The sequence below is a fragment of the Oncorhynchus mykiss genome, chromosome 4 (assembly GCF_057628025.1).
Source record: "Oncorhynchus mykiss isolate SJ-2025 chromosome 4, ASM5762802v1, whole genome shotgun sequence".
Classification (NCBI taxonomy): domain Eukaryota; kingdom Metazoa; phylum Chordata; class Actinopteri; order Salmoniformes; family Salmonidae; genus Oncorhynchus; species Oncorhynchus mykiss.
The window spans coordinates 35635260-35779438 of record NC_143025.1 but is presented as its reverse complement, the minus strand read 5'-3'; the positions used below and the strand labels follow the sequence as shown (position 1 = coordinate 35779438).

The window sequence follows — 144179 nt, the reverse complement described above, 5'->3', positions numbered from 1 at the left end:
TTCCTCATGATGTCATGTGGATATATTGAAGCAACATCTCAAGACATCAGTCAGGAAGTTAAAGCTTGGTCGCAAATGGGTCTTCCAAATGGACAATGACCCCAAGCATACGTCCAAAGTTGTGACAAAATGACTTAAGGACAACAAAGTCAAGGTATTGGAGTGGCCATAACGAAGCCCTGACCTCATCCTATAGGACATTTGTGGGCAGAACTGAAAAAGCGTGAGTGAGCAAGGAGGCCGACAAATCATTTACACAAGATTCATTTACACAAGCTCTGTCAGGGGGAATGGGCCAAAATTCACCCAACTTATTGTGAGAAGCTTGTGGAAGGCTACCCAAAATGTTTGACCCAAGTGAAACAATTTAAAGGCAATGCTACCAAATACTAATTGAGTGTATGTAAACTTCTGATCCACTGGGAATGTGATGAAAGAAATCAAATCTGAAATAAATCATTCTCTCTACTATTATTCTGACATTTCACATTCTTAAAATAAAGTGGTGATCCTAACTGACCGTAGACAGGGAATTTGTACTAGTATTAAATGTCAGGAATTGTGAAAAACTGAGTTTAAATGTATTTGGCTAAGGTGTATGTCACTTCCAACTTCAACTGTATACTCATATATTTCATGAGCTTTCTTATATCTCCTACACTTCAATACCTTGTTTCTTATGACATACTTTTGGACTGTCTTTTTTGCAATGCATGCATGTGTTATTCAATGCATTTCTCTGCCCTATAGTAGTAAAGGAACAATTCAATCGTTCATCAGATATTTTTCTTTTTCTTTTTTAGAGATACCTGAAGGGGTCCTGTCTTCTTGGTAAGCAACTCCAGTGTACAGTCGTGGCCAAAGGTTTTGAGACTGACACAAATATTAATTTTCACAAAGTCTGCTGCCTCAGTTTGTATGATGGCAATTTGCATATACTCCAGAATGTTATGAAGAGTGATCAGATGAATTGCAATTAATTGCTAAGTCCCTCTTTGCCATTTAAATGTACTGAATCCCCCAAAAACATTTCCACTGTATTTCAGTCCTGCCACAAAAGATCCAGCTGACATCATGTCAGTGATTCTCTCATTTACACAGGTGTGAGTGTTGACAAGGACAAGGCTGGAGCATCTGCACGCACAGTGAGGCAAAGACTTTTGGAGGATGGCCTGGTGTCAAGAAGGGCAGCAAAGAAGCCACTTCTCTCCAGGAATAACATCAGGGACAGACTGATATTCTGCAAAAGGTACAGGGATTGGACTGCTGAGGACTGGGGTACAGTCATTTTCTCTGATGAATCCCCTTTCCGATTGTGTGGGGCATCCGGAAAAAAGCTTGTCCGGAGAAGACAAGGTGAGCGCTACCATCAGTCCTGCGTCATGCCAACAGTAAAGCATCCTGAGACCATTCATGTGTGGGGTCGCTTCTCAGCCAAGGGAGTGGGCTCACTCACAATTTTGCCTAAGAACACAGCCATAAATAAAGAATGGTACCAACACATCCTCCGAAAGCAACTTCTCCCAACCATACAGGAACAGTTTGGTGATGAACAATGCCTTTTCCAGCATGATGGAGCACCTTGCCATAAGGCAAAAGGTATTTTGGGTCCATGGCCATGAAACTCCCCAGACCTTAATCCCATTGAGAACTTGTGGTTAATCCTCAAGAGGTGGATGGACAAACAAAACCCCACAAATTCTGACAAACTCCAAGCATTGATCATGCAAGAATGGGCTGCCATAAGTCAGGATGGGGCCCAGAAGTTAATTGACAGCATGCCAAGGGCGGATTGCAGAGGTCTTGAAAAGAAGGGTCAACACTGCAAATATTGAATCTTTGCATCAACTTCATGTCAACTTAAAAGCCTTTGACACTTATGAAAGGCTTGTAATTATACTTCAGTATTCCATAGTAACATCTGACAAAAATATCTAAAGACACTGAGGCAGCAGACTTTGTGAAAATGTATATTTCTGTCATTCTCAAAACTTATGGCCACGACTATATATTTGGCCTTGTGTTTTAGGTTATTTTCCTGCTGAAAGTTGAATTATTCTCCCAATGTCTGGTGGAAAGCACACTGACACAAGCAACACAAATAAAGAGAGTTGCACACTATATACAAACCCCCAGCAATCCACAGGGCAAATCACCAATGATTCGCCATCACTGCCCCCTCTTCGGGATAATGTGAATTTATCTCCCAATATCTGGTCGAAAGCACACTGAACCATGATTTTGCCTGTGTTTAGCTCCATTCCATTAATTTTTATCCTGAAAAACTCCCCAGTCCTTAATGCTTACAAGCATACCCATAACATGATGCAGCCACCACTATACCTGAAAATATGGAGAGTGGTTCTCAGTAATGTGTTGTATTGGATTTGCCCTAAACATAACAAAATAGGACCTTGTATTTAGGACAAAAAATGTATTGTTTTGCCACATTTTCTGCAGTAATACTTTTTTTGTTGCAAACAGGGTGCATGTTTTGTAATATTTATTTTCTGTACAGATAACCTTCTTTTCACTCTATCAATTTGGTAAGTGTTGTGGAGTAACTGCAATGTTGTTTATCCATCCTAAGTTTTAACCTTTCTAGGGCAGGCGTTCCGCTAGCGGAACCCCTTGACAACATTCCGCAAAATTCATTATTTTTTTTTTGGAATATGTAACTTTCACACATTAACAAGTCCCATACAGCAAATGACAGATACACTTCTTGTTAATCTACCCATCGTGTCCGATTTAAAAAATGCTTTACCACGAAAGCACAACATATTATTATTATTGTTATTATTATTATTATGTTAGATCACCGCCAAGTCAAAAAAACACACAGCCATTTTTCCAGCCAAAGATAGGAGTCACAAAAAGCAGAAATATAGATACAATTAATCACAAACCTTTGATGATCTTCATCAGATGACACTCATAGGACATCATGTTACACAATACGTGTATGTTTTGTTCGATAATGTGCATATTTATATCCAAAAATCTCAGTTTACATTGGCGTGTTACGTGCAGTAATGTTTTTCCAAAACTACCGGTGATTTTGCAGAAATACTCATAATAAACATTGATAAATGATACAAGTGTTGTTCACAGAATTAAAGATAGACTTCTCCTTAACTTCTTGCGTCGAGCAATCCCGCATCCGGGAGCGTAATCATAGCCTCAAGCTCATTACCATAACGCAACGTTAACTATTCATGAAAATCGCAAATTAAATGAAATAAATATATTCACTCACAAGCTTAGCCTTTTGTTAACAACACTGTCATCTCAGATTTTCAAAATATGCTTTTCAACCATAGCTACACAAGCATTTGTGTAAGAGTATTGATAGCTAGCATAGCATTAAGCCTAGCATTCAGCAGGCAACATTTTCACAAAAACAAGAAAAGCATTCAAATAAAATCATTTACCTTTGAAGAACGTCGGATGTTTTCAATGATGAGACTCTCAGTTAGATAGCAAATGTTCATTTTTTCCAAAAAGATTATTTGTGTAGGAGAAATCGCTTCGTTTTGTTCATCACGTTTGGCTAAGAAAAAACCCGAAAATTCAGTCATTACAACGCCAAACTTTTTTCCAAATTAACTCCATAATATCGACAGAAACATGGCAAACGTTGTTTAGAATCAATCCTCAAGGTGTTTTTCACATGTCTATTCGATGATAAATCATTCGTGGCAGTTGGGTTTCTCCTTGGAAGCAAACGGAAAAATTCACGCAGCTGGAGATTACGCAATAATTGCGACGGAGGACACCAAGCGAGCACCTGGTAGATGTAGTGTAAAATGGTCAATCTTCCAATGATATGCCTACAAATACGTCACAATGCTGCAGACACCTTGGGGAAACGACAGAAAGTGTAAGCTTATTCCTGGCCCATTCACAGCCATATAAGGAGACATTGGAACACAGCGCCGTCAAAATCAGGGGCACTTCCTGTTTGAAATTTCATCTTGGTTTCGCCTGTAGCATCAGTTCTGTGGCACTCACAGAACATATCTTTGCAGTTTTGGAAACGTCAGAGTGTTTTCTTTCCAAAGCTGTCAATTATATGCATAGTCGAGCATCTTTTCGTGACAAAATATCTTGTTTAAAGCGGGAACGTTTTTTTATCCAAAAATTAAAAGAGCGCCCACTATATCCAAGAAGTTAATGCAACCGCTGTGTCAGATTTCATTTTTTTTAATGGAAAAAGCATAATCTGAGAACGGAGCTCAGAGCCCAATCCAGCCAGAGAAATATTCGCCATTTTGGAGTCAACAGAAGTTAGAAATAACACTATAAATATTAACTTACCTTTGATAATATTCATCAGAAGGCACTCCCAGGAATCCCAGTTCGACAATAAATTACTGATTTGTTCCATAAAGTTCCATAAAGTCCATCATTTATGTCCAAATAGCCACTTGTTGTTAGCATGTTCAGCCCAGTAATCCATCTTTATGAGGCGCAGGCACTTCGTCCAGACAAAAAGTCGAAAAGTTCCGTTACAGGTCGTAGAAACAAGTCAAACGATGTATGGAATCAATCTTTAGGATGTTTTTAATATAAAACATCAATAAGCCTCCAACCGGAGAATTCCTATGTCTGAGAAAAGCACTGGAACAAGAGCTAACTCTGTCGGGAGCGCACGTCACGAGCCTGAGACACTCTGCCAGACCACTGACTCAAACAGGTCTCATGAGCGCCTCCTTTATAGTAGAATCCTCAAACCGTAGGAAGTGCAATTTGACTCCATATACACTGTGTATTCGGTAGGCCAAGCTTTGAAAAACTACAAACCTCAGATATCCCACTTCCTGGTTGGATTTTTCTCAGGTTTTCGCCTGCCATATGAGTTCTGTTATACTCACAGACATCATTCAAACGGTTTTAGAAACTTCAGAGTGTTTTCTATCCAATACTAATAATTATATTTATATATTAACATCTGGGACAGAGTAGGAGGCAGTTCACTCTGGGCACGCTATTCATCCAAAAGTGAAAATGCTGCCCCCTATCCCTAAAAAGCTTTAAACTCTGTAACTGTTTTAAAATCACCATTGGCCTCACAGTGAAATCCCTTAGCGGTTTCCTTCCCCTCCGACAACTGAGCTAGGAACGACACCTGTATTTTTGTAGTGACTGGGTGTAATGATAAACCATCCAATTTGTAAGTAATAATGTCATCATGCGCAAAAGGATATTCAATGTCTATCTATATTTTTACCCATCTACCAATAGGTGCCCTTCTCTGAGAAGCATTAGAAAACCTCTTTGGTCTTTGTGGTTAAAGCTGTGTTTGAAATTCACTGAGGGACCTTACAGATACTTGTATGTGTGAAGTACAGAGATGAGGTAGTCATTCAAAAATCATCTCAATCACTATTATTGCACACAGAGTGAGTCCATGCAACTTATTATGTGACTCGTGCAAATTTTGACTCCTGAACTTATTTAGGCTTGCCATAACAAAGGTGTTGAATACTTATTGACTAAAGACCTTTCAGCTTTAAAAATGTTATTAATTTGTAAATATATATTTTTAAAAAACATAGTTCTACTTTGACATTATGGGTGGAGTATTGTTTGTAGGCCAGTGACAAAAAATCAGCTGCAGCTCAGGCTTTCATTAAGGTGTGTTTTCATTTCTCATAATAATTATTAGATTCAGGGTTTTCCAAATAAAGGCAATAAAAAAAGAAAAGAAGAAAAGCTCTGAATAATACATGGATTTTTTTGTGGGATTGGATGTGCTTGTGAATGGAGAATTTCCCCTCTTTCTAAAAAGTGAGAAGAAGAAGTGGGGAAAAGAATAGTTGATGGTAAAGTCAGTTCTGTTTTCCATACAGTGGTTACGTCCCAAATGGCACCCTATTCCTTATTTAGTCCACTACTTTTGACCAGGGCCTGTAGGACTCTGGTCAAAAGTTGTGCACTATATGTTTAGACTTTTGGGACGGTAACTACAAACTCTCCTGAATACAAATATGTTTTAATAACACAGAGATCTTTCACTGAACCAAAGTCATTATATGTTAAAGTCATCCACATCCCCAAAGTAAAAAGAGAAAAACTGCATTCAAGGATTCCATTGAATTTCATTCTAATTCTAAGAAAGCCTGAATGAAAAACACCAACACTCTATTTTAATATCTTTTGAAACAACACTTATTCATATTATTTGCAATAAAATATCACATAGAACAAATTATTTCACAACCATAGAGTTGAATTATTGGTACCAGTAGAATTAACACATTTCAGAGCCAATATCATTATTTCTTTGTATAATTTATTTTTCACATCATTTTAAAGTTCATTAACAGGGTGGATACAGGGTGGAAAATCACAAACAATTAACTATAATAATCAAACTAAAGGCTATATATAATTACACAATAATTACAATATTCTGATGATGTAATTTAGCAATAAGGAATGAGGGGTTGTGGTATATTGTTAGTATTCCACGGCTAAGGGCTGTTCTTAGGCACGACGCAAGCCTGGGGTGCCTTATTGCTATTATAAATTGGTTAGAAAAATAATTAGAACAGTAAAGATACATGTTTTCTCATAGACGTGGTATATGATATGATATATATATTCACCACTACACACTGCCCAGGCAGGTCCCTGAAAATCTTGTCTACAAAGGATTGGAAGACGGATGGAGAATTCATCAACCCGTATGGCATGACGGTACTCATAGTGCCCAGAGGTGGTACTAAATGCTGTCTTCCACTCATCCCCCTCCCGGATACGCACCAGGTTGTAAGCACTCCTGAGATCCAATTTGGTGAAGAAGTGCCAATTCCAATCCCACCCAGTGTCCATTTGGATGTCTGATGTTCCTGATCGATTGATCTGTTGGGCTCACATGTCACCCTCCTCTGGTCATCCTGGCATCGGTCGGACAGTGCGCTGTCTTAGTGGGAAGCACTGGGGGCCCACTTTAGCTACCCGTTCCACAATTGCCGGTGGATTTCGTGACGGATCTTCCTCCGTCACAAGGAAACACCACGATTCTGGTGGTTGTGGATCGGTTTTCTAAGTCCTGCCGTCTCATTCCTTTGCCCGGTATCCCTACGGCCCTACAGACTGCGGAGGCCCTGTTTACACACGTCTTCCGGCACTATGGGGTGCCTGAGGATAAAGTCTCTGATCGGGGTCCCCAGTTCACATCAAGGGTCTGGAGGGCGTTCATGGAACATCTGGGGGTCACGTCCAGCCTGACCTCAGGGTTTCACCCCGAAAGTAATGGGCAGGTGGAGAGAGTTAATCAGGATGTGGATAGGTTTCTGCTGTCTTATTACCAGGACCGGCTGGGGGAGTGGGCGGCTTCCATCCCCTGGACAGAGATGGCCCAAAATTCTCTCCGCCACTCCTCCACTAACCTGTCTCCGTTTCAGTGTGTACTTGGTTATCAGCCGGTCCTGGCACCGTGGCATCAGAGCCAGATCGAAGCACCTGCGGTGGATGAATGGTTTTAGCGCTCAGAGGACACCTGGGACACTGCTCATGTGCGCCTGCAACGGGCCTTCAGGCGACAGAAGGCGAGCGCCAACCACCACCTCAGTGAGGCAAATGCACCGGGAGACTGGGTCTGGCTCTCAACCCAAAACCTGCCCCTTCGCCTGCCCTGCCAGAAGCTGGGTCCGCGGTTTGTGTGGCCATTTAAAGTCCTGAGGAGACTGAACGAGGTATGTTATACGTTACAGCTTCCCCTAATTATCGTATTAACCCCTCGTTCCATATGGTTCTCCTCAGGCTGGTGGTGGCTGGTCCGTTCCAGCAGTCTGAGGTACGGGGGGTTCCTCCGCCCCCTTTGCACATCGAGGGGGCCCCGGAATAATCTGTGCGAGCCATCATGGACTCAAGGCATCGGGCGAGGGGCCTTCAGTACCTCATGGAGTGGGAGGGGTACGGTCCGGAGGAGAGATGCTGGGTGCTGGTGGAGGACATCCTGGACCCTTCCTTACTGCAGGAATGTCACTGTCTCCACCCAGATCACCCTGCACCTCGTCTTCCGGGTCGTCCCCGAGGCCGGTGACAGCGCTCTGCTGGAGCCGCACATCAGGAGAGGGGTACTGTCACGACTTCCGCCGAAGTTGGTGCCTCTCCATGTTCGGGCGGCATGGAGAGGCACCAATCTAGCTGCCACCGATCTACGTTTATTTTTCTATGTTGTTTTGTCTTGATTGTACACACCTGGTTCCCATTACTTTAATATTATTTTCCCTGTTTAACCCTCTGGTTCCCATTATGTTTTGTGCTTGTTTGTTCCTTGTTGAGTATTAGAATGCTGTGTTATGGTGTGTTTTCAGTGTGCGGAATTTATGGTTGTTTCTTTTCGATTAAAGTACGTTATATTACTCAGTTCTGTGTCCTGCGCCTGACTCCGTCCTCACCGCTGCACACTGACACTTTACATATTTACAATTTATAACGACAGTTCAGATTTGTATTTAAATTATGTAACTGCTTAAGTTGTTGTTTAAGTTGTGTGTGTGTGTGTGCGCATATGTACGTGTTGGGGTGTGTGAAGTTGCTGAATTATTTTCAGAGTCAGTCAGAGTCCTCAAAGTAAGCCCTCCTCCCAGGCTTAGGGACTGATGGGGAAGGGGTGGTGATGTCCCTACACTCTTCAGCTGTGAAGGCCTTATCTCTCATAGAGATACCATGGTCGTTTTTGCATCCAATCCTTTTGGAATGATTACTGAAAGCATTTGTCTCACAGGTGGCTCTTCATCTTTATGCAGACTTTGCTGTGTGACTTCACTGTCTGCAAACTCCGGGATCTTCACAGACCCTGACCCCTGTGTGAAATGAAAATGGTGGTTATTTTTTTTATCCCCATCACGTTCCTGAAGAAACTGCTGAGGACTGCTGTCTAGTCATATGTTAGCACAATCACTTACCACTCATCATCTCCCAGATCTGTTCATAACTGTTCAAGACTGATTCATTTGTTTACCTTGTTCACCGGCAATGTTTTCACATGAATTAGATGTAATTTGTTTAAACAATGAGCAACTCTGAAAAGGCTACCATTCTAATGATTGACAGCTGTCAATTTGGAAGTTGATGTCTTCATTTCAGACATGGCGGGAAGCTCGAGGGAATACTTTAACCATATTCACAAGAAGCGGATGCCGGCAGTTTCTCCGTAATTACTTTTCATTTAAAAGATTTATAGATTATACTTTAACTGAGATAAAGGACAGCATATAATCCACCGCCTATGCTTTGATCATTGGGAGGAGGCTGACAAATGCAGGAAAATCGAATGTGAATTAGAACAGGGTGACTGAAATGTCTCTCATTTCTAAATAGTAGGGTAGGCTATGATTTAACATGAAGTAGGGTACACAATACACATCATTGTTTGCCTTTTGATGCCTGTCTGTCATCTCCATAGGCTATGATTTAATTTGGGCCAGCCTCATGGATTTAGCTTTCAGTTAGGCTAGCAAAGCAATTGCGGATAAACTCCCCTTATCCCTATCAACTTCATAATGAGATGGAACATTTGAAAAATTCTGCGCTCTGATCTGTTGATACATAGCCTAGTTGCAAGGAACTGGCAATTGTTTCTGTAATATCTTTACATCATCCTTTCATGTGTGTGAAAAAGATATTCTGCAGTTCGGGCTGCAGGGACCGGCAGCTGAGCTGGCAGTATGCTCTGCGACTGTACAAATAAGCTATCGTATTGAGATGGAAAAATTATTCTCTCTGATCTGTCAATAGCCTACATAGTTCATAGTAGCCTATAATATTTTCTCTTGTGCCATAAGTTATATATTGCTAGAAAGGGCCAATTATCCCATTAATATCACAATCAGCTTTATTTCACGATGTAGCCTAGGAGGGCTAAGCCAAGACGGCAGCTGTCAGTTGGCTAGCCAGGCACCGAACTTGAACAGTTTCACTTTTGCTAACAATGTCAAAACAATTAAATTAACCAATACTATTTATACACCTCAAGAGAGTAAAGGGTTCGAAGTATATTATTCATTACACATTTCAATTACACTTGCCAGTCATTTTCACTCCTGGCATTTTATTTCCATTTTGCCAACAATGGGTGGCTGGACATCCGACAAGTTCTTCTGGGCCGCCACACATATAGAGAAGCGTCAGGTGCCATTTGGAACATAGTCAGTGGGTTCTTCTGATTTGTGAGCTTTTCTACTTGTTAATCATAAGTCATGAGAATACACAGTGAATAAATGACATTTGCACAGACCTAATAAAAACACATGTTCAATGCATAAGTCATATTTTCCAAATTCTCGCTCTCTTTATGATATCGATCTCTCTCAATTTCCAACTCAATCCACACACTCTCTTCGACAATCTTCCACAACTTTATTTTAGTGTAAGTTGAGGAGGACTCAGAGAATATAGAGTAAAGGAGAGAATATACAGTAAAAATAGCTCTATTGACGGGCCTTGGTTGAGTGGATTTCAATGATATTCAACGGCAAGGCATTTCTGGGTCTCGGGCAAGACTTAGCCATCCTCTACATTAGTCCCACACTTTTAATGGATCTTGCACTGTGTTAGCAAACCCCATATTAACCCTGTATTACTGTAAACTAGCAAAGCTACATTGTGTGACTACTGCATCCCACACTGACTGATTGGGTTGCTTGTTAGCTTGTCTTTGATCATTAGGCAGAGCGATGTCACGGCCTCTAGTGTCATAAATTATAACGTCGCCAGCCCAACTTTTATCTAGACAAATATTATTCCTCTTTTTCCCCCGTTGCTTGGAAACTTGTTACAGACTACATCTCCTACAGTCTTCCTTGTTAAAGTGAGGCAGCTTATGCATAATTTACCTGAGTGTTTTCTTTTCTCTTTTTCTGCTCTGTTCTTTCATCCTCTTATCCTCCTCTCACGTATCACTATGTCTTCAACCTCTCAACCTGGGTGCTTTTGAGCAGGCAATAAATGGATGAAAATGTCCTGAAACAGGGAGGAAATACCTGAACTTGTGCAATAAGAAACACAACTTATTTGTTTTCCATTGCAAAGCACTTTAAAAGTTTTCTGTTGCATGGTTTCTGCTGCCCTCCCGCCAGCCTACACACAAATGCAGACACACAGGGATACACACAAACAGAAACACACACATGCACACTTATCTCTACATACAGTATATAAATTGATTCCCTGTTCACAGAAATACACAAGCGCCCCCAAAAAAACTCACACACTCTCTCGCACACACGCATTTCCCCATATCCAACCCTTTGGCAGGGTATCTGCATCAAAAGCTGTTGAGGAAACAGTGCTAGTTTGTGGTTTGTTTTATAACTTCTCTCCATGGCTCGAGGTGAGATCCGGGCCTGCTTCTCTTGTTTTACACCTCATAAATATGTAGGAACAGTTGGTGCAATTGGCCCTGAGGTGGAGTAGAGATATGGTTGACTTTTTAAGAGAGCTCAACTTGTTTAGGTGCAATGAAAGAAAGCTAAACTTCAAAAGATAGCTAAACTTGTCTGGGTGCGTGGTTGAAAGAATCATCACGCAGTTTAGAGTAGGTACATTGTGTTTTGTTCAGAGTTTTGCGGTAGGAGACATTGTGTGGAAGGAAAGCATCTGCATCAAACTAGTTTCCTTTAGACATCATTATATTACAGCTAGCCAAGCAGAGGTCTGGGTAACGTCCCAAATACTATAGCAACCTATTCCCTATATAGTGCACTACTTTTTACCATAGCCCTATGGGCCCTGGTTAAACGTATAGCACACTAAATAGGGAATAGGGTGCCATTTGGGACAAATGTATCCCGGCCTAAAAGCGGGCACATCCTTTGTTTTATTCTGTCTTTACCCAGTCTCTGTAGTAGCAGGATACTCTCCTGATTGCTTAAATATACTCTCATTCTGTCTGTGTGACAAAGTGACAGAGGCCAGGTGACATTGAGATCGCATGGGAATACAATATTGCATCCTAAATGGCACCCTATTCGCTACATAGTGCACTACTTTTGACCAGAGCCATATACGCCCTGGTTAAAAGTAGTGCACTACATAGGGAATAGGGTGCCATTTGGGACACAGTCAATGTGAGCCTGAGACCCACTTTATTTACATTCATTGTCACTGCCGTGATAGGCCAAACACACATACAAAGCCTACTTAACCAAGTCAAAACAAACAATGGCCTTTGCTGTGATTAGCACACTTACGGTAATGACAGTCAATGTTAGTGCTGTATGCTAATGCTATCTCTTGATCTGTTTTAATGAACAAGGGCTATGGAGGACAAATCACTCACTCTCTCATGTGTGACTAGGCTCAGCTAGGCCTCCCTGTACTGTGTACAGCCTGCTGAACCATAGCAACCCAGACAGCCTGCAGAAACTAGAGATAACAGACAGACACTAAGGCTCTATGACAGAGAAGAGGATAGAGATATAGGGGAGAGAGATATAGGGAATAAGAGGGAAAGACATTTGAGGGAACAGGAGGAAGAGAGAGAAGGAAAGAGAGAAAGGGAGAGGGAGAGAGAGAGGACAATAAAGTGGAGGGAAACAGGGAGAGAAACAGATAAAGTGTGGGGAGGGAGAGACAACGAGAGAGAGGGTGGGGAGTGAGAGGGTGGATGGGAATGGGTGGGAGGTAGAAGGGACAACAGCGGAGAGAAATATATAGAAGGAGTTGAGTATCCAAAAGAAGTAGAGAGAAAGATCAGTGTCTTTAACATGTTCACACTGTCAGAGATAGCTATAGAGCGAGGAGGGGGTGGTTGTACCAAACAGTCAGTCCAGTTGTGTGAGGAGAAATGGGGGAAAGTGTCCCGACATGGTGATGGCTCATAGGCACACCGTCACACACTCATTCTTTGTTTCTATTGCCAAGCACTTTAAAACATTTTCCGTTGCATCAACTAATGAACAGAACCCAGGTTTTTGTTGGAGGATGTGAGAGAGCGTCACAGGCACTCACACTTCTGACATTTTGCTCCGTTAGACCCTAAAAACAATATATCCCAGTGCTTCTATTCTGAGATCATTTCTGTGTTAAACATGTCTCTCTCTTCTCTCCCTTCTCATGAGGCGTGCACAGTGCATGTGGCGGCAAGTCCAACAATAGCACTGTTACGTTACAAATGGCACACTATTCCCTGTACAGTGAACTTGTTTTGACCAGAGCCCTTTGACCGGAGCTTGTGAAATCAAATTAACTTTATTGCAAACAGTAACAAAGCCGAGCAATTCCATGGAAGAACTGACTCTCCATTCTTAGTACTTGGCTTTTTGTCACGTCCTGACCATAGAGAGACCTTATTTTCTATGGTAGAGTAGTTCAGGGCGTGACTGGGGGTTAGTCTAGTTTATTATTTCTAATAATTAGATTCCCAATTAGAGACAGCTGGTAATCGTTGTCTCTAATTGGGGATAATATTTAGGTAGCTTTTTTCCACCTATGTTTTGTGGGATATTGTTTATGTGTAGTTGCATGTTAGCACTCCATTGTCGTCACATTTCGTTTAGTCTTTATCGTTTTGTTGTGTGGTTCACTTATTTCAAATAAAAGATGTGGAACCCAGATCACGCTGCACGTTGGTCCGAGTATGCTTCCAACAATCGTGACACTTTTATACAGTCTTACCCTTACATAACATCGTCACTCCACTTTATGAATCTTGTTGTCTTTCTTAGTTTCCATTCTCTTATTGGCTCAGGCATTGGGGCATCGATTATATTGGTGGCATGACATGCACACTCCTATTGCAGGTCTAATGGTGCCTCTAACTGATTAACTAATGTTCCTGTCCAAAATTCTTCACAAGTTCAGGCCGATGTTGTCTATGTATGATTAAACCATGTGCATGTCCAGTAGCCTTCACAAGATCCGATATGGCCCAGACCAGTCACATCTTTTTGGTCTACCTTGCCTCATCCACACGGATTCTGCTTACGTTCTGTTTTTTACATGTTTAATATTTAAACTTATATCGATTTTTCTTTCTACTTCAAAGAGAACAGTATAGGTACTGAAAATCACCAGATGACTGGAAATTCTCTAACAATTCCATTGCAATGCTATAAGAAGAAAATTAAAGAAAATTAAAGATGTTAGCTGCGCCACAAAGGGCAAACACATCAAACTGAATCACTGTGTGTAAAGATGCCTTCATGCACTTAAATGATAAATCATTGCCCTGCTACCAGTCAGTGACGTGGCGTCAGCGAGACAATGAGATTCCTATTGATGGGTTTTATCTCATCAAGGTGAAAAAAGCTCTTAGTGGGAACCGGGGAGGGGCAGTGTGTAAAGGTAAACTGGGAGAATAGGGTTGAGTTGAGGGTTCAGTATAGTTCTGTTCCCTGTTAACTACCTCTGTCGTGTCTTTTATTATGTCTCACTCAGTACACAGTAGACTGCAATACAGCAGAGTACAGTAGTATACGGTACAATATTCATACATCCATCGAGTCCATTCCATTCAAATCTACTTCTTTCTCCTATCCTTTCCTTCCTCCGTTCTTCCTCCACCTCTCTTCCTAGTCACATACTGTATTATCGACACAAACACAAAATAGAAACTTCTTCAGTACAGAATGCATTTCATTGATCTAGGTTCCTACTATATCCCCAGCTAGCACATAATGTTCTGAGGACCATATGTTTCTTAGAACTGAGTGAGACAGTGGTTGTCCTATGGTTATTTTGCACACAACCTTCCCACAATTTCATGGGAATACTGCAGGATAGTTGCTTGGATTTGGAAAATTCTCAGCACATTTAAGAAATGGAACACTAGTCACTTTAATAATGCCGCTTTAATAATGTTTACATATCTCACATTGCTCATCTGATATGTATATACCGTATACTTTATCCTTCACTATCTATTCTTTACTATCTATTGCATCTCAGCTGCTCTGTCACTGCTCATCAATATATTGTATACTTATATATTCTTATCCCATTCCTTTACTATATTGTGTGTATTAGGTTTTGTTGTGGAATTTGTTAGATATTAGGTTTGATGTGGAATTGTTAGATATTATCTGTTAGATACTGCTGCACTGTCAGATCTAGAAGCATAAGCATTTCCCTACACTCTCAATAACATCTGCTAACCATGTATATGTGACCAATAGAATTTGATTTGATTTAAATTTGAGATTGCTCAGTGTGTTCACAATGCCTGGAGGCGAAGGAGAAATGTATTGTTTGTGTAGTGTAGTCTGTGCTTGCCATAATTATTCTATGCGTTTAATTTGTAAAATGTTATTTTGTTTTTAGTACATGGAAAACTATACTATGTTCAGTAGTGTCTTGTAAGGCACCGGTAGCTATATAACACTTAAATAAATCATATCAATCAAAAAAATATAGTTAACTGTAAATACTACAGTATAGTACCGTTTACTACAGTAAATACTACAGTATTCACTGTAGTGTTTCTGCTGACTTTAGTCCACAAAAACAATACAGTGAATACTATAGTATTACTACCATTGTATACTACAGTGTTTTTAAGTGGACTGAAAGGCATTGATTGTCTTCAGAGCTGATTATTAACCCATCAACCAAATAGGACAGTATCTCACTTCCTCCCTTGACCAGTTCAATGGATCTTAAAGGTGTGTGAGATAGATAGAGAGAGAGAGAGCATGTCCGTGGGGGATGTGCGTGTGGGCCTATATCTAGCATTATTGGAAAGTGACATAGCACAACTCTCATACCATAAAAATACTTCAAAATGTTATCTTTCTCTTACAATTCATTCCAGCTCAATACAGTGGCAGTCCAAGGCTTTTGCTGAGGTATTTCTCATTAACTGCTGCTATACAGTCCTGCATTTCTCCTCATATTACTGTGGGCTTGTGCATTGTCTCAGGAAATGGCTTTCTTTATTGCAGACAGACAATAAAAACAACCAATTCAGACATATATATTTTTCACTAACCAAATAAAATTTCTGAATGCCTGCATTTAGACAGGCGGCCCAATTCAGATATTTTTCCCACTAATTGGTATTTTAACCAATCACATCAGCTTTTCACATCAGCTCTTCATCAGAACTGATCTGATTGTCTTAATGCAGCCTGTGCATCAGTTTTCCAAAAGTGTCTCAATCAGTGGAGACTAAAACCCTCACTCTTACACACGCATGCACGCACACACAAATAAAAACATACTTTGTCGTACTACTTTGTTCTAATACGTTGTATGTGCTTTCTAAGCCAACGGATGGCTGTGTGGGTATTTGGTTAACTGGTGTCATTGGGTAACAAGGCTAATGAGCCATTAGTGTGTGTGCCCTGAGGTGTGTGTGTGTGTGTGTGTGTGTGTGTGTGTGTGTGTGTGTGTGTGTGTGTGTGTGTGTGTGTGTGTGGTGTGTGGTGTGTGGTGTGTGGTGTGTGTGTGCGCGTGCCCACGCATGCAACAATATAAATATATATATATATATATATATATATATATATATATATATATATATATATATATACTATATAGATATATATACAGTGCCTTGCGAAAGTATTCGGCCCCCTTGAACTTTGCGACCTTTTGCCACATTTCAGGCTTCAAACATAAAGATATAAAACTGTATTTTTTTGTGAAGAATCAACAACAACTGGGACACAATCATGAAGTGGAACGACATCTATTGGATATTTCAAACTTTTTTAACAAATCAAAAACTGAAAAATTGGGCGTGCAAAATTATTCAGCCCCTTTACTTTCAGTGCAGCAAACTCTCTCCAGAAGTTCAGTGAGGATCTCTGAATGATCCAATGTTGACCTAAATTACTAATGATGATAAATACAATCCACCTGTGTGTAATCAAGTCTCCGTATAAATGCACCTGCACTGTGATAGTCTCAGAGGTCATTTAAAAGTGCAGAGAGCATCATGAAGTGCACTATCTGGGAAAAAGGGGCAATTTGGGACAAATTCTAAGTTAATGAAAAGTAAATGAAGGGCCACAGAGAACAGGTTGACTGTTTTCCACCAGAGGAGACTCTTTGTTAAAATAGACTAGGAAGCTAGGAGAGTTTGAGTTTCATCAGAGTGTGTGTGTGTGTGTGTGTGTGTGTGTGTGTGTGTGTGTGTGTGTGTGTGTGTGTGTGTGTGTGTGTGTGTGTGTGTGTGTGTGTGTGTGAGAGAGAGAGGGAGAGATAGAGGGAGAGAGAGAGGGGGTTAACAGACACAGGTGCATGGCTGATACAATGTTAGACTTTCAAAGTTGCAGACTCATCACAGAGCGTGAAAGTCCACTCTACAAGAGGTTTGCTATATACCAGCTCCAAACTTTTTTACTGACAAAGAGAAGACCTCTCTGGGAGTTAAATGTAAGCTTTATTGCATGTGATCTCTCTTTATTGAGTTAAAGTCTAGAGTGGTAAAAGCTGATGGTCAGCAGAAGGAGGCCCAGCAGTGAGTGATTATATACCTTACATTCCCACAGGGATTTTGGGCAGCTGCCCACACGTCTGATGATGTGTAAATAACATGACAGAGCATCATTTAAGTGTCTGTGTTCCAGAGAGACAGAAAGTGGGAAGGAGAGAAATAGAGAGATAAAACAGTGTGTGTGTGTGTGTGTGTGTGTGTGTGTTTGAGTGGCGTGCATGTATAAAGGTTCAGGTCTATTACACTGGAGAAATCTGAAGTGTTAAGATCCCTAAAAGGCAGAGGATGACGAGATAAACAGAGAGATGAAGAAAGACTAAGATACTGTACATAAAGATATAGAAAAATATACTATGGTACACAAAGCTTTTACTATCTCACACTGGAATATACAATGTCTGGGGTCATCTTCCTTTGGCCTAAAGAGCAGGAACCCAGACTTCATCAAATAAATTGGAAACACACACATTGTCCTCCTACAAGAAACATGGTATAAAGGAGACGTACCCACTGGTTGCCCGCTAGGTTACAGAGAGCTGGTAGTCCCATCCACCATACTACCAGGTGTGAAACAGGGAAGAGACTCCCCCTGAGTATACTAATTTGGTATATTGCAGACCTAACCCACTCTGTTAAATTTGTCAAAACAGGAACATTTTACATCTTGCTAGAAATGAATAAGGGGTAGATGAACAATTTCCAGGCCCATGGACATGTACTAGTCTGTGGTGACCTAAATGCCAGAATTGGACAAGAACCTGACACCCTCACAGGGGGACAAACACCTACCTGGAGGTGACAGCATTCCCTCCCCCATATGCCCCGCTGGACACAACTATGACAACATCAGCAACAAAAATGGGCCACAACTCCTGCAGCTCTGTCGGACGCTGGGTATGTACATAGTCAATGGTAGGCTTAGAGGGGACCCCTACGGTAGGTACACCTATAGCTCATCTTTTGCAGTACTACTGTAGACTACTTTATCACTGACTTCAACCCAGAGTCTCTTAGAGTGTTCAGTCAGTCCACTGACACCCTATCAGATCACAGCAAAATCACACTCAACTTAAACAGTGCTATGCTCAATCATGAGGCATCAAAGCCAAAGGAACTGAATAATATTTAGAAATTCTACAGATGGAGGGATGGTAGTGTGGAAATTTACCCAAAAACATTTAGGCGACAACAAATTCAATCCCTTCTAGACAATTTCCTGACTCGTACATGTCCTCTATGAAAACAATGTAGTGAGCAAATGTCAAATTGGCTTTTTACCAAATTACCGTGCGACAGACCACGTATTCCCTGAAGGAGCTGCAAAGCTCCACAGCGGAGATTGGAGTATCTGTCCATAGGACCACTTTAAGCCATACATTCCACAGAGCTGGGCTTTACGGAAGAGTGGCCAGAAAAAGCCATTGACTAAAGAAAAAAATAAGCAAATACATTTTGTGTTTGTCAAAAGGCATGTGGGAGACTCCCCAAAGATATGGAAGAAGATACTCTGGACAGATGAGACTAAAATTGAGCTTTTTGGCCATCAAGGAAAACGCTATGTCTGGCGCAAACTCAACACCTCTCATCACCCCAAGAATACAATCCCCACAGTGAAGCATGGGGGTGGCAGCATCATTCTTTGGGGATGTTTTTCATCAGCAGGGGTCTTCCTTTATTACCAAAGTTAACCATTTTCGCTGTAGTGTCCAAAACATCTTTCAAGCTGTCAGGCATTCCCTTGGCAGCAAGAGCCTCTCGCTGGATGCTGCAGTTAACCCAAGTGGCACTGGGAGCAATTGCTTGCACGCTTGTACCACTCCACTATATCTCCCTGTCATTTATTTTGCGCCATCAGTACAGATACCAACATGAGTGGCAACTACGTTTGGCTACATATGGAGCATTAGTGGAATTCCAGTGAGAGTAACGGTTATTGTGATTGGATGTTAATTATTTGAGTAGGCTACCTGTATTTGACATTGTGTTGTTATTTCGCTGAACACTATTTTTTTCCAATGTGAATCACATTTTTATTTGGCGTACCAATTACGGCATTGCGAGAAATACCTGCCCTAAAGCACACAAACAAAAAACAATACATACAGTACCTTGGCCTAAACATCAGTGCCACAGGTAACTTTCATAAAGCTGTGAACGATCTGAGAGACAAGGCAAGAAGGGCATTCTATGACATCAAAAGGAACATAAAATTTGACATACCAATTAGGATCTGGCTAAAAAAGTATTGAATCAGTTATAGAAACAATTGCCCTTTGTGGTTGTGAGGTCTGGTGTCCGCTCACCAACCAAGAAATCACAAAATGGGAAAAACACCAAATTGAGACTCTGCATGCAGAATTCTGCTAAAATATTGTCTGTGTACTATGTAAAACACAAAATAATGCATGCAGAGCAGAATTATGCCGATACCCGCTAATTATCAAAATCCAGAAAAGAGACGTTGAATTCTACAACCGCCTAAAAGGAAGCGATCCATAACAAAGCCACCACCTACAGAGAAATTATCCTGGAGAAGAGCCCCCTAAGCTCTGCTCTAAAATACAAACAAACAGACCCCACAGATCCCCAGGACAGCAACACAATTAGACCCAACCAAATCAGGAGAAAACAAAAAGATAATTACTTGATACATTGGAAAGAATTTACAAAAAAAGAGCAAACTACAATGCTATTTGGCCCAAACAGAGAGTACACAGTGGCAGAATAGCTGACTACGGTGACTGCCCCAAAATTAAGGACATCTTTGACTATGTCCAGACTATTGAGAAAAGCTGCTGAAGGCAGCCATGGCTCTCAAGAGAATACAGTCTATTTGCATACTGCCTACAAAATGAGATGGAAACTGAGCTGCACTTCCTAACTTCCTGCCAAATGTTTGACCATATTAGAGACACATATTTCCCTCAGATTACAAAGTATTCGAAAACAAATTCAATTTTGATAAACTCACATATCTTTTGGGTGATTTACCACAGTGTGAAAACACAGCAGCAATGGATGATGAGGTGCATCCATTAGTGGAAATATGTAAAGAGGGCCCCAATGTTGTGTGGGTAAGGCGGCCGCTTGCACAAAAGTAGTGCACTATATAAGGAATAATAGGGTGCCATTTGGGACGCAACTACACTGTAACAATGTCACAGGCTGACCTAACTCACTTTATTCCAGTATACAGCAGTGGAGGGGAGCTCTGAGCTCTGCTCACTAATGTTAACTTGGACAAATGTTGATGTGCAGCACAGCACTTAAAGGCTGAGTGCTGAGAGCAGGGAGGTTATGGATAAGTGTTTAACAGTGCAGGCCTGGCCAGGACCCATTAGAAAGCATTCTGTGTCAGACCAAGCTAAAGTGCTAAAGATAATTAGAGTACAGTGAGCATATTACTGTACCTAGCCTATATCTCTGGGGCTAATGTTATGCTAGACTATGCTAGGCTAGTTACTATGAACACACAGCTAGCAGCTAACTAAAGCAAAAAGTGCTAAGGGAGAAGGTATCAGTGCTGAACTCCACAGACAGGACTGAATGCTGCTCATTGCCCAGCCCAGATAAGTGCCCGGGCCCAGGGATATCTATTAGATCCCTCTCATCAGAGCGGTTCGCCATTTCGAGCACTAACCCCTCCGGCCCTATAGACTGAATATGCGATATCTCATATATAAACAGGAGCTCCAATCATCAGACATCCTGAGACTGGGGCTCAAGGTGAAAGTAATATAGTTTTGCATATAATTTTTTTGTTCTAATGACTGAGACCAGAGTCAAAATCTTACACAAGCAGTAAAACAAATCAAAACATTTTTATTAGACACACACACACACACACACACACACACATTGCCTAATGCCTAGCCTACACACACACACACACACACACCGCAGTGCTAAAAGGTACACACACACACACACATTGCCTAATGCCTAGCCTACACACACACACACACACCGCAGTGCTAAAAGGTACACACCCACACACATTGCCTAATGCCTAGCCTACACACACACACACACACACACACACACACACCGCAGTGCTAAAAGGTACACACACACACACACACACACATTGCCTAATGCCTAGCCTACACACACACACACACACACACACACACACACACACACACACACACACACACACACACACCACAGTGCTAAAAGGTACACACACCACACCACAATGCTAAAAGGTACACACACACACATTGCCTAATGCCTAGCCTACACACACACACACACACACTCACACCACAGTGCTAAAAGGTACACACACACACACATTGCCTAATGCCTAGCCTACATACATAAACACAGACACACACTATACTAACATGCCACAGTACCCTAGCAAGATCTCTGGAATGATTTGAGGAGACAGATAGTAATCAAGATGAGACACATGGCTAATCAGAGACAGATTAGGGATAGAGGAAGAGAGTGGGCATGAGAGTAAGTGGAAAATAAAAAAAGAGACGTGGTAAATGCAGAGAGAGAGAGAAAGAGAAAGAGAGCGAGGGGAGGATGCAATATAGAAAGAGAAGCAAGGAACCCTTACAGGAAAAACACCTGAATTTCACACGTGAAGACGTGAAAACATATGATCTTGTGTGATCTCAAGTGATCAATGTGACAATATGTGATTTAAAAAAAAATTATATATATATATACAGTATATATATATATGTTTCACCTTTATTTAACCAGGTAGGCCAGTTTAGAGCAAGTTCTCATTTACAACTGCGACCTGGCCAAGATAAAGCAAAGCAGTGCGACACAAACAACAACACAGAGTTACACATGGGATAAACAGTCAATAACATAATAGAAAATGAACATGTGATAACACGAAACTACACGTGAAAACATGATCTGTGAAATAAATGTTACACAAGGGATGTAACATTTTTTACATGTGCTACCATGAAATTACACGTAACAACATTTGAGCACATGTGAAAGCATGATCTTGTGAACCAAATGGGAAAACATGGGGATGCTAGTAAAGAACAAGAAGGCCCGCACACTGTTAAAGCTCCCAATTCACCGCTTTACTGACAACTTTTCGATCCGAAACGGAGCTTTGTCAGGTCAAACAAACAAACAAACTGAGTGCTCACATCTCAAAATATACACATTTCACCTCACATGACCATTGCGGACCATTGCGGACATGACGCATGGTGGGTCAAAAACAATTTGTGTATCTCTAATAATTATCTCTATAATCTCTATCTCTATAATTTGACAACAATGAGATGGGCACATGTAGTAGTTACAGAAAATAATATATATTTATAAAAATGACCAAGTAGGTGACATGGAAGGCAAGACAAATCAAAGTGACATATTCATGTAAGAAATGGTCTGATAGTCAAACTCTTGGTTCAGACCTCTAGGAGACGTGGTACACAAATGGTGAATCCAATACAATTCTCTTCACAGTGACATATTATCAGTATCTCATGGGGATCATGGGGATGCAACATTTGAATGTGATACCGTGAAACTACACGTGCCAAAATGTGAGCATGTGAAAAACCCGGGTGTCAAATGTTATTGAGAATATTTGACTTTAAAAAGCATAATTTACATGAATTACATGTAAACAGTCATGGTTTAATGCAGGTTAAGCACCTCATTTGACACGGTCTCTTCTGCAAACTCTGTAAGAACATTGTAATTACTCAGTAATTGGCTGCACTGTAAAGAGGTGGGAGTGCATTTCCAGTAACTTCATGACAACTTGTTGCCAGAATGTACAGTCAATTTGTGATTTCTTAACTGAAAACCCTTTGTCAGTAAGTTATTGTAGAATTCACATTAACTTACTGGAAAAATGATACCAATAAACTACAGGCAACTTGCTGTCACTAGCAATAGATGCCATTCATCTACTACAGTGGTTCTTCCTTTAAAAGTTGTGTCGTACTGCAGCACAGCTTGCGGGCTGCCGCAAGAATTCTATGGCACGTTATTTACGTGGTCAGCCATTGTTGCCATTAATGCTAGTTAGTGCTAGTTTGACCACCAGAGGGGATCTTTGAGAAGCATTTGAATGTTTTTAATATTGTCTGTACTAGAGAATTTAAAACCTTTTTTGGAAGAACATAGTATATGGGATTGATTTTAAGAAATTTAGCTTAATTAATTTTATTAATATTATGGTGTTTTTATTCCAAGAAAAAACTAAATCCAAGATGTTGAGTTCCACATAATATTTAATAGTGAAACTTTGCAAAACTAACAAATGAAACAACAAACCGTGACAACAGAGGTGCTACATACACTTACTCAAAACAATATCCCATAACACACAGGTGGAAAAATGCTACTTAAGTATGATTCCCAGTTAGAGACAACGATAGCCAGCTGCCTCTAATTGGGAATCATACCAACACACCAACATAGAAAAAACAAACTAGAACCCAACATAAAAAATATAAACTAGCCTAAATCCCTAGTCACACCCTGACCTACTCTACCATAGAAAATAAAGGCTTCCTATGGTCAGGACGTGACAACTGTTGACATTGAGAATGGTGTTTTGAGGGTACTATTTAATGAAGCTGCCAGTTGAGGACTTGTGAGGAGTCTTTTTCTCAAACCAGACACTCTGATGTACTTGTCCTCTTGCTCAGTTGTGTATCCCACTCCTCTTTTTGAAGAAATACTGTACAGTGTACGCTTTACCCGACATTTTGCGGTTGCATGATGTTTGTAGTTAGAAAGGTAAAACTTTAAAGTACTTAAAACATTGCAATTTTTTTTATTTTTTTTTACACCTAGCCAAGCTATTCTTTTGTAAAGGTTGAAGAGTCTGTTGTCCTGCTAATTGCCTATCATGTAAACTTTGTTTGCGCCAATAGGTTTTAGGCTGCAGTAGGTTATAATAATCCATGCCTTCTGGGAATTTTTAAAAGTCCAAAAGTTATGGGTGGAGTCAGAATTCTGGCTGTCAAAAGTATTAAAAATCAACCAATGTGTTATGCTCCTCGTTTGTAGAATGACCGGACCAAGGTGCAGCGTGGTAGGCGTACATTTTCTTTATTAATGTTCCACCAAAAAAAAACAACACAACGAACGTAAAGCTTCGTAGTGCAAAAACATGCAACAAACCAAGACAAGATCCCACAACTGAAGGTGGGATAAAGGGCTGCCTAAGTATGATCCCCAATCAGAGACAACGATAGACAGCTGCCTCTGATTGGGAACCATACCCGGCCAACAAAGAAATATGCAAACTTGAATGCCCACCCAAATCACACCCTGACCTAACCAAATAGAGAAATAAAAAGGCTCTCTAAGGTCAGGGCGTGACACAATGTCAGCTTTTAAATGCTTTAATATCCAAATGTTAAACGTGTGTGTGGGTGACGGAGAGACTGCATTTGACTGTTTTTAATATTAGGGCTTTCAGGAGGAACGTAAAATTAAGTGTCAATTTATAAATGATGTTGCCATGGAATCGGTACATAAAAAATCTCTCCCTAACTATTTTGTAATCTGATGTATATGGCACTGTCACGTCTGTTGTAAGGAGGAGACCAAGGCGCAAGTGTACATTCTTAATTTATTAAACGAATGAACACTGAAACAAACTAACAAAATAAAAAAACAACAGAGTGAACCGTGACGCTATAAACATGAGTGCGAACAGGCAACTACACATAGACAAGAACCCACAAAATACCCCAGGGAATATGGCTACCTAAATATGGTCCCCAATCAGAGACAACGATAAACAGCTGCCTCTGATTGGGAACCAATTCAAGCCACCATAGACATACAAATACCTAGACTTACAAAAAGCTCTAGCTATACAAAAAACTCTAGATATACAAAAAAACCTAGACAATCCAAAAACTAACATACCCACCCTAGTAACACCCTGACCTAACCAAAATAATGAAGAAAACAAAGATAACTAAGGTCAGGGCATGACAGGCACAGATGTCAGTTTTTTGGTCCTTAAATGAAACTGGTATATATTTTTTATTATAACAATTTTCTTTTACCAATTTTGGTCTTTAATGCAGGGCCGACAGACAAGTTCCTTACCCCCCCCCCCCCCTTCCACTTGATAAAGGTTCCAATTGATAAAGTAATTTCAAAAAAAAAAAAAATCGCAAATAATTTAAACAGGTCGCTAGGTGTAGGCAAAACCATAAGCAAATAGGTAACCTGTGATATGACTAAAGATTTACTCAGGGTAATTCTTCCACAAATAGACCTTTCCATAGTAGCAAGATCTTAACTATTTTTGTTAACTTTCTATAAAAATGTATTGGAGTGAGATCATTACTTTCTTTCGGGATTCGTATGCAGAGTATGTCTACGTCCCCTTCAGTCCATTTTATTGGTACACCACATGGTAATGTCAAAGTTATATTTTTTAGTGATCCAATACGTAATATAGTAAGTAAAAATCAAGCTTGCCACGCATCTGGTTATTCATTATGAATAGGATTTGTATCTGGTCTGTGAGAATATCTAAGGGGCTTTTATATCATTATAATGCAGGGTTAATAATATGAATAATAATCATTGGACAACAGATCATCTCTCGGAACTCATTAGGAGTTCAGTTCTATCTTCAATATGCTTTAAATGCTTTATTATCCAAATATTTAAAGTGCGTGTAGGCAACGGAGAGAAAACAAATGGTGCAGTTGAGGCCATGAGGTGGGGCACGGTTTATAAATCTAGATAGCTGGTGTCAAAATTTGACCGTAGGGTGTCAGCAAATATCATTTAAAGTTTACCCTGTTCATCTATGGCAAAGAAACGCATATGTTTATTGATGGAACAAATGACAAACTTTGTTATACACATGCACTGTATGAGCCTTAAACCTGTACATTTCCACTGTCTGTTTCTCTGATGTAAGTCAGAAGAAGCCAGTGTTTTTCCTCTCTTGTTTCTGAGTAACTTAGTCACGTTGCCAAAGACAAAGGGATGTCTGAGAGTGACCCGTTTTTGGTCCATCCTGTTATTTTCAGATCTTTCAAGGGCACAGCTGTGTGGACATATGAAGAGAACAGAGGCTAGCTTGAGCAGCAGTGACAATTCTAATGCAGAAAGGAGTAACAAAACTGTCCCAGACCCACCTGGCCACGGAGTACTCACAAACAGTTGGTAGGTGTGTTCAGTGTGAGTGCCTCCGTGGGGGCAGGATTCCATCTATGGATGGATTCCATCATGGGGAGGCAACCATGAACAGTTGTCTGAAGAAAGTCCTTCTGTTCTGAGTGTGTTGTCAGGGTCATGATGAGGGTTATTGGGGGTGTGGGGGGGGGGGGGGGGGGGAGGCATAGAGAAGAGAGTGAGATGGAGAGAGAGAAAGGCACAGGTGGAGAGAGAGTAAAGGCATATAGAGAAAGCAAAAGCCAGAGGGAGAAAGATAGAGGAAGGTTCAGAGAGAGAAGGAAGAGAGAGAGAGAGAGAGAGAGAGAGAGAGAGAGAGTCTAGAGGTGTGCGGGAGGAGTGTAGTGATCAGCGTTGGGCTTTGACTCCACTTAGTGGAACTGCTGAAAGCTTTTCGCTTCACTGAGACACTGCATGAAAACACACACACACAAACAATTAGCCTACAAATAACAAACATACACCTGCAATGTCCTTGCAATCCCAGGACAATCAGTGTGTGTGTGAGTGTGTGTGTGAGAGAGAGAGAAAGCGCAAGTATGAAGCAATGAGCGTGTGTGTATGTACTGGCTGCATCACCAATCCTGTTAGTGGCCAACTGGCCAGGATGGCATGCAATGTCTCACCATTGTTGAGTCCAGCTCCTGTTTCCGACATCTGCTCACTTCATCCTGGCCCATCTCTCAGCCTGCAGTACAATCCTACTGCACTAAAAAGCTCCAGTAATTCGCTCTCAGCACTTATCCTAAGACTAGCCTTAACCCTTACCCTAACCCTTATTCTAAACCTAACCATAACCTTTGCAAGTAGTTGCTTATCAACAGATAGTTTGTTACTAGCATGAGCATCTACAGATGGAAAATCCAGACTATCCAAATAAAGTGTGACCGAAAAATGGGGGGCGACGGGTAGCCTAGTGGTTAGTGTTGAGCCAGTAACCGAAAGGTTGCTGGATCGAATCCCTGAGATGACAAGGTAAAAATCTGTCTTTCTACCCCTGAACAAGGCAGTTAACCCATTGTTCCTCGGTAGACTGTCATTGTAAATAAGAATTTGTTCTTAACTGACTTGCCCAGTTAAACATGCAAATGGCCTCAATGGTGCTGCCTGTGCGCTCAGATAAAATGCCATAGTGGGACAGATACAAAGAATAGTTCTCTATGGCGTTACCAGAGTTGATTTACTGTCTAGTTAGTTGGGTTAGGCGCCTTTCCTTCTAACTAATATAATCCCTCACTCTGCATGTCCGTTGCAAACATCTTGTCTTGCCTCCTCACTGAAGAGCCAGGTCACCCGTGATACAAGTCAGTATTGATGTCCATCGATGTCTGAGGACATCGGGAGATGATGTGGATACCGGCCACTAGGGGCAACAGTGAGTGCTGTTACCTTTAAGTAGGTTTCAGTATTGCTAGACTAACCCTTTCCTTTAACCCTTATTTTAACCATTAAGAGTTAATGCCTAATCTTACAATTTCGGAGTTAATGCCTAAACTTAACCTTAAACACTTCTAAATGTGATGTTTGGAACAACTTTAAAATTGGACGTTTGAGAAACATGGATGAATGTCTAATTCTGACATGGGACTGTGAGAGCTTGTTGAAACTACCACCAAGAGCGCCACTTCACATGGTCATTCATTAGCCTCATTTTTTACAGCTCAATCATAGGCCTTCATTGTTTCACATCAAAAGTCAATTCCTGTACCCAACTCCCTCATCCAAGCATGTTTACCCCTTCGAGAGTTGTGTAGGGTAGGACTAATTTGGTTGTACAAGAGGGGTGTGGTCTGTCATTCTCTGCCGGGAGAGAAGAGGAGAGAGACAGGGCGAAGAGGATCTTTGTGTGATTCCTGCCATATCTGATGTTATCCGGTAGGTAGAGACACTGAGGCCCGTGTTGTCGGTCGGTCCGACTGGTAGCCAGTTAAGTCATTCAGCCTCAGTACCAGACAGAGTGCACTCCGCTCAGCAGCACAGCACAGAACTGGGACGGCGAGGAGAGAGACGAGGCTGCTACATGCTGCAGCTGCTCGTTTACTAGTGAACATTCTCGCATTGATCCGCGAAGAGAGATTGGGGCTTTTCCCAACACATTCGAAGGAGGGATTTAATCATGTTTCGAACCTTAGTCGCGCTGCTGATGCGACTGGCAGCTGTGCAGGTAGGCTACGAAACCGTTTCTTCGGTTTGGTGTAGTGGTGGGGTTGGTTTGTTGGCTATGGGACAGGGGTCTGAGTGACGGCTTGTTTTTTGCTCTATGATGATGATGGTCAACTCACTAGGGGAGACCGGGGTTGGTTGTCACAAGTATTACTCTCATTTGTATTTTTCAGCACCAGTATTCTTTACAGTATTATTTTCAATATTAAGAGAAAGACCAAGGTATTGGGTTGAAATGAGGACCCTTTTTATATTCCAAAGAAGAGTTATAAAGCCACCAAACATTCAGTCCACTTGTGACAACCAGTTACCAGCCCTATTGCAGGGTTGGATGTCACACACCAACAGCCCCATTGTGGGGTTGGATGACACACAGTATGGGGTTGGTTGTCACAATATTTGCTAGTAGCTTATTCCTTTTGTAACATGAAATTAAGCAATATTGCATACAGTCTTATAAATAGCCAAGCCTTTGTTTGATGGAACAATATTCCTAACAAAATTAAGCATTTACTCCGTTAGAATAACATTACATTTTTTTGTACATTTGTGTGTGCACATAACTATTCAAGGATACTCCCATAATTCAAACATTTACAAGTAAAATACCAATAATTTCCTTTGTACTTTCACCTATGAAAAACACAAATTCTCCTCACCTCAATGTTTTGTCATGTTGACATGAATTGACCAGGTGGAGGAGTTATTTCAAAGAATTTCACACTTTTGAACCTTACAAATATTACACAGTGCCATTTAGATTGGGAGTAATTAACGCTGTGACAACCAACCATTGAGACAACCAACTCGGCGTAAGTCTGCAGGATATGGCTGCATTCATTTCCCTCTACATTGCCTACATATTAGGTTGTTGGTTTATATTGATTTTAAACTACACTCTTAGAATTAAAGGTGCTAAGTAGAACCGAACAGTGTTTTTCAGTTTGTCCCTTTTTTGGTGCTGGGTAGAACCCTCTTTGCAGGGATCTGCAAAGAACCCCCTGTATATGGTTCTGCCTCGAACCCTCTATGTAGGGTTCTACCAAGAACCATTTTATCATCTAAAGGTTCTTCCTAGAAGCATCTATGAAGGGATCTACCTTGAACCCAGCCAGAGTTAAGATATCCAACAGAATGACTGCCGGGGTAGGGAAGGTACAATATTGAGACTACCTCAATCATGTAAACTGTAACAACCATTTCAGTAACGTGTGCAATAAATCCAACAGATTGTTTAGAAAACTATGTTATTTATCTTTGTGTAGCATAAAATGTATTAACTAATCAACTTACGTAAAAAAAAAAACACAGATATTACAGTAAACCGAACAATTCTGAAAATCTCCCAGCAATAGAGCATGCTGTGAAATATTATACACGGTTCCATGTAGAACCCTTCTTGCCTTCCAAAGAATCATCAAAGAACCCTTTCTTCCAAAACGGGATCTTAGGATGTTCAAGGTTCTAGGTAGATCCCTATCCCTCCGCAAAGAACCCTTTTACAACCCTTTTTTCTAAGGGTGTATGCGTTAGGATCTTGCTCAAATGTAGGCTAATTGTGCATTCCATTTTGTTAATATTAACTGTTTTTTCAACATGCTTATCTGAGTTTCGGTCTGGCACACAATTTTGCAGTCATAGCCGCTACAGTAGCCTGCACTTTGTTTAAACTGCAGCTCTCCTATGTTATTTCTTTACTGAATTGCCCATTGATTTGCCTAATCACGCTGCACATTTGACGGGCAATAGCTTACTCGGTGAAGGGAATTGTTGTCGTTTTGGAAATATTCCCAATAGCCTCTTAGGGACCGTTTAGTTTACGCTCTGCTCTGTATTCACCCATGATTCATAGCGGTCGTTAACTGTAGGCTTGATCTGTAACCTAGGCTATGCAGGGTTATGGGACGGGTGTAGAAAGGTTGACTTTTCTAGCCTATGCGATGCCATTATGGCTATTTGAGACGATACCGTTAATATTGTGTACTGCAGACAGGTCACAAGGCTGAAGTTGCGCCCGTGCACTAAATCGGATGTGTATTTAGAGATACACTATATCCTAATTTGATTCAGCCCTAACCTAGACACTAAGAAAAGAGGGTTCATCAAGAGTTCTTTGGGAATGGTGATGGTTCTATGTGGAACCATAATTACTCAAAGAACTCTTTGCAGTTCCCAAAAGGTGACGGCTCATTTACATTTTTGGGGCGTAGCGTACGGCTCTTTTTTGTGCAATGGTGAGTGAGAGTGCCATTCCAGTTGATCTAATCTGTTGTGTTATGCCAGTACAACATGTTATAGATGACTATGGCCGGTAGCATTGTTTTGTGAAAGACTCACCTATAGCCTTGTGTCAATAGACAAAGTCAGTGGTCAATTCTCTTCTCAGCAACATCCAGTGGTTCCAGTGCTATCACACCTGATTCAACTTGTCAATTAACACAATCATAACACTCATGGAATTTTAAAGGTCCTGAACAGTCAATCTGATTCCCATGTAAAATAGCCTTTTGAGTGACTAAAATATCACCCATAATATTTTGGGGGGATAGAAATGCTCAAAATGTAAGAAAAATTACTTTTCTTCTCATGGCTAACTACCAAGACATTTTAAAAGACAGGCTGAGTGGGCGGGAAGCGTATATTAATTTATTCACTTTGACTGACTGCTCTTTGTAAGGCCTATGTCAAGAAACTTGGGCGCAGTGTTGCAGTAGAAGTATCTCAAGAAAATGTTGTGATACACATTTATTTAGATTTTGTTTTTATACATCTCCCATTTGGTGTGTCTTTTGTGATGTGGCACTGACGGATGTGTTGACATGACAACTGCGTCAGAGTTTTGAATCTCCCCCCCACACTTTTGTTCCATGCTGACTGAAGATCTAGCTAGCCAGTAACTAGCTAACACCAGACACACATGAAAGGAGAAACATATACGTGTCTTTGCCATAGGTTAATATTGTAAACTTTGAATTATACTTGCTGACACCATACAGTCAAATTATGGCACCAGTAGAGTAACTATCCATCTACTTAAACCACGCCCCTATGCATACATGCCTTTTCCGATGTTAGTTAGGCGGTACTTATTTAAATTAAGTAAGAGAATGTCACGCTACCATTGGTGTATTAAAACGAGAGAGTTATGGTGACGTCACTCTATCCCCTTAATAATCCCGCCTCCTGAATCCAAGTGTTTGACACGGGGAGGGGACCAGTAACTTCATGATCAAACTTTAGGTCAAGCACACTTTTACACTCATCACACACACCTTTTGACTGGAAGGAGAGCGAGTACACATATTTGTTTGACAGTGAATTGTTTTTCACAGGAAGTTATGTTTAACAGGCTACAGTCTATTCCCTTTAATCTTTTTTGTTGTTGTATTGGCTGTATTTACCAACGGTCTGTATAGGTCCAGAAAAATACATCAGTTATTGTCTATTTTTATTATTATATTTTTGCTTTGCCTGAAATTGCTGTCTCTGCGCCACGGATGTATTTCCTATGTCTCTTCCCACGGAGGCTTCCCCATTCAGGGTAAAAAGCAAGCATCTCATGCACTGCAGGAGCTGTACTTATACTATGCTCTCTTCTGGAACAATGTGGACCGACCAGAATTCCGATGGAACAATTGTTTACTCGCAGAGGACCATAGGGAAGAAGTGGCTACTATTAGAAAACAAATTCAAAATTTGCCTAATCTACTTGGGAATGTACCCCCGCCTACCTTCTCCTTCTCTACACCACAGCCTGGACGCCATTCCGAGATGTTGAGAGTATCACCACCATGTCAACACTCCTTGACTTAATAGCCAATGCTTTCCAGGGACCCCTTCCCGAAGAAGTCTCCCACTCCCCTGGGACATGGAGCAGGACCGTTACTTCTGGTGGATTTAGCGGATTATACTGTCTCCAATCCTGCTGCCCAACCATGGAAGCATGTCACCCGCCGTAGGCCAAATGGAGAGAAGTCGCTTGTGGCTAGTTGGGCTTCTTTGGTGTTCGGAAGCTCAACCCAAATCCAATTGTTCAATAGCTTCGCCGTCTTGGTTATGGAGATTCTCGCGCCTTCGTCCCTATCCACCCTCCTTCCCAGGGAGATTCTGCCTCGGTCTATTATTCTCCAAGTTCCCGAGAGGGACTCTGCCCCAGACTCAAAAACATTGTGCTATCCTGGGGCTTGGTTACAAGATAATACTAGGCTGCTTCCTACCATTTTACACCAGAACATGGGAGCTGTCGCTATAGTAATCCATGTGGGATCTAATTACATTAGGATTGCTAGCTCGGAGTGGCTGAAACAGGATTTTAAAGAACTGATTGGAACTCTGAAAGAATCCAACAAGCATCCAAGTATTTCAGGCCCCCAGTGCCACCACTGAGTCGTGTCAGCGAAAGATTCAGTAGTTTGCTGGCACTACATGATTCGCTACGAATCTACTCTAACTCTGTTGGAGTTACTTTTGTGGATAACTTTGATATCGTTTGGAAACAAGAGATACTCTACAGAGAGGATGGGGTCCATCCAAATCATCTTGGTGCCTGGACCCTGGTCTTGCATTTCAAGGCTGCGCTGAGACATTGACTTACCAACACCCCATGTTTCGCTTAGGTAATCCCAACCATAAATTACCAGCATTATCTTCATACTGCATGTTCGCAACAGGTAACCCTCATTGACTCTTGTTTTAGTCTACTTCCTCGCTCAAAGCATAGGCACAATGGTACAGTTCTAGACAATCTTTTATCTATACCATTTCAAACTAGCCCTATGGTATTTTCAAGTAAGGGGTTATCAATTGAGCATAGAATGTTTGTATTAGAGATTCCATCTGATCTGAAATCCTGCAGCTGTGACATTGAACTGATTCATGTAAATGCCAGCAGTTTGATCTCAAAAATGTATTTTATTATAGCTCTGGCCTCTCAAACCATATTTACAACCAACAAGTGCTCTTAGCCAATTGTCTGACTTGTTATCTGACTATGCCAAATCTGATTTATTCATTTTGGTTGATCTTAATCAGAATTAGTTGATGCCAGCTTCTGATTGAGCTAAATCTAACTCAGTTGAACCCGCCCTTTAAACACCCTGAAAAATCTACTCTTTTAGATATTATTTTGACAAATGCCCCTCACAAGTATACAACCAATGGAATATTTGCTAATGAGTTCAGTGACCATTGTCCCATTGCCTGCATAAAACTACCTAAATCTCGCACTCACATTGTTACATGACAAATGATATGAATTTCAATGACAACCATTCTTGTCTGTTCTAGGATTGTGTGAATGGGGGTTGTGACAGATATCTCTGACTCAGATCAGTCCCTACATTATTTTATTGCAGATAAGCATGCTCCATTCAATAAACTAAGTGTAAGGGATAGAGCTAATCCCTGAACTATCAAAGAAACATCAGGTGAGAAATTTAGCTTGGGCTAAGACTAGGCTGACTGATTCTATGTAAAAGCTTAAAAAATAGATGCCTATCCCAGGTTAGAAAAGCACATTCCTCATACAGTACTTCTTGAAATGTATATCTGAGAATCGTGGGAATCCAGCTTCATTCTGGAAGGTAGTCAGATCTCTAAAACAGAACACCATCCCCTCATGACCAAAGCAGGTTATGACAGCCTCTGCTCACATAACAGATAAGATGGACATTTGGTGTGCTTTTAATAACCACTTTGCCTCAGTAGGTAAAGATGGCGCTGACAGATAGGGCAGCTGTGCTTCTAGCTCCTAAGCAACTTTGCAGTATTTATTTTCTGTGTTATTTATTACATTATTATCCCAACATTTTTTGTGGTGTTATTAAATACAACCGGAAACAGCAGAGGGAGCACCCCTCTATCCACATCGACGGGACTGCAGTAGAGAAGGTGGAAAGCTTCAAGTTCCTCAGTGTACACATCACTGACAAACTGAAATGGTCCACCCACACAGATAGTGTGGTGAACAAGGCGCAACAGTGCCTCTTCAACCTCAGGAGGCTGAAGAAATTTGGCTTGACACCTAAAACCCTCACAAACTTTTACAGATGCACAATTGAGAGCATCCTGTCGGGCTGTATCACCGCCTGGTACGGCAACTGCACCGCCCACAACCGCAGGGCTCTCCAGAGGGTGTTGCGGTCTGCCCAAAGCTTCACCGGGGGAAAACACCTACAGCACCCAATGTCACAGGAAGGCCAAAAAGATCCTCATGGACAACAACCACCCGAGCCACTGCCTGTTCTCCCTGCTATCATCCAGAAGGCGAGGTCAGTACAGGTGCATCATAGCTAGGACCGAGAGACTGAAACACAGCTTCTATCTCAAGGCCATCAGTCTGTTAAATTGCCATCACTAGCACCTTAGAGGCAGCTGCCCTATATACATAGACTTTAAATCACTGGCCACTTTAATGATGGAACACTAGTCACTTTAATAATGTTTGCATATTTTGCATTACTCATCTCATATGTATACAGTGCCTTGCGAAAGTATTCGGCCCCCTTGAACTTTGCGACCTTTTGCCACATTTCAGGCTTCAAACATAAAGATATAAAACTGTATTTTTTTATGAAGAATCAACAACAAGTGGGACACAATCATGAAGTGGAACGACATTTATTGGATATTTCAAACTTTTTTAACAAATCAAAAACTGAAAAATTGGGCGTGCAAAATTATTCAGCCCCCTTAAGTTAATACTATGTAGTGCCACCTTTTGCTGCGATTACAGCTGTAAGTCGCTTGGGGTATGTCTCTATCAGTTTTGCACATCAAGAGACTGACATTTTTTCCCATTCCTACTTGCAAAACAGCCCGAGCTCAGTGAGGTTGGATGAAGAGCATTTGTGAACAGCAGTTTTCAGTTCTTTCCACAGATTCTCGATTGGATTCAGGTCTGGACTTTGACTTGGCCATTCTAACACCTGGATATGTTTATTTTTGAACCATTCCATTGTAGATTTTGCTTTATGTTTTGGATCATTGTTTTGTTGGAAGACTAATCTCCGTCCCAGTCTCTGGTCTTTTGCAGACTCCATCAGGTTTTCTTCCAGAATGGTCCTGTATTTGGCTCCATCCATCTTCCCATCAATTTTAACCATCTTCCCTGTCCCTGCTGAAGAAAAGCAGGCCCAAACCATGATGCTGCCACCACCATGTTTGACAGTGGGGATGGTGTGTTCAGCTGTGTTGCTTTTACGCCAAACAGAACGTTTTGCATTCTTGCCAAAATGTTCAATTTTGGTTTCATCTGACCAGAGCACCTTCTTCCACATGTTTGGTGTGTCTCCCAGGTGGCTTGTGGCAAACTTTAAACAACACTTTTTATGGATATCTTTAAGAAATGGCTTTCTTCTTGCCACTCTTCCATAAAGGCCAGATTTGTGCAATATACGACTGATTGTTGTCCTATGGACAGAGTCTCCCACCTCAGCTGTAGATCTCTGCAGTTCATCCAGAGTGATCATGGGCCTCTTGGCTGCATCTCTGATCAGTCTTCTCCTTGTATGAGCTGAAAGTTTAGAGGGACGGCCAGGTCTTGGTAGATTTGCAGTGGTCTGATACTCCTTCCATTTCAATATTATTGCTTGCACAGTGCTCCTTGGGATGTTTAAAGCTTGGGAAATCTTTTTGTATCCAAATCCGGCTTTAAACTTCTTCACAACAGTATCTCGGACCTGCCTGGTGTGTTCCTTGTTCTTCATGATGCTCTCTGCGCTTTTAACGGACCTCTGAGACTATCACAGTGCAGGTGCATTTATACGGAGACTTGATTACACACAGGTGGATTGTATTTATCATCATTAGTCATTTAGGTCAACATTGGATCATTCAGAGATCCTCACTGAACTTCTGGAGAGAGTTTGCTGCACTGAAAGTAAAGGGGCTGAATAATTTTGCACGCCCAATTTTTCAGTTTTTGATTTGTTAAAAAAGTTTGAAATATCCAATAAATGTCGTTCCACTTCATGATTGTGTCCCACTTGTTGTTGATTCTTCACAAAAAAATACAGTTTTATATCTTTATGTTTGAAGCCTGAAAAGTGGCAAAAGGTCGCAAGGTTCAAGGGGGCCGAATACTTTCGCAAGGCACTGTACATACTGTATTCTATTCTACTGTATTTTAGTCTATGCCGCTCCGACATTGCTTGTCCTAATATTTATATATTCTTAATTCCATTCCTCTATTTTAGATTTGTGTGTATTGTGTGTATTGTTGTGAATTTGTTCAATATTACTTGTTAGTGTCATGCCCTGACCTTAGAAATCCTTATTTATTCTCTATGTTTGGTTAGGTCAGGTTGTGACTCGGGTCGGAAAATCTATGTTTCCTATTTCTTTGTTTTTTTGCCAGTGTGGTTCCCAATCAAAGGCAGCTGTCTATCGTTGTCTCTGATTGGGGATCATATATAAGTTGGGATTTTCCCTTTGGGTTTTGTGGGGTGTTATTTTCTGTTTAGTGTCTGTGCCTGACGGAACTGTTCGCTTTCGTTTTTGGATTTGTTATTTTTGTTTGAGTGTTTCTTGTAAATAAATATCACTTTCCGCGCTGCGCTTTGGACCACTCTTCCTTCCACCGACAACGAGCATTACAGTTAGATATTATTGTACTGTTGGAGCTAGAAACACAAGCGTTTCGCTACACCCACAATAACATCTGCTAAACATGTGTATGTGACCAATAACATTTTGATTTGATTTGAGGGCCACCGATTTGATAAATTAGCTTCTGAAAACTCTGATTCCAGCTGAGGGAGTTCTTAATGCACTTCGAGCCAAGTCGCAGAGAACGATACATTCCCAGATACACATTCCTCATTTTAATTTCAACCATTGGATGTCTATGATATGCTAAGTGCCTTATTGAAAATGTATGTAAAAAAAAAAATCGGCGGAGGCTGACTCCCTTGATCCTTTTTGCTATAGCTTTCTGACCCACTTATCATTAACCTTAGAATCATTAACCTATGTTTTTAACTTGACAATTGTTTCTGGGGTTATCCCTAAAATCTGGAAGTCCTCCCCGTACACAAAGGCAGAGATCCTTCTGAATTGGATAACTACTGTCCAATTTCCAAGCTATTTTGCCACGCCAACGTTTTAGAGTCCCTGGCCAACTCTCAGCTGAGAACTTTAAACTTCTCATTCTATTCTTAATGAGCACCAATCTGGTTTTAGACCTGGACATAGTACTGTCTCAGCAGCTGCACTTGTCTTAGATTATGTGCTGTATTGTTTAGACCATAAAACTATTTTCTTAGATTATGTGCTGTATTGTTTAGACCATAAAACTATTTTCTTAGATGATGTGCTATATTGAAAAAAAGTGGAGATTTAAGATTAGTTTATTTTCTAGAAATACATCCAGCCTCATTTTGGATTGTTCAAGCAACGCTTCTCCCAGTACTTGATTATGGGGATATAATCCACATGCATGCGGCAGCCTCTGTTTTAAAACCTTTAGATTCAGTCCATTATTCAGCACTGCCTTCTTTTCACTGGGGACCATTTTTGTTGATATCACTGCATTTCGTATAGTTCTGACTACCAGAAGGGCTTAAAATTGGTTACTTTTTGTATATAAAAACGGTTCTCCAGAGACTCCCCCACTACCTCAGCTCAGATATTAACTGGAGATCCAGCACTTGTAATACCCACTCTCTACACTGGCTGGTTCTGGAGGTCCCACGGGAACAAATCCTTTTAGTTTTTATGCCCCCAGCTCATGGAATAGTCTTCAGGCAACCTTGAAATTAGACTCGCTGGCCCCCATTGGACAGTTTAGATCGAGTTTAAGGAAGGTCATATGTGAGAGTTGTGTTTGTTTTGAATAATCTTGTTGTATTTATTATATTGATATTATTTATTGTATGTTCATGTTCACAGGGCTCCCTTGCAAATGAGACCATGTTCTCAATGGTGACCCACCCTGTATACATATGAAGTCAATGAATGTATAAGCAACAGTCATTTTTTCGTACTTTGGTCATCATACTTTGATCTGGTTTCATCCAAATATCATCACATTTGATTAAAAACATGATTTTGATTTTGAAATGGTTCTTTATACACTCTTAGAAAAAAAGGGTTCCAAAGGGGTTCTTTGCAGAGGGATAGGGTTCTACCAAGAACTGTTTTGATCAGAATAACCCTTTTTGGATGACAAGGGTCCTTTGTGGGGCAAAGGGTTCTATCTAGAAACTTTAACATCCTAAAGAAATCTCAGTCGACCAACAGCCTATCGACCAAACAATCGACCTGTCGACTAAATGGGGTCAGCCCTACTACCCAACCTATTTGGTTTTGCATCTTCATTGCATTAATGTATTAATTTAGAAGAGTATGAGAGTGTTTGAACCATGTTTGGAGATGTTTTATGTTAGAAATTAGGCTACGATAAGCAACAGATATACAAATAAATAGAGACAGATGAATGATTTGCAGAGAGTTGGCAGATTTGAGGTTTTGATTAGAATTGAATAGAATAGGCATGAGATGAATGAGTTAGGTCACATCATGGAAAGGTCAAGGGTTACAGCTTTTTGACACACACATCTATGATGTGAGCTGGTCTGGTTTGTTCTCGGCTCATGGTTTCCCCATGATAGTGCTCTGCCTTCACACCGATGTTTCAATACTTCTGAAATACCCTATTCCTCCATATCTTCCCTGAATGAATCACTGATCTGAAAACAATCTGGTAGGTGAAAGCAAGCAAGGGGTTCCAAGACATAGCTTTCAGTTGTGTAGCCATATCAGATCTGTGATCACCATGATGGTGGAGAAGAGGGAGGGTGCGTTTCTGAAGTGCTGTATAGGGACTGCATCCCAAACGGCACCCTATTCCCTATGTAGTGCACCACTTTTGACCAGAGCCCATTGGTAGTGCACTAATAGGGTGCCATTTGGGACGCCGACAGGAGGTCTTTCTCAGTCTAATCATACTACCTGCTTACCCTTACACTCATTACTTCAATCACCAGCCTGAGTGGACTCTTAACAACAACATATGTAATTGTGCCGTTCTGTGAGGGGGGTAGGGCGGAGGGCATAGAGAGGTAACTAGATATTAGTTGTCTGTCTGCCGCTGGGCTAGGCCCCTCCTAATGTGCAAATACTGTTGCTGTTATGTCTCTTTTATGCAGCCTATAATATATAATATATTGCATTTGATGGTGGTTATTATGTCACTTCTCTTGCCTATTATGATAGTTATTAGTGGTTATTACATCGTTGTGAACTCTTTTAATATAAGCTACTCTGTAGACACTTTTTTTCAAAGCATTTTACAGTGCAGTGAGTGCATACATATTTAAGTATGTGTAACCTATCCAGGACTATATTGATATTTTTTCTCACACCCTTCTGTTCTTCCTCTCTGTTCTCCAGATTGCTGTGCAGGGCGGAGGGGCCGTGGGGTCATTGCCATGGAGGCAGGGATCGTTGCCATGCTCACGAGGCTTCTCCCAGGAGGAGTACAGTGTTGCCGTGGACGAGGAGCTAAGAGAGGGACAAGCACTCCTCACCGGTACACACACACACACACACACACACACACACACACACACACACACACACACACACACACACACACACACACACACACACACACACACACACACACACACACACACACACACACACACACACACATACACATACACACATACACGCCTTACTTTACCACAAGGGCTGGCGATTCAAACAACAACCTAAAACTCTGGGTGGGGATATTATTGGAGAGTAACCTAACATGATATGTTTTGGGAGTAGCTTCATATTATGTTTGGGTGATATTTGAGTCGTAATGTTTTTAGCTGCGGCCAGGACTGAGGGTTGGGTAATCAAATCAAATCAAACAGTATTTGTCACATGCACTGAATACAACAGGTGTAGACTTCACCATGAAATGCTTACTTAAGAAACTTAAGAGTTAAGAAAATATTTATTAAATAAACTAAAATAAAACAAATAAAAGAGAAACTATAAAATAACAATTCTGAGTCAGGGTACCGAGTCAATGTGCGGGGGTACAGGTTAGTTGAGGCAATTGAGGTAATTTGTACATGTAGGTAGGGGTAAAGTGACTATGCATAGATAATAAACAGTGAGTAGCGGCAGTGAAAAAAAGGGGGGTGGCATTGTAAATAGCCCGGGTAGCCATTTGATTAGCTGTTCAGCATTCTTATGGCTTATGGGTAGAAGCTGTTAAGAAGCATTTTGGATCTAAACTTGGCACTCTGGTACTGCTTGCCGTGCGGTAGTAGTGAGAATATTCTATGACTAGGGTGGCTGGAGTCTTTGGCAATGTTTAGGGCCTTCCAGTGACACCACCTGGTATAGAGGTCCTGGATGGCAGGAAGCTTGGCCCCAGTGAAGTACTGGGCCGTACGTACTACCCTCTGTAGCTCCTTGCGGTTAGAGGCCGAGCATTTGCCATACCAGGCGGTGATGCAACCCGTCAGGATGCTCCCGATGGTGCATCTGTAGAAGTTTTTGAGGATCCGAGGACCCATGCCAAATCTTTTCAGTCTCCTGAGGGGGATTAGGCGTTGTTGTGCCCTCTTCACGACTGTCTTGGTGTGTTTGGACCATTTTAGTTTGTTGGTGATGTGGACACCAAGGAACTTGAAGCTTTCAACCTACTCCACTAAAGTCCTGTCAATGGGAATGGGGGTGTGCTCGGCCCCCTTTTTCCTGTAGTCCACGAAGTCTCTGACCTCCTCCCTATAGGCTGTCTCATCGTTGACTGTGATCAGGCCTACCACCGTTGTGTCGTCGGCAAACTTAATGATGGTGTTGGAGTCGTGCTTTGCCACGCAGTCATGGGTGATTAGGGAGTACTGGTAGGGACTAAGCATGCACTCCTGAGGGGCCCCCGTGTTGCGGATCAGAGTGGCAGATGTTTTGTTGCCTACCTTTACCACCTGGGGGCATCTCGTCAGGAAGTCCAGGATCCAGTTGCACAGGGAGGTGTTTAGTTTCAGGGTCTTTTGCTTAGTGATGATCTTTGAGGGCACTGTGGTGTTGAACGCTGAGCTCTATTCAATGAACAGCATTCTCATGTAGGTGTTGCTTTTGTCCAGGTGGGAAAGGGCAGTGTGTAGTGCAATAACGATTGCGTCATCTGTGGTTCTGTTGGTGCGGTATGCAAATTGGAGTGAGTCTAGGGTTTCTGGGATGATGGTGTTGATGTGAGCCATGACCAGCCTTTCAAAGCATTTCATGGCTACAGACGTGAGTGCTATGGGTCAGAAGGTTTTTAGGCAGGTTACCTTGGTGTTGTTGGGCACAGGGACTATGGTGGTCTGCTTGAAGCATGTAGGTATTACAGAATCTCTCAGGGAGAGGTTGAAAATGTCAGTGAAGACACTTCCCAGTTGGTCAGTGCATGCTCAGAGTACACGTCCTGGTAATTTGTCTGGCCATCCGCCCTTGTGAATGTTGACCTGTTTGAAGGTCTTACTCACATCGGCTACGGAGTGCATGATCACACTATCGTCCCGAACATCTGGTGCTCTCATCCATGATTCAGTGTTGCTTACCTGGAAGCGCGCATATAAGTAATTTAGCTCGTCTGGTAGCCTCGTGTCACTGTGCAGCTCGCGGCTGGGATTCTTAGCATCTGCATCATCTGACCACTTCCTTATTGAGCGAGTCACTGGTACTTCCTGCTTTTGTTTTTGCTTGGAAGGACAGAATTATGGTCAGATTTGCCAAATGGAGGGCGAGGGAGAGCTTTGTACGCGTCTCTGTGTGTGGAGTAATTGTGGTCTAGAGTTTTTCTTCCATCTGTTTGCTCAAGTAACATGCTGGTAGAAATGAGGTAAAACGGATTTAATTTTCCCTGCATTAAAGTCACCGGCCACCTCTGGATTTGCCTTTTCTTGTTTGCTTCGTGCCAGCATCGTTTTGTGATGGTAAATAGACAGCTACAAAAAATATAAATTAAAACTTTCTTGCCGAGCAAAACCTCGAGACTTCCTAATATTACATTTCATGCACCAGCTGTTATTGACAAATAGACACAGATCGCCACCCTTTGTCTTACCGGAGGCAGCTGTTCTGTCTTGCCGATGCACATATTCTTTTTTTACTGGAACAGCCAACTGTATGTTATCCATGTCGTCGTTCAGCCACGAGTCGGTGAAACATAAGATATTACAGTTTTTAATGGCCCGTTGGTAACATAAGATATTACAGTTTTTAATGGCCCGTTGGTAACATAAGATTTTACAGTTTTTAATGGCCCGTTGGTAAGTCTTGCAGTCAGTGGGTGGAGTATACACTCTGCACTATGCAACAATATGGAGGAGTGTTTCATTACAATCAGGAGGTGGAGGATTAGGTGAGTATTAGGGGAGGACGTGAGGGTTGGGGGCAGTGGGGTGGAAGGGGCTGAAACCATCTGCCTCGTCACACACACAGTGGGTGTTTTCCCACACACTCATTCACACACGCACACTCCACATACAAATGAAACACTGTGTGATAAATTATATTCATCTTGTCAGCCTGTATCTATCCTCTGATCAATGACCTTTGTGTGTGTACAGACAGGATGACCCACCCGGGGTCTCACTATTTTGTGTGTGTGTGTGTGTGTGTGTGTGTTGTTAATACTAGTGCCAGAGGCATACAGAGGCAGACCTAGCTGTGAGTCTGTCTGTTCAGGATGGTTAATTCAGAGTGTATTGTGCTACCTGTCCTGTTGTCGTCTCTAGTCTGTTGGCTATTTATTTTATTTACTTTTCCATTGGCTCCTGTGAAACTGACTTGTGTTCTGACTTTTTATGCTAGTGTTCTGGCAGGGTGCCATGGTAAAACACAGAGAGGGAGAGAGGAGAAGGAAAGCGAGAGAGACGTGTGTGTGTGTTTTACAACGTCACCTGTGCTAAATAAGCTTTTGATTGTCCTGCTGAATCATTTTGTTGGAGATTAGCCATTAGGTTGTATATACACACAAACACACACACACACACCAGGAGGACACCTTATTGGTTTGGTTGTAGTTTGAAAGGCCAACGTTCAAATTTGTGTTTTGGTTGAAACCACCATTGTTAACAGAATCAATCCAGTACGACCATGGTTCTCTTTGTCTCAGAGGGCTTCCTGTATCCCAAATGGCACCCTACTCTGTACATGGGGCCCATAGGGCTCTGGTCAAAAGTAGTGCCCTATGCAAGGAATCAGGTGCCATTTGGGACATAACCATGATACAGATGGCACAGCCTGGAGATAAATTCTTCCTGTTTCCTGCCTCGTTATTTTCTCATCCAGGAAGTCTTGGAATCCCTTTGATATTATTATGTGTGAATATTACCTAAAAAAGAGGGGTCTGGTCAAAAGGGTGTCCTAAGTGATGCAGCCCAACACTTGGTTTAGTGTTGGAGAAACTGTGTCAACCAATCACAGGGAACTTACAATGAGAGGAGGGGGTGGAGGCATCCTTTATCTGTTTCAAGTGGGGGAAAGGCTTTCAACAGTTAAGTCACGGAGTGGTGTGTGTGTGTGTGTGTGTGTGTGTGTGTGTGTGTAGTTCTGCATGCACCCAGTGTACCAAAACAGGACAACACTGCAACACTCACAGTGCAACAGACTGAGAGACAGGATAACATGGCAGTAGAGTGTTTGACCATGCCTCTGACTGAGTGTGTATTGAGTGTGAGTGTGGGTGTTAGTGCATGTGTGTGTTACCTACACTATATTGTAGCATGCTTAAAAACAGGAGAAGGTGACGGAAGGAACAACACACAGTGCGCTGTAAACCCCAATGTGCTGTCATTACTCAAAACGTTTGAGGAAACCCATTGCACTTAATACAGGACTGGCCACCCCACATAGCCTGGTTCCTCTCTAGGTTTCTTCCTAGGTTTTGGCCTTTCTAGGGAGTTTTTCCTAGCCACCGTGCTTCTACACCTGCATTGCTTGCTGTTTGGGGTTTTAGGCTGGGTTTCTGTACAGCACTTTGAGATATCAGCTGATGTACGAAGGGCTATATAAATACATTTGATTTGATTTGAGTTACTTAAAGTGGTTTTGTAGTCATTACTCAAACTGATAGTCAATGAGTCACTGTGACACCCCCAATATGCCAAGCCTCCAATATAATTTCTGAGTGTGCCTTGCCTTATCGAGTGAATTGTAGGGTTACCAGCCATGACTGTATTTATTTGTGACAGAGACATGGTTGTTAAATTAGTTTATTTTAATTCCTGTGGCCTTCACCAAGGGAGTTCCTAGGTGAATGTTATCATTGTGGGTAAAGTCTTTACGACAATACTTATCTAATATGGCCTTATTTTGAGGCCTGAAACAGTTTACATGCCACATCAGGCCTGCAAGTAGATTGCAAAATTCCTGTAACTTCGACAAAACTCCAAGATTTTCATAAAAATCCTGGTTGAAGGATTTCAATGAATCTTCCAACTGGGGTTTTTAGGAAACTTGGGAAATTTACTTGGGAAATGCAACCCTACCTGCAACTCACATTATGTTGGCTTGATGTGTGAAGTGTGATTGCTGTTGGATTCCAGCCAGAGTTAAGATAAATAAACATTCCAACTGTTGGCTAACTGCAACCTGCATTCATAGTGATTGTAAGAGCTAGACAGACTGCAAGGAGACTACCTAAGCCATTTAAACTAAAACAACCATTTCAGTAGTTTAGAAAAATGTATGTTATTAATCTTTGTGTAGCAATAATCACTCACTCAATGTACATGAAAAAAACACAGATATGAAAAACAATTCCCCAAAAGATCAACCTGCAGTAGAGCATGTTGGGAAGAAGCATATATTTGTTATCATAACTTTAAAAAATGTAGTTGATATGACTTCTCATTTCATGTTGATTCAGTACCACATAAACATTTTTAACTTAATTAACTTTGAGTTCAACTTACTAGAAGTATTTGAGTTAATGTCTTGGGGTTTACAGTGTGAGACAGAGACAAACAGATAGCAGGACAGACAGTCACATACAGGCAGGCCTTCATACGGACAGACAGAGAGTGACAGGGACAGAGAGATACTAACATAGAATGAGGAACAGACAGAGTGAGTGACACACACACACACACACACACACACACACACAGAGAGAGAGTGACAGAGACAGACAGACAAATAGAGGGGTACAGGCGGCTGGAGGCTTAGTTAATTATTTAATTGGAGCAGGAGGAAGAGAGTCAATTATTAATGAAGGGATGGAGAGAAGCAATAATTCAAATCAGAAGGAGGGGGATGGAGGGTGCGATATATGGTTAAAAAGGTGTTAGGGGTGGAGAGAGGAGCTAGGCTGTAGTAGAGGTTAGGTAAGGGACAAAGAGAGGATTAAGATATGGAGAGATAAGAGTGAAAGAATAGAAAGAGAGGGATGAGGAAAGTTCATAGATGCTCCATGTATGGGCCACATCCTACGGTCTTTGTTTCCACGTCTTCCTGTGATTCTCTGTGGTTGCTGCTTCTAGTGGTGATCTGGCGTTCCTGGCTGGTGAATAGGTTATATCTCTGTTTTGCTGACCCATGATGATCACTGCTGCCTCATAGGCTGGACTATCATTCTCAGCCTGGCCTCAGCATTAGCTAATTGAGCGGTCTGTATTAGTTATGGGGCCTGAATTGGAGGTTTGGCTCTCCTGTAGGTTCAGCGTGTTTGTTTTGGCATGGTGGTCAGCCAGTGTTGACTCTCTGGTCAATGCTGACTTTCTCTGAACCCTTCCCTGTATGGGGAAGCAGAATCATTGTCACGTCGTGTATGTAGGTGGCAGGAAAGTCAATCACAGGAGAATCAAACTTGGTATAAATGGAGTATTTTATTAACTTAAAACACAAACTCCAAAATCAAAGTCCATAATAAAATAAATATGGGTACAAGAACCCGTCGCACACCAATCCATAAAACATGAACATAACAATAAACAATCTCTGACAAGGACATGAGGGGAAACAGAGGGTTAAATACACATAATATAATGAATGGGATGTGTAAGGTGTGTAAGAAGACCAGACAAAACCAATGGAAAATTAAACATAGATCGCCGAGCACCACCCGAAGAAGGAGAGGCATCGACCTCGGCAGAAGTCGTGACAATCATTTGACCACAACACTCTTTAGAAATAGGCATGTGGGAATTTTGGGGCTGTTTTTGGAGTTGTTGTGGAGATTAATGCTTGATGTGACCATGACTGTCATTGTGATTCACCTGATTACCCTGGTGACAGAGACTAGGGGTAGGCTGACTCGAACCATGCTCATCCTTCCCAGTAATGGAGAAGTGTGCATGTGAGAGAGAAAGACAGAGATTTTTTTATTTTTTATTTAACTAGGCAAGTCAGTTAAGAACAAATTCTTATTTTCAATCACGGCCTAGGAACAGTGGGTTAACTGCCTATTCAGGAGCAGAACAACAGATTTGTACTTTGTCAGTTTGGGGATTCGAACTTGCAACCTTTCGGTTACTAGTCCAATGCTCTAACCACTAGGCTACCCTGCCGCCCCTATGGAGAGAGCGAAAGAGTGACAGACTGAGCGAGATAGAGCGATTGTATTACGGTCAGCTAGTCAGTGTGTTGTGCAGTGGCATCCTCTCAATTCATTCACACAAATACACACATGTGTAAATTCCACACACAACTGCACTGCCTCTTGGGAATCAGAAGACACTGATTTGATTCATGCTTGACCTCACTATCTCCCTTCTTTCTTTTCTCTATTTCCTCTCTCTCTCTCTCTCTCTCTCTCTCTCTCTCTCTCTCTGCTGTCCCTCTCTTCTCTGTGTGCGAGATTGTCCCAGTTACGCTCAACCCCATTTGCCACTGTCTCTGTCTCAGTGGCGTAGCGCAGTTTCGTGCACCCCCCCCCCCCCACAAGGTCCATACATTTTGTAGTTTAAAGCAAATTCATATTTTTTTGTTATGGCTTATGACATGTTCATATGCTATCTGGGGGGCCCGACCTCCAGGGGGAACCCAAAGCTTGGGGGGGTTCACTCGCCTTGCCTGGGCAGCTGGGGTGAATGCTACACATATTTTGAGACTGGAGACAAAGATCTCTCTCTCTCTCTCTCTCTCTGAGAGAATGGAGTAGTATGTATGTGAGGCATAGTGTGTGACACGTGTTAGCGTGGGTAGTAGGAAGTGCTGGCGCAGGTCTTCAGGGGAACTAGCTAACAGAGGAGGGAGGGGCTCCTGTCAAACACAATCACTCCACATGTCTGATTAGAGGACTCGACCATCTGCGATCAATGAAAACACATCCCTCTTTTCTCCCCTCTATCCCTCCATATTTTCCCCTCTCTCCTTTGAGACCGTTTCCTAGTAGATCAACAGCCGTCAACTTAAAATCCTGTTCTATTTCCTTCTCCATCCCATCATATACTTTCTCCTCTTTCTTTGTTTTCCTCTGAGACTTGCTCCGTGCTCTCTCCCTGCCCTGGGCGGTTTCTGTTTTGAGGTATAATCACAGCGGTTGGTTTGTCAGTGGTTGAACCGCACTAGAGTGATAGGGAGGTCCCAGTGGTCTTTTCACGGTCAGTGAGAGTTGATGGGAGTGCAGGAGACGGTTAGTGACCGCAGAGCTACCACAGAGCAGAGCCAGTTACAGTTCAGCGTTCACCATGAACTCTACTCAAAGTACCATGCACAACAACCAGGCAGAGAGTGTGTGTGTGTGTGCATGTAAGAGGGGTTTTGTCTTTGGACTGGGTCTGGTTCTTATTATATGTCTGTGTGTGTGTGTGTCCGACTTACTGAGAAACACCAGCCGTGCCACGCAGACCTCTACAAGTATCTAAGGAATGCCAGTCAGGGGGAGTGAGGATCAGGAGTTTGGCTCGTTGGTGCACTATGATGACCCTGTGTGTGTGTGTGTGTGTGTGTGTGTGTGTGTGTGTGTGTGTGTGTGTGTGTGTGTGTGTGTGTGTGTGTGTGTGTGTGTGTGTGTGTTTCTTCGACTTCATTTTCATGTCCATAGTCCTCTGTCTATCTCTGTTCCTGTTTTTTCATTACCTCCTTTTTTGGATAGATCCTGTGTCTTAGAGGATCATGAATGTTTGTGTGGCTGCATGCATATGTGTGTGTGTGCATGCGTACGTGTGTATGTGCGTCTGTTTGTGTGTTGAGTGTGTGTGCCTTCGCGAGCAATGGTGTGTGCAGTGCAGCTATTGTCTGTCTGTCTGTCTGTCTGTCTCTGTCTGTCTGTCTACTCTGAGTATCTGTCCTTATCCTTATTTAAACTCCTAATGTGACTTACTGACCCTCTGAAGGTTGTGTGTTTAATGGCGAGAGAGAGAAAGAATATAAGGGAATTTCCTCTCACTGTTTTCCAAAAGTGCAGGAAAACAGTGAGCGGACATTGCTCTTTCCTCAATGTATTTGATTACATTTTTGTCCAGCTCCTGTGAATATTTTAGATGTTTGTAAAAACCATCTCCTTTCCTCTCCACTGCTTCTCAGCTCCTACCATATATACTAAAATGCAGATATGTGATTTGTTTCAGGAAACTAGGTGTATGTCGCACGTCACTACTTCACAGGAAAGACATTTGAACGTAATCATTTATTTTCTATCAAAATGTTGCCAGAAATGACTTCTGAAACATGTGAACTTTCTTGTGCTTTAATAACAAACTTGTATTCCATCCATAAATACATCAAAATTGTTACATTACGAGCATAGTTGGTTTAGCCACGGAAAAAGGCAGGAACCTTCCTGCTAGCCATGATTGGCTGAGATAAGGGATGGGCAGGAAATGCCGGGAGATGAGTTTGGATTGATCTGCAATGTAGCATGCTTCTGTCAATAGCGTGAGTTGTTCAGTATGTGTTGATAGTATTTTCTACAGCGCCGTTTTTGAGCGATATAACGTTAGCCATCGAGAACTACAAAAGTTTTGCTACTTTTCTCAACAACATTGATGCCCTGTATTTAGTCTAGCTACATTTTCAGATATTATACGTTTCTCATGTCAGAAAGTCATTTTCATTGCAAGTTAAGCGTACTGTTAGTTAGCAAACTTTAGCTTGCTGGCTCGCTAGCTAAGCAAGTCAGTTAAGAACAAATTCTTAATTTCAATGACTGCCTAGGAACAGTGGGTTAACTGCCTTGTTCAGTGGCAGAATGATAGATTTGTACCTTGTCAGCTCAGGGATTCGACCTTGTAACCTTTTGGTTACTAGTCCAACGCTCTAACCACTAGGAAACGCTGCCACTCCGTATGATCTGTATAGAAATATTATTTGAATCAGAAGCCAGTTATAGCCTAATGTTAGCTAGCTAACATAGAACCTAGTTGGTTAGCTCTTTAGCTACCTGCAGATTGTTCGTATTGGTAGTGGTATGAGTTGGCATTATACCGGTTCATTGTTTAGCTAGCGGGCTACAAAATACTCAATTTTACCAGATGATTACATTACCCATCAAGTTAGCCAGGTGTGTCTGGGGGTGATTACGGCCATCTATTGTATTTCATCAACATGTGTACATGTCTAGACAATAGTGACCCATCCACTTAGTTAGATGTGGCTGGGGGTGATTATAGCATTTCCTTCACATGACCCATCAATTTAGTGTGTTGTGTAAGTGTCATCTAATAAAGATTAAATATTTTTATCTGGACACTTTCTGTTTTTGATTTTGCTACTAAGCAAATAACCATTTCACTGTACCGTTGATACCTTCTGTATCCTGTGCATGTGACAAATAAACTTAGATTTTCTTTGACAGTGTGTGTTTACCAGAGACGGTAATGTGAAGAACAACATGACCTGCACCAAAGTCAGATTAGGATATAGGCCAAGGACTAGATAAGTGTATTTTTACCTGGAGTTTTTCCTTATTGTAGGCTATTACTTGTACCGCATTTAGTCTGGAAATCTTTGGTTGTTCACTTAACTAATCTCTCTGTTTGTTTAGTACATAGCCTCACATATGAATCCTTAAAGAGATGGGTGGGGCGAAGGCTTAAGAGAGTGTGGACGATGCTGAATGGGTGTAGACAAAGAAGAGCTCTCCAGTAGGTGTACCAAAATATTCAAGGGACATTTTCTCAAAAGTGGGTTACAAAGTTGATCAACTTTCAAAGCAGAAATACTTTCCCATTGTTCCTCAACTGCAGTGTATAATATACAATTTTCCAGCTTTGAGTCTCTACTTTTATCCAATTCATAAATCAACGTTTAAAATGTTGCTACATAAGACAGAATTGATGCAGTCGGTCACACAGAAATGTAGTCGTACTATGACTGACAGATAAAACCCAGTATGATCAGGCATGTGTGTTCTCCTCCCTGGCTGGTCTCTCTCTCTCTCTCTCTCTCTCTCTCACTGACTGACTGACTGACTGACAGACAGACCAGTCTGTTTGCATCCCAAATGGCTCCCTATATAGTGCTACCTTTGACCAGAGCTCTACAGGTCTTGGTCTAAAGTAGTGAACCGAATAGTTAATGGAGAGGAAATGTAATCAGTCGGGCTTGTCAGTGGCGTTTAGGCCTGTCACAGACTGTTAGATCTCCATCCACATCATGAAGACATACACACACGGACAACAGGCACAACCATTTCTCGACCTCAGAGAGGGAAGCGGCGGGAGATAAGGAGAGTTCATTACAGTGTTAGAGGCACAGAGAGTTTCTGTTTTAATCTGTGTTGACAGTGTCTCTATAGGCTCTCACACACACAGAGTCAGTGACACACTCTGGGTTGTGTTCAAGGGTGGGGGGAAAAGCGAGTACAGCACATTCATCTGTAATGACATTTTACGCCTCACTTTCTCACCCTCCCAGCTCCCCATTCTCTGTCCACCGTCAGTGACCGTTAGCAGTCGATGTCCGTCATGCTGTTTTGGGCGTCGGTGTGTCTCTGCGTGCGGGTGTGTGTGTGTGTGGCAGCAACATTCCTAACTACCACATATGTTTTGCTCTTGCGGTTCAGAGGGGTGGACTGGTTTCTTCTGAGAGGATTTCTAGGGGACACGTTTCAGACAACCTGTATCCATGTCATTGTTAATCCAACCCATGTGGTATCAGCCTGACAAACAACCTTTCTCCATGTGTGTCTGCCTTTGCATCTCTGTGTGTGTAGGCTATATTATACCACCCGTCTGGCATAACCATTTATTGTTATCGGGGTCAGGAGTGTGTGTGTTTGTGTGTGTCCGGCCTGGAATCAAAGTCAGGTCTGTAACATGACAGCTGACCTATAATGATTAGCTCTGTTTGTATTTACAGTCTCCTGTCTGTCAAAACCACTTACCCCTATCAAACTCCTAACCCCTACCCCCTCCGCAACCGCCTACCCCCTTCCCCGACCTTCTCTGTTTAGAACTAGCCACTTGTCACGGTCATATAGTACCTTTACCTCACCATAAAACAACCTCAAACATTGTATGAAACATAGGCCTAACTATGAAGCATAAAACAACCTTACACCATCCATACACAAGGCCACCTTAGATGTAGTAATGTATACTGCAGCAGCATTATCACACAACCATTTATTATAATGAGACACAGAGAGACAGGCTACCATATACTGCCTGCTGCTGGAGATTGTCCACCACACACACACACACACACACACACACACACACACATGCATTGAGATTGCCTTTGTGTGGTAACTCTGCGTGAAACCTACCATGCCTTAGTTAGCATGTGGTGTCTAACGGAGTTACATAGCTGAATGCCTTGGCCTGGGCTGTTAATAGGATAAAGACCTAGCTCTGCATCCGAAAAAAACAAGTACTTTTTTAACACCACAGCTCCGTGTGTGTGTGTGAAGCATAGGAGTGTGTGGTGCTTTGTAGGGTGTTTTCAGAGTGCAGAAGGTGATAATTGGAAGAAATCACAGGTTTAACACAGGATACAGGAAAACAACAGATTATGAGGCGTGGAATCGTCAGTGGTGTGAAGTACTTAAGTCAAAATAATTGAAAGTACTGCTTAAGTAGTTTTTTGGGGAATCTGTACTTTACTATTTATATTTTTGACTTTGACTTTACTACTTTCCTAAAGAAAATGTTATTTTTACTCAATACATTTTCTCTCAAACCTAAAAGTACTCGAATGCTTAGCAGGACAGGAAAATGGTCAAATTCATGCACTTATCTAGAGAACATCCCTGGTCTGTTGCCTCTGATCTGGCGGACTCACTAAACACAAATGTTTCGTTTGTAAATTATGTTGGAATGTTAGATTGTGCCCCTGGCTATCCGTAAATAAAATAAAAACAAGAAAATGGTGCCGTCTGGTTTGCTTAATATAAGGAATTTGAAATGTTTTATACTTTTACTTTTACTTTTGATACTTAAGTATATTTCAAATCAAATACTCAGTAGTATTTTACTGGGTGACTTTCACTTTTACTTGAGTAATTTTCTATTAAGGTATCTTTACTTTTACTCAAGTATGGCAATTGGTTACTTTTTCCACCACTGAGAATCGTCAATGTCTTTTCCTCTCCATCCCTCTCCACAGACAACGTCCCAGATTTATTTAACCTTTATTTACCAGGACAAATTCATATTTATCAATGACAGCATGCCATCCCCTGTGTGTAGTCTAGCCGGTCTCTCAGGTTCTCATGTCACGTGTTGCACAATGTTGCAAAAGAGTAACACCATTCAAGGTTCTATATGTTTTGTATGTGATAGTGTATATGTACTGTACGTAGTTGTATATGCACACTCCGCCTCCTCCCTTGAGTGTCAAAATATAGTTAAGTACAGTAGTGATCTATGTCGAAAAACATCCTTCATTTGTTCAGTTATAAAATCATGCCCGATGAGCTACAGAGATCCTATAATTCATAGTGTTTCTATATATACAGTAATTGTATGCGGTGATCCACCTCTTGTCTGGCTAATCTTCCATAAACCCACTAATCTATGCTGATGTGTTGCTGTATGTCTGTATCCCGAAGTGCACATTTGTCCAGGGCCCGTCCGTCTGCCCCCTCACACACACACAAGGATGGATGTTATGTTACAGTATATGTGTAAATGGCTTCAAACAGTGAAAATGGCCCTACCATTACTGGTGGATAAGGGGCTGAAGGAGGTTGGCTTTTGAGTGGATCTCTTCTCCTCTGCTATTCTACTCTGACTGTAATGAATCTGCTGTGTGTGACTGGGTGGATATATTCATCAGGACTTCTCTTCGGTCTTAATGTTGCATGGTGGATACATGCAGGTGGAAAGGATCGACAGTGTAGCCTAGCACATCAGTGCTTACTTACTGTATTCACAATGCAACACAACTCAACACAGCTATCTACAGTAGCTCATAACATTGTTGTGGGGTCTGTGTGTGTGTGTGTGTGTGTGCGTGCGCATGTGCACGTGGGTCCGCTTGTGTGTGTCGTTATAGTGTTTGTGCATGTGATGGGTCACTGTTCCCTTAGGGCCTGTTTATGGGCACCATATTGGCTTTTCAGGGCGTGGCCAATTGATTTGATATGATTTCCGTGGTGGTGTCAGAGGAGCTGGTAGTGAACAATGGCACCACGGCCCCTCCCCCTTAATACCCAGCCCCGCCACCCGGGCGAGAGAAAGGCATCACCTTCTGGGGGTTGTCGGGGTGACCAGAGCAGCGCTAAGCAACCAGCTCCTCTCTGCAAATGACACCCTGTTCTCTATATATCTGTATCCCAAATGACACCCAACTCCCTATTTAGTGCACTACTTTTGACCAGAGCCCAAAATAGTGCACTACCTGGGGAATAAAGTGCCATTTGGGATGCAGGCTGTGTTAGCAGACACTGGGGACAGAGCTGAGGGTCATGTTTAATAACAATATAATGAAGGGGGTTGAAAATGGCTTTACAACTGTAACTGGTTGCTGTCGTCTGAGGGGTAGTTATTGGAGCATGTATGGTATAGTATGTGGGAGTTGAAATGGACATGTTTTGTTAATGTGGAGTTTGAGGCAGGGAATAGTATCTGGTGCAGGGTTAGTGATTGTGACAGGAGAGGAGATGGAGGCTTGGATGGAGGGAGGGATGTAGAGAGGCTTGGATGGAGGGAAGGAGAGAAGTTCTATCATCCACTGACCCCCAACTGTCACCACACGTTTAACAGCTGTTATACCCATCAAGCTACAGCCGTTGCCAAAAATATTGTCACCCTTGCACCAAGTAACTAAAATGTTCCCTATTAATAAGTTGAAATTGAACAATGTATTTGGTCTCCACAATTTACGTCACTGTTAATATTACAGAACCTTTGTTTTTGGTTAAGAACTTAATGTATCCATTTAAAATCAGAAAATTAACAGAAATGGCAAAAGACAAAATGATTGACACCATAGACTTAACCCATTTAATCCCCATTTCCTCCCACACATGAAAATATCCAAATCATATGTCATTAGTAACCCTTTGAAATAATCAATCATTTGACATTTATGGGAAAGTAGGTGAAGTGTGTTTTATTGTCGCTCACAATTGTGACCGGTGGGATAATGTGATGTATACTGAATTAACGCATTTCTCCTATGCAGTCGTCAAACTTCTGATATATCCCAGCCCAGTTATTAACACATTTAAAACTCTGTCACTGGCAGTCCCCAGCATTGCCTCTAGAATGACCCGTCACGTTCTAGTGTGACTATGTCACATTTCTAAAACCCTTACACAACACCGATATGAACACAGAGCAAAGACAAAAAAAACAACCATCAACGTATTTCAACATTGTTATTTTAGTGCAACATGTATTGAAACAATAATTTTGTAACATTTGAACTTGTACTTTAGTGCAATATTCATCGTAACATTGTCATTGTGACATTTCAGTGCAACATTCACTAACAACTGTATAGCAGTCGTGTGATTCATTCCCACTGAACATAAAAGTAACATTTAGGATAGAGGTAGCTTGGAGAATATGCATTCAAGTAGAGGCCTACACTGAACAAAATATATATACACACAAACTAATCGTGCACTTGGTTCTGAAGCCTAACTCTATGTGATATATATATGCACTATCCTATAAATCTACTTGATGCCTACACTGTACCTGAAGTGCACTGTTGAGACCATGTGTTACGTGGGGGGGAGGGGGGGGGGTATTGAGACCCGTAACAACTCATGCAAATTCTAATAGTGACAAAGTAAAAGTGAGAACGAAATAATTACGACAACTGAAATCTACCGTCAAACTCAGGATTGATTTGTAAACACACGGTAATGGGGGGAGCAGGAAGGGGCTGAGCTGGACCCAAGGAAAGAAACCATAAGCATCCAAAACACCCCTAAGCTAGACTAGCCTATTTTAACAACAGCTAACTAACTAACCAAAAATACAGTGGGTGGTCCGCCCAGTTCTAACTAGTGTATTTAACAAAGTTTACCTACGGGTAGTGTATGCCCATGGGCGACTTGTCTTGGTTTCCCCTTTTCCCACCAGCAAACAAACAAACATAGCCAAAAACAATACTCACAGGTGATGACAAAGTGCTATGGAGGTGCTCAAACAAAAGATAGCTCAATACATAAAGAGAGTGAACCAGAGAGATCTACAGACATGGCATTTACAGAGAGATTGAGATCTAGAGCAAACAACTGACAGGGTTTTTAAACCAAGGGAAAGGAACTGTGATTGGGTAGGAAACAGGAGGAGGTGTGTCTTCTGATTGATGATTGATTGGTGACTGATTGGGGAGTGATGATTTTCACCTGTGAAGGGAGAAGGAGAGAAAAGAACACAGGATACACACACACACACACAGGATACACACACAGAATACTGGTATCCATAACACTCCCACCCTTAAAAGAGCAACCCTAGGGATTGCGACCACAGTATTTCAATGAATAACCCACAAGAACAACAACAAAGTCAACCTTACAAAACATACAAAAATCATTTTTACACACGAGACAAAGCATCTGCCAACACATTATCAGAACCCTTTTTGTGGCCGATCTCCAAATTATAATTTTGTACAATCAGCGCCCAACGCATAAGGCGCTGGTTCTGGTTGTACATCCGGTGGAGAAAAACTAAGGGGTTATGGTCAGTATATACAATCACTGGTAGGGCACTGGAACCAATATATACTTCAAAGTATTGCAGAGCCAACAACAAAGCAATAACTTCTTGTTCTATTGTCGCATAGTTTGCTTGACATTTATTACATTTACGTGAAAAATAACAAACGGGATGATCCACTCCACTCTTGTCCTGCTGCAGCAGAACAGCACCAGCACCTCTGGCACTAGCATCTACCTCAAGTTTGAATGGTTGTTCAAAATCCGGAGCATCAAGTACAGGGGTACTACATAAGAGTGCTTTCGCAGATTCAAAAGCTCTCTTACAATCAGGGGACCACACAAATGATCTAGCCGGGCTGAGCAAATCGGTCAATGGAGCAACTACCGCAGATACATTTTTACAGAAGCTACGGTAGTAGCCAACCATCCCTAAAAAGCGGCGTAGCTCTCGTCTGGTGGTAGGTGCAGGGAATGCAGTTATAGCCAAGACCTTGGCATCAACAGGGCGCACCTGTCCATGGCCAACCTCTTTACCGAGATAGGTAACAGTAGCCTTCCCAAACTCGCACTTTGCCAAGTTCAAGGTTAGAGAAGCAGCTGCCAACCGTTCACATACTACCCTTAGAGAGTCAACATGATCTGACCACTCAGACGAATAAATCACTAGGTCATCAAGGTATGCACTACAATTAGGAACACCAGCTAATACGGAGTTAACCAGTCGTTGGAAAGTGGCTGGTGCATTTCGCATCCCAAAAGCCATGACTGAGTACTGTAGGAAGCTGTCTGGGGTCACAAAGGCAGAAATCTTCAGAAGCACGTGAAGTTAACGGAACCTGTCAGTAACCTTTTAAGAGGTCCAACTTAGTTACATACTTAGCAGCACCAATAGTGTCGATACAGTTGTCCAGTCTGGGTAACGGGAACGAATCTGGCATTGTGACAGAATTTACCGTTCGATAATCCGTACATAACCTGGACGTACCATCAGGTTTAGGAACCAGAATGCAAGGAGAACTCCAAGGGCTTGAACTTGGCGTAGCCAGGTCATTCTCCAACAAATATTTTACCTCATCCCTCATTATCTTCCTCTTGGAAACGTTGATACAATATGGGTGTTGCTTGATAGATGTAGCATTTCCAACATTAATGTAATGTTCCAACACGTTTGTGCGAGTAGGAATGCCATTAAAGAGACATGGAAAACTGTGTAGTAGCCTCACAATATCATTGGCCTGTACATCCGTTAAATGAACCAGACCTGACTGGATAGACAGCAGCATTTCTGAGTTGGGCAATCTACAGTGCCTTGCGAAAGTATTCGGCCCCCTTGAACTTTGCGACCTTTTGCCACATTTCAGGCTTCAAACATAAAGATATAAAACTGTATTTTTTTGTGAAGAATCAACAACAAGTGGGACACAATCATGAAGTGGAACGACATTTATTGGATATTTCAAACTTTTTTAACAAATCAAAAACTGAAAAATTGGGCGTGCAAAATTATTCAGCCCCTTTACTTTCAGTGCAGCAAACTCTCTCCAGAAGTTCAGTGAGGATCTCTGAATGATCCAATGTTGACCTAAATGACTAATGATGATAAATACAATCCACCTGTGTGTAATCAAGTCTCCGTATAAATGCACCTGCACTGTGATAGTCTCAGAGGTCCGTTAAAAGCGCAGAGAGCATCATGAAGAACAAGGAACACACCAGGCAGGTCCGAGATACTGTTGTGAAGAAGTTTAAAGCCGGATTTGGATACAAAAAGATTTCCCAAGCTTTAAACATCCCAAGGAGCACTGTGCAAGCGATAATATTGAAATGGAAGGAGTATCAGACCACTGCAAATCTACCAAGACCTGGCCGTCCCTCTAAACTTTCAGCTCATACAAGGAGAAGACTGATCAGAGATGCAGCCAAGAGGCCCATGATCACTCTGGATGAACTGCAGAGATCTACAGCTGAGGTGGGAGACTCTGTCCATAGGACACCAATCAGTCGCATATTGCACAAATCTGGCCTTTATGGAAGAGTGGCAAGAAGAAAGCAATTTCTTAAAGATATCCATAAAAAGTGTTGTTTAAAGTTTGCCACAAGCCACCTGGGAGACACACCAAACATGTGGAAGAAGGTGCTCTGGTCAGATGAAACCAAAATTGAACTTTTTGGCAACAATGCAAAACGTTATGTTTGGCGTAAAAGCAACACAGCTGAACACACCATCCCCACTGTCAAACATGGCGGTGGCAGCATCATGGTTTGGGCCTGCTTTTCTTCAGCAGGGACAGGGAAGATGGTTAAAATTGATGGGAAGATGGATGGAGCCAAATACAGGACCATTCTGGAAGAAAACCTGATGGAGTCTGCAAAAGACCTGAGACTGGGACGGAGATTTGTCTTCCAACAAGACAATGATCCAAAACATAAAGCAAAATCTACAATGGAATGCTTCAAAAATAAACATATCCAGGTGTTAGAATGGCCAAGTCAAAGTCCAGACCTGAATCCAATCGATAATCTGTGGAAAGAACTGAAAACTGCTGTTCACAAATGCTCTCCATCCAACCTCACTGAGCTCAAGCTGTTTTGCAAGGAGGAATGGAAAAAAAATTCAGTCTCTCGATGTGCAAAACTGATAGAGACATACCCCAAGCGACTTACAGCTGTAATCACAGCAAAAGGTGGCGCTACAAAGTATTAACTTAAGGGGGCTGAATAATTTTGCACGCCCAATTTTTCAGTTTTTGATTTGTTAAAAAAGTTTGAAATATCCAATAAATGTCGCTCCACTTCATGATTGTGTCCCACTTGTTGTTGATTCTTCACAAAAAAATACAGTTTTATATCTTTATGTTTGAAGCCTGAAATGTGGCAAAAGGTCGCAAAGTTCAAGGGGGCCGAATACTTTCGCAAGGCACTGTAACACACTGCTGCTGAGTATTGCGCAACTCCAATCCATCTCCAACAACATCATCAATATGACAGTCCACTATCATAGCAGAAGTAGCAGAGGAGACAGCAGTACCTTCCTCTGTTTTTGAACTATCTAACTGTGTGATGGGTCGGGTGTGGTATGCTTTCAACATGTTAATGTGACACACACGAGATTGGCGTTGTCTATCAGGAGTTTGAAGCATATTGTCAGTTTCACTTATTTTCTTTTCAATTCAATAAGGACCAGAGAAACGAGCTGACAGTGAAGATCCTGGAACAGGTACTTGGTCACCTGGCTGTAGTGGACGAGAAACAGCCTCTTTATCATAGTGTCTTTTCATGCTCCTCTGTGAGGAAGACAGAGCTTCCTTTGCGAGAGCACAAGCTTGGTGTAGGCACTCACGAAAGCGACTAACGTAGTCCAACACATTCTCGTCTCCTGTACACAACTCTTGAGACAAGAACTGTTCTTTAAGGACTTTCATTGGTCCTCTCACTGTGTGACCAAACAGTAGTTCAGCCGGGCTGAAACCTAGGGTCTCCTGCACAGTTTCACAAGCAGCAAACAAAACTAGAGGAACTCCCTCATCCCAATCTTTCTCAGATTCCAAACAATATTTACGTAGCATAGACTTCAGTGTCTGATGCCATCTTTCAAGCGCACCCTGAGACTCTGGGTGATAGGCGCTTGACACACAGTGCGTAATTGACAAGGATTTTAACACCTGCTTGAAGAGCTTGGATAGGAAATTGGTACCTTGATCGCTTTGTACCACCTTAGGTAACCCGAATGTCGTGGAGAATTTTATTAAGGCTTTACTCACAGACTTTATAGACATTGTGTAACCTCATCTTTATCAAATCCATCAGAGGGACCAACTCTGAACCTACGTATGTCTACGTATGGGTTGTTTAGGTTGCATCTCATTATATTCCCAGTATTACTTTATCAAATCTCTAGTAATTGATTATACACACATACAATTCATCATATTTTCATATCTTCACAGAATCCTTACAGAAGGTTATCTCGATATTATGGAGCTAATTTTGAATATTTTTCGGCGTTTTCGTGACTGCAATTTCCGGGCGATTTCTCAGCCACACGTGAAGAACAAACGAAGCTATTTCGCCTACAAAAATAATATTTTTGGAAAAAAGGAACATTGGCTATCTAACTGGGAGTCTCTTGAGTGAAAACATCCGAAGCTCATCAAAGGTAAACGATTTAACTTGATTGCTTTTCTGATTTCCGTGACCAAGTTACCTGCTGCTAGCTGGACAAAATGCTATGCTAGGCTATCGATAAACTTACACAAATGCTTGTCTAGCTTTGGCTGTAAAGCATATTTTGAAAATCTGAGATGACAGGGTGACTAACAAAAGGCTAAGCTGTGTCTCAATATATTTCACTTGTGATTTTCATGAATAGTAATATTTTCTAGGAATATTTATGTCCGTTGCATTATGCTAATTAGTGTCAGTCGATGATTACGCTCCCTCATGCGGGATGGGGAGTCACTAGAGGTTAAAGAGTCTCTATTTCCCGAATTTAACTCTTCAGAAATGTTCATATCTTATTGATTACAGTCACTTATTAATGCATTATTACCTCAAGAGTCATATTCTGAATGTTGCAAACATTTGTATATCTGCACGAACCCTAGCATAAATCATGAATCAGTGATATACAAATTGGCTTAATTATTTATTAACTAACTAACTAAATAATCACAGAATTGCATAAACACATACACAATAGGTCATACATTGGTTACTAACATGACACAAAGAAAAAGGCCCTAGTGGACGAAACCGATATGACGGCTTGGTAGACAAAGGAAAGGGGGTGGGGACAGATAAGAAACAGAGGGAGAACAGAATGGACCCACTACATACATAGGGTTGAATACGTTTAGCGTGAATATGGATATTTAGCACCCTAACGACCGTTCAGTTGGATTTTAGAAATGCAATGTACATATTTACGTTTGTATGCCGTGGCTGTCTCTCCGTTGAAAACACTGGATCAGTCTGTGGAGAATAGTTCATCAAAGAGTCTCTAGTTGTTTAACTCTGGTCGCCGTGTCCTTTTTAGCTCTGTTATAATGGATAGATCAGGCAAACTAATGTTTGTTGCATAGGGACATGTTCTTGAGAATGGATCTTTCAGAGTACCATTGTTCTTGCTTTATATAAAAATCCATTCTCTCATTTAGAAGGCTAACATCACAATGTTATCTTTCTTATACTTAATAATTTATTTTATACAACATTCAAAAGCAAACCCCATAATTGAGAAGTGTATACAAACAAATACACAGCAATGTGTCTCTCATGTTCTTCATGAGGTCACCAAATGAAACAAATTCAACATGACAGTTCCTTAAGTGTCCACGGACCAGTCCATCTGTTTGGAATACAGAAATAATGTTCAATTTTTCAACATTTTGATGTCAAAGTTTGGCCAAGTGTCTCTCTGTGTTCCACAGTCACATTCCAATCTCAATACTACAGAGCCCAGAAGCAGAGTATTTTACGACCGCCATAAAGCGGCCTACGCCATCTCTCCCCTTCTGCGGTAGAGATAGTGCGCTATAGAGCGGACCCACTGTAACCTGATCCTTCAAATCTTCACAGGAGAGTCATGACATCTTCAATGCTTTTCAAATAGGAACATTTAGAATTGGGATCTGGTTTCTGATGCATGCACGCATGCACCAACACACAGACACACACAGACACACACACACACACCCTAAACCTAAACCTAACCCTTAAGCTTATAATAGCATTTGAACAAATTCAGGAGCTGAAAAACTTCCTGACTTTAAAAAAAAGTTATTGTTCTCCTACCTTTTCAGGACATTAAGGTGAAATATTAGGATATCGGGGTTCTAGTAATGTAGGAAAATAAGTGCACACATACACTCTCACAAACACACATGGACTCATGCACCAACATAACAACTACCTGTAGAAACTTACTGGGTAGAATTAATGCAGCTTATTGACTGTGGTCCAGCCAGCCATATTGTACGTAACCATTGTACCATAACAGATCTATGGAGAACCATGTGGAATGGCAGTTACAACGTTCCATCTCTATGCAGATATTCCCTCACATTCACACATTCTGAATCTGTCAGACTGGCTCTGCTGTGGCTCATTGGTGAAGCCAGAGATAAGGCAAGAACATAGGAGCTGATCCGTAACGGTGAGTCAGTTGCTGCAGAACGAACAGAGAAGATGTGCAGCTCCAGCCCTGACTTATCTGTCTGTTGACTGGATGAAACAAAGAAAAACAATCCGTCCTGAGCTTCAGTTTAATCCTAGCTAAGACCCCACCTTCTGCTGCCCCCAAAGCAGGGATCTGGTGCGCGTGTGTGCGCGTGCGTGCGTGTATTTTAAATATAATTATTTTTGTCTGGTCAAGCCTGGCACAGCTTATGGAAAAACCACATTATTTTATGTAATCTTTTTTATTTTACCAGTTAAATTGACTGAGAAGAAATTATCATTTACAGCAGTGACCTGGGCAATAGTTACAGAGGAGAGGAATGAGTCAATTGGAAGCTGGTGATGATTAGTTGGCCATGATTGTATGAGGGTCAGATTGTTTAGCCAGGACACCGGGGTTAACACACCTACTCTTACGATAAGTGCCATGGGATCTTTTGGTGACCACAGAGAGCCAGGACACCTGTTTAACATCCCATCCGAAAAAACAGCAACCTACACAGGGCAATGTCCCCAGTCACTACCCCTGGGGTATTTTCTTAAACCAAAGGAAAGAGTGCCTCCTACTGGCCCTACAACACCATCTGGTCTCCCATCCAGGGACTGACCAGGACTAACCATGCTTAGCTTTAGCAGCAAACCAGCAGTGGGATACATGGTGTTAGAGTATACTGCTGGTTTGAAGTAAATGTGACAACATGGGGTTGCAGAAATTCAAAATGTGATACCATGAAACTATATTTGTGAAAACATTTTAAAACCCAGTTGTCATTGAGAATATTTTACTTTGTGGCACATTATTGATGAATAAATTCATTGTCCCTTGCAGGTTTTGTCTGGTTCCCATATTGTTTCAGGAATGTCCACAATAATGTCTTTAGAGCATTTTGTCATGGTCCTCTGGATTATTTGGGACTCAAACTCACTTTGGATTTGAACTCACAACCTTTCGGTTGCTGCACCACCAGGACTGTGGACATAATGGAGATTGGCTGTACATACCTGTCTGTATATTGCCAAGAATATATTTTTGCACTTTGCCTAAAATATATACAACAAGGTGTAATTTCTGTAAAAAGACAGTATGCTGCTTTCATTTAGTGTAAAACATTTTTTTTTACTATTATCTAGTACACTTGGGACTCAGCCTTAACTGGGATTTGAACATGAAACCTTTTGGTCACTACCAACCTGAAATGTCCTGCGACATGTTCTGCAACACCACAAGTTCTGTGAGCATAAAGGAGATAAGGCTACAGACATGTTGGCAAAATGACCTTCCTGCACTTCGCTAAATGCTGCCCAGAATTATGTAAAATCACCACCAACTTTACATTAATTTGAATCTACCAGTGCCCAAAGACACTTTGACAGATTATATATGAACGCTTCAGGGATTTGAACTTGCAACTGCTTGGTTGAGTGCATCAGTGTTACTGCAGTGCCATTAGGTTCATACTTTTTGCTTGGAACATGTATTAAAATACTCAAAAAATAAATAAGGGTATGGTTAGGGTACAGCGTTGTTCCCTGGGGTACTCACATGGTACAGTTCGGTACCTTGTAGGTAAAAGGCACGGTCATCATTGATAGGTGGCGGTAATGTACTGGTGGGGCTCATTAGCATATTTGGGGACATGGCCAAATGCGTATTTGCCTCCTTTGACACTGTCTGTTCTGCAAACTTTGTAAGCATATGTGTCCCTAATGAGCTCCACTGTAAAAATGTAATTGTGTATTTTCCAGTAAGTTAACTGCAATTTGTATTTTCTGAACCGGAAACATTATTCAATATGTTTCTGGCTGACATTACTTTTAATTGTAAGCTAGCAGTGACAGTCTAACCAAATATTGGAGGTGTGGCTTTCAGCTAGCTCTGTCATCCCAGTTAATGTGCTCTGTTGTATTCTGTTTATTAAGATTGTCAGTTCTCCAGCCCTGTTAAAGGCTGACATAATTGCATGGCATACCAAAGAGCCATAGAATATTTCATATATAGCTTGTCATGATAATGTAGTACTCACTTCCCTGCCACACCATCAGTTCAGTGAGTGTGACATGAGCTAAAGTAATTTACTGTGACGCATACAATAACTTGTAGCTAGATGACAATAAGTTGTGGAAAATGTGACATTATCTTCCTGTGAACCAGCTTCCATCCAGCTACTGTAAAATGCCCAGCAAGCTCTTAACAATGCATCGCTTGATTGTCACAAGATCACACAACCTTTGCAGAATTGACAGTGTCAAAAGATATGCTCAACTGTCGACAACATAACGATAAACCACTTAAACTCATACAACATTTTCAGACGGTTGGCACAAATACAACATATTTTAAACTATGCCCCCAAATATGCTAATGAGCCCGAACGAGCACATTGCCACCGCCTACATTTCAAAGTGCAGTAATAATTGTACCTTGTATTGAATATATTGTGTAGAAAAAACGTACCATTATACTAAGATTATCTGGACATGTACCCTAAAAGGTACCGTTTATTTTGTGAACCAAAGAAAAACATTGTACCGTGACCATTCTATTCTTTTTTAAAGTGTGGGGATATACTGTATAATTATGGTAACAAATAAGCCATGCAAAAAATGTATTCTTGCCAATAAATCTATCGTCGATTTGATGTGGAAAATCACATGGAACACTTCATGTGACATTAAACATTTCACATGTTAAAATGTGTTTTTGGAACACTTCACTTGTGACATTTCATATGTGAAAATGTGATTACGTGAAATTCATGTTTTTTTTCCCATGTTGGGATGTTTGTAAGAGTTTCTCAAGACATTTGTTTTACCAGTCATTAGGATTTCACGTGATGGTCCCAGATGGTCTCAAACCATCCCAAACAATTATAAATAAAGTCATGAAATGGTATGGAGGTTTTAAAGTTAGTGGTACGTTGTGCAGCTAAAGTATTACCCCACCTGGGTTTTGAAGTACACAAATCGTTCTGCTGCACCACAAAGTCTATAACAGTTCCATAAACACGCATTACCTAGAATACATCTCTGTACTTAGCAAAAGAGTTCCATCTGCACTGCTATTTTAGTTATCAATAGAGCCCCACAGTCGAGGTGTCATAATACCCATAAAACCTAGTGGTCAAACAGGCAAATGGTTCCAATCGTATTTCCACCATTCATTTTTCCAATAGGGAAACACTTCAAATAAAGGCTGTGTTTCGTGTAGGCTTACCCTGGCTTGATGTTTTGATAACCATGTAAATCTCTCTCGGAGAAGGTGAGTTTTATCAATATATTAGTCTCTAGTAGATATCATATAAAACTACAACTCCCTGCAAGCTCCTGCACGTAATCTCTAGCTGACACCTTGGCTAACAAGTATTGTGTCAATTGAAAACTTGCAAGACAGTTCACAGATTTGTCTATTTAATTAAATGTAGCCAAATTGGTCATTACTACATTTTAGGGCTGACCCCAATTAGTTGACAGGTCGATTGTTTGGTCTTTAGGTTGTTGGTCGCCAAGATTATTTTAGTCGCACAGTAATATATGTACAGTGGGGCAAAAAAGTATTTAGTCAACAACCAATTGTGCATGTTCTCCCACTTAAAAAGATGAGAGAGGCCTGTAGTTTTCATCATAGGTACACTTCAACTATGACAGACAAAATAAGAAATAAAAATCCAGAAAATCACATTGTAGGATTTTTTATGAATTTATTTGCAAATTATGGTGGAAAATAAGTATTGGCAATGACAGAGGTCAAACGTTTTCTGTAAGTATTCACAAGGTTTTCACACACTTGCTGGTATTTTGGCCCATTCCTCCATGCAGATCTCCTCTAGAGCAGTGATGTTTTGGGGCTGTTGCTGGGCAACACAGACTTTCAACTCCCTCCAAAGATTTTCTTTGGGGTTGAGATCTGGAGACTGGCTAGACCACTCCAGGACCTTGAAATGCTTCTTACGAAGCTACTCCTTCGTTGCCCGGGCGGTGTGTTTGGGATCATTGTCATGCTGAAAGACCCAGCCACGTTTCATCTTCAATGCCCTTGCTGATGGAAGGAGGTTTTCACTCAAAATCTCACAATACATGGCCCCATTCATTCTTTCCTTTACACGGATCAGTCGTCCTGGTCCCTCTGCAGAAAAACAGCCCCAAAGCATGATGTTTCCACCCCTATGCTTCACAGTAGGTATGGTGTTCTTTGGGTGCAACTCAGCATTCTTTGTCCTCCAAACACGACGAGTTGAGTTTTTACCAAAAAGTTATATTTTGGTTTCATCTGACCATATGACATTCTCCCAATCTTCTTCTGGATCATCCAAATGCTCTCTAGCAAACTTCAGACGGGCCTGGACATGTACTGGCTTAAGCAGGGGGACACGTCTGGCACTGCAGGATTTGAGTCCCTGGCGGCGTAGTGTGTTACTGATGGTAGGCTTTGTTACTTTGGTCCCAGCTCTCTGCAGGTCATTCACTAGGTCCCCCCGTGTGGTTCTGGGATTTTTGCTCACCGTTCTTGTGATCATTTTGACCCCACGGGGTGAGATCTTGCGTGGAGCTTCAGATCGAGGGAGATGATCAGTGATCTTGTATGTCTTCCATTTCCTAATAATTGCTCCCACAGTTGATTTCTTCAAACCAAGCTGCTAACCTATTGCAGATTCAGGCTTCCCAGCCTGGTGCAGGTCTACAATTTTGTTTCTGGTGTCCTTTGACAGCTCTTTGGTCTTGGCCATAGTGGAGTTTGGAGTGTGACTGTTTGAGGTTGTGGACAGGTGTCTTTTATACTGATAACAAGTTCAAACAGGTGCCATTAATACAGGTAACGAGTGCAGGACAGAGGAGCCTCTTAAAGAAGAAGTTACAGGTCTGTGAGAGCCAGAAATATTGCTTGTTTGTAGGTGACCAAATGCTTTTTTTCCACCGTAATTTGCAAATCAATTCATATAAAATGTATTTGTGATTTTCTGGATTTTTTTTCACATTTTGTCTGTCATAGTTGAAGTGTACCAATGATGAAATTTACAGGCCTCTCATCTTTTTAAGTGGGAGAACTTGCACAATTGGTGGCTGACTAAATACTTTTTTGCCCCACTGTATATGTATATACAGTACAAGTCAAAGGTTTGGATACACCTACTCATTCAAGGGTTTTTCTTTATTGTTACTATTTTCAACATTGTAAAATAATAGTGAGGGCATCAAAACTATGAAATAACAAACATGGAATCATGTAGTAACCAAAAAAGTGTTATATATTTCAAAATATATTTGAGATTTGAGATTTTTCAAAGTAGTCACCCTTTGCCTTGATGACAGCTTTGCACACGCTTGGCATTTTCTCAACCAGCTTCATGAGGTAGTCACCTGGAATGCATTTCAAATAACGTGTTCCTTGTTAAAAGTTCATTTGAGCCAATCAGTTATGTTGTTACAAGGTAGGGGTGATATACAGAAGATAGCCCAATTTGGTAAAAGATCAAGTCCATATTATGGCAAGAACAGCTCAAATAAGCAAAGAGAAATTACAGTCCATCATTATTTTAAGACAGGAAGGTTAGTCAAATCCGGGAAATTTCAAGAACTTTGAAAGTTTATACAAATGCAGTCACAAAAACCTTCAAACTTTATAATGAAGCTGTCTCTCACGAGGACCACCACAGGAAAATAAGATCCAGAGATACCTCTACTGCAGAGGATAAGTTCATTAGATTTAACTGCACCTCAGATTGCAGCCCAAATAAATGCTTCACAGAGTTCAACAGTCACATCTCAACATCAACTTTTCAGAGGATATTGCGTGAATCAGGCCTTCATGGTTGAATTGCTGCAAAGAAACCACTACTAAAGGACACCAATAACAAGAAGAGACTTGCTTAGACCGGTAGAAATCTGTCCTTTGGTCAAATTGGTCCAAATTTGTGATTTTTGGCTCCAACCATCATGTCGTTGTGAGACGCAGACTAGGTGAATGGATGACCTCCGCATAAGTGGTTCCCACCGTGAAGCATAGAGGAGGAGGTGTGATGGTGTGGGGGTGCTTTGCTGGTGACACTGTCTGTGATATATTTAGAATTCAAGGCACACTTAACCAGCATGGCTACCACAGCATTCTGCAACAATACGCCATGCCACCTGGTTTGCGCTTATTGGGACTATCATTTGTTTTTCAACATTACAATGATCCAAAACACACCTCCAGGCTGTGTAAGGGCAATTTGACCAAGAAGGAGAGCGATTGAGTGCTGCTTCAGATGACCTGGCCTCCACAATCACCTGACCTCAACCCAATTGAGATGGTTTGGGATGTGTTGGACAGTAGAATGAAGGAAAAGCAGCCAACAAGTGCTCAGCATATGTGGGAACTGTCAGAAAAGCATTCCAGGTGAAGCTGGTTGAGAGAAGGCCAAGAGTGTGCAAAGCTGTCATTAAGGCATAGATTGAAGAATCTCAAATATCAAATATATTTGATTTGTTTAACGCTTTTTTGCTTACTACATGATTCCATATGTGTTATTTCATGGTTTTGATGACTCCACTATTATTCTACACTGTAGAAAATAGTAAAAATGAACAAAAACCCTTGAATGAGTAGGTGTGTCCAAACTTTTGACTGGTACTGTATGTTGTCTTCCTCTGTTTTCAAATCTTGCTGACATCTCTCTCGCTCTCTCTCCCTGCAGTGAGGTTCGCCGACTGTGGCCTGGGCGACAGGGTTCTGTTGGAGGTGGTTGACATGGAGGACTTCAGGCTGGATGAGGATGGCACGGTGTACGCCCGGCATGCCTTCCGTCTTGCCGACAGGAAGAGCGCCTTGGTGGTGCGAGCGAGGGATCTGGAGACCAAGGAGGATTGGAAGACGCATGTTTACCTCCTCCTCCGGAACGACGGAAAGCCAGACACGACAGAACACAAACTCATCAAACAGGTCTGGGATGTAATACCGATTTTCTATTTCATTTAACAGACGACTTATCCAAAGCAATACACTTTTACACTACGCATATGTGGCCCATGCGGGAAATTAAAACACAACCCATGCATTCTGTAAAAACTCCTGGCCCTAAACATGATGATGAAGTATAATGTTATCGGGGGTATATACCTACTCTGTTAGTCGTTGATGGCCAGTAAAGTGCTGATAACCACAGAAAGAAGACGAGGCTCACTACAGTACAGTGTGCATCCCAGATGTCACCCTATTTCCTTTATAGTGTGCTATTTTTCACCAGGTCCCTGGTCAATAGTAGTGCACTATGTAGGGAACAGGGTAGCATTTGGAATGCAGAGAGCATCTGCACAGCAAATTCTTCAGTTTTAAAAAACAAACTAATTTAACACTGAGTGTTTAATCAACACTGAAAGGGTTGTGAGTCTGTGGGCCCATTTAGACACCCCAAAAGTGTTAAATTAACACACTGCTTAGTGTAAAGCCTTATTCTAATTGAGTTTACACCCATGACTCAAGTTGTTAGTGGCAGGGTCATGGTTGTTCCATTTTCTGCTTTCAAGGTGATGTGTAATTCTTATTGGAAACCAGACAGTGTTGGGATGTCCACCTTTTTATCACCCACAACCTGTATTCAGACAATTTACCAGGGTTGGAAAGACTAAGCTATAAGACGACCTAAAGCTTCTAAACTGGATCAAACGTTTCAGTAATGGGTGCAATAATTCACGTTTCAGGACCCCGTGTTAGTGTAAAACTAAGCCCTCAAAATAAAGCCTTATGAAATACATATTGTGTTAAATATGTATTATTTTTAATGGTAACATTTTCACTTAGGATCTCACTTGGTGAAGGCCACAGGACCCCACTCTGTCACTAACAAATAGAGTCATAGGTGGTAATTCTACAATTTACTTGAAAGCCAAGACACTCTGGGAAATATTTGAATAAGGTTTTACACTAAGCAGTGTTTAACACAGTTTTGGCATCTATATGGGTCCACAGATTCAACACGTTCAGTAATGATTTAAAACTTTCCGTGTTACTTTGTTGGTTCTTTAAACCTCAACAATTTGCTTTGTGGTGCTACTGCCTGCTGTGTGTTAATTAGAGCAATAAGGAGGTCCTCTATATATGAGGAGACATTCCCCAGTAAACATTTTCCCAGAAATAGTGCAGTGCCATATGCTTAGTGTGTCCATTATAAGGGAAAACAGTGTGAGGAAAGAAAAAGTTGTTAAAATACCACCGATACCAAACTTGTGAATAAAAGCTGTGAAATTGAACAAGTGGAGTGTTAGGCAGCTATTAGTCAGCTAGCTCGCTCAACAGACGGATGGATCAGAATACTCTGAGAAAAGGGAAGAAGGAAGGAGAGGGAGGGTTTGGAGAGGCAAGTGGGAGAGTTGTGACGCAGAAGAAGGCTGTTGGATGAGTGTATATAGGGGAAAGATGGAGAGAATGAAGTGAAAGAGAGAAAGGATGAAAATATAGGGATAGAGATTAGGTGGAGGGATGCAGCGAGAGGATGAGATGGCTGAAGGGTTGTATTCAAATTCAGATTAGAGTGTGGAGGAAACAAAACTGCATTCCTAGGCTGCAAATATATATGAGGACACACACACAGGTTACATACACAGCCAGCCAGCCAGTCTGATCATTGGTCAGGTCCTCAGAAATGATGTCAGTAATCCAGCTCTGTGAAACGAGGCCATGAATACACTAAATCATAGTGTTTGTCATAGTGTTTTTGTGTGTGTTGGTGTGTGGGTCTGAGTAATCTGCGTGTCTCTCTGTGTGTGTGTGTGTGTGTGTGTGTGTGTGTGTGTGTGTGTGTGTGTGTGTGTGTGCGTGTGCGTGTGCGTGTGTGTGTGTGTGTGTGCGTGTGCGTGTGTGTGCGTGTGCGTGTGTGTGTGTGTGTGTAACTTTTGTTGTTGTCTCATCTCTGCAGGTGAACTCCAGCTCTGCAGCTGTGACTCAGCAGGTGCGAGAGATCGTGTTTCCATGGCACAGCTTGGTCGTTGGGGACGATGGATCTCTGAGGCGGGTGAAGAGGGACTGGGTCATTCCCCCCATCAACGTCCCTGAGAACTCACGAGGACAGTTCCCCGAGGAGCTAGTCAGGGTAGGGGAGACACATACACGGAGACACACACAAACGGGTTGTAAGTAAGCATTTCACGGTAAAGTCTACACATGTTGTATTCGGCGCATGTGACAAATACAGTTTGATTTGGAACACAGAGACACACACACACAACACACACAGTTCAAAAGACACATTTTACACATTTCCCCACTAGCTCACAGGGTTTTATAGTGTGTGTTTGTGTGTACAGTTTTTGTGTATATGTACAGTATGTACTGTATGTGTGTGGTTCCAGTGTATGAAAAGCGCACTATTTCCTCCTAACACCATCTGCTGATATATTTATATTGTAATCAGCGGCATAAGGCTGAGTCAGGGGGTTAATGGGAGTGGGATGGTGATTTATACATGTTTATTAAGGTTTATGGTGCATCTGCTGTTTCCTGTCTGTACTATACAGCCCATGTATGGTGTTGAGGGGAGCTAAAGATGTTTTGAATAAAAGTGTGGTTGTAAATGTACTGTATCTAAACTGGGAATATCTCTCACTCTACCTCCCTCTGTCTCTCTCCCTCCTGCTAGATCCGGTCGGACCGTGATAAGAACAGTCTCCTGCGTTACAGTGTGACTGGACCCGGTGCTGACCAGTCTCCGACCGGGATCTTTATCATCAACCCCATCTCTGGCCAGCTCTCTGTGACCAAACCCCTCGACCGGGAACACATCTCCAACTTCCATGTAAGTGTTCAGCTCATAGAATTAGAATGAGTAGATTTAGCATCCACATTCCTGTCAATTACTCCATAATGGGTGGCTTGGTGGCCAACATTCTTTATCGGTCTATGTGAAATGTAGTAAAACGCCATACAGAGTAAGTTGGACAGGAAACTTTGATCTTGAGAACACACTCAATGCAGACACACAAGCAACTATGATCTGCAGCAGAGCATTTGCATGAAGGATGGGGCCACCTCGTGAATATTCATAGAGTGATGTAGCTGTCAGAGTCACTGAAGCTCTGTCGTGAATACTAATTAGGTGTTGCCGTGGCAGTACTGGAGACATGGTATAGGGAGCTGCACAGCCAGGATTGCAGCTATGAGACAGGGTATAGGAGTAGGTACTGTAACAGCTGTATGTTATGGCAGCTACTACTCCCCGCCTAGCGGTAGGCCTCTACCTCTCTGCCATGGCTGTTTTGGAGACAGGGTACAGCGTACAGGGGAGCGTACTCAGCTTTCATCCCTGTAGTGCTCTCTGTTAGAGAGCAGTAGGGGAGAGGCCCTAGGAGAGAAACACTTAAGAATCCTTAGATCCAACCTTGAGAGGCCAAGTATATACAAACCTCAGAGTCAATAGCCCTGTTCCAATCCCAATAACTTACACCCTTCCCCTCTCTCTGCCCTTGGTGGATTGCCCTATGAAGTGTAAGCAAAACACTGAAAACTACACCAATCCTATCCAAGGTCTATGAGGAGCTATTACCACATTGCTTACACATATGGAATCCTTTCTGATCCATGTGAGAGCGAAAACAAGAGAAGAGGGAAAGTCATGAGTTATCGAGTTGGAAACAAATGTGATAGAAAGAGAACAGCCATGGCCTGGTGAATTCAGACTGAACGCTATGCTAACAGTCTGGTTTAACCAGGTTAAGACAACCATGCCCTAACCCTGTATTAGTCTCTGGAACTGCGAGCCCATACCATTCCCATAAGTGTGTCTAACCATGAACCTGTATTTGTGTGTCTATAGTTGACAGCCCACGCCCTTACCATGCGTTTAACCTGTACTACTGTATGCATCCGTGTAGCTGCGAGCCCATGCTGTGGACCTGAATGGGAACCAGATAGAGAACCCCATAGACATCGTCATCAACGTCATAGACATGAATGACAACAGACCAGAGTTTACACACACCATCTACAACGGATCAGTACCAGAGGGATCCAAACCAGGTAACAGCGCACACGCACGCATGCACGTATATTCCATTGTGTGAGAGGTTTTAATTGACTTGTTTGGTTCATGTTCCCAGGGTCCTTTGTGATGACAGTTACGTCACTGGACAAGGATGACCCTAAAACAGCCAATGGGATGCTCCGATACAAGATTATATCTCAGAATCCTGAAAACCCCTCCTCCAACATGTTCACCATCAACAACAAGACAGGAGGAATCATCACTGTGGCTGCAGGGCTAGACAGAGAGGTGTGTGTGTGTGCTGTCTGTCAATGTGTATCAATGTTTTTATGATTGTGTGTTCACAATATAGACTGTCTATATTATACGCTGTAACATGGGCCTGTACCCTGTTGTCTTCCTTCTTCCAGAAAGTTCCTCAGTACACGTTAATCATCCAGGCTACTGACATGGAGGGGAACCCAACCTATGGCCTGTCTAACACAGCTACGGCTATCATCAGGATCACTGACGTCAATGATAACCCCCCAGAGTTCACCGCTGACAAAGTAAGTCACAGACAGACAAACAGACATACTGACAGATAGACAGACATACACACACACGAATGTGCACACACAGATGCATACAGACATACAATACACGAACACGTACAAACAGACACACACACTTTCTCTCTCAAACACAGAAGAAAAAAAACACAGAATTATATTTTTTTTCAAATAAACCAAATGTTTTATCAAAAGAGGCTATCTTTCTCCTATTATTGAGCAATATTTTCATCTTTCACTCCCGCCTCTCTCTTTCACTTCCCCTCGCTCTGTAGTTCTATGGAGAGGTGCAGGAGAACCGTGTGAATGTGATCGTAGCTAATCTGACAGTAACAGATAAGGACCAGCCCCACAGTGCAGCCTGGAGTACTGTGTACAGGATCACAGCTGGAGACCCCACTGGACGCTTCTCCATCCCCACTGACCTCACCACCAATGAGGGACTGGTCACTGTGGTTAAGGTATGGATTTACACAGCTCTGATGAGAAATATTTCCAATGTATTTTTTTATGAATGGAAAATGAACTTTTACAGCATATACCTGTATATACATGCAGACAAAGAGACAGAGATACAGCACAGACTTATTCTACATTTTGTTGTGTTATAGCCTGAATGCAAAATTGATTAAATAGATGTTTTTCTTACCCATCTACACACGAAGTGAAAACATGTTTTTAGACATTTTTGCAAGTGTATTGAAAATGAAATACAGAAATATCTCATTTACATAAGTATTCACATCCCTGAGTAAATATGTGTTAGAATCACATTTGGCAGTGATTACAGCTGTGAGTCTTTATGGGTAAATCTCTAAGAGCTTTGCAAACCTGGATTATACAATGTTTGCACATTAATCTTTGAAAAATTCTTCAAGCTCTGTCAAGTTGGTTGTTGATCATTGCTAGACAGCCATAGATTTTAAAGCTGATTTAAGTCAAAACTGTAACTAGGCCACTCAAGAACATTTAATGTCATCTTGGTGAGCAACTCCAGTGTACTGTATATTTTGCCTTGTATTTTAGGTTATTGACCTGCTGGAATTTGTCTCCCAGTGTCTGTTGGCAAGCAGACTGAAGCAGGTTTTCCTTTAGGATTTTTTCCTGTGCTTAGCTCTATTCCATGTCTTTTTAATCATAAAAAAACTCCCCAGACCTAGGCAAGCATATCCATAACATCATGCAGCCACCACCATGCTTAAAAATATGAAGAGTGGTACTCAGTAATGTGTTGCATTAGATTTGCCCCAAACATAAAACTTTGAAAGTTCCTTTCTTTGCAACGTTTTTTTGGTGAAATCGCTTAGTGGTTTCCTTCATGGTGAAATCGCTTAGTGGTTTTCTTCATGGTGAAATACCTTAGTGGTTTCCTTCCACTCCGCAACTGAGTTAGGAAGGATGCCTGTGTCTTTGTAGTGAGTGGGTGGATTGATACACCATCCAAAGTGTAGTGAATAACTTCACCATGCTAAAGTGAGTCCATGCAACTTACCGGTATGTGACTCATTAAGAGCATTTTTACTCCTGAACTTATTTCGGCTTTCCATAACAAAGGGGTTGAATAGATGACTCAAGACATTTCAGATTTTCATTTTTAATTCATTTGTAAACATTTCTAAAAACAAAATTCCACTTTGACATTATGGAGTATTGTGTCAAGAAATCTCAATTTAATACATTTTAAATTCAGGCTATAACACAACAAAATGTGGAAAAAGTCAAGGGGTTTGAATACTTTCTGAAGCCACTGTACATTACGGCTGTTTTCAAATTGAGAGCTTTGGTATGTAAGATTTACAAACAAATTGAAGTGTAAACTGCGTGGCTAACTGGTATGTGTGTATCTCTCCAGCCTATAGACTATGAGGTGAGTCGTTCCTTCGTGCTGACGGTACTGGCTGAGAACGAGGTTTCCCTGGCCCGTGGTATCCACCTGCCCCGTCAGTCCACCGCCACCGTGTCTGTACGCATCACAGACGTCAACGAGAGCCCAGAGTTCTCCCCCAACCCCAAAGTCATCAAACTAGAGGAGGGGCTACCGGGCGGCTCGCTACTCACCACCTTTACAGCACAGGACCCTGACAGATACATGCAACAGAACATACGGTAAGTAGATGAGAGAGGGATCAGCATTGGGCATGTTCGCTAATATATATATATTTTTAACTAGGCAAGTCAGTTAAGAACAAATTCTTATTTACAACGACAGCCTAGGAGCAGTGGGTTAACAGCCTTGTTCAGGGGAAAAACAAAAGATTTGACCTTGTCAGCTCAGAGATTTGATCTAGCAACCTTCCGGTCACCAGCCCAACGCTCTAACCACTAGTCTACCTGCCGCATCAATGTGTTTTTTTATGTGTTGAATGTGTATGTTTCAAATGCATTACATAGTTTCGCGTTACTTCCTGTTGTAATTGACCCGGTCCAAAGTTCCTATCCATTCGCAATGCTCCAATGGATAGGAACTGTCGTCAAGTCTGACACCTCGAATAAGCTCACGTTTCAAACTCATGTAAGCTGGTGAGGGCAATGGCAAAAACGGAGAGCATTTCTTGAAAAAAGCAATTGTTTAAATGGCTAAATAACCAAACAGTGCACCAGAGGAACCTGCTACTGTGATTCCTGAAATGCAGAGCCTGTTGATTATTTATTTTTATCCAAATTATACTTTTGTTATTTTGTTTGCTAGTTCTCAGTCTCATTAACCACCTTACATTGCTAGCTAGCCACTTAAAGGTCCAATGCACCCGTTTTTATTGTAATATCAAATCATTTCTGGGCAGAAATTGAGTACCTTACTGTGATTGTTTTCAATTAAAAAGGTCAAAAATAAATTCAAATATTTCTCAAGCAAAAATGTTGTTTGGACTGTCTGAGAGTGGTATGAGTGGAAAGAGGAAATTGAAAATTAGCTGGTTTTGGCAGAGTGGTTTGAAACTCTCTTATTGGTCTATTAACTAATTTACTGCATGGGGATGTCGCCATGGAAGGCCAAATCTCCATCCCACCAAAACAGGCTGAAATGTCAAACTCCTGAGTAATTTCCCTGTATAAAAACACAGTTTGAGATCATTGTGAGGGGATTTCACCAGTGGTGTATTGGGCTTCCTGGGAAAATGTAGTCTGAGGTTGCAACAGTAACCAAGGGGGGCGGGGCTTAGCAAAGGGTAAATTCTGTACTGTCATCTCATTGGTTGATTTTAAGGTACGCCAAGGTGTTCGACCCTGCTAATTGGCTGAAGATAGACCCTGTAAACGGGCGGATCTCCACCATCGCTGTGCTGGACAGAGAGTCTCCATATGTGAAGAATAACCTCTACAACATCACCTTCATGGCCACTGACAATGGTGAGAGTGCGGGTGGACCTTTACTGTTTTTGGAACTTACAGTGTATAGCTGTGTGGGGTACTCATGCAGAGAAGCACTTAGAGCTAAATCTCACTATTCACATCAATTCAATTCAATTACAATCCATTTAGTTTGACTCACTTTCTTGGCGCGATAAGATAAATATCTTGTCCCCCCCCCCCCCCCAAAAAAGAAAGGAAAATATCAGATGACAATGGTAGTACTACTACAGAAAATTATATGTATACACATGAGCACACAAGCTAGTGTTCACATACACAGACTCTAAAAACACCACTCACGCACAGAGAGCCCCTGCTGCGTCTCAGCACAATCCTGACTGAGCTCTTCATTGTGCTTTTGGCAAATACACACACACACACACACACACACACACACACACACACACACACACACACACACACACACACACACACACACACACACACACACACACAGGTCAGCTGTGTGCCTCAGGAAGCCTCCCTAACATACTGATTTCCCTCTCCCTCATTCCCTCACCCTCCTGGTGTGTTTGATCATACATTTCTCTCATCTCTTATTTAGGAGGTTAGTTTCACTGAAGTCATATGTAGCTGATGACGGAGTGTTGTTTTAAGAAATTTGAGTGTTGCAATATGGTTTGGGGTGTGACATAATATTATGTATGACAGCATGAATCCTGTTTGGTATGAGTGCTGTAATGTGCCTGTAATGTGTTCCTTTCAACATATAGTTCAGTACAGTATCTATGTTGCACCAAACATTGTTTTTATTTTTTTTATTCCTGTCTATGTAAGGTGCCATTTTCTTCACTTTGCTTATCTCACTTGTCTCTCCATCTCTCTTTCCTCCATCCCTTTATCCTCCCTCTCTCAGGCATCCCCCCAGCCAGTGGTACAGGTACATTACAGATGTACCTGTTGGACATAAATGACAATGCTCCTCGTGTCTTCCCTCCGGAGGTGGAGATGTGTGAGAAGCCTGAGCCCAACACCATCAACATCACCGCCAGTGACCCCGATCTGACCCCTAACGCCGGCCCCTTCGCCTTCGAACTGGCCAAGCGGCCGGCAGATGCACGCAGGAACTGGACCCTCACACGCCTCAATGGTTAGTCTGTCTGCTTTTTCCCCTCTTTTGCTCCATTTCTCTTTCTCAACTGAATTGAATTCAAAAATGTTTTATTGGCATGACTAAATAACTTGTTGAACATTCTCCCCCATCTCGCTCTCTTTCTTTCTTTATCCTTCCCTCTATTACTCTCCCTTGCTCTCTCTCTCTCACACTCTTATTTCCTGTCTTTGTCTCTAAAACTCTCAACCTCCATCTGTAACTCCCCACAAACTCTCTTTTCCTCACCACCTCTCTCTCCCTTCCCCCCTCTCTCTCGTTCTCTCTTCTCCTCCCCCTCTCTCTCTGTGTGTCCCTATCCCAGGTGAATATGCTCAGATCAGGCTGCGGATAGGTTTTCTGGAGAGTGGTATCTACGAGGTTCCTATCATCATCACAGACTCAGGCAACCTGCCCATGTCCAATACATCCTACCTACAGGTCAAGGTGTGTCAGTGTGATCACCATGGAGACTGCGTGGACATGGAACGCATCATCGCAGCAGGACTGGGCACTGGAGCCATCATCGCAATCCTCATCTGTATCATCATACTGCTAGGTGAGTCTGGTTATACAGGCTAGGACAGGCTTACCCACACACTCAAGCAGACTTGCACACACCAACACTAACAGCACACAGCCATATCCCCTGCCTTATCTCCCACATTCTCCTATCTGGGTATTTTTATAGCTCCAGTACAATCTCAGAAATAAATGTTTGGATTTGTTCCTAAAAGTGTGTCTCCGCTTGTCACTGGGGTGGTACCCTGACCTCCTTTGTACTTTTAGTTATACTGTAGGTACATAATTGTACCCCAGTACATACGTCAGATAATACCTTTCTCTAGTGATGGAGACATGAAGTTTCCTGAAGCATCGAGATTTTCCAACCAATTGTGTCGAAACATGTTTATTACGAGGCTTTGATCAACATAGTGTACACTAGTGGCACCTCCTGATCAAAATCATTTAGAGCAGCCAAATCATTATAGATGACATCCCATACCCCATAGCGTGTGCGCAGCGTGGCCTTTTTTTAATACCAAACCAATACCAAACCAATTAGTTGGTTGTTCGACCAAACGAAGCTTCAGACGCCATTGATCATGTGCTTCTGATAAAAGGATACAGGCATCGGCACACTGCTTCAAAGTACACTGCTTAGCAATGTTGACGCATGCCTCGGAAACTCCAGCATCAACGTAACATCACTACCTTTCTCGACAGGTAAAAAAGCATGCTTTTTGCCTCCATATGTGACCAACTGGCTCGATTCGGACTTATGTAACAACATTTTATATGGTGTTTTTTACATTGGATAAAAGTAGAGTTAGAAAACGTTATATCATACACTACAGTTGAGGAACAATGGGAAAGTATTTCTACTTTGAAAGTTGATAAGCAGGTAACCTCACTTTTGAGAAAATCGCCCTTGAATGTTTTGGTACCTACTAGAGAGCTCTTCTTTATCTACACCCATTCAGCCTCACTCATATCCTTTTAATCTTTAGCCCCACCTATCTCTTTAAGGATTCAGTGTTATTATACTTATACTACGGGTATGTTCTTAAATTTGTGCCAGAGTGTGCTCTGGGCGTTCGTTATCTCAGAGCATTGTCAGATTGTCCATTTGTAAATTCAGAGCGTTTCGCTCTCTGAGGGTTCAGAGCGCACACTGGACGCTCTGGCCTAACAACAGCAGTCAAGCACTCAAGCTAACTAGCTAACGTTGGCTAGCTTGCTAGCTATTTCCAGACACAAATGAGAGAAGAGCTCACTCTGACCATTTTACTCACCTTAGCAGAGCTGGTTAGGCAGTTTTTATGTTATCCAGAGCATTGGTGACTGCAACTGTGCTGCTGGCATCAATTTAAATACGTTTTTTTTGCAACGTTTACTGACACCGGCCATTTTCATCGGGTGTTGAGCGTTCGTAAATTTGTCAGTTATTCGTCAGTGCACTCTGGCACACTCAAACAGGAGTGCTCTGAAATCGGAGTCGATAGCCAGAGTGAATTTCCCAGCTACGTCTAACGACAGTTATCGCAGTGACATCATAAACATGGTATTGAAATAGTTACTTGCATAGCGGAGTCTTTTGTTTAGATATGTAGCTAGCTAGCTAAACAATGAACCATAATCCCAACTCATAACGTTACTACACTGCATGAATATGCAGGTAGCTAACCAACCAGGTTCTATGTTTGCTAGTTATAGCCTAATGTTAGCTAGCTATGCCAATGGCTCTGAAATACAAATAATATTACTACACAGATCATACAAGTAACGTTAGCTAGCTAGCTAATAGTACACTTTAACTTGAAATGAAAACAACATTCTGACAAAATTAAAAATGTGTAATATCTGAAAATGTAGCTAGCTAGACTCTCTTACCCATATACAAGGATGGACGCTTCTCCCTCTTTGTCAAGGATGCCATGGTTGTCCTTAGTTTGAAGATGTAATCCAGAGACAGGTGTTTTCAACAGCTGAGTGTTTTCTTTTCAACTCCGTCTGCATGTATGTAATCAAATGCCAGAATTTGCTCCATCTTCTTTGCTATCATACTCTAATTCCATTTATTTAAAAACTCGGTCCTCCAGAAAGTGGAGAGCAACAAATCAAATCAAAATCTAATTTTATTTGTCAAATGTGCAGAATACAACAGGTGTAGACCTTACAGTGAAATGCTTACTTACAAGCCCTTAGAAAGATACACTGCTTCTTTATGCAACCGCTGTGTTAGATTTATTTTTAACGTTACAGAAATCGCACACTATTCCATATGCTGAGACAGCGCTCAGTTCCAAGCTACATTTCCACGTAATGTTGGAGTCAACAGAAACACAGATTTAAGCATAAATATTCCCTCACCTTCGATGGTCTTCGTTCAGAATGTTCTGGAAGGGTTCATACTTACCCAATACATCGTTTGGTTTCAAGTCTTGCGTCTTTGTATTAGCTACTGCTAATAACATCAGCTGAAATGCACCCAAAACGTCCTCCGGTCCGGAAACGTTGCGCATCAAAACTTCAAAATTACATATTATATGTCGACTAAACAGGTCAAACTAAGTGCAGAAGCAAGCTTTATGATGTTTTAGACGTGCAAAACAAACTTCAATTCAACCGGGCATCGTTTGCTCTTCCCAGGAGTGCTGGAACAAAGGAATGGCTGTGACCAATTCGCGCCCTAACGCACAGGTTTTTTTCTCGCAACACTTACTCCAATCACTCCTATAGGGCCAATTCTCGCGCGATTTGAACGATTGAACGCTCTAAAGAAAGAGGACATCTAGTGGAAGAGATGGAAAGTTTCCCCAGATCCATAAGTGGTCTGGAAGGGTGGGGGCCATGACGTCAAAGTTGCTCCAACTTTCATGGCCACAAAAACTAGTTTGGAAGAATGCCCTGTGAGTTCTGCTATACTTACAGACATAATTCCAACGGTTTTAGAAGCTTTAGAGTGTTTTCTATCCAATAATAATTATTATATGCATATATTAGCAATTTTTGATAATTTTTTTTTCAGTTTACTAGGGGTACCCAATTTCTCCAAAGGGGGCGTAAATCTGCCATGCCCTCAAAAGGTTTTAATTAACCAACAATGCAGTTAAGAAAAATAAGTGTCATGAAAGTATTTACTAACATAAATGGAAGTTTTCAAAAATTATTATAATAATTAAAGAGCAACAATAAAATAACAGTAACGAGGCTATATACAAGGGCTACCACTACAGAGTCAATGTGCGGGGGCACAGATTAGTCGAGGTAATTGAGGGAATATGTACATGTAGGTAGATTTATGCAGCTCTACTACGTGATATCTTTCAAAAAAGCAGCATTAGAAAGGATTACCTACACATACTGACCAGCTCATATTATAGACGGAATCCAATCATGGTTAGGGGGAAGGTTGCTCGCTTTTTTTCATGGCTAAACCAACTAGGCTCATAATTGAACAATTGTATTCATATTTTCAAATGGCATACAAGTTTGTTATTAAGGCACATGAAAGTTCACATGTTCCAGAAGGTATTTCTGCCCCCCCAAAAAACATTTTGCTAAAAGAAAGGTTTACGTTAAAATGGCTCTCCGTTGAAGTAGTGACGTGCGACATCTGCCAAGTCACATATAGTACCACCACAGTTACAAAGCCATTTGTTCCTTGTAGACGTCAAAATGTTCCTCTAACATAGCACAGTTAAACTGGTACAACACTTCCACTCGCGGTTGGCCAAAAAATAATAATCGGAAAGCCACACCCCGCCTAAGCCATATCACCAATATAATTTGCCAATGTGCCTTGTCTTTTAGACAAGGACACACAGCTGTCTTCAAACATGGAAAATCAAGCCATTCATGAGTTCACCAACACCTTGTGAAATGGCACAATATGCTTCTGTGGATAAAATTCAACCCACTCAATCAATTAAGCAATGCCAGCCTACCATAAACACATTTCCAATACATACAGTTCCATTTACAACCACGAAAACCAATACACTCTGATATTTTTTTTGCTATCTGGAGCCTAAAAGAGTTCTTCAGCTGTCCCCATAGGAGAACCCTTTGAAGAACCGATATAGAACCCAAAAGGGTTTTCCCTTCAACCAAAAAAAGGTTATCCTAAGGGGACAGCCAAACAACCCCTCCGGGGAAAAAAATTCTAAGAGCACAGGCTAGCAAGAAAACCATAATATAATGTATCTATTTCTATGATGAAACATATTGATATGTAGCTATACCCAGGGGTGTCATTTTGGTTTCTTGGATTGGAATTATGTTGAATTTTGCTTATATCATGCTATACCACAATGAACAACGAAATCTCCGCTGTGCTTTAACAGTCTCATGGATAGTGCCTTACACACTAAACAAGGCTGTTGTAAACCTAGGCTAGCTAAGGAAGTCATTTTGCCATTGCATGACCTAGGTTTTTCCTGAAATGACACCACCGGATATTCCACCAAGACTTTGATAAAAACCAACCAGCTAGATTGTTTCTTACCTTTTCAGAAGAGTTGCAGTGTTGTGGCATTGTGGGGTATGGTGCTAAACACCTTGACAAGTTCCTTGTCTTTTCGGAGACTATATTCCAAAAAATTCACTGCCCCCCCTCTCCTCTTGGCTCTATTGCATCCAATGTCCCCCTCAGTGGTTGCTGGTTTGAAACAAGGAACTCAATAATGTCCATAATCATAGTCAAATACATGCGATTTCTTGCCAGCTACCTATCATTAATTAGTGTTGACAGCGATGTTCCCATAGCACATCAAACTAGTTTTTCTTTACACAGTGCAGTGTATTTAAAATGCTCTTTGCTTGATGGGTGCCTAGCAAATCATTTGGTACCATCAATAGCATTCCTCCAGATAGAATACCCAGCTTTAATGCAGGCCTTGTCTGCGTTAGCATTGGACCTTACACATAACTTTCGACAATGGAGAAAAAAAAGGCTGCATCTACACTCTCTTCCTATGAACTAACCTGAATAAAAATAGGTGTGGCATGTCAAGAAGCTGATTAAACAGGAATGTAACTGGAATTTGTAAATCCTATTGGAATCCAGCCACAGTTAGGATACAGTTGGAATGGTTGTATTAACACAATTTCACTTGCACAGCTCATATATTTACATCATCGTATGTACACTTTAAAGCGGTATAAATATGCATTCAAAACGGCATTGAATATTACATCGACTAGTTTAATGTGTTCTTGATTGAAACAATAAAAAACAACCTAAGACAAAAGTACTTAAAAAATATCCAATCTGTAAAGCCTTTAAATGTGCACACATGATTTAAAACAAAAGTAAACATTTTTAAGACATGGAAAACATGTTAAAAATTTACTTTGTTAAAAAAGCTGTCTTCGGTTCTTTGTACGGGAACGGGGTGTCCTTATCAAAAAAGCTTCCTCCTGCTCTTCCGAATCAACTCCGTACCCATCCATCGGGGCCCGGAGGAGACTCCTCCCCTAGGCGCATCGCCCTAGGTGCCACAGCGCTGACAGGCCATTACCGCCGGGACCTTAGGTGTGGTGGGGGACCCTTCTTCTGGGGTCGATACCCCATTTCATTCGTACCACCCCAAGGCTTCAGTGTCTACCAAAGCCACTACCTGGTGGATGGTCTCTACTTGTTTTCCTACCAACAGTGCATCTGTAAGGGAAGGGGGGTGAGCCAGAGCTTGGTGAAGCCCTGCGGTGGGATATGCCTTCGACCCACCCCATATAGCACGAGCTGAACAGTTGGAATAGTTATTCACCCGCAACCTGCATTCATAATTAATGTCAGGGTTTGGAACACTATGAGGAGTCTAAGGTAGCCATTTAAACATAATTGTTTCTGTAATGGGTGCAAAGAATCTGATTGGATTAGTTTCGAAAAATGTTTGTGTAGCATAAAATTAAATCAATCAATGTACATACAAAAACAGATACACATTTAGCAGAGAGAACAATCTATGGCTTGGGTGGCTGGAGTCTTTGACATTTTTTTGGGCCCTCTGACAACACCTGGTATATAGGTCCTGGATTTGTTTTAATTTAAACTTTATTTAAATAGACAATAAGAACAAATTCTTATTTACAATGACAGCCTACCCCAGCCAAACCTGTGCCAATTGTGCGCCACCCTATGGGACTCACCCTATGGGACCAATCACGGCTGGATGTGATACTGCCTGGGTTCAAAACAGGGACTGTAGTGATGCCCCTTGCACTGTGATGCAGTGCCTTAGACCGCTGCGCCACTCAGGAGCCCATGGCAAGGAGCTAAGCCCCAGTGATGTACTGCGCCATACTCACCACCCTCTGTAGCGCCTTACGGTCAAGTGCCTTGCAGTTGCCGTACCTAGCGATGATGCAGCCAGGCAAGATGCTCTCAATGGTGCAGCTGTAGAACTTTTTAAGGAATTGAGGGCCCATGCCAAATCTTTGACCCACACCTCTACAGCCCCAACGATGTAGATGGGGTGTGCTCACCCCATCATTCTTGTAGTCCACTATCAGCTCCTTTGTCTTAGTGACGTTGAGGGAGAGGTTGTTGTCCTGGCACCACACTGCCTGCCAGGTCTCTGACCTCCTCTCTGTAGGCTGCCTCATCGTCGTCTGTGATCAGTCCTACCACCGTCATGTTGTCAGCAAACTTGATGATGGTGTTGGAGTTGTGCACGGCCACGCAGTTCTAGCTGAACAGTTAGTACAGAAAGGACTAAGCACACACCCCTGGGGGGCCCCCGTGTTGATGGTTAGAGCGGTGGATGTGTTGTTAACTATCCTCACCGCCTGAGGGTGGCCCGTCAGGAAGAGCAGGATTTAGTTGCAGAGGGAGGTATTCAGACCCAGGGTCTTGAGGTTGGTGATGAGCTTTGAGTGGACTATGGTGTTGAATCAGAGCTGTAGTAAATGAACAGCATTCTTACATAGGTATTCCCTTTGTGTGGGTGTTTGAGGGCAGTATGGCGTTCAATAGGGATTCCATCATCTGTGGATGTGTTGGGGTGGTATGCGAATTGGAGTGGGTCCAGGGTGTCTTGAATGATGGTACTGTGAGCCATGACCACTCTTTCAAAGCATTTCATGGTTATAAATGTGAGTGCTACAGGACAATATTAATTTAGGCTGGTTACCTTGGTGTTCTTTGGCATGGGAACTATGGTGGTCTGCTTGAAACAAGTCGGTATTACAGACCAGTTAAGGGATAGGTTGAAAATGTTAGTGAAGACACTTGCCAGCTGTTGAGCACATGCTCTGAGTACGCATCCTGGTATTCCATCTGGCCCTGCGGCCTTGCGAATGTTAACCTGTTTAATCCTGTCTAAACTGGTGGAGGGGGGTTACTACTAAATTACAGATTAAAAGAAGTTCATATCAAGGATCATTTTGCTATTTGATTGTGAATTTTAAGACCGATTGAAGTATCAAAAAAATATATAAATAACTTATTTGATGAAAAACTGTATTTGGCCTTACTGCTATAAGCCCATACAAAACACATTGAATAACATATTCACTACATTGAACAACAGATAGTCCCCCCCCAAACAAATCTAAAGGAAATTTGTTCTGAGGTGTCTATTTTTTACATGTATTTAACCCCATATTTTGGTCACTAAACAGTCTCCATATATACAGTACTCCCATTACCTTTTTGGACTGGTACTGGGGAACCTTCAGGCGAGGCCTGACATGTATGTGTTTGTGACAGTCTCGCCTTTACACAGAGGGGTCATATTGTGTAGCCCAAACTGTGTGGATGCTACAAACAGAAATTTGCAAATCGGCTGTACCAACTGTACCAAGTGTCATCTTTCCATAGAGAGATCATAACAGTTTGTAGGCCAAACCATTCGGATGCTACAGACGATTGTGTGAGAACACCAATTTTCAGGATGTCTCATGGTCTGACAAACACTCTCTAGCTCTGTCACCTTTCACCACAGGTGCAGAAGTGTTATATAAGTGGATGCGGTGCATTGGGATACATCCAATGCCAAAGAACAGATTTGCTACATGACCAAAAGTATGTAGACACCTGCTTGTCGAACATCTCATTCCAAAATCATGGGCATTAATATGGAGTTGGTCCCCCATTTGCTGCTATCACAGCTCAACTCTTATGGGAAGGCTTTCCACTAGATGTTGGAACATTGCTGCAGGGACTTGCTTCCATTCAGCCACAAGAGCATTAGTGTGGTTGGGCCATTAGGCCTGGCTCGTAGTCGGTGTTCCAATTCATCCCAATGGTTTTCGATGGGGTTGAGGTCAGGGCTCTGTCCAGTCAAGTTCTTCCACACCGATCTCGACAAACCATTTCTGTATGGACCTCGCTTTGTGCACAGGGGCATTGTCATGCTGGAACAGGAAAAGGCCTTCCCCAAACTGTTGCCACAAAGTTGGAAGCACAGAATGAATGTCATTGAATGCTGTAGCATTAAGATTCCCCTTCACTGGAACTAAGGGGTCTAGCCCAAACCATGAAAAACAGCCCCAGATCATTTTTCCTCCTCCACCAAGATTTACAGTTGGCACTATGCATTCGGGCAGGTAGCATTGTCCTTGCATCAGCCAAACCCAGATTCGTCCATCGTTTCCACTGCTTCGGCTTTCAATGGCGACAGGTTTTACACAACTCAAGCCGACACAAGGTGGCATCCTATGACGGTGCTATGTTGAAAGTCACTGAGCTCTTCAGTTAGGCCATTCTCCTGCCAATGTTTGTCTATGGAGATTGCCAGGCTGTGTGCTCGATTTTATACACCTGTGGAGGCTGAGACGGATGGGTCGGGGACGCTGTGGCCCAGTCCGTCGATACCCCCGGACAGGTCCATCCACTTTGCCAAAGCACAGCCCCCACACCACTAGAGGGATATCAATAGACCACCAATTTACTACCCTGAGACAAGGCTGAGTATAGCCTACAAAGATCTCCTCCACCGCACAAGCCCGAGAGGGCGCAAAACCAGACAGGAAGATCACGTCTGTGACTCAACCCACTCAAGTGACGCACCCCTCCCAGTGACGGCATGGTAAGCCAGTGACTCAACCCCTGTAATTGGGTCAGAGGCAGAGAATCCCAGTGGAGAGAGGGGAGCCAGCCATGCAGAGACGGCAAGGGTGGTTCATCACTCCAGTGCCTTGCCGTTCACCTTCGCACCCCTGGGCCAGACTACATTCAAATATAGGACCTACTGAAGAGATGAGTCTTCAGTAAAGACTTAAAGGTCGAGACTAGGGATGATGATGTATCGGTGAACATGTCGAAATCGGACGATATTGTCTAAAAATGCTAACATCGGTATTGTCCGATATTTAGTTTAACGAACGATGTCTAGTTTAACTCCCGATGTGCAAAACCGATGTCAAAGCTGACGTGCATCTATGTAACGTAGGTACATGATGTAATGACGCCACGTAAAATGTTGCGCTGTACGTGCAACACAGCATTCCTAAACTAGCCCACAATGACTGCTGTGTGGATCTAGCAGTCGTTTGAAAGAGTACCAAAATTTCAGCTCCACAACTCAAAGGCAAAATACATTAAAGCCAAGATAATGGAATTCATTGCCCTTGACAATCAACCGTTCTCTGTCGTCGGAGATGTTGGCTTTCGCCGACTGGTCGAGCACTGGGACACACTACCAAGTGCGCTATTTTCCCCCTACCGGAGTTGCACAGTAATTGCGTCACTGCTATTAACTTAACTTAACTGGAACGCCGTTTGGGTCTTTGCGTGTCAAAAAAGATACAGTAGCACTGTCAAAGCTATAGAAAAAAGTCTGCAAACAAGGAAACACCGGCCACGAACGATGTGTTTACAATACCGCATTGGTAATAAAGCATCATTTGTTCGACCGCAACTTCTGGGGTACCTAGCTAGCACCAATACAACCAGCCTGAAAACTGACCAGTAGAACCTGCAGTCATTTTTATTATTCTTACCAATGATTTAGAAATCCTTGTGAGTAAGTATTAGCTAGGTTGCCACTTGTTGTTCGCCTATTGAAATGTAACTTCAGTTCATGAAAATAAATAGCTAGTCAGCAACTTAACCCTGTTGCCCAAAGCTAACGTTATAAGCAGCCAGATAGCCTCATCTGACTAGTGAGGCTCGACTGCATCGGGCTATGTGTTGTGAAGCTAGCCACAATAAGGATTAGGCACAATAGTGGAAGTTGCGGTTTGCTTTCAAAATAAAAGTATGTAATTGACAGTAATGCAAATGAATACAAATAGTAGAATTATGCCATACTTTTATTTTGCTAACTATAATGCTAACTGCATAGTTCACTATTGTGACTAATCCTTATTGTGGCTAGCTTCACATAGATGGGTCCGACCACCATTAATCAAATAAGAACTGTCTTATAAATTAGAGTTATTTTAGATGACACCTAGCTGTATAGTTAGCTAGCTAACTGTAGCTACTGAAACAGATGTTGTGTTATTTGACACGTCAAATAGTGTTATTTTTTGACACGCAAAGACCCAAACAGCGTTCCACAGAAATCCTGTTTGAGAAAGAAACGACTGAACAAATGAACAACGAAACAGCACAGTAAATAAGTGAAAGAAATAGGTTTTCATTATGTTTTACTGGTAATGGGGACATCTGTAAATGCCAACAAAATAACTTTTTGGTTTGCGTGTGTAACCTTTATTTAACTAGGCAAGTCAGTTAAGAACAAATTCTTATTTACAATGATGGTCCGGACGACGCTGGGCAAATTGTGGTCCGCACTATGGGACTCACAATCACAGATGGATGTGATACAGCCTGAATTTGAACCAGGGACTGTAGGGATGCCTCTTGCACTGAGATGCAGTGCCTTGGACCACTGCGTCCATGTGTGTGTGTTAACTATTTAACTGTACTAGAATGCTTTAAAAGCTGCTAAAATTGTAAATATTGGTTATTGGTATCGGTATCGTTTTTGTTTGGCAAGGGAAATATTGGATATCGGTATCAGCCAAAAATATCATATCGGTGCATCACTAGTCGAGACCAAGTCTATGTCTCTCTCACATGGATAGGCAGACCATTCCATAAAAATTTGCTTTATAGGAGAAATCCCTGCATACAGCTCATGCATGGTTCAGTGTTGCTTGCCTCCAGGCTGGCCCTTTAATCTTTGATAATTTGCAAGCCCTGCCACATCCTTTGTGCATCAGACCCGGCGTAGTAGGATTTGATCTTAGTCTTATATTGACGCTTTGCCTGTTTGATGGCTCGTTGGAGGTTGTGGCGGGATTTCTTTGAAGTGTCCAGATTACTGTCCTGCTCCTTGAATGCGGCAGCTCTAGCCTTTAGCTCAGTGCGGATGTTGCCTGTAATCCATGGCTTCTGGTTGTGGTTTGTACGTATGGTCACGATGTCGTCGATGCATTTATTAGAGAAGCCATTGACTGATGTGGTAAACTCCTAAACGTTATCGGAAAAATGCCAGAACATAGCGAAACAGTCTCCTTAGCTTAGCATCCGCTTCAATGGACCTCTTCCGTATTGAGCACATCACCGGTACTTCCTAACCCCCTTTCCCCCTTTTACAGCCCTTTGACACCCCTCTACCCCCCTCGCCCAGTCTACCCCAACCTCCCCAGTCTAGCCCTTTGCCTCACCCTTAATGCACCTGTCACAACCCCAGCCTCACACCCAGCCATCTTCTGAAATCTGCACTGAAAATGTGGATCAAAGCAGGGAATTGCTGATCAGGCTCCTTTCAAGCTTAAAACCTCCTCTCTTTAACATGGCAGAGAAATATGGATGAATAAAAACTGTTGTTCCCTTCATCCTTACCTACTTTCTATCTTCTCTCCACCACCATCCTCTTTATTGTTCTCTCTCTCTCTCTCTCTCTCTCTCTCTCTCTCTCTATCTGTTTTTGAGTGATAAGGGAATGTAGTGTAAATGTGCCCTTGGATGCAATGTGCACTGCTCAAATGAAATGGTTGTGAAGTTCTAATTATTCCTCTCTTTCTCTCCCACTCCTTCCTCTGTCCCTTCCTCTCTCCCCTCATCCTCCCTCTCTCCCTACCCTCCTCCTCCCTATTTTTCCCTCCCCCTCTCCGTAGTGATGGTGTTGTTCTTTGTGATGTGGATGAAGAGGAGGGATAAGGAACGTCAGGCCAAGCAGCTGCTCATCGACCCAGAGGACGATGTCAGAGACAACATACTGAAGTACGACGAAGAAGGAGGAGGAGAGGAGGACCAGGTAGAGAAAACACACACTAACATTGGCATAATGATAGCATAGCCAATCAGCTTTTGAATCAGATGGAGGGTTAGCCGTCCGCTAACTGCTAGTGGGAGACAAGGTCAGTGCTTGGGTAAAGGGGGGAGGCAAGGAGGATTTACAGTTGTTGACACACACACACACACACACACACACACACACTGAGGGACTGTCACATGGGGGCAATTCCACGAAAACTGAACTATTCTGAGATGTTTCACTTTAAAATGTATGTCAAATTTACAATCACAGAAAAAAATATATACAAAAACACATTTACTTGAAGAACAGTGCAGATGCAAACTTTGCACTTGTTTTTGTAAAATATTATTTGTGCATTTTTACAAGTAGTGCTTGTTCATAGAGGTGTATGGTTTGTTAATATTAGCAATCAATGAATGAGTCTCAGCGTCATTCTGTTCCAGTGGACTTGCCCATGGGGGTTGTAGGACCTAGCTGACCAATCATTGGATATTAATAATGGCACTCTGAGAGGGGGTGATGAACATTTATTGCCATGGCAATGGCATGGGAGGCGAGAGACCATCTTTCACTGCGATGGATGCTACTTCCCACCCATTGTTCGGGGAAATTGTCATGTCGAGGAATCGGCAGTGACGGGAAAATTAACTGTTGGTGAGCGTAGCGGCTAGTTCCCCCTGATCAGCCCCCCCAGCTGTGAGATGGATTAGTATTGTCTGTCTGGGACTCCCAGTGGTGAGGGACTATGGGGAGTGGTCAGGCCAGGGACAGCTACAGGAACAGTCACATAGTCTGGCTCTCTGGTTCTAAACGGATACTATGCTACACTGATGCCAATGGCAGAGCCGCAGAGGGTGCAACCCATAGGGCCCTGGTCAGGGCGACATTTGGGATGTAGACAAAGTCTGGCCCTCTGGTCGTAAATGGTTACTAGACTGAGGCTAACACCATTGTGTGTTGATGGTCATAGCCAATGCTAACAACAGTACAGGCCTGACCTGTAACAAATCCAGACAATCCAAAAAGTAAGGTGTACAGTCTCTCTATACATTAATCGCACATTGTGGCTCTCTTCTGTGGTACTAACGGCCATATCCTCTGCAACCAGCCACTGCTAAGAAAAGCACAAACCTCTTTCAGAAGACCCAAACACAAAGACTTCCAGACATACAGTTATAATACAGCCTCTCAAATGACAAACACACACACACATTGCACATGTTACATTAAGCGTTTTAAATGGATAAAACAATTTCATCAGCTTTTTGTGTACTTAGCCTATCATCCTGGTGTCAAAGACTGAGCATGGTGAGCAATGACAAAACCCAGCTATTTTCCTCCGGTAACAATGGCTGAGTCCCTTTCAGACCTGACTGACTAGCTGGCTGTCTGTAGAGATGTCTGTGGTCGCATTCCAGATGGCACCCTATTCCGTATATAGTGCACTTCTTTTGGGCCCTGGTCAAAAGTAGTGCACTTTAAAGAGAATAAGGTGCCAAAGGGAAATAAGCCTGCATGTGTTCTCCTCTGTCTAGGAAATAACAATAAAGCCTAGCATAGTGACAAAGCCATCTGTATTTATCCATCCATTTCCTCGACCTCTCTCTCTGTCCATCATGTTATGGTGGCATTCACAGCTCTCCCCTGAAAGTGTTTCATTGGTTCGCTATTACGGTGAACAAAGCCCAAGGTCATTACTTGGCCAGGCTTTATTGTCCCTGAAAATGATCTTTAAGTCGATCCCCCTTGGAGATGAATGTTTCATCATGTTTTTCTGGATGATTTCTCAATGAACCAGACACTGGCAATTCAAAAGGAGATCAGAGACTATCTCTCTTAGCCTTCTATCTCTCTCACGCTCTCTCTCAATTCAATGTAATGGCTTTATTGGCATGGGAAACCTGTTTACATTGCCGAAGTAAGTAGAATAGATGAACAAAAGTGAAATAAACAATTAAAAAATCAACACTCTCTCATTCAATGAGTCAGTGTAAGGTCATGTTGGAATGAGAGAGAAGGATCATGACAGCAGTTACATACACTGTTAAAAATGACTCTTTGGATGAACCTAAAACAAAAATCTTCACCTGCTCACAAGTAAATGAGTTATGTTTTTTAAATGCAAAAATACGGCATGTGTTGAATTCAAATGTATGTTTCAATGCCAACTGCTTCCTTGGATTATTACCAAACCTACTGTATATTTCAACTTGCAATTTATTTCATTCAACACTCAACTTAAGTTTCCCCTTTGATTAAACTTAATAAATAACAAATCCAAAACTAATATTTAATGTAAATACAACCCATTTTCAAGGGGGGGGGGGGGTCAATAACTTTAAATTATGTTTCCAAACATATTCAACTTTCACATGTAGTAGCCACAAGATCCTAACCAAGCATTGGCTACCATAACATAGAAACATTATCCGTTTCTTTTGAATCACACGCACCTATGCACATACTGTATCATCACAGATGCTGGCAGTGTACATGTTTGAGTAATGAATAGAATAGGCCACATTAACTGGAATGACATTCCCTCTCAAGGGTGAGCAAAAATAACAATGTGAATTGTCTGGAGAGCCTCAATGCTTCAGGAAGCGTCATTTTCCCACCACTACCGCTATCCAATGAGCATGAGGTGTTGAAAGCAATTTAGAAGCTTTCATTCCATAAAAAACATTGAACCGTCAAATTTGTTATTTGATTTCAGACGAATTGAAAAGAATAGGTTGAACGAACAAAAGTGTAATTTTCAATCATTCCAATCAGTAAACGCACTTCAGGTGTACAACAGCATCATGTTGCTTTTTACAGTGTATACGCAGTGGTGTAGTGAAAGGTGAACGCACGTAACGCCGTTTATGCACCTTTTTTATTTTGCGTGAGTGTTTACCCACCTTTTGCAGAAAATGCTTTGAAAGGATAGTGAGCATGACTTTATTCACAGCAAATGGCAATCAGCATTTACCCACATATTGTTTTCACCACCACATCACTGCATTTCCAACCAGTGTCACAAGCTCATCTCATAACCTTATGTGATCTCTGATCATGCATTGTTTATGTAGAATAAACTGCTTATGACCGTTTCAGTCATGGTTACCGCACCACAGTGTCACCAACATGGGAATAATACGTAAGGATCGACATGGTAGTGCAGCCTGTGTTACATTGTTTGATTCAGTGTATTCATCTCTCTCTCCCTCCCTCCCGCCTTCATTCCCTCCCTCCCTCCTTCCCTTCCCCCTCCAGGACTATGACCTGAGCCAGCTGCAGCAGCCCGACGCCTTGGAGACGGAAATGGTGAAGGTGGGGATCCGACGTATGGATGAGAGGCCCCTACACCAGGACCATATATACCCCCTCCGTTCTGCTGCACCCCACCCCGGAGATATAGGAGACTTCATCCACGAGGTAGCTACAGAGTGTGTGTGAGTCTGATTGGGAGCATGCTCGCTTACATGTGTGTCATTGTGTGAAACTATGCGTATGAGCTTGTGTGTGCATGACTGTGTGTGTGTGTATGTGACTCACTGTGTGTGACACAGAGAGAGAGAGCCTCTATGAGTAATTCTTAATTAGCTTTGCTAACAGTGAGGATTAGCGTGATAACAACATGGGCTGGCCCGGCTGGCTATTTTAAGATAAATCCATTGAGTTTCATTAATCCCCAGAGAGAGACTGGCTTTGGGCTCCACCTCTAGACAGCTCCAGTTGGCTCTACAACAAAATAGTCATAGCTCAATCTCAATTAGGTAGATTTAATATGTGTGTTGAATCTAGTGAGTTGATGTCTATACTGTATCTAGGCGATGAGGACAACTCTTGGCCAAGGGTTAATACAGTATGTTTTTCTATTGAGCAGTGGGACAGTAACCGAATGGTTGCTTGTTCAAATCCCTGAGCCGGCAAGGTGGAAAAATCTGCTGCTCTGCCCTTGAGCAAGGCAGAAAACCCCCACAATAACTATTCCCCAGGCACCAATGATGTGGATGTCACGTAAGGCAGCCCCCCGCACCTCTCTGATTCAGAAGGTTTGGGTTAAATGCAGAAGACACATTTAGGTTGAATGCATTCAGGAGTGCAACTGACCAGGTATCCCCATCCATTTCGCTGTGTTTCCTAGGTATTGTGTGTCAAATCAAATCAAATGTTATTTGTCCCATGCTTCGTAAACAACAGGTGCACTGTAACAAATTGCTGAAAGTTTACTGAAAAACTTTCAGTTAGCCTCTGTAATTCTATATTACAATACTGTAAAGAGCAATGCATTATCGGGATCATCGGCGTTCCGCTACACTGCTTTAAAATAATTTGACAGTACAATTTTACAGTAAAGTACTGTATTAACTGTATATTTACAGCAGCATACTGTAATTTTATTACATTGTGGGAAAATGCTGTGGGAGTGCGAAATAATCTCTGGATCATTAACATATTTTGAGGTGTGCCTTGAAAGAGGTTATACAGTATTAATTGCACCTATTAGTGAGAATGCTGTACCCCACAGAGTACAGTACCATACAATTTATATGTACAGTACCAGTCAAAAGTTTGGACACACCTACGCATTCAAGGGTTTTTCTTTATTTTTACTATTTTCTACATGGTAGAATAATAGTGAAAAACATCAGAACTATGAAAAAACACATATGGAATGATATAATAACCAAAAAAGTGTTAAACAAATCAAAATATATATTTGTTGATTTTTCAAAGTAGCCACCCTTTGCCTTGAAGACGTCTTTGCACACTCTTGGCATTCTCTCAACCAGCTTCACCTGCAATGCTTTTCCAACCGTTTTGAAGGAGTTCCCACATATGCTGAGCACTTGTTGACTGCTTTTCCTTCACTCTGCGGTCTAACTCATCCCAAACCATCTCAATTTGGTTATGGTTGGGTGATTGTGGAGGCCAGGTCATCTGATGCAGCACTCCATCACTCTCCTTGGTCAAATAGCCCTTACACAGCCTGGAGGTGTGTGTTAGGTCGTTGTACTGTCGAAAAACAAATGATAGTCCCACTAAGCGCAAACAGCAGGGATGGTGTATCGCTGCAGAATGCTGTGGTAGCCATGCTGGTTAAGTGTGCCTTGAATTCTAAATATATCACTGACAGTGTCACTAGCAAAGCACCCCACACCATCACACCTCCTCCTCCATGCGTCACGGTGGGAACCACACATGTGGGGATCATCTGTTCACCTACTCTGTGTCTCACAAAGACACAGGGGTTGGAACCAAAAATCTCAAATTTGGACTCATCAGACCAAAGGACCGATTTCCACCGGTTTAATGTCCATTTCTCGTGTTTCTTGTCCCAAGCAAGTATCTTCTATTGGTGTCCTTTAGTAGTGGTTTCTTTGCAGCAATTCAACCATGAAGGCTTGATTCACACAGTCTCCTCTGAACAGTTGATGTTGAGATGTGACTGTTGAACTTTGAGCATTCAGAAATGCAAGCTGCCTCACTTTCGAGGGGCTGATGCGGTTTCTTCTCTCAGTAATTATTGTCCTGTTTTCGAGAAGACCCTCTCAAAGGGAAAGGATGTGGCCACTATGCAGAGTCTCCCTGTCATGACTTTAGTAAACCGTGGGTAGCCAGAGGGTTTGTTCTTCCACCAGCTCAGAGGATCTGCAGATCTTTGGAGGAGGGGCTCCTCCACATAGTATCGGACTTCCATTATGGCATCTGCTGAGGGATTCCTTCGTGCTGCATCCCCAGTTGCTCTCTCGTCAAACAGCATCCAAACAGCAGACGTTTGTGGTACTACTGCTGGTGCTTCTGCTCCATCTGATCCTTCTTCTTCCTGTTGCTCTGGTGCATGAGCCAGCTGACTGCTGGGGATGTCCATCCCTGCTGCTCAGGTTATTCTTTGAAGAGCATCATCAATCGCTCTGGCCTCATTGAAGTCTGACTTCATAAACCTGGGGTCAAGTGCAGCAGTTTCTGATAGCACGTGATTATATTCCACTCTGTGGAACTTTCTGTTCATTGATGTATATAGGGTGTCCATCAACTCTGTCACATGTCCTGTGGTTACATTTGCTTCTCTCTGGCGGCTGGCTGTGATTCGCTGCAGACCCTTATACAGAAGTATCATTTTTGAGACTGGCACATAGCTGAAAAGAGAGAACAGTATGTTTATTAGTTCAGGTTTTGACTACTGGGACTACATTATCATCTACTGCTCATATGCATATATAATATTGGATTAAATAATGATGTAGTAATAACTGCTTACTGTACCTCTCTCCACTGATCTCCACAGTGACCTGCTCAAAGGGTTCCAGGACTCTGCACACCTCCTCCACCACCTCCCATTCCGCTTGGGTCAGAGCATCAACAGGTGCATTGACAATGGCAGAGGTGATGGCATCCTTGACTCAAGAAACCGCTTCAACATATAAAATGTTGAATTCCACCTTCCACCAGTCTTGTTTAGGCCTCAGCTCAGGCATCCCTATCTGGCGTTGTGTAGACTTTAGTTTTTCAGCACCTACTGTGCTCCTGTGGAAGTATTCCACAGCTGCTTTCACTTTGTCCACAGTGGGCTTCATCACCTTCAGAGCATCTCTTACAATCAGGTTGATTGTGTGGGCAAGACATGGATGATGGGTTATGTTAGCTGCATTGATGCTAACACAACAGCACTTTTCCATCGACTTTCCATTCTCTGGCCACTCTCAACAGTTCCTCTGCCAAGTTATCTGAGGTGTGTCTGTGGCTGAACTCAAAGCAGTCCAGAAGTCAGCTAGACATCAAAAATCTTCAATGAAATAACATGTAACTGACATGTAAGTAGAGGTTACCCTTGATGTCCAGCAGTCAGTAGTAAGGCAAACTGCAGGAGCTTTTTGGACTCTTTCCCGCACTGAAGCCCATGTGCCCTCGTACAGTTGTGGAAAAGTGACTTTGAAAGAGTTTTCCTGCTTGGAATTGTGTACATTGGATTTAGACTATTGCTATAATTTCTAAAAACCTCTGTCCTCCATGATGTAAAGTTACTTTAAATTGGTGGCAATCATTTTAACCAATGCAATAACAATTTGGCCTTGTTTTGCTACAGACATAGACTTTGGCATAAACTGGTCCATAGAAGACTGCGTTGCTGTGGGTCGCGGAGTAGGCCTACTTGACTGAGTGGATAGGTGCTGGCTCCACCACTATCACTAGCAGGCCCGCAAGTTTCTCAAAGCTCCGCAACCGCTAGCTTCACAGTTGGGTGCACAGTTCCCATATGATGGTGTAGGTTGTGCATAGAACCGGCTTCATATGAGATTTTGTTTTGGCAAATTCTACACTGTGCTCTAACATTGTCTACATTATTAAAATGCATCCAAATGCTACTGTGCTTCCGACTCATTTTCCAGCTGTTGTTTTCACAGCTGTCCTTCCTCTCTCTCCTCGGCTGCTAAGTGTGTGACTGTGAGTGAGTTGTCTCGGCCCTCATGGATCTTTGGTTCATTGGTTGACACTGTGTGTCTGATTGACAGGAACTACAGGTGAGGCTGTTAGCCTGAGCAGACAGTCAGAACAAATGTGTGTGCGCTTGAGCATTTTTTTTGTTGTTCTTTGAATTGGTTCATTCTATTTATTTAGATCTTTTGATTATTCATATCTTAATTTTTTATTTATTTTTATAAATAGATTTGACTATTCTGATATGCGAGGCGGATCAAAAAGTTCTCTCTTAGAGCCGACTCATTTGTGAACGACCCATCACTAGCATAAACGTGAAACACCAAATAATCATAAATATACTGTAATATACAAGTACCTAGCAGACAACCAGTTAGCACTAATGCAAAGTAATTAGAGTAAAATACTAAAATACCAACATGATTACAGTAGCATTTACATTCTTACAGTATTGTACCATGTCATTGCTCTGTATGTTGCAGTAATTTACTGGACACTGGTGGCAAATTACTGTGAATATAACAGTAATTTACTCTGAACTAGCCAGAGACTGGCAAAGATTCATCCTAAAGGTATCTTATTACAAATATAGGATATTTTGAAGACCAATGTATCCTTAACTACAACAGCATTCCCAGTAATGGTTCCAGAAATCTTACTTGTTAAGACTATGATGTTTTTGATCAACCTTACGTGAATGCACTGACTGTAAATCACTCTGGACAAGCACGTCTGCTAAATTACCAATATGTAAATGTAAAAAAAAATGCATTTGCAAAGCACATTGCGGGGTGTTATTCTAATAAGCTCCGCCCTCAAACTATTTGTATATTGATCAAATTTGCTCTTGTTTGTGGGCGGTGGTCCTTAGAATAATACCTAGCAGTGTGCTTTGCAAGTGTTATTTTTTACATTTACATTTTGGTCATATACAGTAGGAAACACTCTTATCCAGAGCGACTTAGTGAGTGTATTAAACTAAGGTAAACAAAAATATACCACAGTCATAGCAAGTAAAAAGATTGTTACCGTTACCAAGAATGTTGTAGTTAAGCAGGCTACATGCAAGTATGTATTTGTTATAGAAAATATGGAATACATGTGTGGTAATTAAACTGTTGAAAAATAGGCTATATGAATTGTAGTTCAGGCCAGTGAAATACAAATGACAAAATAAGTATTGAAATCCCTTATCAAATACAACATAAATACTGCCCAGCTTTGGCACTAACTACTTGCACTGTAAATTTGCCATAGTTTTACTAACCACTATGCTTAAAGTAATGCACTGTAAATTCTAGAAATACAGCATGTTACTGTAGTCAGGTGTTCCAGTAATATCCTGTAAATTTGTGTTAGTGAAGGTCCTGTAAATATACAGTAACCTGCCACCCAAGCGCCTTTGTCTTGCTGACTTTGAGGGAGAGGTTGTTGTCCTGGCACCACACTGCCAGGTGACTGATTTCCTCCCTTTTGGATGTCTTATCGTCATCAGTGATAAGGCCAACCACCGTTGTTTCGTCAGCAAACTTAATGGTGGCGTTTGAGTCATTCACGACAACGCAGTTGTCAGTAAACCTGAGCTTAGTGATGAGCTTGGAGGGCACTATGGTGTTGAATGCTGAACTGTAGTCAATGAACATCATTTTCACTTAAGTTTTCCTCTTGTCCAGGTGGGAGAGGGCAGTGTGATAGAGATTGTGTCATTTGTGGATTTGTTGGGGCGGTGTGCGAATTGGAGTGGGTCCAGGGTGTCTGGGATGATGGTATTGATGTGAGCAATGTCCTTCAAAGCATTTCATGGCCACAGATGTGAGTGCTATGGGGCGGTATTTATTTAGACAGGTAACCTTGGCATTCTTGGGCACAGGGACTATGGTGGTCTGCTTGAAATATAGGTATTACAGAGGTTGAAAATGGCAGTGAAGATACTTGCCAGCTAGTCAATTGATGCTCTGAGTATGCGTCCTGGTAATTCGTCTGGCCACGCATCCTTGTGAATGTTAACTTGTTTTATAGGTCTTACATAGGCTACAGAGAGCGAGATCACGCAGTCGTCCAGAACAGCTGGTGCTCTCATGCATAATTTGTTTTAATATTATGTTTCTGCATGCACATTGATTGATTAATTTATCTTGCACTACACGAAGATAACATACATTTTTCTAAACTAATCCAATCTGTGTAAGAGGTTGGATTTATTTAATGTGTTATTGGGATGGTTGTTCCAGTTTAGATTGTTAAATGAGACTGCCTTAACCATCTTCTCTACCTTTTCTGCAGCTGCGTGTTATTAAAAGTTCCTATTGTTGGCTATTGGCTGGATTCCAATAGGAATTATATAACGCTTTGCAAACCAGTAGAGGTGGGAAACCGAGGTGTTCTGAATGCTTCCTCACTTTTTACTCTGAGATTCTTTATCTGATCACAATGCCCATTGGTGCCATCTGCTGGTCAGCAATAAATAGCTGCATTTTTTTGTTGTACTCTCCACTGTTTTCATCACATCTCCATTGCACAGCAGTAAAAATTTAGCTTTAGTAGCCTATAATCAGTTGTTTACTATTTTTCAAAAACATTTTTTTTTTAAATGGAATCTATGGCATTACTTATGCTGCTTCATTTAAGACAGAAGCTTATACTATACTAAATAAAACAAATTATTTGAACATCATTGCAGAAAGTATGGTTTAAGAACAACTTACACACACAAAACCCAGGAAAGAGATTGTCCAGGAAAGACTGAATTATGAAGAAGAAAGGTACAAGAACTAAAAAATCAACTGGCAGCGCAGCAGTCGATTTTCACAAGGCCTGGGACCAAAGGGAAGGCGGCAACCGTGGCCTCTTATCGTGTGAGTCGCTTGATTACTAAGCATAAAATGTTGTTCAAAGATGGAAAGATGATCAAGGAAGCATTTCCAACTGCCTTTTTGTAAGCTTGTCTCCATTACTACCGATGGGGCACCCGCTATGGTAGGCCGCATTAGTGGGTTCGTTGCATTGTGCGAATGATATGATTCTTTCCCCGACTTTCTTAGTTGTCACTGCGTAATTCATCAGCAAGCTTTGCGCCGGAAGATGTTAAACATGAAAGAGATGATGGATGTTGCGATGAAGATTGTGTGTTCTATTTGAGCAAGAAGCCTACAGCGGAGGCTATTTCACGCTCACTTAGAAGAGACTGAAGCGGAGCACACAGACCTGCTACTACACACGGATGTGCGGTGGCTGAGCCTGAGGGAACTTTTTAGGGATATTCTGTGAGTTGTTGCCTGAAATCAAGGAGTTTCTCAAGGTCTCCAAACATGCAGAATATGCACAGCTAGAGGACACACAGTGGCTCCTGGATTTAGCTTTTCTCACTGACCTAACTTACATGCTTAATGAATTGAATATAGAGCTGCAAGGAAAAGGTAAACATGTAATCGACATCATCAGCTGTGTAAACACTTAAATGCAAACTACAACTGCTCACAAGAAAGCTGCAACGTAAGGACCTGCACTTCTTTCAACACATACATTGAAAACTTGAACGTCAGGGCAAGGATACAGCACAGCTTGACAGTGCACGTTACGTAGAGCAAGTCCAGAGCATCTTATCTGAGTTTGACAGTCGTTTTACAGACTTTGCATCACTTGAGCTTATTGCCACTTATATGTGCTTTCCGTTTGGCACAGACCTACTGTAAATGTGGAAGTCATTGCCTCCAGAATGGGATCACATTTTCAGTTGGACACAACTATAGCAGAAACTGAAATGCTCACCCTTCAAAATGACATTCTGTTAAAATGCAGGGCAACCACTGAAATGAAGGAAGAATTCTGGGAGCTCCTGCTAGAGGAGCCTGTATCCCAAAATAAGAAAATGTGCTCTCAACTTATCAGCCCTTTTTGGATCGAACTACCTCTGTGAGTCTGCGTTTTCTCACATGAAGATAATAAAGTCCAAGAACAGATCTACTATGACTGATGACCACCTTGTGGCCTGCATGAGACTTGCAACGAGCTGCTACAGCCCTGAATATGAAAACCTACTTGCCTCCATTGTGTGTATTGGAGGCGAAGTCAGGTGCAGGAGAGCAGAGGGTAGTGAACAGGCGCAATTTATTCCGGTTTAGAAAACAGCACAAAATAAAATAAATGTGTGTAACAAAATCCACAATATCCAAATACACGTAACACGAAACAATCCTACACCAAGACATAATAGGGAACAGAGGAATAAATACATATGAATTGATTGGGGAATGAAAACCAGGTGTACAGGGAACAAGACAAAACAAATGGATACATGAAAAATGGAGCGGCGATGGCTAGAAAGCCAGTGATGTCGACCGCCGAATGCCGCAGAACAAGGAGAGGAGCCGACTTCGACGCGTGGCTCCAGCGGTGCCTCTGGGACGACCAGAGGGCGATGCGCAGGGCGATCCAGCCAGCGACGGTAGAACTCACGCAGTATTTCAGGGTCTAATGCATCAGCCACCCGAACCCAGCACCTCTCCTCCGGACCGTACCCCTCCCACTACACAAGGTACTGAAGGCCCCCCGCCCGACGCCTTGAATCGATGAGAGAACGGATGGAGAACGCCGGGGGCCCCTCGATGTCTAAAGGGGGCGGAGGAACCTCCCACACCTCAGACTCCTGGAGTGGACCAGCCACCACCGGCCTGAGGAGAGACACATGGAATGAGGGGTTAATATGGTAATCAGGGGGAGCTGTAACCTGTAACATACCTCGTTCACTCTCCCCAGGACTTTGAATGGCCCCACAAACCGCGGTCGCAGCTTCTGGCAGGGCAGGCAGAGGGGTCAAGAGCCAGACCCTGTCCCCTGGTGCGAACACCGGGGCCTCACTGCGGTGACGGACCGCGCTGGTCTTTTGGCGCAGCGCGGCCTGCTGGAGGTGACCATGAGCGGCTTCTCATGTCTCCTCCGCGCGTCTGAACCACTTGTCCACCGCAGGAGCCTCAGTCTGACTACAATGCCACGGTGCCAGAACTGGCTGATACCCCAATACACACTGAAAGGGGGAGAGGTTAGTGGAGGAGTGGCAGAGCGAGTTCTGCGCCATCTCTGCCCAGGGCACGAACGCCGCCCTCTCCCCCGGCCAGGACCGCAAAATACCTGCCCACATCCTGGTTCCCTCTCTCCACCTGCCCATTACTTTCGGGGTGGAAACTCGAGTGAAGGCTGATCGAGACCCCCAAACGTTCCATGAATGCCCTCCAGACTCTCGAACTGAACTGGGACCCCGATCAGACACTATATTCTCAGGCACCCCGTAGTGCCGGAAGACGTGTGTAAACATGGCCTCCGCAGTTTGTAGTGCCGTAGGGAGACCGGGCAGAGGGAGGAGACGACAGGACTTAGAGAAACGATCCACAACGACCAAGATCGTGGTGTTCCCCTGTGAGGGAGGTAGATCCATTAGAAAATCAACCGACAGGTGTGACCAAGGCCATTGGGGAACTGGTAACGGATGTAGCTTACCTCTGGGCAGGTGTCAAGGATCCTTACACTGGGCGCAAACCGAGCAGCAGGAAACATAAACCCTCACGTCCCGCGCCAAGGCCAATCCGATCCCCGGATAATCAGAGGAGGGTGATGTGTGGGCCCAATAGATCAACTGGTCATGGACAGCAGACTGAACGTACTGAAGTCCGACGGGACACTGGAGGGGAGCGGGTTCAGTATGCTATGCCTGCTCAATGTCCGCGTCCAGCTCCCACACGACCGGAGCTACAGGGAAGGAGGCCGGGAGAATGGGAGTCTCATCCATGGGCCGCTCCTCTGTGTCATACAGCTGGGACAGTGCATTTGCCTTCACATTCTGGGAACCTGGTCTGTAGGACTGGGTAAACACAAAACGGGTAAAGAACATGGCCCACCTTGCCTGACTATGATTCAGTCTCCTAGCTGCCCGGATGTACTCCAGGTTGCGGTGGTCAGTCTAGATGAGGAAAGGGTGTTTAGCCCCCTCAAGCCAATGTCTCCATGTCTTCAAAGCCTTAACCACAGCCAACAGCTCCTGGTACCCCACATCATAGTTCCGCTCCGCCGGGCTGAGCTTCTTCGAGCCTCTGACGTGTCCACCTCCACTATGAATGCCAAAGAGGGATCCGGATGGGCCAGCACGGGAGCCGAGGTAAACAGAGCCCTCAACTGCCCAAAAGCCCTGTCCGCCTCAACAGACCACTGCAGACGTACAGGACCCCTTCAGCAGTGAGGTAATGGGAGCAGCCACCTGGCCAAAACCCCGGATAAATCTCCGGTAGTAGTTGGCAAACCCTAAAAATCACTGCACCTCCTTTACCATGTTGGGAGTTGCACGGCTGCTATGCGGTCACTCTCCGTCTCCACCTCTGATGTGGAAATGCTATACCCTAGGAAGGAAACGGACTGTTGAAAGAACAGGCATTTCTCAGCCTTGGCGTACAGGTCATGCTCCAACAGTCGTCCAAGTACCTTGTGCACCAAGGACACATGCTCGGCGCGTGTAGCGGAGTATATTAGAATGTCATCGATATACACCACTACACCCTGCCCATGCAGGTCCCTGAAAATATCATCTACAAAGGATTGGAAGACTGAGGGAGCATTCATCAACCCGTACGGCATGACGAGGTACTCATAACGCCCTGAGGTGGCACCCTGAGGTGGTACTAAACGCCGTCTTCCACTCCCGAGATCCAGTTTAGTGAAGAAGCGCGCCCCGTGCATTGCCTACATTGCCGTGGCGGGTAACTGTACCTCACCGTGATTTTTTACATTTTTACATTTTTTATATTTTTATTTCACCTTTATTTAACCAGGTAGGCTAGTTGAGAACAAGTTCTCATTATAACTGCGACCTGGCCAAGATAAAGCATAGCATTTCGACACATACAACAACACAGAGTTACACATTGAATAAACAAAACATAGTCAATAATACAGTAGAACAAAAAACATGTTAAAGTCTATGTACAGTGAGTGCAAATGAGGTAAGATAAGGGCACTTGTTAAGGCAATAAATAGGCCATGGTGGCAAAGTAATTACAATATAGCAATTAAACACTGGAATGGTAGATTTGCAGAAGATGAATGTGCAAGTAGAGACATTGGGGTGCCAAGGAGCAAGACAAATAAATAAATACTGTATGGGGATGAGGTGGGTAGATAGATGGGCTGTTTACAGATGGGCTATGTACAGGTGCAGTGATATGTGAGCTACTAAGACAACTGGTGCTTAAAGCTAGTGAGGGAGATATGAGTCTCCAGCTTCAGATATTTTTGCAGTTCGTTTCAGTCATTGGGAGCAGAGAACTGGAAGGAAAGACGACCAAAGCAGGAATTGGCTTTGGGGGTGACCGGTGATATATACCTGCTGGATCGTGTGCTACGAGTGGGTGCTGCTATGGTGACCAGTGAGCTGAGATAAGGCGGGTCTTTACCTAGCAGAGACTTGTAGATAACCTGTAACCAATGGGTTTGGCGACGAGTATGAAGCGAGGGCCAACCAACGAGAGCGTACAGGTCGTAATGGTGGGTTGTGTATGGGGCTTTGGTGACAAAACGGATGGCACTGTGATAGACTTTATCCAGTTTGTTGAGTAGAGTGTTGGAGAATATTTTATAGATGACATCACCGAAGTCGAGGATCGGTAGGATGGTCAGTTTTACGAGGGTATGTTTAGTAACATGAGTGAAGGATGTTTTGGTGCAATATAGGAAGCCAATTCTAGATTTAATTTTGGACATGAGATGCTTAATGTGATTCTGGAAGGAGAGTTTACAGTCTAACCAGACACCTAAGTATTTGTAGTTGTCCACGTATTCTAAGTCAGAGCCGTCCAGAGTAGTGATGCTGGATTAGCGAGCAGGTGCGGGCAGTGATCGGTTGAATAGCATGCATTTAGTTTTACTTGCGTTTAAGAGCAGTTGGAGGCCACGGAAGGAGAGTTGTATGACATTGAAGCTCGTCTGGAGGTTTGTTAACACAGTGTCCAAAGATGGGCCAGAAGTATACAGAATGGTGTCGTCTGTGTAGAGATGTACCAGAGAGTCACCAGCAGCAAGAGCAACATCATTGATGTATACAGAGAAGAGAGTCGGCCCGAGGCTTGAACCCTGTTGCACCCCCATAGAGACTGCCTGAGGTCTGGATAACAGGCCCTCCGACTTGACACACTGAACTCTATCAGAGAAGTAGTTGGCGAGGCAATCATTTGAGAAACCAAGGCTGTCGAGTCTGCCAATAGGAAAATGGTGATTGACAGAGTCGAAAGACTTGGCCAGGTTGATGAATATGGCTGCACAGTAATATCTCTTATCGATGGCGGTTATGGTGTTGTTTTGGAACTTGAGCGTGGCTGAGGGGCACCGATGACCAGCTCTGAAACCAGATTGCATAGCGGAGAAGGTAAGGTGGGATTCGAAATGGTCGGTAATCTGTTTGTTAACTTGGCTTTCGAAGACCTTAGAAAGACAGGGTAGGATAGATATAGGTCTGTAGCAGTTCGGGTCTAGAGTGTCACCCCCTTTGAAAAGGGGGATGACCGCTGCAGCTTTCCAATCTTTGGGAATCTCAGATGATACGAAAGAGAGGTTGAACAGGCTAGTAAGGGTTGCAACAATTTTGGCGGATCATTTTAGATTTGATTGAGACCTCTATAATCAATGCACGGGCGCAGACCTACATCCTTCTTCTTCACAAAAAAAGAAACTCGAGGAGGCGGGTGAAGTGGAGGGCCGAATGTACCCCTGACGCAGGGATTCGGAGACAAATGTCTCCATAGCCACCGTCTCCACTTGTGACAGGGGTACACGTGACTCCTGGGAAGTGCAGCGTCTACCAGGAGATTTATCGCACAATCCCCCCGTCGATGGGGTGGTAATTGGGTCACTTTCTTCTTACAGAAGGCGAGAGCCAAATTGGCATATTCTGGGGGAATGCGCACAGCGGAGACCTGGTCTGGACTTTCCACCGTGGTAGCACCAACGGAAACCCCTACACACCTCCCCGAGCACTCTCGCGACCACCCTATGAGAGCCCTCTGTTGCCAGGAAATGGTGGGGTTATGACGAGCCAACCAGAGAAGACCTAGTACCACAGGAAACGCAGGAGAGTCAATGAGAAAGAGACTGATTTTCTAATCATGTCTCCGTGGCAAGGGAGATGGTGGCCTCCCTGGTTAGCCAGGACCCTAATGGTCGACTATCCAGAGCGTGAACCGGAAAAGGTCTATCCACGGGAATAATGGGGATACCTAAACTAAGTGCTAACGCTCTGTCAATAAAATGCGGGGAGAACTCAGGGAAACAAACAGGTACAAACAGGTGAACAGCAGAGGACTCTGGATGAGAGTGGTGCATATTCACCTGAGGCGACACCAGAGTGCCCTGCCTGCTTCCTCGACTCCCAGAGGGACCAACCCGGCACCGACCAGCAGTGTGCCCTCTGTGGCCACAGATGGTGCACGTGAAGGCTCCTCCTCCAGCCTCCCTACGCGCATCCCCTCCCAACTCCATGGGTGTGGGAGCGAAGGGCGATGGAACTGACAGAGCCCACTCAGGCCGTCCACAGATGACCAGCAGGTTATCCAACCAGATAGACATATCCACCAGTTGGTCAAAGGTGGTGGTGGCATCCCTGCAAGCAAACTCCCGTCAGACGTCCTCACGTAAGCTGCATCGATAGTGGTCGATGAGGGCCCTGTCGTTCCATCCTGCTCCGGCGGCCAAGGTCCGGAACTCCTCGCTCCTCGTCCCCTGCCTCAAATGGAAAAGTAGTTCACCCGCCACTCTACCTTCAGGCGGATGGTCAAAGACAGCCCGGAAGTGGTCCAACACCGCGTCTTCCTACCCCACACGGTGCGGCCCATCCCATCATACTCCCTGGGAAGGGAGAGACGTATTCCACTGGAGCTGGATCCGGACGGAACGGGTAGAGATAACCCCGGTTGAGCTAGTCGAGGGACTTCCTGTCTCTCCCAGCGGTCCATGGTCTGGACAACGCGATCCATCATTGCGCCGAGATGATGTAGCATAGCCGTGTGTTCCTAGACGCGTTCCTCGACCCCTCTGACCGGTGTACCTGCTCCTGCTGACTCAATGGTTGGTGTAGAATTCTGTTAGGAGTGTGTATCAGAGGCGAAGTCAGGTGCAGGAGAGCAGAGGGTAGTGAACAGGCGCAATTTATTCCGGTTTCCGGAATTCCGAACAAATTGATACATGAAAAATGGAGCTGCGATGGCTAGAAAGCCAGTGACGCCGAACGCCGCCCGAACAAGGAAAGGAGCCGACTTCGGCGGAAGTCGTGACATCCACCCAATGCCAAAAGTCACACAATGGTAGAAAATTAAGTAAGTTGCACTTATTTGCGGAAAACATGTTATTTGTCCACATTATATTTGGGTATCAAATAGGTATCATAGCAGCAGGTCCATACTCAGTGGTGTGTTGCGTTTCATACATTTTGTGGGTTGGTTTCGATTTAGAGACTGTAGACCTCATCAGGCTGGCAAATTAAAAAGTAGATTGGGCATACCTGCCTTACAGTTTTAGAACAACACCCCAAAATGAGTTACTGTAACACCACAGGTGTTATTTCCCTAACACTGAGAAAGTGTAACAGCATCAGCAAGTGTTAATTTATGGGGGGTTTTGCAACACCCATGGTGTTTAAGGACTCAACACTCTTGAGGTGTTAACTTTTCGAAGTGTTGATAAACTAAGGTTAACACTATTTGAGATGGTCCAATATATTTTCTATGGAAGTGTTACATTTAACACTGTGGTTGTTAAAATTCTGATCACAAATTTTCTGTGACTGAGACTGACATGTTCCAAAAAACATGTCTAGAGCCTCATCTTATCAGATTTATTTGATTGATTTTAGCACTGTGACAAGTCGTCAGTCAATGACAAAGTTATTATTATATTATAACAAAGTCTGTCAGCTGTGGTGTGTGTGTGCACGTGTGTGTGTGAAGTATGGGTTGGCTTTAAATATAGTGCTGTGCTCAGTAATCTGCTGAATCTCCTCAGAGAGACAGACCCAGCATCTGTCTAGCCTGACCTAAATCCTCCTCTTCTCTCCTCCACCCTCCATAATCCCTCTTTTTTCTCCTCTACCCTTACTCTCTTGCTCCCTCTATCTCTCTCATTCTATATATCTCATTCCCCCTCTTTTTCTCTCTCCTGACAATTTTTTTCCCTTTTTCTCTCTCTTTCCCCTACCTCTTTCGCCTTTTCCCTTTTTGTCTCCTCTTCTTTATCTCCTTTACTCCCTCCTTTTACCTTTTATCTCTCTCCCCTTTCTCTCTCATTATTTATTTATCTCCCTCCACAGGGTCTGAAGGCAGCTGATAATGACCCGACAGCGCCTCCCTACGACAGTCTTCTGGTGTTTGACTATGAGGGCAGTGGCTCCACCGCTGGCTCCCTCAGCTCCCTTCACTCCTCCTCTTCCGGCGGAGACCAGGACTACGACTACCTCAGCGACTGGGGCCCGCGCTTCCGCAAGCTGGCAGACCTCTATGGTGGAGGGGACAACTAGGACTAGCCCCGTGCTGGGGGGAATTGGCAAGGGGTGGGTGGGATGGGGGAGGGAACATGAGTGGCACTTTTTTATCATGGGACAGGGAAGGAGTGCTGGTTGTAAAGAGACTTCTATTTTGGCTGACTTGAACAGAGGACAGAAACAAAGTGGAGTATGTTGGTGTGGCAAATGCTAGCCTAACCTGCTAGCATACAGGATAACTGAGCCTAGTGGATTGTCCCCCATATGCTTAGGATAGCTAAAACTCAGAGGAGAATATGGTGACTGCTTGCCTAGCCTGCTAGCATGCAGGCTAACTGAGGTTAGATTGGAGTTTTAGCCTACATGCTAAGGGTCGCTAACAGCTCGAGTACATTTCTGTGGCAACTGCTAGCCTAGCCAGTTAGCATACAGGTTAACTGAGGCTAGCGGAGTGTTAGCCCACACGCTCAGAGGAGAACATTGGAAGTAAACCGACCGTTGGTACTTTGACGGGTAGTTAATGGCGAATGAGAGAGTCTGGGTGGTCGCTCAGCAGTTAACGATGTTAAAGACGCTTAGTTACACTTGAATCTCACAGTACAGAAGCGCTGGGGTGAAAACGTGCCTTGTTGTACATTATTTTGATTCTGTTTTAGTTTTTTGTTCTTCATGACTTTCAAGGTCCTGACTCTAGCAGGGATTTTCGTCTGTAAGAGAGCGGATGTTTAAAATGAGGAACGCATGCTTCACCACGTGTGTTTGATGTGTGAAATAAAGTGTTGTTCAGGTTACACCTCACTGCCAGAGTGTGTAAGTCATCTTCGTTGCCATGGAGACACACAGGATGAACACTCCCCATTGCTGGATCGAGAGCATTGAGAGATGACATGTACAGTAAATGCTAAAATACTAGATAGTTTCCCTGTTTTTCTTTGTTTTGTTTTAAGCTTTTTTCACATTGTAAGTTTTTGCTAAGTAAAGTCACCAGTCCTACATTTTGTAGTAGACATATTGTTTAGTTACTCTGAGGTTTGGTCGGTGGAGACGACCAAAACCAGAGTGGGGTCAATTCCATTTCAATTCAGTCAATTCAGGAAGTAAACTGCAATTCCAATTCCAAATTTTTAACTGTAATTGTAATTTCAGTTTACTTCCTGAATTGATTAAATTCAAAAGGAATTTACTCCAACTCTGACTAAACCAAGATGACAATGATGATGAAGGTGTTCATTCTGTCCGTTCATCTGCCTTAGTGTTCATCTGGTACTCTTCTCTGATTGGCTACTCACTGTAAACACAAATATGTACAGATTGTATTTTATTTTTGGTTGTTGTTCTTTTTTGAGCGTGGTCTCTGAAAGTAATGCTACTATCCAGAACGTTGTATATGTATAATTTGGATTACAGATTAAAAATGTTTTGCATGTTTTTATCTTTTCATTATACAAAAAGGTATTTTCCAAATTTTTACGCACACACACACACACACACACACACCCTTTATTCCCAACTCAGGGATTCCAGCTCCTTTTCAGGGTTATATTTTCTCCCTCTCTCCTCTCCGTTCTTCCATCTCTATTATAGACATTAGTGTGGTGAGGATAGTGGAAGGGGCGTGGGCTGTTAATATGTATCTGTGGTTTGGAGTTTAGGTTGCTAATGCCTTAGGCAGCATACAAACCACCACGCTACCTCCATCCTACTCCTCCACCTCACTGCGTGCGTGCGTATGTACGGAGTCCTCTGTGGGCAGTTCTTCAGTCCGGTATCTGTTGATCAATCAATGTCATCTTCAACCAGCTACTGGCAAGTCCTATTTTTAAACTACACAATATATCTCTCTCATCCCTCTTTCCCATCCCTATTCTCTTTTCCTATTCTGCTTTTCTCATTCCTATATTAACACCCCCCCCCCCCCCCCACCACCACACACACAGACATCTATCTTTACATTATTTCACTCTTCCAAGGGCCTTTATCTACAAATACACACAAGGCCTTTAATCAATCAACACCAGTAACTGGTGTTGATTGCAACTCCCCAACGGGCGAGGCAAAGTTAAGTCATGCGTCCTCCGAAACATGGCCCGACAAACCGCGTTTCTTAACACCCGCTCACTTTACCCGGAAGCCAGCCGCACCAATGTGTCAGAGGAAACACCGTTCAACTGACAGCTAGGTCAGCCTGCAGGCACCCGGCCAGCCACAAGGAGTCGCTAGAGCGCGATGAGCCAAGTAAAGCCCCCACCGGCCAAACCCTACCCAAATGACGCTGGGCCAATTGTGCGCCGCCCAATGTCACGGCCGTTTGTGACACAGACTGGGATCGAAACTGGGTCTGTAGGGACGCCTCTAGCACTGCGATGCAGTGTCTTAGACTGCTGTGCCACTCGGGAGGAATATGTTTTATTTTTTAATTGCACCTAGTTTATTATCTAAACATTGATTTCCCAATTAACTGAATGGTGGGGGTGTGTATATAATAGTCTTATATAAACACCACATGCTGGCCTACTGTACACACACACAGACACACTCTTTCTCTCTCAGACACACACACACGCACACTGTAATTCCCAGTTTGTTATTCTGTGTGTGTTTGTCCTCTAATTCTCCCAGTGGGGATGCCTGAGCTGTAGCGTACTGTGGAAGGTTTAAATCTTCTCCTTTCTTTCTCTTCTTCCTTTGTTTTAAATCCAACATGAAACACATTGTGGTTTCACACTGGTTTCACTCTCCAGTGTGGCATCCATTAACTCCCTCAAGGGCATGTCAGCTACTGTATATCTTTACTCTACAGCCTGCCGGAGACAGAGAAGAAAGAGGGGAGAAGAAAGAGGGGGAGACAGAGAAAAAAATGAAAGGATGCTGTTTGAATAAAACAGAGTTGAAAGAATTATTTCCAACTGAAACGAGGAGGGCAATATGTTCAACCAACACCACTTTATTACCTCGATGCACTCACTACCTGAATACAGAAAGAAATGACAAAGACAGAGCGTTTTATGACTTAATTGGTAGGAGGAGCTAATCATCATTCCCCTTTGGTTCGTAGCAGACTATTGGCAGTTACAAAGTATAACAGAAATGACAAGTAATACCCCTCCCTCTGTCCCTCAAATGTGATCATGGGTTCTACTATGGCCAAGTGTCACAGACAAGATGCACCTTGCTTTCTTTCCCCTTCATTAGTATGTTCTTAGGTGACAGTTTCTTAACAATAAGTCCATATACAGTGCATTCAGAAAGTATGCATATCCCTTGACTTATTCCACAGTTTGTTGGGTTACAGCCTGAATTAAAAGTACATGAAATCTATATTTTTCTCTCACCCATCTACACATGATACTCCATAAAGACAAAGTGGAAACATGTTTTTATATATGTTTGTGCATTTGTAAAAAAATGTAACACAAAAATATGTAATTTACACAGGTATTCACAACCCTGAGTCAATACTTTGTAGAAGCACCTTTGGCAGTGATTACAGCGGTGAGTCTTTCTGGGTAAGTCTCTAAGAGCTTTCCAGTCCTGGATTTTGCAATATTTGCCAATTATTCTTTTTAAAATTCTTCAACCATACATTTTCAAGTAGATTTAAGTCAAAACTGTAACTCGGCCACTCAGGAACATTCACTGTCTTCTTTATTTATTTTTATTTTAGGGGTACATCAACTTTAATATTGCAGATATATTGTGGCTTCCATCAATGTAATTGTCTGAATCATTTCCCATCCCCCATATATATTTTTTATAAATATATATACATCAAATATATACTGTAAATGTATTATTTTCCCCTAACCCTACCATCCCTTCCCTAATTGGAGTAAACTAATGGAAAACAACTCTTAGGCCTTTACCTCCATCTTATACAAACTATACTGTATATATTTTACAGACATAGTATATTTTACAATAACCATATTTTGTTTGTTTTTATTCCCATCCTTCAACTCCACTCAACCCCTCCCATCTATCTCTGAACAGCATTCATTTCTATTTGTCACATATTTTTCAACTGTGCAGTGATATTTCACTGTCTTCTTGATAAACCACTCCAGTGTAGATTTGGCCTTGTGTTTAAGGTTATTGTCCTGCTGAAAGGTGAATTCATCTTCCAGTGTCTGGTGGAAAGCAGACTGAACCAGGTTTTCCTCTATGATTTTGACTTTGCTTAGCACCATTCCATTTCTTTTTTATCCTGAAAAACTCCCCAGCCCTTGACAATTACAAGCATACCCATAACATGATGCAGCCACCACTATGCTTGAACATATGGAGAGAGGTACTCAGTAATGTGTTGTATTGGATTTCCCCTGTCACGCTGGTATGAATGATTCGGGAAACAGGGGTAGGAATGCATAATAGGGTTTTTTATTAAGCCCAAATTACGGTGTACCATGTAAAGGAATGGGGATGAAGACCAAACAAACACGTAACAAAATACAGAGTACAGGTACAAGCGCACAATGATTAACACACGGGACAAGACCCGTGATCATTTGCGCAATCCACAATGACACGAAAGCCAAAACACAGAGCACAGGTACACGCACCAACGGATATTGTAACAATAATCGACAGCCCAATGGAAACCAAAGGGCACACTTATACAAGTACTAATCAGTGGGAATAGGGGAACAGGTGTGCGTAATGAAAGTTCTGGAGGGATCTGTGACAGTTCCCCCCTGAAGCGCTGCACCAGCAGGGCAACGACACCGGCCTCGAGGACGATCAGGACCCGATGCAGCTGTCAAAGTTGGGTCGTCATCGGGCGGGCCAGTTTCCGCTGCCAAAGTTGCGGTGTTGTCGGACGGGCCAGTTGTAGCTGCTGAAGATGTGTCGTCGGACGGACCAGTTGTGGAGACATCGGACGACTCAGTTGCAGCTGCCGAAGTTGTGGCTGCGCCGGACGGAACAGTCACAGCGATGTCGGACGGGCCATTCCCGCTGTCTCCCTTAATAGTCGATTATTCTTTCACGCGGATATGAATGAGTCGGGAGACAGGCGCAGGAATGCGTAATATGTTTTTTTATTTTACCCAAATTACGGTTTGTAAAGGCACAGAGACGAAGACCAAACAAACACGTAACAAAACACAGGGTAAAAACCCAAAACAAAGAGCGAGGAGTACCTTGATTAAATAACACACATGCACAATGATTATCAGACCCGTAATCATCTGTGCAATCCACAATGGCACGAAAGCCAAAACACACAGTACAGGTACTCACACGTACCAACGAACATTGTAACAATAATCGACAGCCCAATGGAAACCAAACGGCAGACTTATACAAGTACTAATCAGTGGGAATAGGGGACAGGTGTGCATAATGAAAGTTCCGGAGGGATCCGAGTCATCCCCAAACATAACATTTTGTATTTGGTAGAAAAAGTTAATTGCTTTGCCATATTTTTTTTATTTTTTAGTGCCTTGTTGCGAACAAGATGCATGTTTTGGAATATGTTTATGTACAGGCTTCCTTCTTTTTCCTCTGTCATTTAGGTTAGTATTGTGGAGTAACTACAATGTTGTTGATACATCCTCAGTTTTCGCCTATCACAGCCATTAAACGTTGTAACTGTTTTAAAGTCACCATTGGCCTCATTGTGAAATTCCCTTCCTTTCCGGCAACTGAGTTAGGAAGGACGTTTGTATCTTTGTTATGACTGGGTGGTTTGATACACCATCCAAAGTGTAATTAATAACCACCATGCTCAAAGGGATATTCACTGGCTGCATTCCAAACACTTAAAAGACACACCCTCTCCCCTCAGCCCTCAAATTAAGTGAACACTTCTGTTGACGTATCATGATATCTGATGAGTTGACACTTTAAATCAAATCAAATCAAATCAAATGTTATTTGTCACATACACATGGTTAGCAGATGTTAATGCGAGTGTAGCGAAATGCTTGTGCTTCTAGTTCCGCCAATGCAGTAATAACAAGTAATCTAACTAACAATTCCAAAACTACTGTCTTGTACACAGTGTAAGGGGATAAAGAATATGTACATAAGGATATATGAATGAGTGATGGTACAGAGCAGCATAGGCAAGATACAGTAGATGGTATCGAGTACAGTATATACATATGAGATGAGTATGTAAACAAAGTGGCATAGTTAAAGTGGCTAGTGATACATGTATTACATAAGGATACAGTCGATGATATAGAGTACAGTATATACGTATGCATATGAGATGAATAATGTAGGGTAAGTAACATTATATAAGGTAGCATTGTTTAAAGTGGCTAGTGATATATTTACATCATTTCCCATCAATTCCCATTATTAAAGTGGCTGGAGTTGAGTCAGTGTCAGGGTCAGTGTGTTGGCAGCAGCCACTCAATGTTAGTGGTGGCTGTTTAACAGTCTGATGGCCTTGAGATAGAAGCTGTTTTTCAGTCTCTCGGTCCCAGCTTTGATGCACCTGTACTGACCTCACCTTCTGGATGATAGCGGGGTGAAGAGGCAGTGGCTCGGGTGGTTGATGTCCTTGATGATCTTTATGGCCTTCCTGTGACATCGGGTGGTGTAGGTGTCCTGGAGGGCAGGTAGTTTGCCCCCGGTGATGCGTTGTGCAGACCTCACTACCCTCTGGAGAGCCTTACGGTTGAGGGCGGAGCAGTTGCCGTACCAGGCGGTGATACAGCCCGCCAGGATGCTCTCGATTGTGCATCTGTAGAAGTTTGTGAGTGCTTCTGGTGACAAGCCCGAATTTCTTCAGCCTCCTGAGGTTGAAGAGGCGCTGCTGCGCCTTCTTCACAATGCTGTCTGTGTGAGTGGACCAATTCAGTTTGTCTGTGATGTGTATGCCGAGGAACTTCAAACTTGCTACCCTCTCCACTACTGTTCCATCGATGTGGATAGGGGGGTGTTCCCTCTGCTGTTTCCTGAAGTCCACAATCATCTCCTTAGTTTTGTTGACGTTGAGTGTGAGGTTATTTTCCTGACACCACACTCCGAGGGCCCTCACCTCCTCCCTGTAGGCCGTCTCGTCGTTGTTGGTAATCAAGCCTACCACTGTTGTGTCGTCCGCAAACTTGATGATTGAGTTGGAGGCGTGCGTGGCCACGCAGTCGTGGGTGAACAGGGAGTACAGGAGAGGGCTCAGAACGCACCCTTGTGGGGCCCCAGTGTTGAGGATCAGCGGGGAGGAAATGTTGTTGCCTACCCTCACCACCTGGGGGCGGCCGGTCAGGAAGTCCAGTACCCAGTTGCACAGGGCGGGGTCGAGACCCAGGGTCTCGAGCTTGATGACGAGCTTGGAGGGTACTATGGTGTTGAATGCCGAGCTGTAGTCGATGAACAGCATTCTCACATAGGTATTCCTCTTGTCCAGATGGGTTAGGGCAGTGTGCAGTGTGGTTGAGATTGCATCGTCTGTGGACCTATTTGGGCGGTAAGCAAATTGGAGTGGGTCTAGGGTGTCAGGTAGGGTGGAGGTGATATGGTCCTTGACTAGTCTCTCAAAGCACTTCATGATGACGGAAGTGAGTGCTACGGGGCGGTAGTCGTTTAGCTCAGTTACCTTAGCTTTCTTGGGAACAGGAACAATGGTGGCCCTCTTGAAGCATGTGGGAACAGCAGACTGGTATAGGGATTGATTGAATATGTCCGTAAACACACCGGCCAGCTGGTCTGCGCATGCTCTAAGGGCGCGGCTGGAGATGCCGTCTGGGCCTGCAGCCTTGCGAGGGTTAACACGTTTAAATGTCTTACTCACCTCGGCTGCAGTGAAGGAGAGACCGCATGTTTTCGTTGCAGGCCGTGTCAGTGGCACTGTATTGTCCTCAAAGCGGGAAAAAAAGTTATTAAGTCTGCCTGGGAGCAGGACATCCTGGTCCGTGACTGGGCTGGATTTCTTCCTGTAGTCCGTGATTGGCTGTAGACCCTGCCACATGCCTCTTGTGTCTGAGCCGTTGAATTGAGATTCTACTTTGTCTCTGTACTGACGCTTAGCTTGTTTGATAGCCTTGCGGAGGGAATAGCTGCACTGTTTGTATTCGGTCATGTTACCAGACACCTTGCCCTGATTAAAAGCAGTGGTTTGCGCTTTCAGTTTCACGCGAATGCTGCCATCAATCCACGGTTTCTGGTTAGGGAATGTTTTAATCGTTGCTATGGGAACGACATCTTCAACGCACGTTCTAATGAACTCGCACACCGAATCAGCGTATTCGTCAATGTTGTTGTCTGACGCAATACGAAACATGTCCCAGTCCACGTGATGGAAGCAGTCTTGGAGTGTGGAGTCAGCTTGGTCGGACCAGCGTTGGACAGACCTCAGCGTGGGAGCCTCTTGTTTTAGTTTCTGTCTGTAGGCAGGGATCAACAAAATGGAGTCGTGGTCAGCTTTTCCGAAAGGGGGGCGGGGCAGGGCCTTATATGCGTCACGGAAGTTAGAGTAACAATGATCCAAGGTCTTTCCACCCCTGGTTGCGCAATCGATATGCTGATAAAATTTAGGGAGTCTTGTTTTCAGATTAGCCTTGTTAAAATCCCCAGCTACAATGAATGCAGCCTCCGGATAAATGGTTTCCAGTTTGCAAAGGGTCAAATAAAGTTCATTCAGAGCCATCGATGTGTCTGCTGGAGAATTCTCTTGGTAGATAATGCGGTCTACATTTGATTGTGAGGAATTCTAAATCAGGTGAACAGAAGGATTTGAGTTCCTGTATGTTTCTTTCATCACACCATGTCACGTTAGCCATAAGGCATACGCCCCCGCCCCTCTTCTTACCAGAAAGATGTTTGTTTCTGTCTGCGCGATTCGTGGAGAAACCCGTTGGCTGCACCGCCTCGGATAGCGTCTCTCCAGTGAGCCACGTTTCCGTGAAGCAAAGAACGTTACAGTCTCTGATGTCCCTCTGGAATGCTATCCTTGCTCGGATTTCATCAACCTTGTTGTCAAGAGACTGGACATTGGCAAGAAGAATGCTAGGGAGTGGTGCACGGTGTGCCCGTCTCCGGAGTCTGACCAGAAGACCGCCTCGTTTCCCTCTTTTTCGGAGTCGTTTTTTTGGGTCGCTGCATGGGATCCGCTCCGTTGTCCTGTTTGTAAGGCAGAACACAGGATCCGCGTCGCGAAAAACATATTCTTGGTCGTACTGATGGCGAGTTGACGCTGATCTTATATTCAGTAGTTCTTCTCGACTGTATGTAATGAAACCTAAGATGACCTGGGGTACTAATGTAAGAAATAACACGTAAAAAAACAAAAAACTGCATAGTTTCCTAGGAACGCGAAGCGAGGCGGCCATCTCTGTCGGCGCCGGAAGTAGATTTGCAAGGGGCAAGGGAAGAATTCATTCATTTTAAATGGACCGCTCATCATGGAACCACTGGTAGCTGTTGTGTGTGCATTATATGCGCTACAGTCAATTATGATTGCATTTCATATCTTGGCTAGAAGACAACGCATCCGCAGACATCGAATGTTAGCCATCCGATTATATCAGGAAAAATAAATAATGACAATGTATAAGTGTGATGCCAGGGAAAGTTGTATTCGCAAGCTAACGTTTTCAAAGGCTAACCAAACAAAAACATAATTACTTTGATGATACATGTTTGAGCCCATTAGTAGTCAATTTCAAACTTAATTACATTTGTTTTTACTTACACTTGTATGTTGACTTCTCCATATTAATGTTGGTTTTAAGTTTTGGCGGACTTTTGTTAGCGTGTGTACAATCATCGCGAATTGAATTATGGGGCATTTCAGGCACCGGCATGAACATAATTGTACACTCGCAAACTCGATCAAAAACGAGGGCTGAGGGACTTACTTTGCCAACTTCCCTTGCTTGGCTTATCATTTGGACCGACGACAAAGATGGCTGCAGGGATTCCCCCAATGGCATAAGATGAGGGAATTGAGGAGGGTGTGTCTTTTATGTGTTTGAAACGCAGCCACTGTCTGCATTTCTGTTTTTACCCATTTACCAATAGGTGCCCTTCTTTGCGAGGCATTGGAAAACCTCCATGGTCTTTGTGGTTGAATCTGTGTATGAAATTCACTGCTCAACTGAGGATAATTGTAAGTGCGGGCTACAGAGATGAGGTAGTAATTAAAAATCATGTTAAACACTATTTTTGCACACTAAGTAAGTCCATGCAACTCATTCTGTGACTTGTTACGCAAATGTTTACTCCTGAACATAATTAGGCTTGCCATAATAAAGAGGGTTGAATACTTATTGACTCAAGACCTTTCATTTTTTATTACAGTTTTTCCCAATTGCTAAAACACAATTTTGCAAACTAGGCTGGTTTTATCAAAATACTTAACACAATTCACAAAACCACACACCCAAACTGCAAAATATCTCATATATCATATATATGAAGCACTGCAACCAAAACTACATATAACATTATCAAAATCAAACGCTTGCACGAAATGGCACACACTTCATTCATATTACCAGATTTTTGTCTAACCAACTACACACTGTTGGGCATAATGAAAAGCACTCTCATCGTTAGTATGCTTAGCCATAATACTAAAATAGTTCAAATTGTAGAAAATCTTCAGATGCACAGAAATATTTGCAGATACACTCATGCTTTTGAAACAGTTTATTTTTTTTTTATATTTTTTTCACCAAACAAGTCAGTGCAACATATGCACAACATTGGACTGAACAAAAATATGCTCACAAAAAAACAGTAAACTGAAAAAGAAAATTGTAGAAAAAATGTGCAGAAAAAAATATTTAGAAAAAAAGAGGCAAGAAAAATAAGTAGGCAGCATCTTGCCGCACAGCTGGGTCTGGCCACAACGCCTTGTCCACATCACAGGCAATATCTTCCCTTGCCAGACATCGGGGGAAGAAGTGCCTTGCGTGCCTTATCCATCCCTGAATCGCACCCACATCAATCTCATCACATGCCTCTTCCATAGCCTGCACAAGAGGCCTGCGCACAAAGGGCTGCCGGTCGTATACCTTCCACCGCCATGCCGATAACAACTCTTCTATGGGGTTCAGAAACGGTGAGTATGGTGGGAGGTATTGCACAAGAAATGGTGGGTGGTCAGCAAACCAGTTTTGGACTGGGGCTTCACGATGAAAGCTTATGTTGTCCCATACTACAACGTACAGGGTTCTTTGATGATCTGCATCATTCATACGCTCTGGTGGTATGAGAATGTTGTGGAGTCTGTCCAGAAATGTGAGAATATGGGCTGTGTTGTATGGTCCAAGGTTGGCATGATGGTGGAGGACACCATGCATATTGGAGATGGCAGCGCACATTGTGATGTTCCCACCACGTTGGCCAGGAACATCTATAACGGCTCTGTGGCCAATGATGTTTCTCCCCCTTCTTCTGGTCTTTGCTAGGTTGAATCCAGCCTCATCTATAAAGATGAACTCATGTGGGATTGCATGAGCATCCATTTCCAGTACTCCCTGAAAACAAAGAACAAAAGCAGTCAATATGGTGTTATCCAGTACAATGGGAAACAATGTTGCGTGTAGTGTACTGCAGTCAATATTGTACTTACATCCACATATGATCATCTAACCTCTTTCTTTGAGAGTTTCTCTCAAACGGCACCTTATAAGGTTGTTTCATTCTGATTTGGTTTCGCGTGAGAATGCGAGCCAATGTGGACAGACTGACTCGTTGAATGTTGTTGAATATGGTATTGTCTTGGATGATGTGGCTTTGAATTTCTCGTAATCTGATTTCATTATTTTCCAAAACCAAGTTTACAATGTTAGCTTCCTGTATCCCGGTGAACATTTGGCCCCTTCCTCTACCATGGTTGCGTCTCTCTGTCCTTTAGAAAAACAAAAAAACAAAAATATAGGGCTTGGACAATGCAGCCTAAAGATATTTCCCCCACAGTAGTGTAAAATCTACAGGAAATTTGTGCAGTTAGTGTATGACATCAGCCATTTATGAAGTAAACAGGTGTCACCCAACTGATACACTATGACATGGGGTGTACTACATAGTGTGAAAGAAATGTTGCTTACATACCTGTACTCCAGTCTAAATGTCCGGATGACACAGGCGACAGTAAAACGGCTCAAGTTGGACTGCACTCTCTGTCCAGCCTCTCGCATTGTCAGCCCATGGTTGATGACATGATCAACTAAGGTTGTTCTGATTCTGATTTGAAATATGTTGTCTTCTTTGGCCATGAACTCCTCTACCAGCTCTACCCATACCTCTCACTCTTCCTCCCCCTCTCATTCTCACTCTCCCTCTTCCTTTTCCTCTCTCTGCAACGGCTTCCATTGTTGTTGTAAAACAAAAGGTGCTCACCTGTGGTCTTTTCTTAGTGCTTACTTCCTGATTGAAGTGGTAACAATTAACCATTGAGGTGTTTGGCCAGGTGGCACATGTATTGGCCAATTAGCTCATGTAGTGTAATTTTGAATGGCAGTGTTTTGAAATGGCAAATATGTGACTTTATGTCAGATTGTTGTGTCTTATGCAGAGAACCGTGTGCAGTGCATTTAAAAAGTGCCATTTTGAATTGCAAAATGTGGGTAAAGCAGAAAATGTGTTTAGACATTTGGAGACTTGAGAAGAGGTTTTGCTCTCTGTGTGTCAGTTTAAATAATTGTGCTGTGCATGTCATTTTAGTGTGTTAGCAATTGGAAAAAACTGTAAATCAATTTTGAGTGGTTGTGTTCAATCAATGACATATGTTCTCTATTTGTATTTGATTGTTGCCACTTGTGTTTACCAGTATGGATGACATGTGCATTAAGAGTGCAGAATGTGTTTTGAGAATGAGAATGTGTTTAGAGTTTTGCTGAAAGGTCTAAGTGAGATCTGCAAATTGTGTTTTACCATGTGAAATGGTTTAAGGTATTGACAACAGACTGCATAATTAGCTAAATGAGTCCAGGCAACTGAGAACTTTGTTCAGCCAATGGGTTTTAGTGTTTTAGCAATTGAGAAAAACTGTAATTTGTACAAATTTTGAAAAACACAATTCCACTTTTACATTATGGGGAATTGTGTGTGTAGGTCAGTGACCAAAAATCACAGTTTAAAACATTTTAAATTCAGCCAAAGGGTGTGAATACGACACTTAGTACATGTATATGCATTAAGTGTACTCAAGCAGCCCTCAGGGACGGAAGGCCTACTGTATGTGTGAGTGTGGTTGTGTGTGCCTACTTGTGTGCGAGTGTTTGTGTGTAAGCGTGCATGTCCCTAGGATGAATATTTGACCCATGCCACATCCCTTTCTCCCTCACAGCGTACGTGTATATTGCTGGAAGGCACACACACAAACACACGCAGCAGGTATGCTGGCAGGTAGGAGCGTTGGGCCAGTAACCGAAAGGTTGCTGGATCGAATCCTTGAGCTGAAAAGGTAAAAATCTGTCGTTCTGCCCCTGAGCAAGGCAGTTAAACCACTGTTCCCCGGTCGCCGAAAACGTTGATGTCGATTAAAGCAGCCCTCCGCACCTCTCTGATTCAACCCTCTTAGGCCTTACCCCCCCTATCTGAGATATCTACTGCAGCCATCATCTTTCACATACAACACCCGTTCTGCCAGTCACATTCTGTTAAAGGTCCCCACACATCCTTGGGTCGCTCATCTTTTCAGTTCGCTGCAGCTAGCGACTGGAACGAGCTGCAACAAACACTCAAACTAGACAGTTTTATCTCAATCTCTTCATTCAAATACTCAATTATTGACAGTTGTGGTTGCTTTGCATGATGTATTGTTGTCTGTGCCCAATAATATTTGTACACTGTTTTGTGCCGCTACCATGTTGTGTTGCTATCATGTTGTTGTCATGTTGTGTTGTGTTGCTACCGTGCTTGTGTTGTCTTAGGTCTCTCTTTATGTAGTGTTGTGTTGTCTCTCTTGTCGTGATGTGTGTTTTGTCCTATATTTTTATTTAATTTATTTTTTATTTTTAATACCCTGCCCCTGCAGGAGGCCATTTGCCTTTTGGTAGGCTACCATTGTAAATAAGAATTTGTACTTAACTGATTTGTACATCTGACTAGGTATCCCCCTTTCCCACACACACACACACAAGCATGTACAGTCAGGTCCAAAATGATTGGCACGCTTGATAAAAATTGGCAAAAAGACTGTATAAAATAAATAATATAAATACTGAGCCTTATTGTATGCTCAAAAATAATTGGGAAATTATATTATTTTATACCAATACAATTGCTCAGAGAATAGATTTTGTTTCACCTGTAATATTTTTTTCTCTCAAAAAGATAGGGGTCAAAATTATTGGCACCCCTGTTTTCAATACCTCAATTTGTGAGAATAATGGCACTGAGCCTTTTTCAAAAACTTTTTGTGAGATGGGAGAACACATTGGGGGGGGATCATAGACCAGTCTTCCATACATAATCTGGAGACTGATATGACCATTGCAAAATGTTGATTTTGTGGTCAATTAACAATTTATTTGTTGATTTTGATGTGTGCTTGGGGTTATTGTCTTGCTGGAAGATACACTTGTGGCCAACTTTCAGCCTCCTGGCAGAGGCAACTAGGTTTTTGGCAAAAAATGTCCTGGTACTGGGTAAAGTTCATGATGCTGTTGACCTTAACAATGGCCCCAGGACAAGTGGAAGCAAAATATCCCCATAACATCAAAGCTCCACCAGAATATTACATTTTTCTGCTTATACGTCTTTCTTTCGACACAAAACCCACCACTGGCATGCATGGCCAAAGAGTTCTATTTTCATGTCATCCAACTTTTATGGCATTGGCACTTGGATTGGAACCAGTGCTACAGTATGGTCAGATGACATGAAAATACTGCTCTTTGGCCACACACACCACTGCTGGGTTTTGTGTAGAAACAAAAATGCAGAAAGTTATGGTGGTGGATCGTTGATGTTATAGGGCTATTTTGCTTCCACTGCTCCTGGGGCCCTTGTTAAAGGGATTCTTCTGTGCTTTTGTTGACTTTTTAGCCAGTAGTTCTGAAAGTAACACTCACGAGACAAATGTAGTCTGCCATTTTTTGGGACCATGTCACATATGTGCAGATATGTGCAACACGTCAGTGCTCTCTCTCTTGCTCTGCTATTTGTGCATCATGCTAGCTGTCACTCAAATGGTGATGGGCTGAATCTCATTGACTGAAACTCAAATTGCTGGGGGAAAATGTAGGGAAAATTGCGCTTCTACAGTTTCCAGATAACAGTTGTTTTCAACTAAGGATTTTGTGGCTGATTGTGGTAAAACAGTAATTATGCTCATAGATTATGCACGTATGAACTACACATCCAGCCCAAAACAGAAGGCTTAAAAAATACTTACTAGTCACCAAAGTTTCAGTGCATGGTCACTTTACCCAGTACCGGGACATTTTATCCCAAAACCTGGTTGCCTCTGAAACTTGGCCGCAAGTGGATCTTCCAGCAAGACAATAACCCCAAGCACACATCAAAATCCGTAAAGAAATGGGTAATTGACAACAAAATCAAAAAATGTCAATGGCGATTTCAGTCTCTGGATTTGAAGAGGGCAGTCGATAAGTGCAGACGGAGGATATCAAGGATCTGACAAGATTTTGTATGGAGGAATGGTCTAAGATCAGTCACAATATGTTCTCCAATCTCATAAAACCTTTTTGAAAAAGGCTCAGTGTCATTGAAAACTTTCTTTTTGAGAAAAAAAAAAGTTGTTAATCAAAATCTATTTTTCTGAGCAAGTGCCTGTTAATTTTTGCATTGTAGAATCTGTCACAAGATGGGTAAAAGTAATGTACAACAATAATATATGTAAAATAAGAAATAACCGTTACATCTCTGAGAACTTTGAATTGTTCAGAGGCATAAAACATGGTTGCCCTCTGTCACCATACTTATGTAATATGGCCATTGAACTGTTAGCTATAAAAATCATATCTAATGATAAAATGTGAACATTTCTAGATTAATGGCCTAAAAATGAATGGATTAGAGACAAAAGTATCAAGGAACGCTGATGATTCATCATCAGAGCCCTTAATATTCAACCTTCAAGAGCCTTATTGAGGACCTGAATGATTACTCCAGTTTCTCTGGACAAAATCCAACTGTAATAAGTGTACTGTAGTCTAAAAGATAAACTTGAAATTGCCATGTGGTCTCCCGATTAAATGAGTGGATGTGTTCGGTGTTCATATTCTGGAAAGGTTGAGCGATCTTACAACAATTAACTTTGATTGAAAACTTAATAGAATAGATCAAATAGATAGGGTCTTGAAACCGTGGAGAAAGAAACACTTGTCCATCTATGGGAAAATTACCCTGATTAATTCTCCAGTGATATTGCATTTGCTCTACCGACTCCAGGATAAACCTTTTTCAAATCATGGAAGAATCAATTATTAAAAATGTTTTTAAATGGCAAACCAGATAAAGTCAAATGGGCATATTTATTTAATAACCATATATTTGGAGGGCTAAATCTATTCAATATTAAGGCATTAAACCTCTCTCTTAAATCCTCCATTACACCGAAATGATATCTAAAACTGGTTTTCCAGCAGGAATATCCAATGTTCAAAATGGGTATTTTTGCTGTTATTCAGATTAAACCAACGATTTCCGGTAGATTGACTATGGATCCCAGTCCTTCTTAAATGAAGCCACACAGAGTTGGTTACAATTCCAATTTCATCCTCCAGGAGAGGCAGAACAAATATTACAGCAAATAATATGGCTAAACTCCAATGTACTGCTAGAGGAAATACACCATTTTGTGGAACATTTTTATAGGGAAGGTATCATGTTTGTGAATGACATTGTAAATAATGACAGTAAAATGATGTCAAACAAGCAACTATCAAAGGTGTATGGAGATGTATGCTCGATACAAAAGTATAACGAACTCATCGCAGCTTTGCCACAAGAATGGAAGAGGCAATTGCTCAAAATATTTTTTTGTTTGTTAGATCTTCTAACGCAAGTGTGACGGGTCTGGCTTTGTGACAATGATTTGACAGGTCCAACGTAGTTACACATCCGACACCGCCAAAACATCAGCTATGCGGGTGTCAGCTTACACTGGTCAATGCTCGATCTAATTGAATCTAGGCCCAATGCTGTTTCCCAAATGGCACCCTATGGACCGTGGCCAAAAGTAGGGAATAGGTTGCCATTTGGGAGATTCGTGTAAAGTGGTATAGTAAACGTATAATAACTCTATTCCCTACTTCTGAGCTAGCCTGTGGATGGCCCCTAGACAGCAGCACTGTGTGTGTGTGTGTGTGTGCGTGCGTGCGTGCGTGCGTGTATGTATGCGTGTGTGTTTGTGTGTGTGTGTGTGTGTAGCATCCATATGTGTAAGGGCACCTAAAAGCTAACTGGAAGATGTTCCTGTACCTGTGTGAGCGGGCGGGACAAAAGTTATCAATGGAGGGGTCCGTGGATGAGTGCGCTGAGGCAGTAACGTCTGTAATTATATCAGCTGCAGATGTGACTGTTCCAGTGTGTTTGGGGGGGAGGAAGACGGCAGGTGGTGTCGTGGTGGTCAGATGACTGCTCAGGTGGTGCGGGAAAGGGATATAGCTCAACGGGTACTTAAGAATTGCTTGACAGAAAGGAATTTCATTTCAAGCGGTTCATAGATATGAGTACCTGTGTGATGAGAGCGAAGAGGAGACAGGGAAAGTTAAAGGAGCATGGAGATGTTTTAAAGAAAAAAGGGGAGTCAGAAGAAGCTATGGATGCAGAGTTCTCTATGTTTGAGATGACAAGGGCATTGGAGGCTGTGGGTGGACTGCTCCAGGAGAAGATAGTGTGTGTTATGTGATGTTTTCAGCATGCACCGGAGAGTGTGTTGGAAGCAGTCTTAGGGTTGTATAATAAGTTATGGATGACTGGGGTGATACCTGCTGTGTGGAAACGTGCAGAGGTGCTGCCGTTTGTAAAACCAGGTAAAGATCCCACTAGGGCGGGCAGTTATAGGCCTATCGGGCTGGCATCCAACATGTGTAAATTGATTGAAAAGATGATAGTGAGAAGGATGATGTACCTGTATCTCTTGGAAGATTGGGGTTTGATGAGTGTAGCACAGAGTGGGTTCAGGAGAAGGAGGTTTGCCATGGACGCCATGGTGACAGTTAGTACAGAGATAGCCAAGGCCCAGACAATAAAAGAGGTGATGAGTGTTGTGCATTTTGACATTGAGAAAGCTTACAATAACATGTGGAAAGAAGGGTGGATGATCAAGTTGAGTGCATTTAGCATTGTGGGACATCTGTATATCCGAATCATGGACTATATGAGTCATACAGGTGTGGGTGGGGTCAGAATTGTCAGTGGGTTTTGAAATGGACAATGGTACTCCTCAGGGGGTGTGGTCAGTCCAGTGTTGTTCACCCTGATGATAGATTACATACCGTATTTAAGGAGGTGGGACAGGCAGGGGGTGTGGTCTTGTGTGCTGATGATGGGGCTGTATGGAAGAGAAGTGGGAAATATGTGATGAGGAAGATGCAAGGAGCTGTGGGAGTTGTGGAAGATTGGTCTCTAACATGGGGGTTTAGGATGTCTGTGGCCAAGTCCTGCTTTACGGTGTATTCAAGGAGGAAGGTTAAAGATGTTATGCTGCAAATACATATAGGTAGGGAGTCAGTTTAAGTATTTAGGTATGTGGTTTGATGACAGGCATACCTGGAAGAGACATGTTGAGTATATTGAAATTAAGTGTAGGAAGGTGCTGAACCTCATGGGCAGTGGCAGTGGCAGTGGCAGTGGCAGTGGCAGTGGCAGTGGCAGGATATGATTGAAGGTCAGATCAACAAACACTGTATATGTATCAGGCATTGATCAGGTCATATTTGGATTATGGGTGCTTTGTATATGGATCGGCAGCCAAAACGGTACAATAGTGCCTGGACAGGATACCGTCAAGGGCCCTGAGATTGTGTGTGTGGGTTCTTTCAGGACGACACCTTTTGAAGCGTTGCAGGTGGATAGTGGGGAACTGCCACAGAGGATAAGGTTGGACAAACTTGCATTAGAGTACTGAGCAAGGTTGAAAGGGAGTTCTGAAGGACATCCTGCGGTCACGGCAACTGGGGAATGCTGGGAGTTAAGAGTGGGTAAGCAGAGAGCGTGCGGGTGGACAATCAGGCAGAATGTAGTAGAATATGGACTGGGGGAGAGAGAGAGATAGGGCCAGCAATTGCATTGGGGAACGTTCTTCCATAGCTGTTTCCGAAACCAAGTGTAGATGTGGACATGTTTGAAGGCAGGAGAGAATGGAGTGAGGACGTGAGACGTTGTGTGGAGACATATATAGATAATCAGTTTTATTTGTTCTTAAGGATATATACAGATGGTTCAAATTATCCAGTCAGTGGTAGGGTGGTTGCAGGGGTGTATATCCCACATTTCAATGTTAGAGTATGTAAGCGCTTAACTGATTATGCTTCAGTGTATGCGGCTGAGTTGATTGCCATGATTATAGGTTTGAGATGGATGGAGGAGATAAAACAACTCAGAGTGGTGATCTGCTTTGGTTCGGCTGCAGTGTTCAGTAGTGTGCAGATGGGCAGCTGCTAATGGGATTGGAGAGGATGGGAGGCAATTTTAAGTGTAGACAATTTTATCGCGTGCACTGGTCAGTAAATGAAGAGGTGGGGAGTACGGGATGTAAGAGAGAGGAAGTTGTGTGGAGCAGACTATGGTTTGGGCACACAGGTTTGAATGGCAGGTTGTGGATGACAGGGAGATATGAAATAGGTCTGTGTGATGAGTGCTTAGCGGAGGAAACGGTGGAACATGTGTTGATATTTTGTGAACTGTATGACTTAGATAGGGAGAGAGGCTGGACAGGGTTGGGGTTTGGGTGGTGTAGTGGGGTAAGGAAAATGGGCAGGAAGGGGAGTCTAGGTCTCTATTTTACTTTCTTAGAGGAACAGGAATAATTAAGAGAATTTGATGTAGGTAGGTCGTGTCTGGCCTCACACTCCAGTACAGTATATGGTGGTGTATGCACCTTAAAAGTTGGATGCGATCTGCCAACCTAATCCGAAAGAAGAAGAGTCAGTGGTGTGAAAACAACAGGATCAAACACAGAAATCTGCTGACCTCCACGATGTTGTGTGATGCAGAGCTTAATTTTCTACTGCTGGTGCGATCTGCTACAATTACTAATCACATACACACACACACACACACACACACACACACACACAAACACACACACACACACACACACACACAGTCACACTGCACACACGCCACTCGCTAAAAGACAGAACTTTCTACTGAGCGGCTTTGCATCTCATTAATATATCTTAACAAGATCATCTGTATGTCTAATTAAGATAAATAGATTCTCACTGCATCTTGGGCTTTAATAAAGGGTTTAGCATTAGTGTTATTAAATAATTCACTAGCTAATTCACCTTCACTTTACATTTTACATTTTAGTCTTTTAGTAGATGCTCTTATCCTTATTACAGTAAGAGTGTGCATTCATCTTAAGATAGCTGGTGGGACAACCACATATCACAGGCATAGTAAGTACTTTTCCTCAATAAAGTAGCTATCTGCAAAGTCGGAGCTTTCTCATAACTCACCTGCACTTTTCTGTTGCCTGCCCTAAAAGTTTTACTTATGTCAAAAACTTCTAAGATGACCTTATGAGTCAGTCTGTCTTCTGGTACAGAGTAGGCTAAACTGGTGAACTGTCATTTCCTGTCCACTCTCACTCCACGGTCTTCACAACACTATGTCTGTTTCCAAAATGTCACCCTTTACCCTTCATAGCGCACTACCCTTTGTGCTCCGGTCAAAAGTAGTACACTACATGGAAATAGGGTGCCAAATTGGGACATAACCATCGCATAACACTTAGTTCTGTAAAAGGTTGCTCATTATAGCATGCTTCTGTCTCAGCTGTGTTAAAGGCCAGTAATTAACCAACTCCCTCCCCATCCACAGCTTAGAACTGTCGTAAAGGTTGCTGCTACATTTCTCCCTCTCCTCCTACTTGCCATCTGTTTCACACCCTCTCTTTTTTCTCTTTTTTTGGTTTTCTCTTCATGTGCTCAGCGTTTCTTCTCATGGGTTTAGTGCTATGTCAGATGAAGTGTGTTCTTTCTCTCATTCTCAGAATCTCTCTCTCTCTCCGGGTCAGTATTGGCAGGGGGACAGGGGAAGGTACTGTACTCAGCAGGGAGAAGGGGTGCTAGGAAGAAGGGGGGGGGGGGGGTGCTGGATAGCTCATGACCCTTCCAAAATTCGATCCCAGTGATCTCCCCACTTTAGACACTGTCAATGGACACGCACAATATGCGTTCTCACACACACTAACACACAGTTGCGGGAATATACACAAAGGCATTCAATCACGTAAGACACACAACCCAATACAGACCAATGAGCCGAGTAGGTCTACACAGACACAATAAAGCCCAGTGACTCCCAAACATTAGGTTAACAATCTATGATGGTTTCAGATGTGTTGAAAAGGCTCCATGATTCTCCGGGTCAATGACACATTCTGTATTGTTGTGGGATAATTGAAAAATGCAGCGTTTCAGGGTCTGGTTTGGTTCTGACATTACTTAACATTTAAGTCATTCATCATGCTTCACCAGCTAATACACAATTGTGGATAGACACATTGTGCATACAAGCATACATATGAATACACATTTTCTCACACCTCCACACACAAAGTCACGCCTATACTCACATACAAATACACAAGCATGTATAGTAGACACAAACTCACTGTAACAAATTGCTGTATATTTACAGCAAAACATTACAGTATATTACTGTATATTACAGTATAGTATTGTAAAGAGAAATGCATTATGGGGGCTCAATGGCATTGCGCTACACTGCTGTAACATTTTACAATTGTGGTGCATTGTGAGAAAATATTTTTGGCTGACGAAAGAATCTATAGCTCATTAACATATTTTGAGTTGTGCCTTGTGTCATGATGTGCCCAGTGACGTCATACACCCCCCCCCCCCCCCTCCTCCTCCTCCTACTCTCTCTCTCTCTCTCCACAGTTTATGACAGTCGTAAATACTGCTTCTGGGTCTGTTATATTAAGATTGGAATGTGTGACAGAGAGAAACTTGGCTAAACTCCTAATCCCCAAAATGGGAGAATGAAACAATATTTCTACTTTTGAGAATGTGGGAATGATCCGTGGACACTTAAGGGACACTTATGTTGAGTGTGTTTCATTTGGTGAGCTCATGAAGGAAAGGAAACACACATAACGGTATTTCTTAAAGTGCACGTTTCCAAGCTCTCAGGTTTACATCTAAATATTGTGAAACATATGTGATTAAACATGGTACTATTTGTGAAAAGATGTAATGTCATGTTAACCTTCTAAATGAGAGTATGGATTTTCATATAAAGATGAACTAGTCAGTGGCCATGCCCACGTGGACATAGACATTATGTTGGCGTAAAGGAATCAACCTTTTCTACTGAAACGTATAAAACCCTGATGAAATTCACACCAGACCACGCAAACTCTGGCGTAAGCTAAGGTTGCAAATGGTTGAATTTCTAAGACCAAAACATGCCGGGTGATGCTGGTGTGTGAAGTGCTTTAAACTGCAACTCTACCAAAGGACAAGACTATACCACATGGAGCATTGGCTACACGGCTGGAAATTGTTAAACTCTGAGAATATCGATCCCTACAGAATAAGAGCAAATCTTAGACGTAGAAATACTAGTCTGCAGCTAGAAATGACGTAAACCTAGAACAAAAATACCAACAACTACCAAAGCATCTATTCTAAGAGAACATTTCTGAATGATACTCTGAAGTATACATTCTAATCACCTCCAACCACGAAAGACTTTGTGACTTCAATGAAAGTTAACCAGAGACTGATGAACCCTACAGAACGATCGAGGATTCCAACAGAGAAGACAATGAGATACGGGCTAAACATACGTATATACAATTATATATATACATTGCAATTATTGTCGAATGAGCGGCCGTTCATGTTCAAAAGATTACCATTTCAATTAATATAAATATAGACTGTGTGTCATGAATCCATGTGTCTTTCCCGCTCTTTCTCAGTCCCACCCCTTTCACGTTGTCTACCAAGCTGTCATATCGGCTTATCCCACTGGAAAGTTTATATCATTTTTAGTAATCAATATCTCTTGTTTGTTTGTTATGTATTTCTGTGATGATTTAGTTAGTAAATAAATAATTAAGCCAATTTGTATATCGCTGATTCATAATTTATGCTAGGGTTCGTGCAGATAAACAAGAATTTTACGACGTTCAGATGAGACTGATAGAAGGTAAAGAATAATTAATGATTGACTGCTATTGATATAAAATATTTTCAGATCGTTAAGAGTGGATTCAGGAGACAGCCGCTCTATATAAACTATTGCTTCCGTGGTGCCCCGACTTCCTAGTTAATTAAGTTTACATGATTAGTTTAATCACGTAATAATAATTACACATAGAGAATTGATTTGATAAAATAACAGTCTTCACATTTAATGATAGTAAACACACGACTATAGTCACACTGGCCTGTAAGGACTCTGTATCCATGGTGGAGTAAAGCTGTGACGCTGTGAATAACATGACCCTATGGAGACTTACTACACCATCCTAGACCTCTCTTATAACACTCAAAATATATTGTGGGTTTTTCCATTTGCATTTAGACCATGCAAACTCCCTGTCTTTCTCCCTTTCTCTCCTCTCCAACTCTCTCAAACTCCCTTCTCTCTGACCACATCCCTATTTCTACCACTCTCTTTCCACCCACCGCCAACTCTCCAGATAGCAAAATGAGTAAGGAGAGAGATGTTCTTCTCACAAACTTGTTTCATAGACAGTATGTTATTAAGGATAAGTGGGGTTTGCGCTCAAACAACAGGAGCAGATGTGCTACCTTAAATAATAGTTTATTATATCAGAAGTACCATTATGGAAAAACAATATGATTTCACATGTAGCAAATCACATTATTTATTTTTAAAATGTGTTTTTGGAACACTTTACATATGACATTTCATTTTTTTAAACACTTGTCTTGACATTTCACATGTGAAAACGTGGTGAAGCTATCGCCATGCCAAAGCAGCTCATTGAAATATACACTATATGACCTAAAGTATGTGGAGTGGACACCTGCTCATCGAACATATCATACCAAAATCAAGGGCATTAATATGGAGTTGGTCCCCCCTTTGCTGCTATAACAGCCTCCACTCTTCTGGGAAGGCTTTCCACTAGATGCTGGAACACTGCTGCTGGGACTTGCCTCCATTCAGCCACACGAGCATTAGTGAGGTCATTACTGATGTTGGGCGATTACGGCTGGCTTGCAGTCAGCATTCCAATATATCCAAAAGGTGTTCAATGGGGTTGAAGTCAGGGCTGTGTGCAGGCCAGTCAAGTTCTTCCACACTGATTTCGAAAAAACATTTCTGTATGGACCTCGCTTTATGCATGTGGGCATTATCATGCTGAAACAGGAATGGATTTAGTGCTTCCACAAAGTTGTAAATTGTCTAGAATGTCATTGTATGCTATAGTGTTAAGATTTCCCTTCACTGGAACTAAGGTGCCTAGCCCGAACCATGAAATACAGCTCCAGACCATTATTCTTCCTCCATCAAGCCTTTACAGTTGGCACTATGTATTGGGGCAGGTAGCGTTCTCCTGGCATCCGCCAAATCCAGATTTGTCCGTTGGACAGCCAGATGGTGAAGCCTGATTCAGCACTCCAGAGGACGCATTTCCACTGTTCCAGAGTCCATTTGCAAAAAGGTTAAAACCACTCCAGCCGACACTTGGCATTGCACATTATGATCTTAGGCTTGTGTGCAGCTGCTCGGCCATGAAACCCATTCATGAAGCTCCAGACAAACAGTTATTGTGGTGACGTTGCTTCCAGAGGCATTTTGGAACTCAGTAGAGAGTTTTGTAACCGAGAACCAATGATTGTTATGCCCTACGCACTTCAGCACTCGAGGTTCCTGTTCTGTGAGCTTGTGTAGCCACTTTGTTGCTGAGCTCATTGTTGCTCCTAAACGTTTCCACTTAAAAAGAAACTGCACTTATACAGAAAAAAAAGTAAAAAAAGAAAAAAAAGTATTTAGTCAGCCACCAATTGTGCAAGTTCTCCAACTTAAAAAGATGAGAGGCCTGTAATTTTCATCATAGGTACACTTCAACTATGACAGACAAAATGAGAAAAAAAATCCAGAAAATCACATTGTAGGATTTTTTATGAATTTATTTGCAAATTATGGTGGAAAATAAGTATTTGTTCACCTACAAACAAGCAATATTTCTGGCTCTCACAGACCTGTAACTTCTTCTTTAAGAGGATCCTCTGTCCTCCACTCGTTACCTGTATTAATGGCACCTGTTTGAACTTGTTATCAGTATAAAAGACACATGTCCACAACCTCAAACAGTCACACTCCAAACTCCACTATGGCCAAGACCAAAGAGCTGTCAAAGGACACCAGAAACAAAATTGTAGACCTGCACCAGGCTGGGAAGACTGAATCTGCAATAGGTAAACAGCTTGGTTTGAAGAAATCAACTGTGGGAGCAATTATTAGGAAATGGAAGACATACAAGACCACTGATAATCTCCCTCGATCTGGGGCTCCACGCAAGATCTCACCCCGTGGGGTCAAAATGATCACAAGAACGGTGAGCAAAAATCCCAGAACCACACGGGGGAACCTAGTGAATGACCTGCAGAGAGCTGGGACCAAAGTAACAAAGCCTACCATCAGTAACACACTACGCCGCCAGGGACTCAAATCCTGCAGTGCCAGACGTGTCCCCCTGCTTAAGCCAGTACATGTCCAGGCTCGTCTGAAGTTTGCTAGAGAGCATTTGGATGATCCAGAAGAAGATTGGGAGAATGTCATGTGGTCAGATGAAACCAAAATATAACTTTTTGGTAAAAACTCAACTCGTCGTGTTTGGAGGACAAAGAATGCTGAGTTGCCCCCAAAGAAAACCATACCTACTGTGAAGCATGGGGGTGGAAACATCATGCTACGCGTAACGATGGTGGCAGATGTGCGTAATGACAAGCAGCCTGGCGGCCTCAAGCACCAGAGAGGGGGAGCAGAAGCAGATGTGACCGTACCCCCCATCTAGGGGCGCTACCTGGTGTCAAACCTGGGTGAGCCTGACGGGCCGGCCGAGGCACGGGAGCCCGACGAGCCAGCCGGGCTCCAAGGCTTGTGAGCCTCTCTAGCCAGGTGAGGCATGAGAGCCAGCTGAGGCATCTCCGGTTGCTTCAGCAGGGGCACATTGACCCACCCCCCCAAAAATATAATAATAGCTCCCTGATGCGTCCAATTGTGGTGTCTGCATTATGTAACGGTCTTGAGACAACAGATGCTGGGAGATGGGAAGGAAGTACAGGGTGATGATTTAATAAGTAAATAGACATGAAACAAAGCGTAAACAGTGTCTGGACAAGAGAAACAAAACAACATAAATTCAGACACGGGGATGAAACTGAGGAAGTGACAGAGGCAATCAAGGGGAGGCAATCAATGATTTGATAAAGTCCAGGTGAGTCCGATGAAGCGCTGTTGCGCATAATGATGGTGAAGGGTGTGTGTAATGATGAGCAACCTGGTGGCCTCAAGCGCCAGAGAGGGGGAGCGGGAGCAGATGTGCCACATGTAGAATTAATCTTACAGGGATTGCTCATGTTAACAGGCTCCTTTAGGAGGCTGCGTGTGTGTCTGTATGCGTGAGTGAATGTCTGTGTGAGTGAGTAACAGAGATGTGCGCTATATCCCAGATGCAGAGGTGTGGACGAGTCACATGACTTGGATCGAGTCACAAATTAAATAACTTAAGACTTGACTAGGACTTGGAGCCTCAAATGTGAAATAGTAGTGAAATAATATTAATTGTTTACTTTGCAAGCTCAACAGCAATGGGGCATCAAGCAATAATTACTAGCACAGGTCTACTTTCAATCAATCAAATGTATTTATAAAGCCCTTCTTACATCAGCTGATGTCACAAAGTGTTGTACAGATACCCAGCCCAAAACCCCAAACAGCAAGCAATGCAGGTGTAGAAGCACTGTGGCTAGGAAAAACTCCCTAGAAAGGCCAGAACCTAGAAAGAAACCTAGAGGAACCAGGCTACGAAGGGTGGCCAGTCCTCTTTTGGCTGTGCCAGGTGGAGATTATAACAGAACATGGCCAAGATGTTCAAATGTTCATAGATGACCAGCAGGGTCAAATAATAAGAATCACAGTAGTTGTCGAGGGTGAAACAGGTCAGCACCTCAGGAGTATATGTCAGTTGGCTTTTCTTAGCCTATCATTCAGAGTATCTCTACTGCTCCTGCGGTCTCTAGAGAGTTGAAAACAGCAGGTCTGGGACAGGTAGCACTTCCGGTGAACAGGTCAGGGTTCCATAGCCGCAGGCAGCACAGTTGAAACTGCAGCAGCAGCATAGCCAGGTGGGCTGGGGACAGCAAGGAGTCATCAGGCCAGGTAGTCCTGAGGCATGGTCCTAGGGCTCAGGTCCTCTGAGAGAGAGAAAGAAGGAGAGAAAGAAAGAGAAAGAGAATAAGAGATAGCATACTTAAATTCACACAGGACAACAGATAAGACAGGAGAAATGCTCCAGATATAACAGACTGACCCTAGTCCCCCGACACAAACTACTGCAGCATAAATACTGGAGGCTGAGACAGGAGGGGTCGGGAGTCACTTTGTACTAGTCTTTTAGTATGTCAAAATTGCTTGAAATGTGGAATTTGTTGTTCAAATTAATCAAATTACATAATAAAAATGTGTTATAGACAAAATAATTAAAAAGGCTGTCTGGTAGCCTCGGGAAATACACAACGATTTGTAGTTGAACAAGTCTGCCTGTATATATACAGTGGCAAGAAAAAGTATGTGAACCCATTGAAATTACCTGGATATCTGCATAAATTAGTTAAAAAAATGTATCTGATCTTCATCTTAGTCACAACAATAGACAAACACAGTGTGACAACCATCCCACTCTGTCTGACGTATTATTTCTCTTTGTTCTTGTTTTCCGGTGGGCGGAGCCGGGAGGGTCGTCAGCGACATGGGACACACCTGGGCCCGGTGGGTTCCGGGATAAATACACCTCTTCCCCATTCGTTGAGCAGACTCTCTCTGTGCAGTCACTGATATGGTTTGGTTGTGGCCGTTTTGGTTGTTTGTTTAAGTGCAAACACTCACTTACACTACTTATTACACACACCATTGTTAAATTGTATTTAGTTTACTTCAGTTGATAAATATATTTTGTCATTCCTTATCTCCACGTTGTCTCCCTTTTTTTTTTATGAACTTCGAGCCGGTTCGTGACAAGTGGAGGCTCGTCTGTATCATAAGGTTGGTTCCTAGATATTTTGGCGTCTTGCACTTTGTTGCATTATGAAGGACTAATACTAGTGTTGTTGGGCTTACTAGTATGTGTGTTGTGTTTGGGAGAAAATGTGGAGTCAATGTTTGAGAACTCTGTAGGTGCTTTGTTTGTAACTTTTGTTACAGCTTTTGCATTATGTTTGGTAGGCACAGTGTTGGTTGCCTTTGTTTGGTGAACTTGCCACTTCGGTGGATAGTTTGTGTGCTGTTTTGGAGAGAGTACATTGGTTAGTTTCCAGCCCCCTGCCCAGGCTGGGAACTCTTGCTTTACTTGCTGTTGGGACACTGTATTCCCCTCAGACCAATCGGCTGTGTACCTCAGTGGGAGATTTGGGTCGGGTAGTGACACTTGCTACCCAGAGCTATAGCCTTTTTCCCCTGTTAGGCTTAGCGACAACGTTTCACTTTGAAATACGTTGGGTATTGTTATTTTGTTTATTTGTGTGGTGTCTGTGGACTGAGCAGTTGTCTTGGGAACATCTGTGACTTGGGGAAACTGCCAGCGTGCTGGATTTATTTAAATTGTATTTTTCTCTTGCCAGTGGGCTACAGTGCGTAATTACCCACTACAAATCCACACGAAGACTAGGGTTGAGTTATTGTAGGTTCTGGGGAAGCTCCATATACATCTCATGTCTCTTCTGTGGTGCCCAGTGTGATTGGCATTTCTCTCATGGTTCAGTCTGGTGTGCTCAGCAGAGGGGAAGTATAAGATTTTTTTGTTTGTATTTACTTGTGACTATGGCATCTTATGTAGAGTTAATTTGCTTTCCATCAGAGGAACTGTTAGCATTGTGTACCAAAGAACAGCTGTTGAAGATCGCTGAACATTAAAAGGTTGAAATTAGTAATGAATGTCTAAAGAATTCTGTTAGGTTGATATTGAAGGCTAATCTGATGGCGAGGTATTCTTGAAGTTACCACTGGGGTAGCCTCTGCTGAGGATTCGCCACCTCCCCAGCTGTCTCCCCATAACATTACAATGGCCGCCCTATCTGTTAGATCTAGTGGTCTGTCTTTTGAACAGCAGAAATAACTGCTTCTGTTATAGCTAGAGCGTGTTTGTGAGAAGCTAGAGCATGATTGTGTAAAGTACAAAAAATAATTGGAATTTAAACAGGATTTGGAGCATGCTAAAATAGTGCCCTGGACACATTTGATATTGTTGGCAACTTACGGTTGTGCCAAAATTTAATTAGAAGGACCCTGAGACATTCTTTTCGTTTGAGTGTGTTGCTGACACTAGAAGTTGGCCAGATTCTGAGCGCACTTTAATGTTGCAGTGTGTGTTGACTGGTAAAGTGCAGGAAGCATATTCACCTCAGTGTTGCTGACAGTGTCAGTTATGATAAGGTTAAAATGGCTTACAGATTTATGAAATGGTTCCTGAGGCTTACTGACAATTTAGAACTTTAAAAAGAAAAAGATAACAGACTCATGTTGAGTTTGGGCGAGAGTTATCTTCAGTTTAATCGCTGGTGTTCCACCTCTGCAGTTATGACTTTCCAATGGCTGTGTGATCTGATTTATGCTAAAGCAATTTAAGGACACAATCCACGATTGTATAGCCACATACATGAACGAAAAGTAAAGACTGTCGCTGAAGCTGCAGTTCTGGCGGACGAGTATGTTTTGACTCAAGTCTCTGCAGAGCCCCGTATTCGGAGTGAGTGGGGGTGTTCGGAGAGATTTGGGCCTCGCTCAACGATATAATCTGGTACACAGGCAGAGTTTCATACAACTAAGGGTTGAGACTGACTCCTCTGGTAAAGCTGACTTTGGTCAAGTGTCACTACTTTCAAGGAACAGGTCATTGGAAAGACGAATAACACTAAGGGTAAATTCAGTACTTGCGCTTATGGTAAATCTAAGCCTATGGCGTTCGCAGCGCCTGTCCCACCTCGGTTCACTCCTGACACTGTCTCATGCCCAGGGGCATGTGAAAGTCCATATTGACCCAGACTATTTATCTTTCACTAGGAGGGATTTTGTGTCTATGTTAGTAAATGACAACCTAGTGCCAGTGAAGATCCTGAGAGACACAGCAGGTGCCTCTGAGTCGTTTGTGTTGGAGTCTGTTACCCTTCTCTGCTGAGACTGATTAGAGGAATAGGTTTGAACACTGTCAGTCCCATTGCATAAACTGATTTTGGATTGTGGACTGGTGAAAGGTGAGGTTGTTGTGGGTGTGTGTCCTCCATTGCCTATTGAGGGTATACATGTTGTCCTTGGGAATATCTTGGCTGGTGAGTGTGTATGGCCTGCCGTGTTTCCTTCTCTAGTGGTTTTCGCTAAGCCGTCATTTGTATGGTTTCCTGATGAGGGTGCGCAGAGTTTCCCAGAGGTTCTCTGCGTGTGCAGTAACGCGTTCTATGAGCCATGGCGTCTTTGTCACTGTGCCGGTTAACAAGAATGGCAGAAAGAAATGTCAACTTTCCCTGTTATCTGCACCCCGCTCTGATCTAATCAAGGAGCAACGGGCTGACTCCACATTAGAAGAGTTGCGTGACCAAATTGTGCCTGTGGAACATTTGGGAGATGTCGCCCATGGCTATTTTCTCCAAGAGGATGTCCTGATGAGAAAGTGGGTGTAACATGGTAGTTGTTGGAGAGGCAATTAGTCAGGTTGTTGTACCAGTTAAGCTTCGTGAGCTGGTGTTGACAACTTCTCACACCGACTTTGCTGGACATATGGGTGTGAGGAAAACCTACAATCGCATACTAAGACTTTTTTGTTTGGTCTAGGTTAAAGAGGGATGTGTCTGAGTTCATCACAACTTGTCACACCTGTCCATTAACTGGTAAACCTAATCAAGCTATTAAGCCGGAACCACTGTTTTCTATTCATGCACTCAACCAGCCTTTTGAGTATCTGATTATTGACTGTTGGTCCTCTGCCTTGTTCTAAAAGGGTAGTAGTTACCTGTTCACTGACGTCAGACCACTAGGTTTCCTGCTGCCTACCCTCTCCGGTCTATCACCACTAAGTTTGTGCTAAAAGCTTTGACTCAGTTTCTCACTGTTTGGAATCCCTAAGGTCATTCCGAGTGATCAAGGATCTAATTTCACCTCTAATCTGTTTGGTCAGGTTCTCCAACAACACCATATTAAACACAATTTGTCTAGCCCCAATCACACGCAGTCGAGGAGCGCTGGAACGTTTCCATCAAAGTCTTTGTTGAGAGCTTATTGTACTGAGATGGATTGGGAGGAGGAGTTGCCCTGGTTAATGTTAGCCGCTAGGGAGGTTTCATAGGAGAGCATTGGTTTCAGTCCAAATGACCTTGTGTTTGTACATAGTGTGCGTGGACTTCTATCTGTTCTCCAGGATGACTGGAAGTCTCCCGAGCCCCCTCAGTTCCTGTTATCTTATGTGTGATTTCCGGCGACGCCTGTACGCTGCTGGTGAAATGGCTAAAGAGAAGCTATCGTCTTCACAGGAGATGATGAAGGGCATATTTTATCGGCGAACTGAGCTTCGTCACTTTAGTCCAGGTGACCAGTTTCTTGCTCTGCTGCCACTTGTTGGTTCTCCTTTTCAAGCCAAGATTCAAGGTCCATATATGGTTGCGCGCCAGTACACTGACCAACGATCAAGTTGCCACTCCAGAATGGAGAAAAGCACACCAACTGTGCCATGTAAATCTGTTAACGCTATTGTGCATGTTCCTCTGAGGTTGAACAGTGGGAGTCGACAGAGGACGGTATTGTTCTGTCGCTCCAGCTGTTCTCTTCAGGTCTCGTTTTCTTTCCTCTTAAAGGTTGCTTCCTGTGCACAAAGGTTGCTGAGGTCTGGGGAAGATGAGATTGGGGCAAGTGGAAGTGTGAACACGTACCCCCTTATTAATTTTGGATGCAGGCTGAGTCAATTTGCTAGGATCCAGGGCAGTATTTTGTTTGTGTGACTGGTATGGTGTTTCGGGGTCCTTGTTGGTTCCCGGTTTTATGGGGGGTGACGACCCTCCCACTCTGCCATATTCTTTCTTTGTTCTAGCTTTCCTTAATAGGATGCTGGTGGGCGGAGCCGGTAGGGTTGTCAGCGACATGGGATACGTACCTGGTTCCGGGATAAATACACTTCCCCATTCATTGAGATTCTCTCCATGCAGAAACTGAGATTTTGTTTATGGCATTTTTGTGGCTGTTTTGTTTGTGTACTTTGGCACCTTTCAACACCACTCATTATCACATTTATGCACGCAAACACTCAAACTACTGATTACTGACTACACATACCATTGTTAATTGTAATTAGTTTACTTCAGTTAAGGAATAACAAAATATATTTATTATCTCCACGTTGTCTCCCTTTTTGTTCCGAACTTCAAGCCTGTTCGTGACGGTGTGCTTAAACTAATGACAAACACATTCTACTTTTCTTGTTTTGAAGACGTCATTTAACATTCACAGTGTAGGTTAAAAAAGTGTGTGATCCCCTAGGCTAATGACTTTTCCAAAAGCTAATTGGGGGCGGCAGGTAGCCTAGAATGTTGAACCAGTAACCAAAAGGTTGTTGGATCAAATCCCTGTTCTGCCTTGTTCAGGGGCAGTCAGTCTACTAGGGAGCAGTGGGTTGTCATTGTAAATAAGAACTGACTTGCCTACTTCAATAATGGCTATATGTAATATAAAAAAATGCAGTCAGGTGTCAGCTAACCTGGAGTCCAATCAATGAGATGCTGGTTAACGCTGCCCTGCCCTATTTAAAACGTGTGTATATATATATTTTTTTAAACTCACAATATTTGAGTTTGCTATTCACAAGAAGCATCACCTGATGTCAACCATGCCTCAAACAAAAGACCTACGATGAAGAATTGTTGACTTGCATAAAGCTGGAACAGGTTACAAAAGTACCTTTAAAAGCTTTGATGTTCATCAGTCCACGTTAAGACAAGTTGTCTTGGAGAAATTTCAGCACTGTTGCAGCTCCATAGGAGTGGCCATCCTGCAAAGATGTTTGCAAGAGCACACTGTAGAATGCTCAATGATGTTAAGAAGAATCCTAGACTGTCAGCTAAAGACACAAATCTCTGGAACATGCTAATATCTCTGACAGCCTACGACATGTAAAACACTAAACAAGAATGGTGTTCATGGGAGGACACCACGGAAGAAGCCACTGCTGTATGAAGTTCACGAAAGAGCACCTGGATGTTCCACAATGTTTCTGGCAAAATATTGTGGACAGATTAATTAAACAAAATTTGACTTGTTTGGAAGGAACACAACACTGAAGAAAAAAAGG

General features: G+C 42.6%; 1 protein-coding gene and 1 pseudogene across 2 annotated transcripts; one reads left to right on the top strand and one right to left on the bottom strand.

Moving 5' to 3' along the window:
- Window positions 1-28355: 28355 nt before the first annotated feature.
- LOC110521744 (cadherin-2) lies at window positions 28356-111972 on the top strand. The gene is made up of 16 exons (XM_021599575.3): window positions 28356-28724; window positions 40115-40253; window positions 69575-69819; window positions 71792-71965; window positions 72512-72667; window positions 73743-73887; window positions 73968-74140; window positions 74263-74400; window positions 74679-74864; window positions 76256-76509; window positions 77609-77751; window positions 78632-78865; window positions 79191-79424; window positions 91445-91584; window positions 94846-95007; window positions 110351-111972. Exons 1-16 carry the CDS (start codon window positions 28677-28679, stop codon window positions 110555-110557), a joined length of 2778 nt encoding a protein of 925 aa, XP_021455250.3. The 5' UTR covers window positions 28356-28676; the 3' UTR covers window positions 110558-111972.
- A 7395-nt stretch (window positions 111973-119367) lies between these two features.
- Window positions 119368-122903, bottom strand: LOC149983998 (uncharacterized; annotated as a pseudogene). The gene is made up of 2 exons (XR_016495539.1): window positions 122045-122903; window positions 119368-121953 (listed from the first exon to the last, which is right to left on the bottom strand). The product of XR_016495539.1 is annotated as an uncharacterized LOC149983998 (transcript).
- Window positions 122904-144179: the final 21276 nt, after the last annotated feature.

Excerpts from the sequence above, each read along its gene's own strand:
- LOC110521744 (XM_021599575.3), top strand. The coding sequence starts at position 28,677 with ATGTTTCGAACCTTAGTCGCGCTGCTGATGCGACTGGCAGCTGTGCAG. Across the intron at positions 71,966-72,511 it reads TCCCCGAGGAGCTAGTCAGG|ATCCGGTCGGACCGTGATAA; the intron begins GTAGGGGAGACA and ends CCCTCCTGCTAG. Across the intron at positions 79,425-91,444 it reads CTGTATCATCATACTGCTAG|TGATGGTGTTGTTCTTTGTG; the intron begins GTGAGTCTGGTT and ends CCCTCTCCGTAG.